The sequence below is a fragment of the Scatophagus argus genome, chromosome 6, assembly GCF_020382885.2.
Source record: "Scatophagus argus isolate fScaArg1 chromosome 6, fScaArg1.pri, whole genome shotgun sequence".
Lineage (NCBI taxonomy): Eukaryota > Metazoa > Chordata > Actinopteri > Scatophagidae > Scatophagus > Scatophagus argus.
In genome coordinates this window covers 22,729,710-22,872,277 of record NC_058498.1, presented here as the reverse complement: position 1 = coordinate 22,872,277, position 142,568 = coordinate 22,729,710, and the positions used below count along the sequence as shown (strand labels likewise).

The 142,568-nt window shown below is 40.4% G+C and overlaps 11 protein-coding genes across 16 annotated transcripts; 3 read left to right on the top strand and 8 right to left on the bottom strand.

Annotated features, from left to right (window-relative positions):
• Positions 1-32,037: 32,037 nt before the first annotated feature.
• Positions 32,038-34,768, top strand: LOC124061066 (glutamine synthetase-like). 2 transcript variants are annotated; one of them, XM_046392593.1, is made up of 8 exons: positions 32,038-32,192; positions 32,599-32,781; positions 32,894-33,055; positions 33,139-33,285; positions 33,389-33,516; positions 33,632-33,659; positions 33,762-33,831; positions 33,937-34,768. In XM_046392593.1, exons 2-8 carry the CDS (start codon positions 32,616-32,618, stop codon positions 34,253-34,255), a joined length of 1,020 nt encoding a protein of 339 aa, XP_046248549.1. In that variant the 5' UTR covers positions 32,038-32,192; positions 32,599-32,615; the 3' UTR covers positions 34,256-34,768. The 2 variants fall into 2 exon arrangements, with proteins under 2 accessions (XP_046248549.1, XP_046248548.1); XM_046392592.1 differs by having other exon boundaries at positions 33,632-33,831.
• An 8,987-nt stretch (positions 34,769-43,755) lies between these two features.
• Positions 43,756-46,778, top strand: znf648 (zinc finger protein 648). Its single transcript, XM_046392901.1, has 2 exons — positions 43,756-43,976; positions 44,321-46,778. The coding sequence occupies exon 2, from the start codon at positions 44,368-44,370 to the stop codon at positions 45,883-45,885; it is 1,518 nt and encodes a 505-aa protein (XP_046248857.1). The 5' UTR covers positions 43,756-43,976; positions 44,321-44,367; the 3' UTR covers positions 45,886-46,778.
• A 552-nt stretch (positions 46,779-47,330) lies between these two features.
• Positions 47,331-61,516, bottom strand: LOC124061006 (protein transport protein Sec16B-like). Of its 2 annotated transcripts, XM_046392488.1 has the most exons (24): positions 60,387-61,516; positions 59,901-59,986; positions 56,833-56,935; positions 56,289-56,491; positions 56,067-56,218; positions 55,895-55,956; positions 55,464-55,605; positions 55,116-55,346; positions 54,587-54,684; positions 53,052-53,133; positions 52,836-52,953; positions 52,634-52,745; positions 52,355-52,460; positions 52,087-52,224; positions 51,861-51,974; positions 50,091-50,175; positions 49,789-49,948; positions 49,512-49,672; positions 49,372-49,400; positions 49,060-49,170; positions 48,871-48,969; positions 48,680-48,794; positions 48,375-48,413; positions 47,331-48,274 (listed from the first exon to the last, which is right to left on the bottom strand). In XM_046392488.1, the coding sequence occupies exons 1-23, from the start codon at positions 60,656-60,658 to the stop codon at positions 48,397-48,399; spliced, it is 2,796 nt and encodes a 931-aa protein (XP_046248444.1). In that variant the 5' UTR covers positions 60,659-61,516; the 3' UTR covers positions 47,331-48,274; positions 48,375-48,396. The 2 variants fall into 2 exon arrangements, 1 of the variants encoding a protein (XP_046248444.1); XR_006843664.1 differs by lacking the exons at positions 59,901-59,986; positions 60,387-61,516 and adding exons at positions 57,048-57,133; positions 57,534-58,666 and having other exon boundaries at positions 49,372-49,672.
• Positions 61,517-61,694: 178 nt separating this feature from the next.
• On the bottom strand, positions 61,695-65,937 carry LOC124060961. The gene is made up of 2 exons (XM_046392407.1): positions 61,874-65,937; positions 61,695-61,785 (listed from the first exon to the last, which is right to left on the bottom strand). Exon 1 carries the CDS (start codon positions 65,645-65,647, stop codon positions 62,579-62,581), a length of 3,069 nt encoding a protein of 1,022 aa, XP_046248363.1. The 5' UTR covers positions 65,648-65,937; the 3' UTR covers positions 61,695-61,785; positions 61,874-62,578.
• Positions 65,938-78,167: 12,230 nt separating this feature from the next.
• gadd45ab (growth arrest and DNA-damage-inducible, alpha, b) lies at positions 78,168-80,287 on the top strand. The gene is made up of 4 exons (XM_046392498.1): positions 78,168-78,340; positions 78,839-78,940; positions 79,046-79,253; positions 79,486-80,287. The coding sequence occupies exons 1-4, from the start codon at positions 78,291-78,293 to the stop codon at positions 79,597-79,599; spliced, it is 474 nt and encodes a 157-aa protein (XP_046248454.1). The 5' UTR covers positions 78,168-78,290; the 3' UTR covers positions 79,600-80,287.
• Positions 80,288-82,936: 2,649 nt separating this feature from the next.
• Positions 82,937-113,577, bottom strand: gng12b (guanine nucleotide binding protein (G protein), gamma 12b). Of its 4 annotated transcripts, none has more exons than XM_046391895.1 (5): positions 113,370-113,577; positions 105,674-105,826; positions 104,225-104,262; positions 85,160-85,280; positions 82,937-85,067 (listed from the first exon to the last, which is right to left on the bottom strand). In XM_046391895.1, coding segments are annotated over exons 3-5 (249 nt in total). In that variant the 5' UTR covers positions 104,227-104,262; positions 105,674-105,826; positions 113,370-113,577; the 3' UTR covers positions 82,937-84,941. The 4 variants fall into 4 exon arrangements, with proteins under 4 accessions (XP_046247851.1, XP_046247852.1, XP_046247853.1 ...); XM_046391896.1 differs by lacking the exon at positions 113,370-113,577 and adding an exon at positions 112,920-113,363; XM_046391897.1 differs by lacking the exon at positions 104,225-104,262 and having other exon boundaries at positions 113,370-113,576.
• Positions 113,578-114,467: 890 nt separating this feature from the next.
• LOC124060636 (protein wntless homolog) lies at positions 114,468-118,668 on the bottom strand. Its single transcript, XM_046391816.1, has 12 exons — positions 118,466-118,668; positions 117,989-118,252; positions 117,774-117,898; positions 117,536-117,691; positions 117,287-117,423; positions 116,272-116,440; positions 116,083-116,180; positions 115,934-115,997; positions 115,681-115,824; positions 115,473-115,556; positions 115,182-115,347; positions 114,468-115,054 (listed from the first exon to the last, which is right to left on the bottom strand). The coding sequence occupies exons 1-12, from the start codon at positions 118,569-118,571 to the stop codon at positions 115,020-115,022; spliced, it is 1,548 nt and encodes a 515-aa protein (XP_046247772.1). The 5' UTR covers positions 118,572-118,668; the 3' UTR covers positions 114,468-115,019.
• Positions 118,669-118,795: 127 nt separating this feature from the next.
• dr1 (down-regulator of transcription 1) lies at positions 118,796-122,223 on the bottom strand. The gene is made up of 3 exons (XM_046391817.1): positions 121,334-122,223; positions 121,026-121,189; positions 118,796-120,043 (listed from the first exon to the last, which is right to left on the bottom strand). The coding sequence occupies exons 1-3, from the start codon at positions 121,563-121,565 to the stop codon at positions 119,897-119,899; spliced, it is 543 nt and encodes a 180-aa protein (XP_046247773.1). The 5' UTR covers positions 121,566-122,223; the 3' UTR covers positions 118,796-119,896.
• Positions 122,224-122,964: 741 nt separating this feature from the next.
• Positions 122,965-125,588, bottom strand: zgc:109982 (uncharacterized protein LOC553564 homolog). Its single transcript, XM_046391819.1, has 6 exons — positions 125,312-125,588; positions 124,490-124,651; positions 124,157-124,336; positions 123,969-124,062; positions 123,331-123,514; positions 122,965-123,208 (listed from the first exon to the last, which is right to left on the bottom strand). Exons 1-6 carry the CDS (start codon positions 125,406-125,408, stop codon positions 122,972-122,974), a joined length of 954 nt encoding a protein of 317 aa, XP_046247775.1. The 5' UTR covers positions 125,409-125,588; the 3' UTR covers positions 122,965-122,971.
• A 149-nt stretch (positions 125,589-125,737) lies between these two features.
• On the bottom strand, positions 125,738-131,831 carry scinla (scinderin like a). Its single transcript, XM_046391815.1, has 17 exons — positions 131,736-131,831; positions 130,678-130,876; positions 130,396-130,550; positions 129,283-129,444; positions 129,021-129,170; positions 128,791-128,877; positions 128,563-128,695; positions 128,361-128,449; positions 128,050-128,265; positions 127,835-127,968; positions 127,543-127,633; positions 127,158-127,328; positions 126,888-127,062; positions 126,694-126,809; positions 126,505-126,582; positions 126,340-126,400; positions 125,738-126,258 (listed from the first exon to the last, which is right to left on the bottom strand). Exons 2-17 carry the CDS (start codon positions 130,862-130,864, stop codon positions 126,089-126,091), a joined length of 2,175 nt encoding a protein of 724 aa, XP_046247771.1. The 5' UTR covers positions 130,865-130,876; positions 131,736-131,831; the 3' UTR covers positions 125,738-126,088.
• Positions 131,832-138,507: 6,676 nt separating this feature from the next.
• Positions 138,508-141,169, bottom strand: si:ch73-389b16.1. Its single transcript, XM_046392120.1, has 2 exons — positions 139,624-141,169; positions 138,508-139,505 (listed from the first exon to the last, which is right to left on the bottom strand). Exons 1-2 carry the CDS (start codon positions 139,802-139,804, stop codon positions 139,288-139,290), a joined length of 399 nt encoding a protein of 132 aa, XP_046248076.1. The 5' UTR covers positions 139,805-141,169; the 3' UTR covers positions 138,508-139,287.
• Positions 141,170-142,568: the final 1,399 nt, after the last annotated feature.

Here is a 142,568-nt window from a genome sequence, read left to right as displayed (position 1 = left end):
TTAATGTTGCCAATCACACAAATATTGAACAAAACTATTTGTTACTTGTGTGATAAATGCACATGCTATGAAGAAACAGGTGCACTCTGGAAACACTCCCACAAATGCCGCAAAAGGAACATAGATCCAGCCCATCAGGTTTTAAACGGGGTCTTTGTCACGGTGGTGGGTTCTGGCTCTAACCCAACTGTTTATTGAATTTCAAGGCTCATTGATAAGATGTCCTTGTCATTTTCACAAACGACTGTGATTTGATAAAAGCAGTGCAATTTCAAAAAATCCAATGCTTCCAATGAAAAATAAGCCTTTTTAGGACAGAGGCTATACCAGACAGCAGCACTGCAGTCTATAATGCAGCCACTGTTGCAGTCAATGAACTTTGTGGGAAGCTTCAGGGATCATGCGCTCAATTACAGTTGAAGCACTGTGAGGCAACGACAGCAAAGGTCTCTGATGCAGCAGAAATATTCATGTCAGTATAGTGCCCTACAGAATCCAATAGGCCTGGCTGCCTTTGAGGAGAGACAGATGAATAATCAGAAGGGAGAGGAGGGGGAATCCAAGGCGAGAGGAGCTTTGGTGCGAAAAAAGTGCAAAAGCGAAGCAGCCTTTGCTCTGCTGGGTCTTTGAAGTCCTTCCTCCAACAGACACTGGTGCACAGACACACACAAAGCCATGCAGGCTCTCTCTCCCTCAGTGTTCTCGCTGTTCTCTCTCTCTCTCTCTCTCTCTATCTATCTTTTACCTCTTTCATCTCCTCCACATCCCTTCATCTTTACCCTTGGTTTGCTCCAGGGATCCCCCCCTTGTCCCCCAGTACTTACCACTCGTTTGCTGTCCAGGCTTTGATATCTGTTCGCACAAAGATCAACAGCATACTTTGGATCCATTTCTCCAGCTACCACGGCTTTAATAACAGCAACAAAGCCAAGGCTTTTCAACTGCACCGACTCACATCTATTTGTTATTCATAGCCACTATCATTTCCCCAAAGCCCTGAAACATATGCATGCAGAGCTGACTTCATGATTTCTCTACAACATGAAAAGAGAGAGTACGCTGTGTGGGTTTCCCAAAAGTAGCGAGAACCGCTCTGAACACAAGTTGTGTAAAGAAGAAGAAGAAAGTTTACTGTGAACTGCATGTGCTGAACTCCAACTGTAACACTGACACCAAGCCAGATTAAAGCTATAAATTAAATAAAGGGATCAAAACAAGATCCTACAAATTTGGATTATAAAAACATTCTGATAAACATCAAAAGGCAGAATTTGAACCTCGGACGCAGTAATACGTGCATGCACGCTGTACACTGTGGCTTGACGGTGCTCTCTGGCCATTGCAAACAAATGTAGCCTGGTTCTGTCTCAGTAAAGGTTCTGTGAGCCTGCAGGCCAGCCATCACACCAGGCATGAATCATGGAAATGTCAAGTACAAAGTCTGCCACAGAACACAGAGAAGGGCCTACATACTGGGAGGCACCAACCACAACACAATAAAGCACATTAGCACAACACGACCAGCATCAGTAGAACTACAGCAATAATTATATTCTTTTTATTTATATATTTTTATGACAAATATAATCGGAGAGAGTTTTGCAGAACTGCAGTGTGTTACTAGAGCTTACACGTGCCTCTGTATGCAGAGGAAGTCCACCTCCTTCCAGTGTGTACAAATACACACTACAGAGCAGAGGAGGGCAGGAAAACTGCATAACAAAAGTGTGTAATAATGGCCAATTATGGGAGTATTTGGATGTGGAACAATGGGCCGCTGGTTGGAGTCAAACAGGGGCATGGTGCTTATGTGATAGGCACTGTAAACATTTGGAAATGTTTTCAAACACAAATAAAGTGATCCAGAAGAGAGGTGCAAATGTTCCAAGGCAGTTTAATGCAGTGGTTCTCAAACTCCAGGTGTCCTTAAGGAGGTTCCAGGGGTCCCCAGCAAAAATGGAAATGAATTATTTCCACTATAATTACATCATAAGGAACACAGTAACAGAATGTATCTCTGCTTTGGTCTTTCTGTAATAAAACATCTAAAAACATATATATTCTTGTCAGCTGTGCTGAGACAAAACCTTATGAAACAGGGATCAGTGGTCTAATCTTTGTCAGTTTAGGGGCCATTAAAGTAAAAACAACTGGATTAATTTATAGCAAATGACCAATAATCTTTCACAATTTGAAAAAAAAAACAATTAACAGAAATAGTGTGATGTGAAAATCCTTTCACTCTATTTTCAGCCGTATCAGCTAGCACTCTCTGGCAGGCAGTCTAATGTACTGTACTGCGTTTTCTGTCGAGAAAGGCAAGAACAATGAAGCGTACAGTACATGCAGGTAAGAAGATGACATTAAAACAACTGACATGTCCAGCTCTTGTACAACAAAGGCTGTTCTCTTAATAAAAATCTGGTGATTAAAGCTGCAGAGATTCAAGCAGAGGTGATACAGTGTCCCTTTGCTCTCAGTGAGGATATACAGCACTAACCTTTTATCACCTTGAGGAAATGGGCCAGATGATTAGGAAGGTGTTAGTGTGCTACTATTTTTATATTTGTGCCTCTCTCTCTCTCTCTCTCTCTCTCTCTCTCTCTCTCTGTCTTATTATTTCCTCCTTCTTGTTTCTTCAAACAAATTCTGGCAAAGGTGGCATAACAATCTTTTGGTTCACTGCTTTTAAAATATTCAGAAATAAAGAGCATTTTTATCCAGAATGCCATCACGGAAGACTACAAATGGGAGCAAAGCTAGCTGGTTAACATGGAGTCAAACACCACAGGAGCCAAACTTCTTTCTGGTGACAACAAGCGTATGAACCATCAAATTTTGATCCATGACAGATTGCCAGCAACTGCAGCAGGTACACTTTGCCATATACTGTATGAATGCTCCTCCAACAGATGGATCAAAGATGTGCAGTGCACAGCAAATCTGGAACTCTTAATAATTCAGCAACTTCTTGTGTGACATTGACTGCAGTTTAGCTCTCTCTCAAACTGGGCACAGATGGAAAGGCAGACGCGTCTCTTACAGCAAGCACTACACTAACAGGAGAAGTCCCCAAAGAGAGCGGAGAAGAAGTGAAATAGGTAAGGACAGACAGGCTGCTGCAGCGGCCCCCCTGAGACCAAGGGAGACTACTCCTCAGCTGCGCCTGTTCAGCTGCTAACAGCTTGAGCTGCTGTGCCACATGCTGCTGGAGACACTTCCTCCTGTTCACCAGTTTCATTTGTGCTGAAATTAGAGTACAGCCAAAATCAGCCAGGTTCAAAAGGAGTGACCGGACCCAACACAAAGGAAAATAAACTGATGGGGCTTAAAAAACAAAAAGGAAAAAAGAAATGCATTATTTGGCATTATTAGCATATGTCTGTATTCATGTATACAATACATGCTAGAGAGCGATTGATAAAATGAAACAAATTAATATATTTAAATCGGCAGCACAGATGCAAATACTTCCAATGGAATTCAGATGTTTTTTGTGATAAATTTTATTTATTCCATCCCCATCATCAACACAGAATACTGCTACAAATATGTCAACATGACAGCAATTTTTCCCATTTTGATCAATATAAAATAATCCATTGTATGGCAGGTTTGGATGCCATCACCGCAACAGTTATTTCCGCTGGGGATGAAACACAGCCTTTCACTCAACAGCTTCATTTTGCCAAGCTTGACTTGTGTCTGTGAAACAAATCTTACAATCTGATTGGTGCATCAAATTTTGTTTCTAAGGCAACATAGTGGTCTTATTCATCTTGAGCACTGAGACCCAGTGGTGTTTCAACAATAATGTTTGGCTTAAGAAGGTGAGTTGGATTTAATTTAAGGTCTCCACACTGGCTGGTCACATACTGTGATTTCTATAGGTTCAAAGCCTTCTCTTCATTAAGTCTGAGTGGTACATACAGAAGTTGAAATGTGCAAACTGTGGTGACCTCTCAAGTCCCACAGCTGTCACTGTCGCCCACTGCTTATGGCACGACTTCATTCAGAGGCAATGATGACACCGTGTAAACGTAACAACAGAGCTGGAATAAGTTTCTGAGGGATGAAGGTTATTGTTCCTCAGCTCAAGATGTGTTCATCAGAAGCCACCTTCAGGTCAGCCAAATAGCACTGCGTCACTTCATACGCTCACTGCTGTCTCTGTACACGTTTCCTACAATAAACTCACAAGTGAAATTATTATTAATGATACAATAAATGCAGACACAGAAACTCATGTATTGTGGGCACTGGCTAGTTTCACTTTGTTTCCAAGATCATTCATCTAAGAATTCAAAGAAATTTTTCTTTCTCTTTGGTGGTCATGTGTGGTTATGGTAAATCATAATTACAGTTCAATCAACCAACTGAACACTCTAATGACAACGTCCTATAATACACCTGTGGTTTTTCTGCTATGGATCGTCAGATGTCCACTGCAAAGAAGGTCTACCAAGAGTAAAACACCACAACATGTTGGACGTAATCCGAAACATAATTCAAAATCCAGAAGTGTTTCAAGCTACTGAGTCACTGTTAGTCTTGCCAGTAATTCAGCCTACACGTGAACTAATCCCTGGAGCAACTGGACATACCAAAATCAAATACAGCTGTTGGTAATGGTATTGATGACACCTGGGTTTAACAAATCAAATGTAATGTGTGAGAAAGTATTATCCAGAAGTTGTTTTAACTTACAAATGTACCCTTGTGTGTTAGAAATGCTTTGATAGCCAGTAATATGACAATATCTATGTCTAACTTAAATAGCCTTTTAATTGGACTTTTACTTCTAAGGGCCCAGTAAGAGTGTACTTGCTTCATATGCTATTGTTTCCCATATTAAGATTTAAATGTAACAATTACATAGTTTTTTCATGTTTGGTTATGTTTCAGGATTTGAGCTTACGTTAGTCATTTTTACAAGTGCTGGCTTGACTGCTGTCGTAGAATAATTGCTCCTATCTTATTGAGGAGGTTTTGCAAATAAAGATTTTAGTATCATCCAGTTAAGAGGGTTACAGGTGGACAGTTTAGACAGCTAATAAATTGTCAGTTTTGGCTAATTAAACGTCTAGCTGACGTTTTGTAATTGTATTTTTATCCTTTATCCTCCTTACTTCAGCATCCTCTGTCTTAGTGTCTTCTATTTGTTCACCCTGGACACTTTAACACCCCAAACAGGAGTGATGCAGTCCTCTTCCTGTTTAAGTCGAGACTCATTTTTTGCAGTTTTTGCTGCATATTTTGCACCATAACCTCAGCCATGGGGGTAATGATATGCTGTGAAATATTCTGGTATTTTGTAATATTACACTAAAGAAGTCAAAGATGTAGGCCAGTTTTCCTGCCTGATTAAAGCTATCATACACAGCACCAAGCTGGTCTACCCTACCAATCCTTTTAACTGAAGGTGATAGGCAGATCTGCATCAGTTTTCTCTATCTAATATTTAAGATCAAATATAGGCTATGATCTGATAATATTATTATGTGATTTCATGATGGTCATAACATGATGTCTGGAGCACAGACAGAAAATCATTTGACTGTAATGAAGACACTAAGACGCTACAGCCTGAATGGTGCTGTATCAATGGAATTGTATTAGACTGTTTGTACATCAAATGACTTGTCAGATGAGCAGAGGCGTACCCTAAGAAAACACATGACACACCATGTGTGGGAAGAATTTTCAAAAGAAAGCTTTCAGTGTCATCTCTGCCTCTCAGACTGTTGCCCACTAATTATGACATAAACAAAAGCACCAGTTATACAGCATGCCAAGACTTGCTCACCAAGGGTGAGACTGGCTTCTGGTCTCGGAAAAGACTAATAAGCAAGTAGAAAAAAAAAAGAAAATCTAATCAAACTTTATGACCTTCACAGACAGAAGGTATGTAGTAATAGTCTGGCTGGCACATAAATTTAAAATAAATAGATTTCTTTGATAGAAAGTAAGTCTGTTGACATGGGGGTAACTTTGCACAGTCCAGATTAACTCTGGCTCTGTTTCTGGACCGGATTTCAAAGACGGATATCTGAAAAAGTTGAGCAAAAATACCCACACTATCTGCACGATGCAGTGAGAAAATCTGTTGTTGTGACTCGAGTGAGCCAAGCTTTTAATTATGTGAATGCCAGGACTGCATGTGGGATGGCAGTTAGCTAAAGAAAAGATTCCCACACTTTGTGACTCATGACTCATATTAGTGACTGCCAGTGTTATTTGCACACTGAATGGATATTTACCTAAAGATGAGCTACAATTATATGATGTTTCATGTGACTGTCACAACTGTCCTCCCAGAAAGAATGACAGTTTCACAAGTGCTCCGAAATGCTTATGTTTATGTTTAAGGGACAAAGTCCTCTAGCGGCCTTGACAGGAGGGAAACAAGAAGTCAGGTGACACTATGTAGCGACAACGTTCACGAAAAGAAAGACTATGAAACTGACAGTCAGTGTTGTTTTTTTATTAAACATGACAACATTCATGTATTTTTTTTAATTGCCACCATAATGACAAATGATCATAATGAATAATAATCACCATAATGAACTATGACCATAATCTTGGAAAAATAGCCATTGTAACCCAAACCACATTGTTTCTCTAAACCTCAGTATCGTTTCAGTTCACCTCAAAATCCAAATGGTATATTTTTCTTCTTGCTGCTATTTATAATCTACGTTGTTTTGATGTGGGTTATAGCTATGTCTCTTTCCAGAAATCGTAAGAGTCATCTCTGTTTCGATTAAATAAAAAATATATTTACAAATTGGAAAACTGTGATCACAGTAACTTCCCTACGAGCATTAACCATAAACAGACACAGTACAGACAGAATTTGATGCCCTGAGTTCTTCTGACTTGCTGCTCCAGAGATCTTTCCACTGATGTTATCCTACAGAAAACAAACAAAATTTTGTCTTTAAAGGTATTAAAGTAATCTTATGTATTATAAAACAAACAACATACATTGAAGATACTTTGTAACAGGAGCAATACACTGTATTTGTGTTATCTGGTTGGAGCAAAGTGTTTTTGCAGATTTTTTTCTGGGCACCGACACAGAAAGAAATACAAATCGTAAAATGGCTGTGGTTTTGCTTCCGACTGACACCTTGTGACACCCATGAGCTGACATGACAGAGCTCAAAAGAGAGACTGCATTCGAGAAGATGTCTCTGTTTAAAATAAAAATACAAGAAGTGTACACGAATTAATAATTAACAAAGATTCATAAATGCTTTCTGTGTGACTTTTAGGAGGAAGCTTGACTGCTCAGCGCCTGTTGGCAACAAGAGAAACTTCCACACAACTTGGCACAGCTCCATCAAGACCTCTGAAATCCCCTGGCAGTGCATGAGTCACACACACACACACACACACACACATGCACACATGCAGACTTCATAAGGATAACTTCCACTTCAGCTGGTTAGATGGACTGCCTGGTCTCTCTCTTTCTCTCTCACACTCTTTTTTCCCCTCATTTCACTCTTTCTTTTTCTCACTGCCTATCTCACGGACATCCCCGGGGCACCAGTAGTTGTTAGTGTCTCGTAGTGGAGGTGGCGGTGGGGGCCGAGGAGCACCATGGTCTCATTACCTCCACACACTCACCCTGCAGCCCGCAGTGGGGGCCCGAGATGAGGGGTGGCGGATGGAGCCTGATTCGTTTTGATGTTGCGCACATAACGAGGCTCCCTAGTGTTACTCCCCGTCCTCAAGCGGAGCCTCGAGGAGCCTGACACGCGTACGACGGCGTGGCTGCATGAACACCGTCCCCAGCAAACCTCACAAAGGTCAGGGAGTAATGTCTGCCGAATTTCTGTGCCCTCGGGGCTTTTCTCATTAGCAGCCCAGAGTGGGTGGATCTCCAGCGTCAATCAAGAAACACTCTAAGGATCTCCCAGTAGTATAAAGAGAACAAAACCATGCCATACTGTCTCTGTAACAAAGCAGACATAATACAGTTGGGACTCTTCTGCAACCAAACCTCAGGAAGTTGCAACTAACCTCTCTATCCCCTCGTTCACATTCACATAAACTTCCTCCCACCACAGTTCCTTACCACACGCATTGCACCGTCACACATATCCTACACTTAATCTCTACGGCTCGGCCTCAAGCCTGACAGTTGAGCTTGATAAGGTATCTGGTTTTCCATTATTGTGTCTGGGATGATGGCTGAGAGTATGTACACATGTACAGCTAACACCGAGCTGTGTCTGCCTCACTGATGCGTCTAACTGGTAGAGCCTAATACCACCTGATTGCCAGCGCTCAGAGAGGCTTTGCTCCCAGTCTGCCACCCTCTCCGCTGCCTCCTCTCCCAGCTCTGTTGTTTGGTCTCTGGAATAATCTAATAGGCACATCACGCCTGAGATGTTTCGGCTTAATATTTCCTCTCACAGGCAGTGCGGATGTGGCTGGGAGTGAACGGCGGCTGACTGTCTGTTGAAGTGTTCAGTCATGACAGTGTGTTGGAAAGTCAGATACATTTTTTATATGTTTAAATTTTAATCTGAAAATGTTATGGCAGTATCCAGAAAATAAATAAAATGACAGTACAGCCATTTCCACACTGCATATAGCAACCCATTATCCATCAATGAGCACAGGGTGTTAATCAGTTAGTTAATTATTCATCTTCATTATTGCAAGTTACAATAAACAGGCAATAATAAATCAACCAATAAATAATGGTGTTGATAACTTACAGATAACATACAGATAGTTATGGTTTTATGTCCTCATATTGTGATTTATCCATTATGACATGTACTCCTCTGTCCCAGCACAACAGAGGTGAATGAATTTTCATTTGTGGTGTGATTTAAAGAAATCATTACAAAAAATTTCTAGTATTTCTTCCAGAAATAATGACACTCTTACTACGAATTAGTCACACTGTCAACACCTTTTATGTTCAACACCTTTTTACATAAAATTACAAAGAGAAGAAAATGGAAAAACGACACAACATTCCTGTTTGAATACCAACTGTACTTCCTGAAGGAAGACCTGTGTTATTGAGTCAGTCTGGTGATATTTTATATTTATTTATCTTATTGTCAGCAAATCCTTTGAAAAGACGAAATAAATGATCCTACCCACAAATGCCGTGTGTGTTTATCCAAAGCCAGATATATATTATTCCTCTCTGCCATAGAGCTCCATTATTGTCACAACACCATTAAAAACACATCAGTGAGCTACACTGTTGCACTGGGTGACATGCTCTTCTATTACAACAAACTTGGGGCACACAGTTTATTTCCAATCATCTCACAAACACCATTCTGCCTTTATAAATACACACTTAAGCATGTGTGTATTAATCCACCGCTGAGGACAGTCCCATAAGAGAATAAACACAACGCACTCCTGAAAAAGACTACAGCGCCCAGCTGTTTTAAGAAATTGGTGAGACTTTTCTGAAACTGAAACTGAGCAGCATCATATTTCACTTAATCAGTGGTTATTTGTGATATTAAGGAGAAGAAGACTCCAAGTTGCTGTCACAGCTTCACCAAGACCAGAGGCTGAGAGGAAGAAAATAATCAAAGGTGTAAATCAGGTTGAATTTACAGGGGCCTGCAGAGACAAAAGATTACAAAGTGGTCTGTCTAATTTCTCAGATTCTCACCTTCACTTTCTTTCACCTGCTCACCCTGTAATGTGTGTGTCTCCAATATACCGACTTCAGCAGAACTGCGATTGGCTCCTTTGTGCCTGTCCTATCAGATGGTAGTTTAAAAAGAGAGGTCTCCCTCAGTCTTGAAGACATTCATTCAGTCCTGTTCCTCTCCTCCCTGCTCCGCCTGGCCAGCAGACCGTCAGCGGCGAGCAGGTGGAGATGGGATGAGGTCGCTAAAGAGTTTCTCGCTGACCACTCTCTGACACTCAGGCAGGGGAAAGCAATCAGCACAGCAACCAGTCCGTGCTTCTTTTTAAATTTTTTTTTTTTTTTTTTTACCTGCACCAGCATTTTATCACAACAAATTTTATCTACAACTGATACAGCAATGAGGGGGAGGACATGCAGAGAGATAACCAAAAATATACAGCTGGGATCAGTTCAGATTTTACCTACACATTATCACTGGATGAATAACAACTGTAAACTGCTTGCTGTCAGTAGTTTATTCAACTGTGTCCAATCTTAACACTGTAGCACATTTGAAGTTAAAATGACATTAGTTTTACTCATACAAATGTTGAAATGTTGAATCAACATGTCATTAAAGCAGGGCAATAATTCTAATATGCGTTGAGGGTAGGGGGACACATTCCCCTAATAGTCAAATAGCTGGCACTCAAATTGTCCCAAACAATTGCTGTGCTGTGAGACAGTTTTCATAGATGTTATGAAAATTATAATTTCATGAATGGTTATTATCTTGCAGTATTTTGCTAAATTCTTGTTAGAATGTTAGTCAGCTAGCATACATTTGATGCATTAAGCCTTAAATTCTGAGCGTCGTCGCTAACTACAAAGCTAGCATCCATTAATGTTCCCATCAGTTGCTGAAGTGGCACATTGTTATTGTAACACCCTACTAATAATGACTGCAAATAAACAGTCCCTTGGCTTGTGTTTACATGACTGTGGTTGTGGTTGTACTTTATTAATCTATAATCCCTGCCCTTACATTTAATGAAAAAGAAAAGACAAAAAAGAAAAACAGCACTGTTATACAATACACTATTAGACAAATGTTTGAAAACAACTTAAAAGTTCACCCCATGTATTAGTGAAAATTTCAACAATTTAGAATGGCAGGAAATGACTTTTTGAAATTTTTTCTACGGGCGGATTTGGTCCCCTGCTGCCTTTTGTTAAAGGCGCAGTCAGCCTAAATTACCAACAATTACTAACTGTATGTGGGCTTGTTTAAAAAGGAGAAAATGTCGTGTATGAATGTTTTCGGGCTGTACATTTAACTGTACACTTTAGTAAGAGTTAACACCATGGTAGTTGACAGCATGTCTCCAGCAAAGCCAACTCTCAAATGTCAGTCAGTCATTACTGTGGGGCACCCACCTCGACCCTTGAATTTTAGTCCCAGTCTGCACAAATATGTCCATGTTTTTGTTTTATTGTGAAAGACAGAAAAATATGCACAATAGCTGCAGTGTTAATGTAGAGGTTACTACCTTTTAAAAAAAAAATTGCTTCTTACAACCAGAACAAATCCAAAATCACTTTTATTTTTAATCTAACAATAAACTCACTTAACATTTCAATTTTCTTGAATGTGAATGAGAATATTTAAGTATGTTCTTGACAAAGCTGTACACTCTGTGTTTACCAAAGAGAGCCTGTGTTTCAAGTTATATTTCTGCAGGATTCTTAAACTGGCTTGCAATGTGCTCTGGGAGTGCTGGTCTGTTTTCTCTTACTCCAGAGCAGGAGATGGGGATCAGAGGGTGAAAAGTCAGAGGGAGGACAGCTTGACAGATAGAGCTGGGGTGGTGGAGGGGTCAGCGCTGGGAGGGCCATTTCCTTGCTGATTTTTATCCGTCTATTAACACAATACACCACCTGGTAGCTATAAACACACATGAATAAGATCAGTGAGCATGAATGCATGTTGTGTAAAATATGCTTTCGAAAACAAATTTCCAAAAAGAAAAAAAGAGTAGCTGAATAAAGAAAAAGCAAACCGACAAGCCTGCGAAAATAATATGTTCCAGTATGTTCCTCTCATAGTTCTGTTAGAGTCTCACATTAATCAAACTAACTTTGATGACAAACTTTGAAGGTAGCTCTTTGTCCCAAGCAAGCCTCTCTTTGATTGCATTTTCTCTTTCTTCTTCAGTTTAATCAGAGGAGCCTTTTCAATAGAGAATTCAATTACTCCACACACCTGAACACACAATGCTTTGGACCTCATTCAACACGGGTCATTGTTGGTTCAAGCATTGGCGTCTCTAATAGGAAATATTGATTCAAACCTCCTCGCCTTCTTTCTGTCCATGCACAGGCATGTATTCTGTTCTGAGGCCGATTCAAAAGTGAATGGGTGTTTATTTCATTTGGGCGTATTTCCCTGCAGACAAGCAAGGCTTCTTCGCAGTTTATTGCTTGGACTATCATCCTGAAAAAAGCAATTAGTATGAAATGATCCCTTTAATTCGTTACCAAAGGCACAGAGATACGGAATCGTGGATGAACATGCTAACTTTTCTATGTGGTTTGAGAACCATTTGTAATAAAAACAGGGTTCATATCCTCAACAAAGCTAACCATGTTATAACAGCAGAGACTGTAAAAGAATCATAATGACAAAAAATACTTTAAGGAATGAATGCCCTTTGCAAGAGTGGTGGCATATTTTGTTAAAGGTCAAAACGGTAGAGACAGAGAATAAACAGGAGTACTCCATCCAACTCTGGAAACAAGCAGCATTCTAGGGGCAGCACCAATTTCAGATTCAGCAGTCCAGCAAGAGCCAAGTGGAGTATATTCATCATGTCCAGGTCTAAAGCGAACAGCGTCTACAAACGACTTCTGCACAGATCACTTCATAAATCTAGCAAAGCTCACTTAATGAAGGTCTACGATCCCAGCTACAGAGATTTACATACAAGTTATGACACTGCAGAAGGCTCGATGCCGTTATCTACTTTCATTTGGTTTCAGCTGGTGCAGAGGGCACTTTTTATCCAAGTCTCTGCACGCCAAGTATATCAATTTCATATTACAGGCAAGAGACACTCACTGCAGGGCCACACCATAAAAACATTGCAATATGCACTTAGCTTAGCTGGACGTGCCTCTATTTTAGTACTTAAATGTTATATTCCTTATTTTACTATGCCATTAGTGCGTTGTGTGCTCAATTTTCATTACTGTAATATTCATAGAATAATATGTGACATTTGTATATTATTATATATCCAGGCTTATTGTGTTTGTGTAAGAGCTGTTAGACTTGGTTTTTTTTTAACATAAAACTACTGATAATTGTTGCTGTCAATGGTCTAATTCTTGATGTAGTTATTTAGGATGGCCTTAAAATTTGTCGCAGATCTAATATTATAATAAGACTTTAAGGGAAGTACATGGGGGTCTGAGCAACTGCAAAATTCACACAGCATGGATTCAGCCTTGGACCATTAGGGCTTTGGATGTGTGAGTGTGCATCAAAACTGTTCTCAAATTGTGAAGGAAAATATAATCAATACATACACATACACAATACTTGTCTTGTGTACATTTGTGACAAAATTAAAGGTGTGAATATTTTTGCATAAGTTTGTTTAGACAGCATTACATTTTTTACACTGATGTCTGTGCTACTTGCTTTCATATTTGGACTTTATGTTTTCTCCAGATCAATACAATTTTTATGCCACTTTACATGTGGTTCCTAATTTTATGAGATTTATGTTCATACATTTGGTTTGAAAATGACTTAAGTTAACAAAATCTCCATTAAGGTGGTTGGTTATACATTACTTACGCTACTGATCTGCTCTTTTCATTAGCAGGTCTGGATCTTTCAATCATATCACATGATCCTTATCAGCAGAGTCTGCCCAGTTGTCATGGAAATTACAGATGATGAAACTTCCATTTTAATAACCTCTTGTCCTTGTTGACAGAAAGTTAAGTTGCCAATTGTCATATTATATGGTCAAAAGCTCCATGTTTGCTACTAAATGGATGTTGATGTGATTGAGTAATGTTTCAAAGGTTAGTTAGGTTAGAGTTATGAGTTGCTCTTGACTTCTGCTGCTTTGAGACCCACCTAATTCCATTATATTTCAGAGATGGAAAACATCTTTACAACCAATATCTCCAAAACTCTCCAACTCATAAATAAATTTGAGGTCATTACAGCAAGCGTTTAAGACAAAAACATTTCAGCAAGAGATGGTAAAAGACTTATTTCTAATTTCTGAACAAGTCTAGAGGAATCTAGAAGATGCCTAAAGGAAAGAAAATCATGCAGATGGACAGCAAGCAAAGAAATGAAAAAGACGAAAGTCATGTATTTAGTATGAAATCTCCAGTGTCAGTAACAGCACTGAAAATGAAATCATGCACTGAATGCATTTTGAACAATTTTTTTTTTATTGTTTGTTATTGGCAAGGTTATTCCTCTTAGCAGTTCAGAGAAAATTACAGTGTCATGTCTACAATGTAGCCTCCCTCAGTGTTTTTCATCCCAGGATGGAGGTGCTCTGCAGAGCATATAGGCTTTGCATGTGTGTGTGTGTGTGTGTGTGTGTGTGTGTGTGTGTGTGTGTGTGTGCGTGCGTGTGTGCGTGTGTGCTGTCTACCTGCCTCCACCACTGAACCCATTGCAATGGGAGGGAGGAATCCGTGATCTCCCATCAAGCGCTCAGGAGAGCGCAGCCACGCAAGATTGATGACACCCTCCGGAAGAAACAAAAGATCTGCTGCCTGGGAGAACTGGCTTATGAGACCTGATAGACTCATCTCTTAATAAACATCACTGATATGTCAGCCACGGCATGTTTCACCCACAGCTGCGTCGTGGAGGGTGCAGGGAGCAACTACACCCCTACTGTCACTGCACTCTCACAGTAAAACGCCACAGTGGTTACATCCAGACCCGACCAGGACAAATACTAAACCATCAACATCAGGGTGGAGCTTTTCCCTGGAAATCTCATGGAAATTCTGTCCTGCCATGCCACATTATTGCTGAAATATTTACATATTTTGCCTCTGGTTCTTAGTAGGGTCACCCCTTTTAACGGTAAAATGCTCTAAATAGCGTAAGTATTGCATGTATGCACACATGTTCTAAGTGTTTTTGTGGTCAGGCTGCATTTTGTCAGAAGATAAATACTGCATGTCATAGAATATTTGCTGATGAAATTGCCTATTTGCATATATTTGGCATAGTTTATATTTTTTCAATAACATCTTGTAACTAAACGACACATAATCAATAGTCAGTAATCAGTGATCTCTGAATTATAGTGTTTTGCATTTCTCTGAATGCAGCGTGAACAATTGCTGCTGCTGCTGCTGCTTATGAATCCTAAATGAAAGAAAAAAGTATTGACAGCAGACATCATTTCCACGAGGAAGAGGAGACTGAATGACATCTATACATACATGAGCAGCTTCCCTCTCTGAACTCTGCCACATTTATACACCCTGCTGTTTACAATATTCTGTCTTTTCACCATAAAAAATGTTGTATCTGTCACAATTCTATCTCCCAGACCTTCCCTCAGTGCTGTATAATGCCTTGTTAAAGTCAGCCGTGTGTGAAATGGCGTTTTAAAATAAATGAAACCGAGCAGGAAAGTGAGGAGAGGGGGAATATTGCGATGTCAAGCTGACAGACAGGCAGTGAAAATGTAACAAGAGCTATCATCTTAAAGAAAACCGGATTAAATAAGAACCGAGGACCGTCGGTGCATCTCCAGCCCTTATATTGACATGTCGTCGGCTAGGGCCATTTTTCATTGTCTCATCAAGACAAAGCATTATGGGAGATCAATCTCCCCCCTACCCCCCTTGCATCAGATAGGCACATCCAGTTTAAAGTGCAGGGTGTCGGTTTTATTATTCCAGGTAATCCACTGAATGTTTCAGACAGTGTAGCAAGAGCATCAGTGTCACACTCCAGCATGCCGAGCGGAGGAAGCTTAATTTGAACCTGGAAGGATGTATAGCATCTGTTGTCACCACGCAGCACTGAGGCCCAGTGTGATCTTAATCAATAAAACACGGCTGAAATCACTTTGCATTTATTTTAGTCATCACACTGCCTCCCTTATTTCTAAAAGATTTAGTCAATTTAGATAACAACTGTGGGAATCAAAGGCAAGAGGCAAGGTGATGAATTTTCTTCTCCACTTTACAAACAGCCACCAAAAAGTGGACACCAAAATTGTTGTTTCTGTGCTGTACAATAACACAAACCCTGTAATAACAAAAAAAATACATTCCCTTCAGCTTTCAGATTAGACTGAAAATTGAGGCCAACAGTAATGATGAGATGAAATTATACATCACGCCTTTAACCTCGGGAGCTTGTACATCTTAAGGGGTCGTTAATTTTAAAAGTCAACCATTAACCTGTGGCGTAACATGAAATGAGAAACGTACTGTAGGACAGGTCTCTATAAAAACAAACCCCCAAAGAGACATGCAGACAGAGAGCTTTTGCATAAAGCAGTGGAAGAAGCGCTCACATCTTTTGCTCAAGTAAAAGGAGAAGCACCACAACAAATGTATATATATATATATATATATATATATATATATATATGTACAGAATCTATACAGAATGTCTCATTCCAGACTGTTCAGTTATTGCTTAAAGTTTCAATGTGTAGAATTTTGCGCCATCCAGTGGTGAGACTGCAGATTGAAACCAACTGAACACCCCTCATCTCACCCTCCTGATTGCTACTAAAAATATATAAAACATGAAGAGCCCTCACTAAAGCCAGTGTGTTTGGTTTGTTCATTCTGGGCTACTGTAGAAACAAGACTGCAACATGGCAGACCATGTGGAAGAGGATTCGTTCCCTCTGTAGACAGACCTACACAATGGGCCTTTGCTCTGCTTCTGGGTAATTTAATCTCTAACAATACTAGCTGATCATAAATTTCATATATAGAATTAATTGGATGAATTGAATCTGCAGTCTAACTTGTGATTGATTGATTGGTTTGATTGACACTAATTCTGTTTACTCAAGTATGCTGAAGCACATATTGGAGATACATGCATTTTATTTGAGTATGCTTCATACTTCTACCTGACTGCATTTATATGACAGATTTAATAACTTGTTTCTTTACATATTAAAATGATAAAATATTTAATGATCTTATAAAATTATATGCTCATAGATTAAATTACCATAATATTTAAAAAGAGCTCCCATTCAACCAACCACAACAGTACAAAACTACTTCCACATTGTAATAGTATGATTGGTTGTGTTTGGTGGAATAATTTAATATAATATTCATAGTCATATTTTCGTAGTGTATAATCATGTGAAAATAAAAATCAGGTCACATTGTTGTTACCTTAGAAAAAGATGAATCCTCTTCCACAGAGTCCGCGATGTTGCATCACCATGTTTCTACTGAAGCTCAGAAAAAGCAACGCAAACACTGGCTCAGAAGACGGCTGTTTGAGTTTTTAGTTCCCACCATAGGAAAGGATGAGACAAGGGATATTCAGTTGGTTGCAACCTGCAACCTCACCACTAGATGTCATGAAATCCAACACACAGGATCTTTAAAGACTTTGTGTTTCTGTATTGCAGTTTTGATATTTTTTCTAAAGCAAAGGATCAAAATACCTCATCAGTCAAATCAGTCCTCTCTACAATCAAGTAGAGTAGAATTATGAAGTATATTATAATATGAAATTATATTATAAAATGGAAATACTCAAAAAGTGCAAATACCTTTAAAGAAAAAAATTGAGTTAAATTGTTGAGTTACTAACCACCACGTCAACCCACAGAAAGACCAAGTAGTCCCTCATGCCCTATCCTCTGAGTCTGAGTCGTTTATTTCCTTTTCAAAGCGTTAGATTGTTTTTCATGATGTGAAATTTACAAATGTTTTTATTACTATTATTATCAACATAAAGACCAACAAGCTGTGCAATGAATCTGCTTTCTCATTATCTGAGAAAATAATTTTAAATAATTTTGCATTCTGGACCACAGTCAGCAATCAGTGGAATAATTATAATTCTGAAGTACCGACTCTTTGCAAACGCAACAATAAATAAATAAATCGTAAAGGCTCTTGTGTCTGTCTGAGCACAACTCGACTTAAACAAAAACAAATCTGCGTGCTCGTCTCCCCCCAGTCAGTTGGGACGTGGTGGTTTTTTACCTCTATAGCCCCGCAGGGAGTTAGGGATGAAGCTCTGGCTTCGCCTGTTGATTGCACTTTGACCGATCATTTCCTCTAAGTGCTCCAGAATGTCACATACAAAAAGCATTCTTCATTCAGTGCCGAGAACCCAACGTCCACTGTGATCAAAGAGACATGAGTGTATTTGGCACTCTCCCACTCTCCCACAGAAACATAAGTCCTGAGTGTTTACACTCCACTGTCTACTGCTATATTTGGCTGTGTCAGAACAAAACACACAAGGATTCCTAAAACAGATCTTTTTTCTTGTGAAGAGTCTATTAAATATAATTTAGTTAGACAGTGCTAATTTTCTCTGCTATTTCTTATAGCTATTTCACATTTCACACAGCGGTGAAAAAGAACAACTGCGACTACAATCAGCAGAAATGTAGCTCAGCGTACTCCACAGCAAAAAGAGAATTTGATGTGTACTTTCTGAGGAGAAAATCAGACCCAGAGCTGTATTTGTGAGGATTAAGATGTTTGACGACCAGGGCCCCCTGACCGAGGCGGTTTCTAACCACAAATAAACATCAGCCTCAGCGGGTCCCTGTGCTCTGGCCTCTGCACGGTCAGCAACAGGAGCGCATCAATCACAGCTGGAGTGGGGGCTCCCCAAGGCGGGTGCTCTGAAAAAAATCTACAGCCAGCTGCCGCCCCAACCCTTCACTCGCTCCCACACACACACACACAGGCACAGGACTACATAAACACACTATGTACACACACGTGCTTAATCTCCCTCCACAACTTAACTCTGATAGACACCCCATGGCCCGGCTGAGACGTAGATGCTTTGGAGGCTGAACAAAGAAGGAGAAGAAACAGTAATAGTAAAAATGTGAATTTGATGATAGATGTTATAAGAATTTACGATTTCCTCATTTTATTAATCATTTTAAACATGTGATCCAATTAGTATTTTAGCAATTTGGTTTTTTTTTTATGGAAGCAGCAGTGAAGGAAGTATGCACATCATTTAAGTAAGTAAAAGAAGAATGACCACGATTTAAAAATTCACATTTACAAGAAAAAGTTTTGTGTTTTTTTTAAACTTGATTATCTACAAAAATACTCAGGGTGTCAAAAGTACAAGTACTCTTTCAGAGGAGATGTTATATATACAATTATTTTTCATGTATTGCCATGTAAATGACATTTTATACTGTATTTATAGGTGATGATGTGTTTTGGATGAAAATTTTAATCCCTAATGCAACCACTAACTGTAGCTCTCAAATAAATGTAGTGGAATAAAAACTACACTTTAGGTAGTGAAGTAAAGATATAACTCAGCACAAAACTGAACTTTGAATACTTAAGTAAATGGAATTAGTTACTTTCCGAAACTGTCTATGGCAGTTACATCTGAAACACAAGTAAAGAAATGACATATATATATGTGTGTGTGTGTACATGTAAAACACAGCCTGACCAGTCAGGTCACGTTTAGGACTGCTTTTGGAAATAATTCTGAATAACTGCATGGCACTTGCGCTTCACCTACGAAGGTGAAAATACATTATGCAGTGATAATAATCCACTGCTCATGTGAAAGTCTCACGCCTCTTCGCCTCAGGAAGAGCTATAAAATTATGCAGCCTGTGTGTGTGTGTGTGTGTGTGTTTGTGTGTGGATGTGCGTGTAACACGTCGCCTTTTAAACAACACTAATGTTCACATTGGGGATTTGGGACTAAACGTGTAATAAAGTTGGTGTTTGTGCCGCATCAATCAGTTTTTCCGCTTTATCAAAGTGCCTCTTGTCTGTGAAGCAGGTGTTTGTTTACTTTGTGCATTTCACAAAGAGGAGCTGATCATCTGAGGCCCTCTTAACTCTGCGGCAGCATTTGTGAGGTGGATCCTCAACATAAAGGGCCAGTTTGTTGCCTTCTTCTTATCATTTTTGCATGTTGTAATCAGGGATATTTATGCTTGTCGGCTGTTTGTCAACTTACCATATCATAGTTTATCTGTTTCTGTTATTTGAGTAGAGTTTAACTGCTATCATTCTTCACCTTATTTCCTGGATTATCCTCCCTTCCTGGTTAATACTGCCCCCTGCTGGAAAATAACTGATGCTGCTGTCTTTTGGCTGTGATCTTTTGTAATAGTCATCTCAAACTAACAGGGTGAAAATGAGACTGCAACTAACAATTAACTATAGCAACTAACTATTTCCATCATCACTTAATGTGCTGATTGTTTTCTTGCTAAATACTAAGTCAAATTAATGTCTGAATAGATGAAAAAAAATCGTTGTGACCATTTTCCAGAGTTCATTTCCCAAGAAAAGAAAAGCAGAAATAACACCCTTACAGCTGATATGTTTTTGTCTTGAAGCAAAACCTGCTAATCATTGTGGTGAAAGAACAAGGCTTATTTAATTTAAATCATATTAGCTAAAAAAATCATACATACATAAAGCCAAAGTATCAAAGGTAAAAGTACTTGTGCAGATAAATGGCCTTAGCTACCATGAGAACACTGACATCCTCTGTATGTCTGACATTTTGTGAACTATATGGAGAGTTTACATTTTACAGTTATAATCTTAAACATGATTAGTATTTCACAGGTAGATTCCAGTATTTAAGAATCAATTTACAATAGGTAGATAGATCAATAGATAGAAAAAGGTGTTCATTTTTTCTTCCACCAGAATTTGAAAACACACTTAAGCCTTAGTGTTGGGATATAATGCTAATTTAATAGAAATAATATAAAAAAAAATTAAGTAACAACTTATATACTTGGGGGAGGGGTTACCTTAGGGGGACTTAGAGCTCTGTGCTCTGACAAGTTTATATATTAATATCTTTGGATTATTTACGCAGATGCATAATTGGATAATGATGAGATGTATGTATGACACAACAATCAAAATGAAATGAAAAGTACCCACTAGCTAGGACAATTATATTTAATTAAATGAATGTCACTGATTAGTACAATATACTTAAAATAGCACTTAAGTAATTGCACACAGTTACATTCCACCACAGTGACACACTATGTGATGCACATATGTTCAGCTAATTTATGTTCTCAGCTATTTGTGGCAGTTGTTTGGTCTTTAGGTTATATGTTCTTGGGAACATAAACCTGTCTATATCTTAGCAATCAAATTAGCAGTTTTCACATTTAATCAATCAGGAATTCATTCTTTTCGCAGTGATCTAGCGAATCTCTTTGTTGCTGGGTAATAAAAAATACCTGGTAAGGAACATATGAAGGTGCAATACTGGAAAAAAGCAGACCCCCAAGTGTAACTTTGCCTGTTCCGGCCTGTACGATATGTGGTAAGGGTGCCGAGGAAAAAAGTAACAGTGCCAGCAAATTGATGTGTTCGGTGTGCATAAACAGGAAAGCTTTATCATCAAAGTGCTGAATATTCATTTCCCAGGACGCAGCGTGAGCAAATTAAAACAGCTGACCTCATCTGTGGATTGATTGATATCTGTCAAAAGTGCTTTGCAGCCAGACGGAGCACAGATTCACCTGACAATGTTTAAAATCACTGCAGTCTCTGAAAACTAACTCAACATTATGCACGTTTTTGTAGCATTTTAACCTTCAATGCACTGTTGTTACACCATCAGCTTTAGTTTGAAACAGACAGGTTTTTAGTTGAACAAAGACTGAGAATCCTGACCTAAATGTGTGTTGATGAGTGCATGATTTGTGTTATAATTGAAAGCTGGTTAGGGATGCATTAATTAGTCAAGGGTTCTTTCCTCCTTTGCCATTTACAGCCATTATGAACACAAAGCTCTCCATGTAATTGATATTGTGAACAAAGATCATAAAATCTACCTAAATCAAATAAAAAAATAGTTAATTGGCCAACTTATTACATTACAGGGTCCATTATGAAGAATTATATTACATTCCTTTTCTCTGCGAGGTAATTGAATTTCTAATAGAACATTTAGTTTTTGAAATGACCTTTTTCAATTAAAGTTCTTTAATTGAAACTATATCTTTTTCAATCACTGGATGTCATTTAATTAAACTATATGAGCTATGTAGGACGCACTGCTTCTTAAATTCTATTCATTTTTTGACATTTAACAGAGAATATCTGTGCCTTTGGCAAACTGATATCTGACAAAGTAATATTCACATCAAAGTTGTCATTAAATTATTAATTGTAGTAAAATAGGGTTGTTACAGGGAATCTCCAGTTACATTATAATGTATTTATACATTACTACCATTGTCATAAATGTAGACTTTATCAAAATATTATAGATGGGAACAACTGATGAAGTTTAGAGATATGAGCAGCAACAGGGGTTTCAAACAGATGGAGGGAAATCCCTTTCTGTGTGACTCTGGAGCTAACAGAATAAGAATAAGAATAAAGTGAGTAAGCCTTAATAAATGCTGAAATGATGGGAATGCTGGGAAAAATAAAACAAGCAAAATGCGGCAAAAAAGCAGCAAAATGCATGGCATGGCATACAAAAAGTAGGAAAATAAAACCAGTTAAAAACATTTAAAGGAAGTAGGAATTTTAGAAAGTAACTTTTAATAAATGATTCTCCAGTGTAAATACCCCCAAAAAAGGAGTGTTATTTTCATGAAGAATTAAAAAAAAACCAAAAAACTATTGTCTAATTGTAATTACATTCCACCTGGAAAAATGTTTTGATTGTCACTATTGCACAGAAGGATGATTGTACCACTATAGATACTGGGTTGTCAAATAATAGCTTTGTGAGCAAAAATGAGCTATCAAAGAATTATACAGCATCCACATGAAATTTAATGTTGTGTTTGTGAGTTGTGTAGTCTGGTAGCAGCATGTAAATGGTCCTAAAATCGATCTTTGAGGGACACCACGAGTGAACTGAGAAGAGACAGAATTGGAAGCAATAAATTATTCCTGACTTTACGTTGTCTCTTTCAGTATTAATATTATTTTGTATTATTGGTATTATTTTGTTCTTTTATCTGTTTAATCACTCATTACCTCAACAACAACAAGCTGGTATTTAGTTTTTATTATCAAAAGATAAGCAGAGATCTGTGCAGGGTGAAGGGAATATAAGCTCAGACTGAGCTGTCCTATATGTAAGAGTAAAGTGGGAGTTTTAGAGAGAAAAACAATAAGACGGAGCAAGAAATCCATCAACCGCAACAAGATCTGACAAACAAAGCATGCACTCTGGCCAGTGCTGCTGTTGCTGTGAAATGTTTTTGTGTTTTAGTCTCACCTTTCGACATTGCACAATAATGCTCCATCCCTGTCTGCTCTCCCTCTTGAAGCAGCAGCAGCTGGCTTTGCCCCCCTCCCCCATTCCCTCCTCCCTTTATCCCAACCCCCTCAAAATCACCTTTTCTTTTCGAATCAAGTTCAACATCTGGAGGAGGAAGAAGTCCCCGAAACTGCTTTTGTTCTTTGCGTCAGAACAGATTTCAGACGGTCTGAGGCACAACTTAGGGCAGCTGCAATGATTCGTCCTAGATAAGTTGCATTTTAGCCGCTGCATCGAGGTTGGGAGGACAGTCAAGGCTTCTGTCTCTGTTTACGGAATTACAGTTTCCACGTTTGCATCCCTTAAACCGGAGCTCACAAGCCTTTAATAAATCACACTCATCCTACACAAAAGAGTCTTTGTCATCTCATTAAAACATTTTCGTCCACGCTCCCCTGACAAATACAGTAGTATAAAGAACTGAAAAGGGAAGGTCTGACAGCAGAAAATCTTTAATGATATCAGCATAGGCACTGTAATCCAGTAGCACACTCAGACTCTGTTCAATGAAAGGACCCAACAGTAAGGCCCACATCGGATTATGTCAACTTGAGGCCTAAACTGAACTGTAAGCAGTGCAGATCTGTGACGGTATCTGACCAAAAGGGACTAATAACTAGGGGGAAAGAAAACAAACATCAGGGCTGCACAGCCAAGCTCCAATTGTTTGTTTCCAGCGTGTATCACCCCTCAGAACTCAGGATGCCTTTACATGCAATGTGACAAGACTTCCACTATTCTTAACTTCTGGTTCTGTGGCTTCTGGCGTGGAGGAGACCGGGGTGGCGGTGAGGGGTGGGTGGGGGGTTGGCAGGCTCCTGGCATTGGCCTGATGGAGGAGCGTCTGACACAGCCTCAGCCTCTCTGCTCCACGACTCTGTGCCTGCAAGACAGCATGCAGCCATCTGCTGGATCCCCCTCACCACCCCACCCCGCCATCACCCCCATCACCACCACACCCTACACCCACCACCCCATCCGGATGCTGCTATAACCACTGACAATGCAACAAGCTAATTAGAGACTTACTGCCCTAATTACACATGCACAGAAGTGTTGCTGGAGATTTGTATTTGGGGCTCGGCTCTGCTCACGATTTCCCCTCGATTAAAGGCAAATGTAGCATGTAAAACTGTATGATTGTCTTTTACACCCCTGCGTGATGCTGATTCACAGTGACACCCGACAGACAGCTGGAATGGCTGAGGGCCACCTGACTTCTGAGGGCTGGAAGAAAGAGATGTGCTCCAAGCCCCTGGAACCAAAGTGAGAAATGAGTTGTGCAGTGCGCTGAGGGGATGCTAGACTGGAGATAACACCCACAATCCATAACATTCTGGTCCATGTTTTCTGTCAATTAAGAGACAAGGAATGGTATGACTACAAAGGCAACAACAAGCCTACAGTGTGGAACGTCCGCCCAACACCACCAACAGTTTTCTTTGTTATCAAAGTCAGGTTTACCGCAGAACTTAAAGCAAAAGTTACACTGAGCCCCTAAGGAGGAATAAAATGTGTAAAGAAACCCAAACCGAAATGGCAATGTTGTTTTGAGAAACCTTCCCCTGAATCTTTCACTATGAGGTCCTCAAAATACTTCAGCTGAACACAAAAATGCAATAAATGCTTCATATACTGTACCTGCAAACCTATTTCAAAACTGCAGATATTGGGAACATCTGGGCTGTAAACATAACAATAACATATTATCATACATGGCCGACACACAGCAGATACAGAGCTCTGAAGACCAACATTCACTCTGCTTTTAGCTCTGTTCAGGTCTGCACAAACTCCATAAGTAAAATATCTCACTCTGGGGACTGCCCAGACTAAGTCGCTAACTTTTTCTTGTGACTGACTAGTGCCCACAGGTGGCCTTGGGTTTATCAGAGCTTTTGCTGAAATCAGTTGCATGCTGCATGTGGAAACCCAAGAGCTGAAAGATTCTAAAATGTTTAGTAATGCAGAAAAGGGTGAACATTTTCTGTAGGTTTCTTTCATCTAAAATCATTTGATCAATTGCTAATATGAGCATAGGGCTACTTATTAGAGCAGCTTTAAATGTACTGTACACTCACTTGTGTCACAAACAAAGCTTAGAACACTGAGAATTGTTTTGTTTTGTTTTGTTTTTCTCAGAATATAATTTCTCAGAATGTAATTTTGTGCAAAAATTTTATTTAGACACTCTCAGATATTTTCTACAACCGCAAACCTTTCCTGCAAGCTTTGGGGTTGTTCCAGAATTATTGATCTCATTTATTTGAGCCCATAGAGGTGCACCATTAATGATTTAGGAACAAAGCTATAAATTTTAAAGGTCTCTAGCTGAGAGAGATAGAAGACTTAACCATTCTCATATCTGTCCATTAAATATGAGATAGCTTGGCTTAACAAAAACACTTGGAGGCAGGCTGGTCTGACCAGTACATCTAAAGCTCTCTTGTCTTGTGTCCTGCCCCCACGACAATATATATTATAATTACCATCTTGGCATTAGGGATTCAGGATGATCTGTTCAGCGTGTGTGCAGTTAGTCTACCTTTAACAAGAGGTACAGTCATTTAAAGCACTGTGGCAACAGCATGCTGCCTGTACCTTGCCACCTTATTACTAGTACAAGCTGAGCAGAGCGGCAGAAAATGCCTGGAAGCCCACAGGGTCTCTAAATATTGATGAACTTCTCCTCACACGAGAATAGCTGAAGCATCTCCTTTTCTTTTTTTTTCTCCTTTATTATGCTCGTTTGTTTAATTAAAAGAGTGTGTTTTAAGGAAATGAGCTGCTGTTGACCACCTCTGGGGAGGTTCTCACCAGAAAGTGGGCTGCTGGCATTTAGATGGAGAAGCTGGGTGACAGACCTGAGACTTGGAAAATAAATTAATTAATTAGTTATTGCATTAGATATTGTTTTTGGCCATGTCCACCTAATTAGTATTTTATCTAAATATATATAAATAAAGAGACAATATAAATGGCGACCTCCTATTAAATATTAAAAGCAACAAATAAAATATGCTAGTTTGTATTTTTTTATAATGAAAAAACATCTTAAGTATTAAAGTATGATGCTGTAAAACAGCCATGAGAAAACTGGAGGATGTATGGAGGAGAAATAAAGTCCAGTCGCATAAAAACATGGCCTCAGGCAGCTTTAAAATTCAAAGCGCGCAGTCCTTCATCGTTAATAAGCACAAGGTATCAGATAAGCTCATCTCTTCCATAACAATAACACGAGTAAACAGGACTTCCTTTTGCAAGAATCATCCCAGACTCTCTGTTAAAGCTTCCAATTTCTCCTTTCACTTTATCCTCTATCTTTTCCAATTCACTTCAAGGCTCAACATAAATGAGCCCAAGCTTCAGTTTGAACAGATAGTAGACATAGAGCTTTTTTTATTTCTAGTATATAATACTGACAGGTTTGTGGAGAATACGACCACACTCGAATTCCTATTTTAATTGCTTTTCAACAGCGGTAACAAAGGAGTAATTTAGACCACATACAATAGCATTCTCAGCTGGCCTGCCCTAGTTATTCCAGACAGAAACTTTTAATTCAAAGTGCTGTGTAGATTAATTTTCTGATATGTTAAACATTGTTCTGCATACTAATTGACACCATTTTTTATTGTGCAAAGCAAGTCTTTTCATGGAGGCGTAATTAAAAGGGTTGGCAGGGCTTTTATGCCACACGTTAGAACAGAAATTAGCCAATTACCATTTCTGTTTGAGGGGTGAAATGACCATCACTGCGCCTGGTTCTCTTTTATGTGGCCCACTTAATGGTTTTTAAACCCTCCTGCCCCCACACCCTCAAATATTTAGTATTCCAAGCCAAAAGAGAGACAGGCAGCAAATTACCAGGCCAATATATCAGTCCTCAAACATGAAGTGTTATAGCACTACAAACATAAAGGAAATTGTCTTTCATGGTGCAACATTTTCTGTCTCTGTCTCTCTATATTTGTAGATATGTTGTAAAGCAAATAAAATACGTGATCTTTTAAAACTCCTCCAAATGACAAACTTGTTTATCATCTCTCATGTCATAGGATGCATGTTGGCACAAAAAGCTTTCTACATGTTGGGTTTCAACATCTAGATCGACTGCGACTTTAAATACTAACAACACAAGATTTATTATGCACAATAAAAGATGAAACTGGTGTATGTGTTCTTCTTGGTTGTCATCAGTCTTTGAGAACGACCATCAGTGGTGTAATTATGCCACCCTGTGGTGAAAGAAGGGGACTTTATTTAGCCTCATGCAGTGAATAAATTCAATCAATAATCATCAATAACTTGACTCAAGGTTGACTCAAAATTATGCTGCCCTATCAATATATCCTGAAGGAGGAAAGTTTCCCTGTTAAGTCTCAACTTTAATCTTAGTTTAACTTGTGGACGTGGCAACAGGATTTTGTGACACATAACTAGTTTAGAGTCAGTTGAGATCAAATATGTGGCTTATACGTATCATTTCGGAAGTACACTTGGGACTGGCCCTTTCTGTGATGTCGGCAGCATATTGTGCGCAAACTTCTTCGCATAATGATAGATTATTTAATGAATGAGAAGGTTTGAATTTTTTTTAACAAAGAAACTGAAGATTTCTAGGGCAAAAACCACATGAGAAGAAGCAAATTGGTATTTGAAGTTGCCTGTTTCCCTAAATGCTCCACTGTTTGATGACCAAAAATCTGAGAAAATAAATATGGTTTGTCAAAAATGTTTGCATACGGTAGTTTTATACAGGACCACATTTTGTGATAAGGATTTTGGCAGAATTTAATGACTTGGCTGAGCAAAATTTCGTAATTTTTATGATGCAACTATCTGAGTATTTTAGATTCATCCTTGAAAATGTGAAAAGGACTGACACAAAGTTTACCTGCACCTTTAAAAGTACCTTTCACATGAAAAGTCTGAATAACTGAACTAAAACACTGAAAAATGCTTTTTCAAACAAAGTTCTGTATAATATCTCCAAGGTCTGCTGAAGCTGATCTGGTAAAAACAAATGGTTTTGCAATGTTTTTTGTTCCCATGAGAAACAGAAAGTTTGCAAGTACAGCAACAGCGCAGTGACATCTGAATATATTTTACCATTCTTTCATCGATAATAGTCAAGTCAAGTCAAGTCAACTTTATTTGTATAGCCCATTTTTACAAGCAGTTTGTCTCAAAGGGCTTAACATAACATCAGCAACATCCTCTGCCCTTCGACCCTCACATCGACTAAGGAAAAACTCCCAGAAAAACCTTTAACAGGAAAAAATGGAAGAAACCTCAGGGTGAGCAACAGAGGAGGGATCCCTCACCCAGGACGGGCAGACGTGCAATGGATGTTGTACAGGCAGGAAAGCAATTAACAACATGAGAATTGACATTACTAAAAAGATAAGCAAAACAAAATCTCAACTGTTTAGTTTCACTTTTGCTACCACCTCAATATGATTTTATAATTATAATTATAATTATATTATATAATTATAATATCATTCTTTAACAATAGCACTCCTTTTAAGCCACTAATAAAACAAAAAAATATATAAATGGATGAATAAATGTTAAGTTAAGAAGTGGCTCGGCCGTCTGGAGGCACAGTAGTGGATATTTTTGGAACCACTGATTCAGATGACAGCAGGGTGAACTGCAGTGGCTGGGATGAGTGTTATCTTTTATCTCTTAATACATCTTCTTTTGTTTAAATTATGTAAATGAGCTGTAGCAGATCTGGCAATGTATGAACGTGTGAGATCAGACAACTGAAGACCTCTATGTCTGATCACACTGACATGTCTCAAGCAGAAGATAATGCATTAAGGTCTGATGGAAATTTTATACTTCTTTGTGTCAGTCTTTTGAACACTGAGCTTTGTTAAGGTTGCTGTGAACTTACTCACCAACTGTTCAACACAGACTCATGGATGACATTGTCGGATTGTATTTAACGCTGCAAAATTGTTTAACAATACAGATAATGATTGAAATTGGTCTGATATTTTTAACAACTTCTGAACAGCACAAGAAGCAAACGATTCCTGTTCTGCATTTCAGCCACTAGATGTCGCTGCCTGACCACAGATCTTTTGTTGCTGAGGCTAATAAAGAGCTTAGAGAACGTTCTCCAGTGAACTTCTGGTGTAAAGAGGTTGAAAGGTTTTATAGTTTTAAATAATCGTATCTTGTCTATCTTTGTGTCACAAAAAGCGTAATACAATCAAAGGTCTACTTATGAAATATCTCTTGTCAGAGCTGAGTGGTAGTCTTGGCCTTTCCACCACCCTAGGAGAACACTGTACTGTGTGCACGACCCTACAGCTTGTGTTAGAGGAAATGTACAGACATGGACTCCCTTGTGACGGACTGTGAAACTCTCTGGGAGCGCCTGCCAAAAGGTCAGCAGCTGCAGTGAGGCCTCCAGTCAACAAGGACACACATAAGAAGCTGGCAATCTGCATGTCACCATAGGTGTTCTTGCTGCTAAAACGTTAAAATGACCATGACCAAATAATATCTTGATACAAGTGTGTGGTATCACAGCCCCTGAAATCAGCTGTTCTATAGGTTTTACTTCACTTCCATTTTACATCAGCAGAGTTACACTTGTTTACTTTTGAATTCTTCATTCATTTGTCCTTTTTTTGTGTAGCTGCTTTTCCCTGAACAGTAAGTGTCCTGGTTTCTTTACAGATCTGTGGCATTACCAGGGGGCTCAGTCCTCCTCTGCAAGCTTAAATCTGTCTCTCTGTATGTGAGCTTATCCAATTCAGCTATGTGCCAGTCTGACTACACAAGCCAATCCTAAAAAAAAAACAAGCAAAAAAAAAAACAATAATTTGGGGCTTTAGCAATCCCTTTGAAAGAGCACTATAATATTGTTCCTTCATGATTAGTTTTCTGTAGCTTGGTATCAAGGCAGTCATTAAAACATCCCACAAGCACTCAAATAACCTCAAAATGCAGCCCATCCCCAATATATTTGTATGAAATATGATATGCTATGTCAAGCAACCACACACTTCCATCTGAAATAATCCTTTAAAAATGAAATCGTTGCATTATCAAAACTTAACTGAACTACTGGTACTAGTATTAACGTGTACCGCAGCTGGTTTGTCAAAGTGTCCAAGTGGTGCTGCTACAACTCTGCAGAAGGTGTTGTTCAACGGCTGTGATACAGGCTATGTCAAATAGTGTAGTAGTGTAGGCTACACTCTCTCTATTTTGTGACTTTGTTAATAAAGGGAAAATTTTAACTTCTGGGAGGGAGTTGAGGGGGTCTCCCAACAGATCAGATCAGCTTTGACTCCATGGTTAAGGCTTTGCTTGGTATACACCATTAGGGCCACTCTTTTGTCTTACTGCAGCACCTTGAAGTGCTTTATGTTTGGTGTATAAAATTTCCCTGAAATGCACTGGTGTTCAAGTTTGTTCATTCTTCCTTTTCATCAGTGTTGAGTGGTTATTTTTTGATGTTAAAATAATGAGAGAAATACCTTTCTCACCTTTCTCAGGTCAGAAAAACTGTAATAGTAATAAATTTGAAACATACACTTTGTGGAATTTTTAGCCTTTATCTCACGAATTTTTAGTATCACTTTACAAAATGTAACGACTTAAAATTACCTTATGGAAATTTCAGAAAGAGGAATCATATCAGATCACGTAAATTCAGACTGATGGTTTTCAGGGTTGTTGACATTTCACCATAAATTCATTAGTAGTGGTTAAATTAAATAATCAGGATTCAGTTGCGGAGGCTCATGATGACCTTTCACATGATGACTCCATAGGCGTCTCTCTTCGGCTGGTATCTGTATCGGCCTGTCATTCTCAGTCAGAAAATAACCTCTGTGTGATTTCAGCACAAGACAATGTCCAAAACACCTCAGCTCTGCCCTGCTTAATCATCCTCGAGCATACAAATCCTCGTGTTCCTGAGCAGGGAGACAAGTGAAAACATATCTTAACATGCAATCTTTTTAGAGTCTCTCACTGTTTGTTTGCAAGACCGTAAACTTAAGTTAAGACCTCTTTGTGCGCATTGACAATAAGTCTTCCTATCAACTTATCGAGTTACAGTTGTTCAACCAGCTTCTTGACAAACTTGTTTTAGGGAGCTAGTTCTCTGCATAGAAATCTCTCAGCCAAGTTCTTTTTTTTTTATTTCTTTTTTTCTTTTCTTTTCACTCTCACCACATGAACACAGCATGTGTCAAATACATCCAGTAGTAAATAATTACAACAAATATCTGCTTGCAAACACCATGTTGTTAATGTGTACAATAGAAATTGTTTTGTCATAAGCATAGTTAACATAATACAGTGATGAAAAGTAACTGCACATTCACTCAACTTTCTGAGTTAAGTATACTTTGCTTGAGTTTTTTCTTCTTCTTCCTCTTTCCACCTCATTACAATTCAAAGTGAAACACTGTGACAGGCTACAGCAGGAGGCATTAGTGGCTGTACGGGGCTACGTGGGTAAAACACAGGCCGATATTTAATTGATATCTGAATACTAGATATGGCTGAAATAAACATTTTGAACCTCTGGGAACACATTTTTTTGTACGTAAGAATCAATCTCAGGGTCACTAGAGGGCGCAACACTTGTTTATAGTAAATCAGCAGTCGAAATGTGTCTCTGTCTCTTTGTATGCCTTTAAAACTTTAAATTGTTTAATTTTTTAATTTAATTTTAATTTTTCTCGCTATTTGTTCACGCTTCACATAGGCTGTATTGATAAAAAAGAGTAAAAAGCCTCTCTGTGGGGTGTCTCCCTTTGTTTTTTCAGCACAAAGAAAGAGCGACCAGCCTCTCTTCATCACGGGCTGATCACGTTTTCGTTCGTCCAATGACAGGCCGGGGAAGATACTGGGCAGTGCTATAAATCCAGCGTGGAGTCAGTGAAGGAAGCAGGAATGAAAAACAATACAAACCTAGACATCGACTACACGTCAACGGACTGTTTTAATCTCTTGATATTTTTCAACACTTAACATAAGGTAAGGGATTTCCTGTCGCGTGCTTGTTTGTATGAGGCGAAATTTGACCTTTCCCTGCGTTTTAACCTGTTATTTTAGTGTTTGCATGTTGACAAAAATATATCAAATATAAATGATGTGTAATTTCAATATGTGTTAATTTTTTTTCCGTCTTCCCCCGACTCATATGACATTGTATATATCAACCATGTGTGTCAGAGCAACAGATTATCAGACAGCTTGTTGACTGAATCACTGATGGTCCTGTTCTGTAATGGGTCATAATGCAGATAATGGACATATGTCCTTTTCAGTAACATGTAGTTGCCTTATATGCTTTTTCATGACATTCTTGCATCCATTTTACATGAATAGACACAGCAGCTCCAGTGGCTGAGTCTTATCATCTGCCCTCTTCACTCTGCAGGTTTTGGGGTCAAGAAAATGGCCACCTCAGCAAGTTCTAACCTGAACAAAGCTGTTAAGCAGCAGTACATGGAGCTCCCTCAGGGGGACAAGGTCCAAGCCATGTACATCTGGATAGATGGGTCTGGAGAGGGACTGCGCTGCAAGACCAGAACTTTGGATTTTGAACCCAAGACGATTGAGGGTAAGCTCTGGATCCTATATGATCAGTGCACACATCTACATCAGCATGCAGTAAAAATGTGGTTGAAGATATCAGATCGCTGATTTCTGTTGTTTACTTTGTTCTGTGTCAGACCTTCCCGAGTGGAACTTTGATGGCTCCAGCACCTACCAGTCAGAGGGCTCTAACAGCGACATGTTCCTCATCCCAGCAGCCATGTTCAGGGATCCATTCAGAAAAGACCCAAACAAACTGGTGCTGTGTGAGGTGCTCAAGTACAACCGCAAGCCAGCAGGTAAACAGATGAGAATAAACATGAAGGTCATTGCATTTAAAACTGTTATGCATTTCAGCTAATCTTTTTAATTGTTCCAACAGAGACCAATCTGCGGCGCACCTGTAAACAGATCATGAGCATAGTGGAGAATAACCACCCGTGGTTCGGTATGGAGCAAGAGTATACTCTTCTGGGCACGGATGGACATCCCTTTGGCTGGCCCTCCAATGGCTTCCCTGGTCCACAAGGTGATTATCACGTCCCTAGCTCGTCTTATTGTTTATTGACATACGATGCATTAGTAATAATAATGCCAGCTGAGTGTTAATATTTATTTTTCCACCTGATTAGGGCCTTATTACTGTGGAGTGGGCGCAGATAAGGCGTATGGACGAGACATAGTGGAGGCGCACTACAGAGCCTGTCTGTATGCTGGAGTTAAAATCTGTGGCACCAATGCTGAAGTCATGCCAGCTCAGGTATCATCTTGTTGTCTTGTTATTCTTCTTTTATGGCATTTTGTTTAGTCGGTCGGTTAAATTGTGTAACACCAGTGAGTAATCAGTTAATAATGCTGTCTCTTTTTTGTTTCAGTGGGAGTTCCAGGTTGGGCCTTGTGAAGGTATAAACATGGGGGATCATCTGTGGGTTGCTCGCTTCATCCTTCACAGAGTATGTGAGGATTTCGGTGTGCTTGCATCTTTTGACCCCAAACCAATCCCAGGGAACTGGAATGGTGCTGGCTGCCACACCAACTTTAGCACAAAGGAGATGCGAGACGATGGTGGACTGAAGTAAGAACGAGTTTTCATTTTATTTCAGTTTATATTAAATCATGGCTAAATGTTTTACGATTTTAAATTTGGGGCTTTGATTGTGATTCCCTCTTTTCCTCACAGAATCATTGAGGAGTCGATCGAAAGGCTTGCGAAGAGACACCGGTACCACATCCGTGCCTACGATCCCAAAGGTGGGCTCGACAATGCCAGACGTCTCACCGGTCATCACGAAACCTCAAACATCGACGAGTTCTCGGCTGGTGTGGCCAATCGTGGCGCCAGCATCCGTATCCCTCGATCAGTTGGGCAGGACAAGAAGGGCTACTTCGAGGACCGCCGTCCGTCTGCCAACTGTGACCCTTATGTCGTTACAGAGGCTTTGGTGCGCACATGTTTACTCAAAGAGGAGGGAGAGGAGCCCACAGATTACAGCAAATGAACAGTCTAAGAGCAAGTGTCATTGCAAGTACTGTATTTAGCCTTGTCTGTTTCAAGACTTAATAGATTGATCTTAACCTTTATGAATTTTTTACTTGACAGATGAAATAATGAGGTATACCTGCATTGTTTGTGCATTTAGATGTATGCAGCAAGTCTTTACCTCAGGCACTGCCTTTTAGCCAACACATTTAGTCATGTTGTCAAGATAGCTGGTAATTTGTATAGAATTACATTGTGATATAATGTGTTTCACTTGTACTAATAATGAAAAACTGTCCAAGTGCAGCAGGATTTTGCTGTAGATCTTGTAACTGACCCAAAGGATCCTAAAGGCATTTGAATGTTTTTATCAGTCTTGGTCTCTGTCACAATAGTGATTTTTATCATGTTGTGGAAGGATGAAGTCTTGTAAATCTTTTGTATGTTTTTTAAAATGAATGCATGTCTGTTCTGTTTTTTCACTTGTAATTGTCACATGGAAACAGACTTAAATAAACAGCTAACATTTTTACATTTGACTGTACATTTTGGTTTAAGACACATATGTGTCCTGTTTGCCTCAAGTCATATTCTAACACAAACCTGTTTCTTACAGCTGGTTATCAGCTGATAAGAATCTTTGAAACGTGACCAGCATTAAGGGAAAATGAACTGTAATGTTGAACAAATGGTGGTTAATTAAGATAAGGGAACATTCATATCCTCTTACTTATTCAAACATCTAAACAGACTGCGAGACTGCCTTAACTAGAAAATCGGTATGATGTCAAACAAAAGAGTTTCGACAGATTTATCATTCACAGTAAAGGTGGTGACAACCATCCATCCATGTGAGTATGCCGACTACCCTGGGCATGCTCAGTATGAATATATTGTGTTACTGTCTTTCTGGTATGTTGTTTTGACACAAGCCTCAATAACCTATGGACAAGTTCTTAAAGTAGGCCAGGAAAGTAAAGGCAGGATGGAGTCACTTCCAAAAACCTTCTAAAGACTAAAGAGTTCATTTGGAGAAGTTAGTCATACAGGATATTTCAAACTCATTATCAGCTACTTAAAAAAAGTCTAAGCAACTAATATCATTTAGACATTAGGGTAAATATTTGCTTCAGTTACATAACAGAAAATTTAATTGGCAGCATGCTAATTTGAGAAAATAAGATGCCCGGTTTGCAACTAAGTTCTGTTATTATCACAGTAATGTTCAAAGTCTGGTTATACTAGTCTGGCTAAACTAGGTTCAGTTTTCTTCCACACATGTTTAACAGTTCTAGAATGACTCCATATCACTTCATCTTGTTGATTTAGCATGGATGGCCTTAAAAAAAAACTGGAGTCACAGTGCGTGCAGTGGTATTTGCTTACAGCGATGTATTTAAGACACACCAAATTCGATTTGGCTCGGAGTTTATTGCCAGATGAAGGTATGCAGTCAGTGGTGTATTTTGTATCTTTTTTTTGAACAATCGAGAGACAAGATAAGAGAGTCACTTTTAGTACAAACAAACGCTAAGCTTTCAGAACGTACTGTACTGATGCCTCCCTGAGGATGTAGACATCCAATTTAAATGCTTTTTCTTGTGTGTGCGTGTATTGTACTGTGATATTTACTGTTGCACAAACTATTGAAATGAACCTCTTGCATTGTGGAACCCCGTCTCTGCTCCTGCCATGTCATCTGACCTCATTGTACTGTCTCTTCAGACAGGTGTAGAAGTGTCTGAATAAATCACTTTATGAGAATATGATAATAAACATATATTTCAGATGCAGATAACCTGGTCAGCTAAACTAGTTCAAGAGGAGCTTTCATGAAGAAAAACACCTAGAGCCTTGTTTCCATGGCAGCCAGAGTCTAAACTCAGGCAATCTGGTGTGTGGAGGAGAAGCGGGGGTGGGGCTCCATACCAGGCTGTTACATAAGAACAGACAGGTCAATATTATGTATAGTGCACTAAACAAAGAGCATAATTTAGAAACCACAACTGTCCAGAAAGGTCAGTGTAGTATCATATATTAAGATTCTGCATTATCGCACATTGTCCTATTCATCACACAGCACGCAGTATACACCATAAATAAAGAGGCATCTGAACTGTAGTTCAGTCAGAGGCTCCAGACTTAATCAGATATCTTCTGTCAAAACAGCAAATGAAGCACCATCCTTTGCTGCGTTAACTCTAATCTCATCACATGATTGTAGTTTCTTCTGTTTTGGAGGCCCTTCAGCCCTAGCTATCTCTGGTGACAACAGACTGACTATCTTTTCAGCCCCCCCGCCTCCACAACCCCTCCAGAACCTCCTCCCCCACATTGGCGGGTTTGGGGACATGTCGTGAAAACTGTCGCAGCATGACTGCCCTGATGGTTGGAAACTTGAGCAGCTGTGAAAGCAGAACTGCACAGCCAGACAGAGGTTAGAGAACCTAGAATTGAGGAGCATGGATGGAGATCAGCCCACCACAATTTGTGACTGACGTCATCAGCATTTTAAGTAAACATATCGCAGTTATATGGTCAGTTATAAACTGTCCCGACTGCCATAATTAAATCTGACCATGATTCTTATCTGTGACTAGTAGGTTGAATATTTACTAAAATACTTTGCCCCGAAGGTTCAATTCAGGTTAAATCCTAATTCAGCACAAAACCCCAGTAATGACAAAGACAACGAAATTCTTTGTGTGCTTGTGTGCATGTCCTATCAAGTTTGGCAGTCCTGCTGCGCGTGCACCACAGCTGACCCGGCAATAGGAAACATGAGAGAGCAGAAAACCAAGTGACTGGCCTAAGAATAAGCTCAGTGTATGTTAACATACAAAAAGAACACATAAACAGCCACACTTTTCAATTCATAGGATCCATAGGATAATTAAATGATCAGGTTTTCTTTTCATTTAAATGATCATGATGCATATTTCAGACCTGGAAATAGAAAAAATAAGTCGACCTTGTTGTAGTTCTACATTTTGGGAAATACACTTATTTGCATTCTTTCCTTTTGTGTTTAACTTTACACACAACCAAGCCACCTAGCTCATTTAATCTTAATTCTAAACTAAACTAACCGCAGCTTGGCTGTAGATTAATATTTGAAGGATTAGGAAATGATATTTGGTCTCTCGACAAGAGTTGACAGAGAGAGATGAGAACATCTACAGCTGCTACACTCGTTTCTGTTAAGTTTCAAGCTACTGCCAACTGGTCAGCGAATAGAACCCTAACCCGAACCTCTGTTTAACTTTTAGCTGTACAAAATCCTCTTATTCACCAGTCATTTTACCTTGACACATGAGATTTAACATGTCAATGAGTGAGCTTCAGAGGTACTGGTAAGTGATTATTCTTGCCTTTAGACAGTCTTGAAACAGTTTTATGCTAAGCTATGTCAAGTGGCTGCTGGATCTAGTTTCATATTTAGCAGATTCTGCAGTTTCTACAAAAAATGTTGGGTGGGTTTTCTATGTCATCAAGTCGCCTCTTTGTGAAAATACTCACTCTGGTACAAACATTTGTATGTATATACACAGAAGAGACACTCAAGATGCTTGAGTAGCATATACAGTCAGCTGGCCTGACTGTATGAGTCATTGCAAACATGAGAAGATGTAAACATAAATCAGAGCTTCACATGTTTTCCTCTTTGGCATTTGGCTGACAAGACCAGGCTGGATATTTCTTCCCTTAAACTTTTTTACTTCTTGTCCTGTTTTGCTGAACTCCTGGGTGTCAAGTTACTAATGCACTGCTGGCACAAAAAGTTCTCTCTGTTTTTTTTTTTGTTTTTGTTTTTGTTTCTATGCATGTTCATACGTCTGCAAGTTGAATTCTGTTCTTTGGGAAAATCTTACAATTTTAACATACTTTTGAAAGACTTTAGCTAGACACCAAATCACCAAATGGTTTTAATAACAATAAAATTGCTTGAATTTCCCTCGGGATCAATAACATATTTATCTATCTATCTGTCTATTTCACTATCTATCTAAAGTTTATACTGTATATATATATATACACACACACAGTGAGTATACATTCTCAGTTTCCTTGTGTTTCCACCTTCCATGTGTCTCTTGTGCTCCTGTTTGTCTCTCTTTGAGCCTTTCTCAAATTACTCATCCCTTCACTTACATGTAATGGATGTGGACGGGAGGTAGATATTTGCCAGTGTTGATTGTGCATATGTATGACTCTGCCTTTAGTGACCACATACTTTGTTATGTGTGTCATGTCAATGTTAAGTTTTGTGCGACTACCCATGGGGTCATTCTCAACAGACTCACTAAGGTACACATCAGAATCAGAATCCGAATCTCTTTATTCGCCAAATGTACAATGTACACAGAAATTTGACCTGGTGTAACAGCACCACATAACAATAAATAGTTAAAAAGTTTAAAAGTTAAACAAGGTCGTGCCTTGAAAAACATGTACAATTGAGGTGGGATATATAGGAGTAGGAGTCCTTCTATGTCAGTTTGTCCTGGATTCCTTGCACACACCTGCTGAACCTCCCTACCTGTTATCCATCTACTAGCACAACAGTATTTCTATCCTTGCTCCTCACAAGAGCTTTCACTTCACTCTCAGAGATTCTGTTCCACAGTGTATCATCTCATGCCTACTTGCCTGCCTGTTAACCCCCTACTCCAGCCTCCAGCCCACTCCATTAACCCATCTGTCTGTCCAGCTTGGCCTAGCTCTGCTTTCCACCATCATCTCCGTCCTCTGTTTCACCTAAGTTATTGCCTCTCCACCCTCATTCCCCCTTTTTCCTACAATAATTTTTCCATGACAGATTACACGTGTCTCTGTCTTGCATTTGGGTTCACCTTGCAGAATCATTAATTATTTTATACTTTATTTGAATATAATGAAACAAGTGTGTTAAGTGATTTCTTTACTTGAACTTTCTTTCCAGGCTATTTCCTTCACTGGTCATCTAGTCATGTTTTCTCCTCCCCCATAGTCAAATCCCTCCGTGCAGTTTACAACCCCCCCCCCATTCCAAGACCTTCAGGAACCATTGAAGCTAACACCACTCCCATCCCCCAGTCTCAAAGATAATGGAATTTTACAAAGGTCACGAAGTAAGCACAGGGTGCACAAAACCAGACAAAGCCATGCCTGTGGGTCGTCCGTAAATAGGACAACATGAAAACACCTCAGTCAGCAGGTACTGTTACAGATGGTAATCGTGTTAATATTTGTGTCATCTTCTACACACTAATCTTTACTGGACCAGATGCTATCCCGGGCTAAGAGAACTAGCCTGAAACAAATGTAGGTTGTTCCTGTTTGCCTTGGAACTTGGGGTCAGCTGAAGACAGAATGATTTAACACTTCCTTTGGTTTTGCAAACTTGTGATGTAGTCCTGCTTGAAATGTTGTGTATTTGCAATGCTTCTATCCATTTGTGTGGCACTTTTTAAAGATAACAACTTGTAAAAATTTCAGTAGATTCATCAGCAGAGTCAACAGATTCGGGAACAGCAGTGTTCTTAAGTTTAGGGGCCACAGTTGCAAAAGGTGTCATTCTGTTAAAAGCAAAAAATATGGGATATATTAGTGGCTTTCCTTTGAAGGTACTAAAACTGATTCTTGTCAACTACAACTCTATTTGTAACAATTGATTGCCAGCTGCAGATTGAAATAACAATCAAAGGTGATTTAGGGTGTTTTCACACATAGCCCCTTTTAAACGAACCATAGTCAGTCTCCTTAAAGTGGACCAACAAGTGAACCAACAGAAAAGGAACTCAGATCTTTTTGCTTTCACACTGCGAGTTCATTTGAAATCGGGTCCAGTACTCTTTCTGGTCCTCTTCGGCTCTGATGAGGCTTAAGTCCTCTTTCTGTTCATAGAAAGAAGAAGAAAGCAAAGCAAATCTGGAGCTTTTTTTGTTCACATTGCACATTTAAGTGAACCGCCCTGTGGACCTGAAGCAAGCTTGAAACTACCACTTCTGGAAGTGGACTCAGTTCGGTTCAGTTCTTTTCAAAAAATGCTGACTAAATGCTCTGAGTTTGTTTGGACTGCGAAAAGGGACCAAGTGTGAAAACAAACTTAGACCGAGACACATTCAGTCAGAGAGAGAGAGAGAGAGAGAGAGAGAGAGAGAGAGCAACAAGGTGGCATTTTGAAGAGACAGACTATCCATCAACTACGATGCCCCAGTTCAAGATCGGACCAGTGTTTCTGTAAGCTGGTAATCACTTATACAGACAGTTAACAACGTACTTACTCTCTCATTTTCACAATGTGTTTGATAAGGCAGTGTGAAAGAAAAAGTGGGTCGAGGCCTGATGCTTATTGTCTGAGTAGATCAAGATAACCCTTGATTACAAGTGATTACATTGATCATTAAGACAGTGTCTATACAGTTTGCCCCCCCACACACACACACACCTTTTGCCGTCTCTCACTGTCTTTGTGTGTCATGGAGACATTAATTCAACGCCTATGATCATGTTTAACGCTATTCAGAAGTTTTTAGTAGCGCTATTGTAAAGGATTTGTATTATTTTGTCCATCTTATCCACTTTTACTGGACACAATATGTTGCTAATAGATGTACAATGTACAATTTGAGCAATGACAGAAAACCGATTAAAACAACAAACACTTGGCCTAAAAAGCCAAATTTATGAAAAATATACTGTATGGTGTAACTTCTTCAAGCCTGCACTAATAAGTACGATATGAGTTGATGTCCTGTAGAGTACAACTTGTGCAACAGGATGCAGAGCGAAGCAAATTCAATCACTCTCACTGGCAGAATGGAGTTCTGTGGAAAATTCCAAGATTAAGTATGTTCTCAACTGAGGGAGTTCAGTAAACCGTGAAATTCAAGAACCACCTCCAGAATGACTCTGCACTTTTTCTGTGCCATGCGCCAGAGTGTTATGCAGCCTATATATCAAAGAAATATTCATTCATGTCTAACTTTCAGGCAGAGCATATTTAACTTCTTCAAATCTATGTGTATTTAGTCCTTAGAGATTACAAGATCACATTCATAGCGAGTTAAGTACGGAAAAAAAAGAGGCAACAATATTTCTAGATTAGACTTCTCAAAGTCAGTGGAAGAAAGCTTGCATTTGTTTTCTCCTTTATTTCTTTGAAGTACTCATGAGGGAAAAACACTTTCCTTTATGGGGGGTCTGAAAAAAACATAAACACCCAGTAAACTAACAAACCGCAATCTTTTAAATCCCAACAGGGATTTCCTGGGTGATGCTCCTTAAGCTAGATGTTAGTACAGCTTCGGCATCCGGGTTCATTCATTGCGTCACTACAAAAGACACTTATGTAACATCAACCACAGCTTTGTTGTGACAGCTTCCAGGTTACAAACACAGACTTCCTCTGATCCGCTTCAGTTTCATATCGCTTTGAATGATTTTTGCTTTTTGTCAACTTCTGTGACTTTGGTGACTTGACCTGAGGTTCACTTTTGGAAGCTTAACGTAAGGTACAAACCTTGGAGCTATAATTTTGATTTTTAAAGTTTTGACTTAAGTTGGAGCTACAAACTGACAAACTGTTGTACAACTCATGACCTAATACAAGAGACAGTGGTGCCCCCCCAAAATTATTTCATTGGGGTGGCCTGATGAGGCCACTGAAAATTCTCCATAAAATATGATCCAGTTTCAAAATAAGGGAACAAAGTTATAAAGTTCCTCTGCTCTGGCAACAGCCTTACGGCCTTATTATGAAATCTTAACACTACTGCAACTAAAAGTTGAAGATTGATTGATGGGTGGATGTTGATTGCAAATTTGTTGAATCGACAAATTCGAGTCGATTCGGGCTTATTCGTACACTTCATATTTTGTTTTATAGGGGAAAAAATATTGGATTTTGGTATGAGTATGATTTTGCAATATTTATTTTAGCATATATTGCTAAACAGAGGCACAGTGTGGATGTGATCTAAAGGAGTTTAATCCCGTGTTTCAGCTCAACTTCCAATCTGACTGGAAGCTTATTTTAGGAAATTTACCACCATGTATGTGGTGTTACTGTGTGGGAAACTGTTCACAGGAAAAATTCCACAGAGATTATAACTTGATATGTGCAGGTGAACAAAGTGCATCTCAGTTTAAAACAGATCTTTATAAAAGTGATTTGTTAAGTATCCAATTTCAGTCTGCTCCTCCGGGAAAATGAAATGAGTGCAGACCAGCACTGTCCATTTAATTATAACATTAGGTTCACGAGATTCTCAATTACTTAACACATGCTAGCTGGTCTGTCTCCACAGTGTAAAAGAGAAGGCCACTGTCTTGTCTGAAGAAAGGAAACCACATCCACTCTGCTTTCGGGCCAATGATCAGCATGCCAAGTACATAACAACTGTGTCCGGTTAGCAACTCTAGGAGAAATTAAGAAGGAAAGAAGCAATATCAGAAAAGAACCAGAATCAGAAAAGACTTTATTGCCATGTAAGTGAAGAGGTTTCACATTACTAGGAATTTGTCTTGGTGATTGGTGCATACATAGAATGTACCAATCACCAAGACAAATTCCTAGTAATGTGAAACCTCTTCACAACCCAAAACATTCAGAAACTAATGAAAATATAGCTTGGTACTGAGATCAAATGTAGTACCAGTAAAGATTAAATATACTATCAGTTCATTCCCACTATTTCCATCCTTCTCACTGAAGGCTTTAAGCTTTATTTTGAGCGGTTCCCAAAGAGGTACGACGCCATCTACTGATGGAAAGCAGAATTTCAGCTTATTTATTATCAAAGCTGCACTCTGTGTTCTCAAAACCGAAGCACCACCAAATGAAACCCATTCCCCATTTAGATCTTTGGAAAAAATAGCCTACTGTACACAAATAATTAACCTTATTCAATAACTGGTTATTTTAAAACCCTCTGTTTCCACGGAAAGACAAAGACCGATATACACCCTTTTCACTCCCTTCTGAAAGTTAAATTGAGGACATTCTGTTATTGTACACACATGTCCACAATAAGATGTATTCTAAGATAAGGTTTCCTCTGAGGTTATTTTGTTGCAAGTGATTTTCCACAGTCTGTGATTCATTTGTTGGTTGAATAAGAAGAACAGCGATATATTGCGGCTTTTGTAAGAAAATACACGTGAACTTAATCTCATGAACTTGATCTGAAATGCATCATGGGTGTTCTTATAAATGTAAACAGACCTCACAAAGAGACATCTTCCAAAAATTATAAGCAGTACAATACAGTTAAAGCGAAAACACATTGGCAGATATTCAGTATTGTTCGTTAGCGTGCGTGTATCCTCACAACCTACTAGTAGATTAAAATATCAATGCCAACGTTGCCAAAAGTGAGAAAAATAAAAAAGTTAGTATATTACTAAATATTACATACTAAATAATATTAAATATACTTAAAAGTGACGTTTTTTTATCTTTCGACTGCGTAAGGCGAATTTCTAATTGTCAGCCTCTGATACTGACTGACTCGCTCCCTCATGGAGCTTCATACAAACGGGTGGTGGGTGAGCTCAGTCAGTGAAAAGTAAGCTGAGCCAGGCCGTGGAGATATCACTGCTGTGCTGACTAGCAGGATAGATGCTGACCCAGAGTGGGCTGCTGCCAAATCTCCCCGTTAACACCACTGGACATCTCCCATAAAGTTATACTAGACCCGAAGCTACCACATCTCTGGCATCTCCTGCAATCGACCTGCACGGAAAGAGAGCGCAGGGTAAGTAGCTGCACTGAAATGTTTTCAGTTTGTGAAGTTAAATTCATGAGGTCGACTAGGTGCGTTTGATTTTTTTTTTTATGGAAATATAAAAACAATGGAGGAACATACAGTATGTCGAAGTTTGACGATTCATGTGACAAAGTGTGAGGTTATTTGAGGGATATTCCCAAGATACTGGTGAACGCAGCAGCAAAGGAGGTCTTTATGGTCACAGCAATAGGCTTACTATGAAAGAATTACATCCAATTATGTGATATTCAGAAATTATTTGAGGCTATGATAAGGTTTTATTTGGCTTAAATGGGGATGGTTATAACATGCTCTGTATTTTATTTCTTCAGGTCTTTTTAAGAAGGGCAACAAAAATTCCCTGAACAGTTTAAATCTCATGCAGATGATTTTATGCCTCACTGCACAAGTGACCATGGCTGATGAAATCTCCCCAGGGATGCTATTGCAAGTTGTTGGAAAGAAAAGTAAAAAGAAACATCAAGAAAGGCATTGTGTCACTGCTTCTTCCCCAGATGGACAGATCTTAATCAACACTCACAGCACCAAGGCTGACTCTTCACTTGGCAGTGTCTGTGTAGGTGTGAACCTACTTTCAGAAAGTAGTGAGACTGAAATCCTTTATCTGAACCCCCAAGCACCAAACTGGTCCCTGGTGGAGGGGTTTGCTGAGCTTTCACCCAGAGACGATACCGGACTTAATGATGACCGAGACTGCAGTAATCGAGGATTGGTACAGTGCACTAAATATATTGTGAGCAATAAAATAAACGGATCTAATGAAGTCCTCTTGGATGCTGCGCAAAAGACAGAAAGGAACTCTAAAAAACTCAAGAGCCATAAGATACAAAGTGATGCCTCAGTCAAACAGAGGGCATGTAAGCTCAAAGAGATCAATCTTGAGGAATATTCTCCAGGTGGAGGTGGGACTAATACCAAAAAGAAGAGCCGTCCGGTTAAGAAATCCCTTAAAAAGCGTGAAGACAACAAGATGTCTCGACTTTTGGTAGCAATGAAAAAACGTAACGAAGTTGACACAGAGCACCGTCCCTTCAAGTGCACACACTGCGACTGGGCTTTCAAGAAGTTCTGCAACCTACAGAGTCACTTACAAACACACACAGGTCTCAAGCCACATGTGTGTGATATATGTGGCAAGGCTTACTCTCACCAGGGCACGCTGCAGCAGCACAAGCGTCTACACACAGGTGAAAGGCCATATCACTGCCCCTTCTGTGTCAAGACCTATATCTGGTCCTCAGATTACCGCAAGCATATCCGCACACACACTGGTGAAAAGCCCTACGTCTGTGACACTTGTGGCAAAGATTTCATCCGCTCCTCTGACCTGCGAAAGCATGAGCGGAACATGCACACCAATAACAAGCCCTTCCCATGCACGCACTGTGGCAAAACCTTTAATAAACCCCTCTCACTGAAGCGTCATGAGCGTAAGCACTTGGGTGAGAAACCTTTCTCCTGTCCCGACTGTGGGAAGGCTTTTGCTCTTGCCAGTCGTATGGCAGAGCACCAAAAGATCCACACAGGAGTGCGTCCCTACATCTGCTCAGTGTGTTCCAAGTGTTTCACAAAGTCCTCCAACTTGACCGAACACGAGGCCATTCACAGCGGAGTGCGGCCCCATAAGTGCACAGAGTGTGGCGTGGCATTTGCCATGGCTTCCCGCCTCATTCGACACCAGTATGTCCACAGTAAAGAGAAACCTCACAGCTGCACAGGCTGCAGCAAGAACTTTAGCCACCTAGCCACGCTGAATCTTCACCAGGAGCAAACCTGTGCTGGGAGGATCTTTGTCTGTATGGAGTGTAACAAATCATTCCAGTGTGCTGCAAAGCTTTCAAAGCATATGCTGAGCCACAGGGACAAGAGTGTCTGAATCAGTTTAAAGACAGGTACTGTAAACATCCATCACTGTCTTGGTATTATTCACCCAATTTGCAACTTTATATCTGAATGCAAATATAAGGTTCCAGACACATCAGATCCATTCAATTCACAATGTTAAGGTATGTTTTTGCAATTGCAGGTAGTGATTTAGGTAGGTGGTAATGACTTAAGGAATTTCCTATTTACTATTACTAAGAATAGCTTAGTACTCCTTTAAAGAAGAGGGTAGTGTGTGGTTGAGCAAGAGAGAGCAAGCTGAAAGAGATTGGCAATGAACGTTAGCAGAGCAGGATGAAAAGAGTAAGCAGCAAGTTGACAGTTTAGCAGTAAGTGTATAGTGCAGGTTAGAGTTTGTCAGTAAATAAAGGCTGCAAATTCTAAGTGAAGTTCCCATGTGTTGTTTCTCAGCTGCTGGAAAGGTGAACAGCGTTAGTCCCAAAACAAGATGATTTTTAACAAATTTTGCCTTTTGGACTTTACAACACTCTTTTTTGGAAAGTGGAAAGTGAAATTATATTCTACATATAATAGTCACATTAGTGCAGCCTAATCTGCAACTGTACAGAAACTGTGGGTATAAACCAAATTACAAAACATTTCCAGAAGGTTCATCACTTCACTACACAGAAGATTTCAACACTCAGTTTCAGGTAGTAGTTGCCCAGAGGCTGTGACTGTCTGCATAGGTGAGTTACTACAACAGCACAGCATCACATCTTTAAATGTGTTATTTTTTCATCATTTCAGAATGCATGTCATGTCAGTTGTAATAATAATAATAATAAACATATACACACAACAAGCATGTTGGATTTGTAACAGGGCTTTTCATACTTGAACATGTAGGAGATCATGCTGTGGCCAAGCAATGTGTTTCCCCTTCCTAACCTGTAGTGGTAAAAAACTTTAAGCTTTAAAGATGAAGCTCACTGAATGAGTTTTTTGTTTTTCATTAAATGGGAATTTCAAAATTGTTATCAGCACCCCCTCTTTTTTTTTTTTTTTACTAATAAGAATCATTTCTCTCTAAGGAATCATTTCAAACAATAAGAACATATCAAATTTATGCAACAATAATGTTTGAAGTTAGAATTAGGTTAATGACTTGGCAAGAAATTCCATATTTGCCAAAAGAGGCACAGGCCAAGATTTTTCGGATGCCATTGAAAGCTGTCTCTCATAAAGCCATCCATTCTGAATGTGTTTACGTCCTGACATGTTATTGGCAGGCAGTAAGCAGTGGTTGGTGGTAATCCTGGTTGTGCTTAATTCCTGGCCAGTGGGTCCCATTCACACTTGGCAAATGCAGACTAATGGTAAAAGGAGACGGCACCTGCCGTGTTGTCACTCGCTCTACATTAAGTGAGTGGCCTCATTTGGAATCCCAGCTATTTCTTAGCAAGATGTATTTATTCAAAAATTATGACTAATGAACAGGTAATTGATACATTTATTGTGCTGGTACATATGTACAAAAAGAGCGCTGACATAATACATAAACCATATGACACAAGTTAAAAAAAAAAAATCTCAATTACATCAAAATGTGACACAGTCAGTCTAAAAGATTGTAAAGATGTATTTCAAGAGTAGATTCTTACTGTGTGTTTCACATAAATTTTAAAGAGCCTCCTCTAGGCAGCTGTCGTCACACAAACATTTATAGAACAGAAATATTAATATAGCCCTTTATCAGATGAAAGCATTACAGATATTATCAGCAGATAAACAGTTTGATCTTGTAAGAATCTGCTCGCTGGGGGTGTAGGGCGTGTTGGCTGTTTGCCTGGTAGAGATCTTACTCATTCCCCCTCCCTTCCCTCACCATGTGGTATCATCCATCTTGACAGCAAGACAACATGAGAATACATTCTTTCCTTTTCTCCCCCTGGTTAAAACTAATTAAAACTAAAACACTTAACAGATGGTAAAGATAATCTGGGGGTGACGTAATGACATCACGTGTGAGGACAGTTTTGAAGTGGTCATGGTTACTGGTTCAAGCTCCAGGTCAAATTCTTCCTACGCAAATGGTTATTGGGGTCAATTAAGATATCCCTTCCCCCAAAAATGTCCTGCATCCATTGGTAAGTTCCCCGTAGTCAGCTTTTAGGAAGCACACCCCAGCTGTTTCAGTCGCTGCAACATGAGTTACTGTGCCAGTCCATCCCGAAGTATTCCTGTATCTAATATACAACATGTTGGTGGGCAAGCCGGGGGAGGGGGGGGTTGAAAGGGCATCCTTAAAAAAGAAATGTGGGCAGTGCTGTGCTTGGTGTTCATCCAAGCTCAGGTGAATCTCTCATTAACAACCAAAAGGCACTGTTAATAGCATGTGGTGTTATGTCCTTGCTTTGGTTTTAGTGTCATCAATGATCCTACAAACACAAACAAACATATTTAAAATTAATTAAAAGTAATCCTTTAATAATCTGAAATATGGTACATTTATGCTTATTTTTAAGTGGCTTACTTTACCTGCAATACTGGCTAGTGGTGTCTACCCCAGCTGCTGGCCTAAGGAGAAGGAATGGATATTTATAGAAAACATATGTGCATAGCTTAATTTAGGTAAAATGTCACCAGTGGAAGCCTAACTACTGCCAGTGTTTTATGTTTCAGGGCTAAAAAAAATGCAAGCTCCATGTCATTTGCTTCAGCCAAAATATGAAACTGGACACGCTGGTCCAGAAGAGACACAGCTCCCGTGAAGGGGTCAGTGACCTCAGAAATGGATGGCTGAAATCAAAAATGAACAGCATTAGAATCACTTTTTAATTCACCTGATTTCCTTGAAAAGGGATTGATCCCTGCAGAGAAAGACTGGGACGGAAATGTGCCAGGGGAGGAGACGGCAGGCGGTGGAGGAGGAAAGAAGCCTGTAGTAGGTGGGAGTTCCTGAGAAAACAAACACACCATCACCACACTGAAACCTTGATGAGAACTGAACACTGTGATGTATATCATTTCTTACTGTCTGAGCTGGGCTTCCCTGCTCTGGACTCTCCTTGTCCTTTTGAACTTCTTTGGCTTTTGATTTGAACCAGCCACTGAACCACCCTGCCTTCGTGCTCTGCATTAATCACAGAGAAAAGGGGATACGTGTCAAACCACGAATGTAATGTGGTTTAATAGGTGGTGATAGGATGTGGGCTCCACCCACCTGTTTAGGAGGCTCGTTGTTCTGCCCCGAGGCCTCTAATCCTGGCGGAATGCTATGCTGGCTTTGGCCCTGCTGCTGAATGATGCCAGTTTCCAGCATCTGACCCCCCATCTTCACAGGCAAATGCAAGCAGCAGGATACATCCAGGTGACTTTTTGGATACTTTTACTATCACACAGTACGCTTACAGTAGTAAAACACTTCAGTTTCAGCAATATAAAGCTAGAAAACATTTGAAATCAAACCAGACGGTGATTATCTTTGTGTTCCCTGCTGTTTTTATCAGTACGGAATATTACAAACATTACTCACTGTGCCTGCTCCAGAGGACAACCCAGTCCCTGTATGAACAATGAAATAAAATATCACACACAAGCTGACTCCTCTGAGTCCGTAGCAAATCTTTGAATGGACAAAGGAATGAATGCTGTCTTAACATTAGGGCTTCTCACCCTCTGCTGCTGATGGCAGATGACTTGGAGGACAATGTGGCATGGCGGTTCTGACTTCAGCACTATCTGTGTTATGATAACTGAAGTCTTGGCTCACATCCACCGCAGGCGCTGGGGGAGCGTAAACCACTGTTCCTGGCATTGGATAATTGGCATGTGGCCTAGACATAGCAACAGGGGGAGACGGGTGACATAACAGGGTTCATTAGGACAAGATATCACATATAAGAATTTTCATCTGTGTGGTTGAAGTAAATAAAACGTGAACATTTTATACCAGTCCTGAGCTCTGGTGGTGTCCCATGACAACGCTGTCGTTTCTTCAGTGTTCCCATCAAATTGATGCTCGAGGCTTTCTTGATCCTCAGCGCCTCTGTAATAAAGGAGCTCAGGCTCTGGACTCTGGTTGCCACAGCTTAGGGCATCCAAGTCTGACTCTGTAGACAAATAAAAATGGCAATAACATTTATAAGTGTATTCATTAGCAGATGAACAGTCTGAGGCTGTGGACACTGCTCTCTCATGAGAAACAAGCCACACAAGAGTATCACTGGAGGTAATGAGAGGATTAAAAATTACCTAAGCACACTTTTCTATCCTCATAGGTCAGCGCACTTTCCTCAGGAGGTGGCTGGTATGTTTCAGTACAGTCGTAACTCCCCGTCTGAGTAAGATAACACATTTAGACTTAAGTTAGAAGAGTCAGTGTATAGGGTTGAGCGGGTGCTTTCATAGTGAGTACTCTGTCGAAATGGATATCCATCACAGATAATCTACTTTGTTTTACTCATCCAAGTGAAATGTGTCAGTATTTGTACTCGTGATGAAGACAATCCTTATTGGGCAGGCAACTGAAGTTTCGTCATTCAAGTTTATTAACAAGTTGTTCCGTTCTGAGGCTCTTCTGTCAGTCAGTCAGTTTTCTAATAAATGATAAATAATGCAACTTCTGATGAACCTGTATCAATTTCAGACCAAAATGAAAATCTTCTGGTCAGTCCAACCCAGTGTCATTTTAAGCTGTGTCCATTTCCAGTTCAGACTCAGATACAGATAATTTAGTCAGCTGAACACATACAGATACAGATAACAGTGTACTCTCTCATCCCTAATAGATTCAATGTCTCAACAAGGCAAGCAAAGTCCTGCAGTGACATCGCTGATGTTTAGCAGGTACAATGTTTACCCATGTTCACCATCTAGTTTAGCTTGCTTGCATTAACGGGTTAACACCAAAGGCAAAGTACAGCTGACACTAGAAAGAATGTAATTAATTTTGCAGGAATTTGGTCGTAAACCAAAGTAATTGGACAAACTGAAATTTTGACCTCATGATGGCACTAGATGAAAAAGTTAAATGAGTGCCAAAGTTGTTACAGTTCAGCCTGAAAGTAATACGAATTTTGTACCAAATTTCAGGGCATTCCATGTATCAGTTCTGGAGACATCTCACTCAAAACCACAAGTGTCAACCTCGCGGTGGCACTAGGGGACAAGTAAGGGGACTGCCAGAGACAGTAGGATTTGTCATCTGGGGAATGAGAATGTCTATACAAAATTTCATGTCAACTCACCCAGCAGCTGTTGAGATATTTCAGTTTATCAGGCTGAAATTGCCATCTTTAATGCCATGCAGCTAACTTGTATTCATAAAGGATGTTTTGATGCTTAGAAAATAAAAGGAAAGAAAAATATTTTTTTCTCATAGAAGCTAAACAAAAATGTTATCTACTGTTTATACTGAATGGTGGGATTTTTATTGTAAATGTGAGGGTACAAATTACTCGTTCTGGCTACAAAAGACTTTTTGAGTTTTTGTGCAGAGATGACACAATACCTGGGGGGCTCTGTACAGACAGAACAACAACAACAACAGAATAAGAAATGTAAGCTTCTACCCAGCAGCTTTCCAACGGAAACAGCAGCAGTAGCTGCTAGGCTAAAAGTATCAGCATGCAATGGGTGCATGCTGATACTTTTAGCCTAGCAGCTACAGCAAAGATTTCAGCTTTAAAAGGGTGTGAATAACATCTTCTCACATCAGTTTGGGAGCCTGGGAGTTTCAGAGACTTGGACTTTGCCAAACAAGCTGTATGAATCTATACACCACTTTGTTTCTTGGTTTTTAATTTTGCAATACTGTTCTGCTGTGAAGATTCAGAGAAGTTTTGTGGACTAAGAAACTAAATCTGACTTCCTGGTATGTAAGAGAGAAGATAATGACTGAATTTTCATTTTTGGGTATACTTGTTGAAAATTACAGTTAAAACTGAATCTGATCAGCTATATCTCTTATATCTGATTTCTTCTGAAGTGAAAACCACTGAGAAGCTGGTCTGGAGAGCTCACCTGTAAACTGTGGTACTTTACACGCAGCTGTTTCAGCCAGTCTGGCTCCTGCCCGCCTCCGCCAACCCCCGTTTCACTGAACTGACCTTCAGAGTGTCTCAGCCTGTCTGAGAGCTGCAGGACAAAGGACACATACATACACGTGGAACTTAACTGATGCACACCTTGATTACAGTACTCAAATGTAATGTAATAGGTATGTGTGTATAGGAGGGCGTGCGAACACCTTGATGACCTCTCCTGTCAGCACAAAGAAAGGCTCCCTCTGTCTGAGGATTGCCTGTCCTACCACCTCACAGTAATGAAAGGCCAGAGATGCCAGCCCACAGTCCAGCAGTCGACTGGCGTACAGGAACTTGTACACCTGAATACAGCAACATTCAGCATCACATGCCCCTTTATCACATTTGTATAAATATGACTGCAAATGAGAAGTGAATTATTAATAAAACTATGTGTAGAAGGCAGTGAGATCTGGAGTAAACAGGAGCTACCTGAAAGGATGGTATTGAAAAGAATTTGCCCCCGAGTGTCTGGCAGTACTCATACAACTCAGTGCACTGGATGGCAGCATTTGTGGCAAAATTTTGAAAGGGTTGCCTAAAAGAGAGGACACATACCAGCAATGAAAGACATTTACCTATTGCCTTGCAGAAAAGCAGTTTCTTAGAATTTCTTTTTATAGAAATAGCAGAAATGATGTTGCTGCTTTCTTTTCTACATCTCCAGCTGACTCAGCTGATGAATTACATCAAGCAGCGAGTGCAGCCCACCTGTGGCTGCTGCCAAGAAGCACCAGCCTCTCTGACTTCTGTGTGAACACCCCAAAGGGAACACTGGCCGTCAGGTAGCACACGTGGGCAGCATGTAAGAGGCCTTTGGAGGCTGCATGGGCAAGAGCAACACAAAACAATCATCCTGGATATCTGTGCAGAAGCAACTTCACGAGATGTTCTTTAGTCAGTGCAGCTGTACCAAGAGTATCTCCCATGGTGACGATGGCCTTGTGTTGGACAGCAGGATCTCCTGTCTCATTGGAGAGCATAACGGCCAGATGGGGTCTCCAGTCCCCCCATTTTTCATTTCCACAGCACTGGACACAAACATCACAATCAAAACTCTTACAGAATAGACTGACATTTTAGATTACAGTGATAGAAACTGTGACGATTCATGTTCTGGATGTTTTACCGTCACTACAGCAGGGATTCTGCCAGACAGCAACTGAAAGATAGTCTGGAGGGGATCACTGGCCATTAGCTGGCTTGTAAACCTGCCAGAGAGCACTTAAAGTCATTGCACATCTTAAACAGAGGCTTCATCACATGCTAGCAGCAGAACTACTGTCCAAAAAAGAGACATCACATTTCAACAGCATCCCGGATGCTAACAGCTCAAATTTTGCCTCTCCTGTCAATTACAAGTAAAAATCAGACTGGCTATCTGTTGGCCCCCACCCAGACATTCCTCTAGTGTCACTAAAGAACATATGCTGAGTGGGACATACTGGTGGGGCAGGAATAGTCTGTAAAAATGGATCGGGTTACGTGATAAATAGTTTGCAGAAACTGCAGTGATATGGCACAAACATTTCCTCACTCAGCACAGTTTTGCTGCTGAAAATGAATCAGTTCTCTGTGACTGATGCAGAGAGTAAAATGTATCAATTGAGTTTATTGTATGTCAAGCCCAGATTATTTATGCTCTCCGCGAAAGTGTTAATAGTCTGATATGTACTGTAATACGACTACCCTCCTAACTAGAATTACCACCTCACATTTACTAGTCAAGTTGCAGTTTACATCTATGTCTGTCCAGATTTATAATATACATGTATGACATGTGAGACTTTAAAGGAATTTAGAAAAAGTCATTATTTTTTGGTGATGCATGTCAACAATATATTGACAATGAAGAAGATCTCTACAATCAGCACAGTTTCAAGGTGGACATCCATGATTGGTGTCACAATTCAGTATCTGACCAAATGTGAAGTTGACCTTTAAACTTTTGGATATAAAATCTCATGGCTTCATCATTTTATCCTATTAGATATTTCTGTGAAATTTTGTCAGCTGTATTAGCTATCGTTGATGTGGAGACATCAAATTAGGAAATAATGAAATTCGGTAAGTTCAAAGAAATAATTAATCATTATTGCTTTATTAATAAGCTCCCCACCTTTGACTAAGCATAGAATAGCTTAAGTTGTGGCAACTGGACTTTGGTTTAAAAGTGACGACTTTTCACCCCTCATCAAAAAGGCTTCCACAGTTCTGATTAACTATAGCTCCTGTGAACACACTACATAACATATTGTCTTATGCAAAGATATAAAACTTCTTTTTTCTTTTTTTTACCATTTTCAAATAGGAATGAAGAAATCTGATCTCTTCTTGTTTTCATAACTATAATTACCTTCCACAAATTCTAAATAAAGGTCATTATTTTTGGACATGGGACTGTGGGAAAGACATGGGACACATTGGATAGAATAGATGTCCTCTCTTGTTCCCTATCATGTGTTACACAAGTCACAAGTATCGCATCGGTGAGTCTTCCTCCCTTAGTCCTGACAGAAGCCAAAGGCTATAGGTGTTCAGTGCTTATTCTGTTCTGTTCTATTCTCTTCTCCATTACTGAACTGTCTTCACATTTCTTCACAGTTAACCATTTGTGTGTGGAGGTGTTCACTGATTTCTTGGAATGCTCATGGTCTTTCTCACCTGTTCAGCACAGTGGTATAGGACCTGTTGTCCATTTTGCTGGCCAGAAAAAGTGCATGCCCCCACAGGCCGTTGCCCATAGCTGACTCCAAGGCCTCCTGAAAAGAATATGGGTGACAAACACTCAGACCCAAGCACAGTACATCAACTACTATAAAGACATAAGGCAAAGCTTAGGCCACTCAGTCAAAGAATGTATCCTTACAAATACCAGAATAAATCAGATTAGTAAAGTAGAGTAGAGTGACAGTTGGAGTTGATGCTGAGATTATGAGTGGATTCCTTTACTGTACCAGCACTGTGAGTACAGTTTTGCAGTACTTAACACTTAATTTGAGTATTTCTATTTTATGCTACTCTATACTTCTACCGCACCACATTTCGCAGAGAAACATTATGTGTCATGCCCCACTCACTGGAGACTTTTCAAGAATTTCAAGAAAAACATGTATTACATTATTACACATTATATCACATACAACTAGAGACGTGATAAACATCGGCTGAACAGAGTTAGAAAGGTAGAAACCTTCTTTCTGCCAGCCAACAACAGTTGGGTGTAGCTCTGCAGGGCCTTCTCAGAGGTCTCAGAGCTGAAGCTGCTCGAGTTTCCTGTGAGAAGGTCATCTCCTTTGCGAGGTGGCGCTTCAGCAGTCGTGCTCTCGCTGAAGTCGATGAGTGTGGGAGCATCTGACTCCAAGCTTCCATCGGAATGTGAGCCCTGCATCAGCAGCTCTGCAATATCCGAGCCAACAATTTGCTGCAACAATGAAAGTTTAGTGATAATTTTATAAGAGAGAAAAATGTAACATTTACTGTTACGGTAAAGCCAGTGTGTACTACTTCCACACGTAATAGCGAGCCACGATTTGCTTACTCCATTCTGTCTGCAGAGCAGTATCAGTAGATTCCACAAGAGGGCAGCAGAAGTCCTATCGTGGAGCTTGTGGTCACCCCTCATGCAGGCTCCTGCCCTCTGGTGGGCAAACTCTATAGCATCTACTTTGTGCAAGTCTTCCCTTCAAAAACATGAAAAAAATATCAAGTACTTTGAACATTCAGATGCTGGATTTTTAAAAAAATCTCATAATAATTATCATAATAATGATGATAATAATAATAATAATAATACCAATAAAGATCAATAAAAAAGATCTATATAGTATATCTGTAAAGTATATCTATCTATCTATCTATCTATAATAATTTAAGGTGTGACGCTGAGCAGAATGCATTCTGATGGTGACACACCAATCCTTGTGGTGAACATTCACACTCAGAATTGTGTGACAAATGACAAAGCAACACCTGGTTAAAGGTCCTGGGAATGTCCTCATCTCCTGCTGCTCCTGGGTGTCACTCATTATGACCTGTGTAGACATACAGGCAGAATTCATCTTTTATCCATTGTCTAATATGACAGTGGATAAAAAGAAGAAAGTCTAATGATGTTCTCAGCAAAGGCTACTGTTGAACGTACCTCCAGACTGTGGATTTCCAGCTGGCTGACATTGTCCTGTGTGGACAGTCCTGGAGTGACTCGTATCAGCTGGCCTGCAGGCCCAAAGCTGACAACTGCATGAGGGACTGAGTACTTCAGAGGATCTGACACCTGATGCAAAGTGCTGTGCTCTGAGGAGAAAAAACCATGTGTCATGATGAAAGTGGAGCCAAGAGAAAAGAGCTTTAACTGCACACTCACCTGCAACAGCACTGTGAACAGGCTCACTGTGTTCAGCTCCGTTAATGTACTGACTGAGCTCATAGCTGCTGGAGGACAACCCTGAGTTTTTGGAACTTTCTAGTGTCCCCACATAATAAGAGGAAACCTCTTCGTTGTCTCTGGAGGGATTATCCTCGTAGTCATTGAGGTAATGCTGGGAGCTCTCCCTCGCTTGGTCACACCTGAAAGAGTTAAAGCAACAATAAATTGCATTTTCATAGAGATATATCAACTCTGTTTGTTTACACTCATTTTGAAATACAGATATACAAATGACAAAATTATTATTCTTATTCCAGTGATACATAACATTTTAGTACACAAATGTAGAAATAACAACATGTGATTAAAAAGTCTTCTTTGAACAGAGTGGTGCCAAAACAGGCAAACAACCATAGCAAAGACTGCACATCCACAATAATCTTTCCAAAATATTTTTTTTTTAAACTCAAATCCACCATCTTTCTTCTCTCTCTCTTACAAATCAAATCAACTTTAATAGAAATGGAATCTTGCTGCTCACCTGTACTCCTCAGTGTAGGAGCTCCCTGAATGTTCCTGCTTGTATGCTGTGTCTGGGTGGCGCTCCATCCTCCAGGCCTCTTGCGGACCCCACTGATTAGTATCTTTATAAGATTAACACGTAAGTACTATTTTATTTGTTTTTTTACCAAGACACTGAGTGTCGTATACTGATAATAAAAAAGAGCTTAGTTGTCTCATGGGCTATCACCGTACCCTGTCGTTCATGCTGTCCTCTGTAGTAGTCATAATATCCATAGCTGTCTCTGTAGTCCCAGTGTGCTGGATAGTCATAACCATGCCTAGAAATAAAGGGCTTCACCAATGCATTCATTCATTTTTGACACCCTGGAGCAGGCATAATGTGCAGAAACACTGACATACAGAATTTAAAAGAAGAAATTTACTGGTGGCTTCAGCTTTCCCACCTCTTCCTGTAATCCTTTTCATGGTGACAGGTGTGTGGTGAGTACCAGTATGCGCTAAACAGCAAGAAGTCAAGCACTTGACCCAGTGGTTTAGGTACCTGACCCTGAGCTGTCCCCAAAGCAGTGCTATGTCTGGTTTTATTGTCCTGCACTGCATGATTACAAACACTAAAATTATTATTAACCTCTTCCCATTATTTAGTTGGGGGTCACTTTGACACAAACCATAGGCATCGATAAGGAACATCATGCATTGTGCCCTGAGCATACACACCTGGACTGGGGTCTTCCGTGTTCTGGGCGACCATGGCCATAAGCATACTGCTGCGTGCTGTAAGAATACCGGTCCGGTCTGGCAGGAGGACTGTTGAAATGAGTCTGGTAGTAGGCATCAGCATGAGCCCAATACCTGTCCCTCTCTCTGTGGTTCGGTGGTAGGTAGCTCTGGTCCCTGTCCTGCTGAAAATGCCTGTAGCACTCCTCTCTGTCTTTCTTTCTGTGGGGCTGACGGCCAGAGTCTTGCCGGGCGTGACCTCCGTGATCCATGATGGCCCCGTCACACAAGATCAGCCTACTTTTAACACTTATGACGAGTAAATGGAAGAAGGAACTTTGCAAGGCCTATTTCTTATTCCGAAGTAAAATCCGTACAAATGAATGTGTTCAGTTTGTGTTTAGGCTCTTCCAGCTCACACACGCCAGACGCAGTCAAAGTACGTCCACAGCTGCCACATCATTTCACAGAAAAGTCACAACATGAGCTGATAACAAGTGAGCGTGATAACAAGAGGATAAAGTTCACAAAATACCTGAACTGTTGTTACTGCACAGGAAGCGGTGCTAATGAAAGAGTAAAAATGTCCCAGAGAGAGAACAAAAAAGTGGACACAATTCAGATTCTGAATGTGCATAACCCGTCATGTCCGTTATGTTTGCACTGTATATCCCCGCCTGTGAGTTCTCAGTGAGCTGACCGTAAACAGTGGAGCACGCCCCGAGGAGTCTGACAGATGCGAACCTGGAGAAGAGGAAATCACGTCCATCCTCAGGCTCATTCGAACAACAACAACGACAAAGATCCTATGAACATTTTCTGAGTCATTTCCACATGACTGACGGTGCCCTCGGATTGTAGTTTACGCGTGAGAAAAAAGTACAACTTTGTGTTAAGTCTTGCCACGTTGCCGGTAGGGAAGATGCACAGTTGCTGCCGTTGCTTGAGCTGGTCTCCGGTCAGTTTTCATGGCGTCTCTGTGAGCTCTCGGCGCAAAACAACTGGCCCCATGTCAGCGGGGACGATTTCAACGCTGAACGTTTTTTGTTAGGTTATGTCTCCACCAGAGGCGCTCTAACACACTATATACTGATGAAAACTCATCCTGGTTTGCAAATGTACTCTCTCCCACCGTCTGACTGACCTGTGGGTACACTCGATTAGTCAGTTTTTTGCTTTCATTTTATATCGGTTCTTGAGTTTTTTTGTTTTGGTTTCCAATGATGGTAAGTGACTAATTACATTTAGTCAGGTAGTTTATTTAATAGTAATAATAATAATAATCATAATAATAATAATCATAATAATAATAATAATATAATAAAAAATATGACCAACGAATTCTGGGCGGCACAGTGGTGCAGTGGTTATCACTGTCGCCTCATAGCAAGAGGGTTCCAGGTTCGAATCCCGGTCTGGGCCCTTCTATGTGGAGTTTGTATGTTCTCCCTGTGCCTGACCCACAATTCCAAAAACATGCACGTTAGGCTAATTGGCTACTCTACATTGCCCCCAGGTCTGAGCGTCAATAAAGCAAAAAGTTTTTAAAATTTTTCTGTTTCCCGAAGTAATAGTCACAAGCTAAACCGGAAAATAAACTAGATATAATAGTTAAACCGCTTTAAGCAACGTCCACATTATTACATTACATCAGAATCAAAATTCCTTTATTTATCACCGTGTTTTCGTACAGACATTGCACTTGCAGTTTTCCCGACCAAGAAAGAAAGTGAAAGATAGAAAATAGGATAAGTCATTGAGGTAATGCTGGGAGCTCTCCCTCGCTTGGTCACACCTGAAAGAGTTAAAGCAACAATAAATTGCATTTTCATAGAGATATATCAACTCTGTTTGTTTACACTCATTTTGAAATACAGATATACAAATGACAAAATTATTATTCTTATTCCAGTGATACATAACATTTTAGTACACAAATGTAGAAATAACAACATGTGATTAAAAAGTCTTCTTTGAACAGAGTGGTGCCAAAACAGGCAAACAACCATAGCAAAGACTGCACATCCACAATAATCTTTCCAAAATATTTTTTTTTTTAAACTCAAATCCACCATCTTTCTTCTCTCTCTCTTACAAATCAAATCAACTTTAATAGAAATGACTTTAATAGAAATGGAATCTCGCTGCTCAGCTGTACTCCTCAGTGTAGGAGCTCCCTGAATGTTCCTGCTTGTATGCTGTGTCTGGGTGGCGCTCCATCCTCCAGGCCTCTTGCGGACCCCACTGATTAGTATCTTTATAAGATTAACACGTAAGTACTATTTTATTTGTTTTTTTACCAAGACACTGAGTGTCGTATACTGATAATAAAAAAGAGCTTAGTTGTCTCATGGGCTATCACCGTACCCTGTCGTTCATGCTGTCCTCTGTAGTAGTCATAATATCCATAGCTGTCTCTGTAGTCCCAGTGTGCTGGATAGTCATAACCATGCCTAGAAATAAAGGGCTTCACCAATGCATTCATTCATTTTTGACACCCTGGAGCAGGCATAATGTGCAGAAACACTGACATACAGAATTTAAAAGAAGCAATTTACTGGTGGCTTCAGCTTTCCCACCTCTTCCTGTAATCCTTTTCATGGTGACAGGTGTGTGGTGAGTACCAGTATGCGCTAAACAGCAAGAAGTCAAGCACTTGACCCAGTGGTTTAGGTACCTGACCCTGAGCTGTCCCCAAAGCAGTGCTATGTCTGGTTTTATTGTCCTGCACTGCATGATTACAAACACTAAAATTATTATTAACCTCTTCCCATTATTTAGTTGGGGGTCACTTTGACACAAACCATAGGCATCGATAAGGAACATCATGCATTGTGCCCTGAGCATACACACCTGGACTGGGGTCTTCCGTGTTCTGGGCGACCATGGCCATAAGCATACTGCTGCGTGCTGTAAGAATACCGGTCCGGTCTGGCAGGAGGACTGTTGAAATGAGTCTGGTAGTAGGCATCAGCATGAGCCCAATACCTGTCCCTCTCTCTGTGGTTCGGTGGTAGGTAGCTCTGGTCCCTGTCCTGCTGAAAATGCCTGTAGCACTCCTCTCTGTCTTTCTTTCTGTGGGACTGACGGCCAGAGTCTTGCCGGGCGTGACCTCTGTGATCCATGATGGCCCCGTCACACAAGATCAGCCTACTTTTAACACTTACGACGAGTAAATGGAAGAAGGAACTTTGCAAGGCCTATTTCTTATTCCGAAGTAAAATCCGTACAAATGAATGTGTTCAGTTTGTGTTTAGGCTCTTCCAGCTCACACACGCCAGACGCAGTCAAAGTACGTCCACAGCTGCCACATCATTTCACAGAAAAGTCACAACATGAGCTGATAACAAGTGAGCGTGATAACAAGAGGATAAAGTTCACAAAATACCTGAACTGTTGTTACTGCACAGGAAGCGGTGCTAATGAAAGAGTAAAAATGTCCCAGAGAGAGAACAAAAAAGTGGACACAATTCAGATTCTGAATGTGCATAACCCGTCATGTCCGTTATGTTTGCACTGTATATCCCCGCCTGTGAGTTCTCAGTGAGCTGACCGTAAACAGTGGAGCACGCCCCGAGGAGTCTGACAGATGCGAACCTGGAGAAGAGGAAATCACGTCCATCTTCAGGCTCATTCGAACAACAACAACGACAAAGATCCTATGAACATTTTCTGAGTCATTTCCACATGACTGACGGTGCCCTCGGATTGTAGTTTACGCGTGAGAAAAAAGTACAACTTTGTGTTAAGTCTTGCCACGTTGCCGGTAGGGAAGATGCACAGTTGCTGCCGTTGCTTGAGCTGGTCTCCGGTCAGTTTTCATGGCGTCTCTGTGAGCTCTCGGCGCAAAACAACTGGCCCCATGTCAGCGGGGACGATTTCAACGCTGAACGTTTTTTGTTAGGTTATGTCTCCACCAGAGGCGCTCTAACACACTATATACTGATGAAAACTCATCCTGGTTTGCAAATGTACTCTCTCCCACCGTCTGACTGACCTGTGGGTACACTCGATTAGTCAGTTTTTTGCTTTCATTTTATATCGGTTCTTGAGTTTTTTTGTTTTGGTTTCCAATGATGGTAAGTGACTAATTACATTTAGTCAGGTAGTTTATTTAATAGTAATAATAATAATAATCATAATAATAATAATGATAATAATTGTATCTACTATGGCAACAAGAACTACGCTTCTTACTGATGTCCACAACCTTTTTATTGTCTTTCGTCGTGGTTAAGGAACACCGTGAAAACTGGAACAAGAACATATTTCCATATACATCATTTTCTATTATTCTCTTTCACACAAGTACATGGATTTCAGTATTTAAAAATGATTACCGTGTACGCCTGGTTAGCCAGTAGTAGACAGTCATCTCTTTCTCAATTCCCGCTCACAACTTCCGGCTTAAGCTACACAGGAAGTGACCTTTTCACAATAAAACTAAACATTTCCGCAAGATCCCACAACAATCATGGATCATAATTCAGGATGTTTCACCACAATCTATGTAAACAAATAAACAATCAGAACTGCAATGTGATGATTGCACCTTAACTTCTGACATTGCCATGGTAACATAGCCATATTGCGAGCGTCAGCTACACTCCCACCAAATTACCTTTGATTAACACAAATGAAGATGTGCAATACACTTATGCTCTTCATTAAATAATCAACAGTAATTTCCAAGCACTGGTATGTTGTTTCGTGTAACACTCTGACATCTGGAAATTGAACATATGATTTCCTACACAAAATTCAAAAACACAGGTCACCAGTATAATTCACATCTCAACATGTACTGAATATCCAATTAAGGATAAACGTTAGTATAACAACCACTTTTAGCTTAAAAGGAGACATTTAAACAATGACTTTCCCTTCTTTAGCTACTCTTAACTAGAACCACTTACTTCTGAATGGGTCTTTGAACGATGGATGGCTGGCTGAGGCGCTCACCCTTTTTTCCTAACTTCCGCTCTCCAATCTGCACCGTCACTTTTCGCACCAGTCCATCGTCATCCTCATGTGCTTCAACAACCTTAGCAAGTTTCCACTCGTTGCGAGGGACGTCCTCTGCCTTGGTGTTGTATTTTGTCATGGTGATGAGCAATGATAAGGTTTGTGACAGCGCCATCTTTGGGAAGGATTACTGGGTGTCTCAGCTCAAAAGGCACAGAAGCCTTTCTCAGTCTTCCTCCCACTCTCATTATACCATCTTGAAGGAACGGGTCAAGCTGATAGAGTTGGTGGTTGTAAGGTAGCTTTCCTGATTTCTGGTTGAGCATGCTCAACGGCTCTTGGAAAGCATCTTGTTGTGCAAGCTTGATAAGAGTCAGTGCAGCTTGCTTTCTCTCTTTCACATTTAAAGGATCTGTGGTCTTTACCCTATTAGCTAATCGCTTGATACGGGCAATGACATTGATCGCTGTGGTCCATCTTGAGAACCGTGACAGGTGTCCTTGAACATCAAATTGCCTTGCAGCCTCTGTTTTCAGCACCTGTGTAATCCTCACCTCCGGATCTCCCACCAGTAGCTCTGATGTAACCTGGTTTGTGGCTATCTCTCTCTTCCATAAAAATTTAGGACCAGAGAACCAGTTTGAGTTAATGAGGTCAGCTACCTTGAGACCTCTGGAGGCGTGGTCGGCAGGGTTTTCCCCTGTTTCAACGTAGTGCCATTGTCTTGTGTCAGTGGTTTCTCGAATTCTCTGGACACGGTTTGCAACAAAGATATGAAACCTTCGTGCTTCATTACTGATGTAGCCGAGAACCACTTGAGAGTCTGTCCAATAATATTCCTCATCGATCTTGAGCTCTAGCTCCTCCTTTAACATGTTGCTCATGGCTGCTGAGATTACTGCAGCAGTTAGCTCCAACCTTGGTATAGTGACTATTTTAGTTGGTGCAACTCTTGCTTTGCCCATGACCAAGGAGCAGTGCACTTTCTCTTTGCTCAACAATCTGATGTAAGAGCACTGACCATACCCTTGACTGCTTGCATCAGAAAAATGATGTAGCTCAACTCTCTGGACCTCACCAAAGCTGTCAGGTATGAAGCATCTTGGAATCTCGATCTTCTCAAGGTTTTCCAAATCCTTCATCCAAGTCTCCCACCTGAACTTCAAGTCCCTGGGTAGTGGTTCGTCCCACCCAGTACCTCTCTGACACATCTCCTGCAGCACTCTTTTTCCTTCAAGAATAAATGGAGCTAGAAACCCTAAAGGATCGTATAAAGAGGCCACGACTGAGAGAATCCCTCGCCGTGTCGCTGGCTTCTCATCAGGTGTCACCTTGAAGGTGAAGTTGTCACTTTCAATGTTCCATCTTATACCTAACACTCTTTGCACTGGTAAGTCATCGTGACTGAGATCAACATTTTTTACCTCCTCAGCGCGTTCTGCAATGCTGATGGAATCAAGTACTTCTCGGTTGTTGGAAAGAAATTTGTGAAGGTGCAACTTTCCTTTAGCACACACAGCTTGGGCTTCCTTCACTAACTTAATTGCTTCGCCAACTGATTGCACACTTATGAGGCCATCATCAACGTAAAAATGCTTCTTGATGAAGCTAGCTGCAGAGGGGCATTCTTTCTCACTCTGACTGGCAAGATGTTTCATGCCATAATTTGCACAGCCAGGGGAAGATGATGCTCCAAACAGGTGCACTTTCATGCGGTATTCTGTGGGTTCTGAGTTTGTGTCCCCATTTTCCCACCAGAGAAACCGCAAATAGTCCCTATCTTCTTTGCTGACATGAAACCGGTGGAACATCTTTTCCACATCACACATGACTGCAATGGGATGTTTACGGAAACGGCATAGTACAGCTGTGAGACCATTTGTAAGGTCAGGTCCTGTTAACAAATGATCATTTAATGAGGTGCCTTCATACTTTGCAGAGCAATCAAAAACCACCCGGATCTTGTCTGGTTTCCTGGGGTGGTAAACCCCCTGATGTGGGATATACCAGGTTTTTCCAGGCTCTGGTTGGGTGTCTACTTTCTCTGCCTCATCATCCTTGAACACACCTTCCATGAACCTTACATAGTCCCTTTTGAACTTGGGATCTCTGTCCAGCTTTCTTTTAAGGTGCTTCAGGCGAGCTAAAGCCAACTTTTTATTGTCTGGAAGGTGAGGACGTACCTTAAAGGGGAGAGGCATCTCAAGGTGACCATGCTCGTTTTGCTGAACTCCTCCTCTTAAGATCTGCAAGAAGCAAATATCTTCTTGAGATATGCTTTTGTCACATGATTTTGTGTCTGCAAAATCAGACTCAAGAGCCTTAATGACCGAAGGTGGCGTTATAGGTGGCAGTTCTCTGACAGACACCCGATGACAAAGACCAGTCACATCTTTAGCATTCACATGCTGAGGCACACTTCCCACAATGCTCCAACCGAGATCAGTTTTAATGGCGTAGGGTTCATAGTCACCCCCAGTGATGACTTTTCTCGGGATTAACGCTCTCGAGCAGTCATAGCCAATCAATAATCCAACACCACAGTCCATTAATGGGGGTATCTCTTGGCCTATGTTGTTAAGGTGTTTCCATTTGTTGGCTGTTTGACAGGTGGGGATATGTGCACGGTCAAGAGGAATAAAGTCTCTCGTGTAGGCTGGAGGTAAGTTGATGGAAATGTTTGAGGAGAAACCTCTGACTTTGAGATCACATACTCTTTGACTCTCCACAATTGAATCTTTCCCCATCATGGTGGAGAGCTTCAATTTTACTGGCTGCGACACTGCCTGAAGTTTTTCACACACCTCTTGATCAACAAAAGTGTGACTACTTTGTGTGTCGAGTAGGGCATATGCTAAGGTTTCCTTATCAGGAGCGTTAGGTGCTGAAATCCACACTGGTACAATCATTGAAGTGCTACCACCTTCTCCTCCCTTCACACTGCACGACAATGAGGATGTGCTTTCCTCAACTGCACTTTGCTTAGAAACTGCTGGGAAACGATTTTCATGCAATGGAGTTGGGTGACTCTTTCTGCATATGCCACACATGGCTCTGTTTCTACAGTCTCTAGAGTTGTGACCTTTCCTCAGACATGCAAAACACAACTTGTTCTCATGTATACACAATTTCTTTTCTTCTGCGGACATTTCTGTTAGTTTTTTTGCATTTATGTATGGAGTGGTTTTCTCCACAGCAGATACACTTGCCTGTGTTTGAGTTCTGTAATGATGTGCTCCGTTTCTTTACTCTTTCAGAATCTCTCGGCCAGATTTCATCGAGGTCTGGTTTGAATGTGGAGCTTGATGAAACTGGATCCTTCACATTTGTGGCAAATGTGTTTGCTTTTGAGCGCTTCATCTCTCTTACCGGTGTCTCTGCAGAGTGCTTTAAAGCATGTAAGGATGACACTGGATTACATGCAATACGTGCCTCTTTAGCGATAAACGAAGCAAACTCATGAAAGCTTGGATAATCATAGCCTTGATCCAGCTGCTCTGAGACGCAGCGGTTCCACCTGGTTGTCACCCATTCAGGAAGCTTGACCAGCATTTTCTGGTTCTCCTCGCAGTCATTCAGAACCTGTAAACCCTTTATATGAGACATGGCATTACTACATGTTTGGAGGAAATCACTGAATTCTCTCAGCTTGATATACTCTTTTCCACCAATCTTTGGCCATGCATTTAGCTTCTCTCTGAGGGCCCGTTGTACTACAAAGGAATGTCCATATCTAGCATTCAACCTATTCCATGCTAGTTGATAGGCTTCTTCGTCTTTCCTGTAGAAACTACCCTCAAGAAAAGATTTTGCTTCCCCTGTTATGTACTTTTGCAGGTAGAACAGCCTATCCGCTGGATTAGAGCATCGCCTTTCTATGAGTGCTTTAAAGCTTGTGCTCCATTCTGTGAACTTCAGAGGATCTCCTGAGAATAGGGTAGGCTCTGGGGTTGGAAGGCGAGTGAGAGCTAAGGATTCTTGTAATGCTTGTACTAAGGATGTCTCATTTTTTACAGCCTGTTGTTCTTGACCTGGTATGGGGTGAGTGAATGAGTTTGTATCATTAACTTTGTTACATAGAGGACTGCATGATCCATCCCTTCCCTTTGTCTCTTCTTCAGCATAAACATTTAGTTTTGCTTGAATAACATCAATGTCTCTCTGATTTTCGAGTTTTTTCAACTGTTGACGTTGAGCTTCAATGGCAGCTTCCATATCAATTTCAGCTCTCTTTGCAGCCAACAGAGCAGCTGTTTCTGCCCTCATAGCAGAAATACTAGGTGATTCTGAGAGATGGTCTGAATGGTGGCAGCTGCGTGCAGCAACTCTGGAAACCGTGGATCCATATATGGACCTAGCATATTCATTATCAAGTAGCATGCGTAATCTTGATCCTTCTGCCTCAGCGTCGAAATCACCTCCGCTTTCAGTGAGGCGCACTCTCATCAACTGCAGTAAGTCTGCTGTGACAGCTGAGCATGCATCAACTTTCCGCCGAATTTCCTGACTTGGTGTACTTTGGAGTCGGATGCTATCATACAGCTCCTTTAATTCGGAGTCAAGCATCTCAGCCTCATCCATCATGTCGTACATGTCACCTTCAGAGCACTCTTGCTTCAGCCTTGTACGAATACCTCTTACTCCATTTTTCCATTTCTCATATGTTGTTTTAAACCTTTTCTCCTTTTGAATTAACTCTTGCTCCTTCAGTTCTTGCATTTTTGGTGTTAGCCGTCTTTCACGAGAGGATTTTCTTACTTTTCCCTCATCTAGCTCCCCAATATCTTGTGAATGCAACATATCAGACTGACTATCACCACTTTGAGACATTTTGAACCTTCAATGCTTAAATGGAGCAAGCAAGGTAAGTAGGGTAAGTTACAAGGATATATTGTGGCTATAATTGGCAGTGAGTAGCCAAATAACACAAAAATGACACCCTTAATAATTATCAGCACCTGAGATTACTTTCTCAACTTACTGAAGTCAAATAAATGTAAGGGTCCTCAGCAAGACAACACTATAGCAATTATTATCAGAACGTTCAACAGATTTTTGATTGTCCAAAATCCCTTTAATGTCTTGCTTATTATGATTAAACGGTAGCTTATGTTCTATCCATCAACTTCCTGAGGCATAATAATCGCCCAACCTGAGGACCTACGCTGCAGCCCGCAACCGCTCCACGGAGTGTCCGCTGAAACCCGTAGCTTGCCGTCGGATGTGTAGCAGCGATACCGCTGTTCACCTCAAAACTGTAGCTTGTTGCAGGACGTGAAGCACCGCCGCTCGTCGTAGCTTGTAGCCTTCAGCTTGCCGCAGGATGAAACACCTCCGCTCGTCTTAGCCACCTGACCCGTAGCTCGTTGCAGGACGAGGAGCACCGCCGCTCTTCGTAGCTTGTAGCCTTCAGCTTGCCGCAGGATGAAACACCTCCGCTCGTCTTAGCCCCTGGCCCGTTGCTTGTTGCAGGACGAGGAGCACCGCCGCTCTTCGTAGCTTGTAGCCTTCGGCTTGCCGCAGGACGTGAAGCGACGTTGCACTATGAAGCCTCGTGGATGGATTAGGCCACGTTTTCACTGTATCTACTATGGCAACAAGAACTACGCTTCTTACTGATGTCCACAACCTTTTTATTGTCTTTCGTCGTGGTTAAGGAACACCGTGAAAACTGGAACAAGAACATATTTCCATATACATCATTTTCTATTATTCTCTTTCACACAAGTACATGGATTTCAGTATTTAAAAATGATTACCGTGTACGCCTGGTTAGCCAGTAGTAGACAGTCATCTCTTTCTCAATTCCCGCTCACAACTTCCGGCTTAAGCTACACAGGAAGTGACCTTTTCACAATAAAACTAAACATTTCCGCAAGATCCCACAACAATCATGGATCATAATTCAGGATGTTTCACCACAATCTATGTAAACAAATAAACAATCAGAACTGCAATGTGATGATTGCACCTTAACTTCTGACATTGCCATGGTAACATAGCCATATTGCGAGCGTCAGCTACAATAATAATAATAATATAATAAAAAATATGACCAACGAATTCTGGGCGGCACAGTGGTGCAGTGGTTATCACTGTCGCCTCATAGCAAGAGGGTTCCAGGTTCGAATCCCGGTCTGGGCCCTTCTATGTGGAGTTTGTATGTTCTCCCTGTGCCTGACCCACAATTCCAAAAACATGCACGTTAGGCTAATTGGCTACTCTACATTGCCCCCAGGTCTGAGCGTCAATAAAACAAAAAGTTTTAAAAATTTTTCTGTTTCCCGAGGTAATAGTCACAAGCTAAACCGGAAAATAAACTAGATATAATAGTTAAACCGCTTTAAGCAACGTCCACATTATTACATTACATCAGAATCAAAATTCCTTTATTTATCACCGTGTTTTCGTACAGACATTGCACTTGCAGTTTTCCCGACCAAGAAAGAAAGTGAAAGATAGAAAATAGGATAAGTCATTGAGGTAATGCTGGGAGCTCTCCCTCGCTTGGTCACACCTGAAAGAGTTAAAGCAACAATAAATTGCATTTTCATAGAGATATATCAACTCTGTTTGTTTACACTCATTTTGAAATACAGATATACAAATGACAAAATTATTATTCTTATTCCAGTGATACATAACATTTTAGTACACAAATGTAGAAATAACAACATGTGATTAAAAAGTCTTCTTTGAACAGAGTGGTGCCAAAACAGGCAAACAACCATAGCAAAGACTGCACATCCACAATAATCTTTCCAAAATATTTTTTTTTTAAACTCAAATCCACCATCTTTCTTCTCTCTCTCTTACAAATCAAATCAACTTTAATAGAAATGACTTTAATAGAAATGGAATCTCGCTGCTCACCTGTACTCCTCAGTGTAGGAGCTCCCTGAATGTTCCTGCTTGTATGCTGTGTCTGGGTGGCGCTCCATCCTCCAGGCCTCTTGCGGACCCCACTGATTAGTATCTTTATAAGATTAACACGTAAGTACTATTTTATTTGTTTTTTTACCAAGACACTGAGTGTCGTATACTGATAATAAAAAAGAGCTTAGTTGTCTCATGGGCTATCACCGTACCCTGTCGTTCATGCTGTCCTCTGTAGTAGTCATAATATCCATAGCTGTCTCTGTAGTCCCAGTGTGCTGGATAGTCATAACCATGCCTAGAAATAAAGGGCTTCACCAATGCATTCATTCATTTTTGACACCCTGGAGCAGGCATAATGTGCAGAAACACTGACATACAGAATTTAAAAGAAGAAATTTACTGGTGGCTTCAGCTTTCCCACCTCTTCCTGTAATCCTTTTCATGGTGACAGGTGTGTGGTGAGTACCAGTATGCGCTAAACAGCAAGAAGTCAAGCACTTGACCCAGTGGTTTAGGTACCTGACCCTGAGCTGTCCCCAAAGCAGTGCTATGTCTGGTTTTATTGTCCTGCACTGCATGATTACAAACACTAAAATTATTATTAACCTCTTCCCATTATTTAGTTGGGGGTCACTTTGACACAAACCATAGGCATCGATAAGGAACATCATGCATTGTGCCCTGAGCATACACACCTGGACTGGGGTCTTCCGTGTTCTGGGCGACCATGGCCATAAGCATACTGCTGCGTGCTGTAAGAATACCGGTCCGGTCTGGCAGGAGGACTGTTGAAATGAGTCTGGTAGTAGGCATCAGCATGAGCCCAATACCTGTCCCTCTCTCTGTGGTTCGGTGGTAGGTAGCTCTGGTCCCTGTCCTGCTGAAAATGCCTGTAGCACTCCTCTCTGTCTTTCTTTCTGTGGGGCTGACGGCCAGAGTCTTGCCGGGCGTGACCTCTGTGATCCATGATGGCCCCGTCACACAAGATCAGCCTACTTTTAACACTTACGACGAGTAAATGGAAGAAGGAACTTTGCAAGGCCTATTTCTTATTCCGAAGTAAAATCCGTACAAATGAATGTGTTCAGTTTGTGTTTAGGCTCTTCCAGCTCACACACGCCAGACGCAGTCAAAGTACGTCCACAGCTGCCACATCATTTCACAGAAAAGTCACAACATGAGCTGATAACAAGTGAGCGTGATAACAAGAGGATACAGTTCACAAAATACCTGAACTGTTGTTACTGCACAGGAAGCGGTGCTAATGAAAGAGTAAAAATATCCCAGAGAGAGAACAAAAAAGTGGACACAATTCAGATTCTGAATGTGCATAACCCGTCATGTCCGTTATGTTTGCACTGTATATCCCCGCCTGTGAGTTCTCAGTGAGCTGACCGTAAACAGTGGAGCACGCCCCGAGGAGTCTGACAGATGCGAACCTGGAGAAGAGGAAATCACGTCCATCTTCAGGCTCATTCGAACAACAACAACGACAAAGATCCTATGAACATTTTCTGAGTCATTTCCACATGACTGACGGTGCCCTCGGATTGTAGTTTACGCGTGAGAAAAAAGTACAACTTTGTGTTAAGTCTTGCCACGTTGCCGGTAGGGAAGATGCACAGTTGCTGCCGTTGCTTGAGCTGGTCTCCGGTCAGTTTTCATGGCGTCTCTGTGAGCTCTCGGCGCAAAACAACTGGCCCCATGTCAGCGGGGACGATTTCAACGCTGAACGTTTTTTGTTAGGTTATGTCTCCACCAGAGGCGCTCTAACACACTATATACTGATGAAAACTCATCCTGGTTTGCAAATGTACTCTCTCCCACCGTCTGACTGACCTGTGGGTACACTCGATTAGTCAGTTTTTTGCTTTCATTTTATATCGGTTCTTGAGTTTTTTTGTTTTGGTTTCCAATGATGGTAAGTGACTAATTACATTTAGTCAGGTAGTTTATTTAATAGTAATCATAATCATAATAATCATAATAATAATAATAATAATAATATAATAAAAAGTATGACCAACAAATTCTGGGCGGCACAGTGGTGCAGTGGTTATCACTGTCGCCTCATAGCAAGAGGGTTCCAGGTTCGAATCCCGGTCTGGGCCCTTCTATGTGGAGTTTGTATGTTCTCCCTGTGCCTGTCCCACAATTCCAAAAACATGCACGTTAGGCTAATTGGCTACTCTACATTGCCCCCAGGTCTGAGCGTCAATAAAACAAAAAGTTTTAAAATTTTTCTGTTTCCCGAGGTAATAGTCACAAGCTAAACCGGAAAATAAACTAGATATAATAGTTAAACCGCTTTAAGCAACGTCCACATTATTACATTACATCAGAATCAAAATTCCTTTATTTATCACCGTGTTTTCGTACAGACATTGCACTTGCAGTTTTCCCGACCAAGAAAGAAAGTGAAAGATAGAAAATAGGATAAGTCATTGAGGTAATGCTGGGAGCTTTCCCTCGCTTGGTCACACCTGAAAGAGTTAAAGCAACAATAAATTGCATTTTCATAGAGATATATCAACTCTGTTTGTTTACACTCATTTTGAAATACAGATATACAAATGACAAAATTATTATTCTTATTCCAGTGATACATAACATTTTAGTACACAAATGTAGAAATAACAAAATGTGATTAAAAAGTCTTCTTTGAACAGAGTGGTGCCAAAACAGGCAAACAACCATAGCAAAGACTGCACATCCACAATAATCTTTCCAAAATATATTTTTTTTTAAACTCAAATCCACCATCTTTCTTCTCTCTCTCTTACAAATCAAATCAACTTTAATAGAAATGACTTTAATAGAAATGGAATCTCGCTGCTCACCTGTACTCCTCAGTGTAGGAGCTCCCTGAATGTTCCTGCTTGTATGCTGTGTCTGGGTGGCGCTCCATCCTCCAGGCCTCTTGCGGACCCCACTGATTAGTATCTTTATAAGATTAACACGTAAGTACTATTTTATTTGTTTTTTTACCAAGACACTGAGTGTCGTATACTGATAATAAAAAAGAGCTTAGTTGTCTCATGGGCTATCACCGTACCCTGTCGTTCATGCTGTCCTCTGTAGTAGTCATAATATCCATAGCTGTCTCTGTAGTCCCAGTGTGCTGGATAGTCATAACCATGCCTAGAAATAAAGGGCTTCACCAATGCATTCATTCATTTTTGACACCCTGGAGCAGGCATAATGTGCAGAAACACTGACATACAGAATTTAAAAGAAGAAATTTACTGGTGGCTTCAGCTTTCCCACCTCTTCCTGTAATCCTTTTCATGGTGACAGGTGTGTGGTGAGTACCAGTATGCGCTAAACAGCAAGAAGTCAAGCACTTGACCCAGTGGTTTAGGTACCTGACCCTGAGCTGTCCCCAAAGCAGTGCTATGTCTGGTTTTATTGTCCTGCACTGCATGATTACAAACACTAAAATTATTATTAACCTCTTCCCATTATTTAGTTGGGGGTCACTTTGACACAAACCACAGGCATCGATAAGGAACATCATGCATTGTGCCCTGAGCATACACACCTGGACTGGGGTCTTCGGTGTTCTGGGCGACCATGGCCATAAGCATACTGCTGCGTGCTGTAAGAATACCGGTCCGGTCTGGCAGGAGGACTGTTGAAATGAGTCTGGTAGTAGGCATCAGCATGAGCCCAATACCTGTCCCTCTCTCTGTGGTTCGGTGGTAGGTAGCTCTGGTCCCTGTCCTGCTGAAAATGCCTGTAGCACTCCTCTCTGTCTTTCTTTCTGTGGGACTGACGGCCAGAGTCTTGCCGGGCGTGACCTCCGTGATCCATGATGGCCCCGTCACACAAGATCAGCCTACTTTTAACACTTACGACGAGTAAATGGAAGAAGGAACTTTGCAAGGCCTATTTCTTATTCCGAAGTAAAATCCGTACAAATGAATGTGTTCAGTTTGTGTTTAGGCTCTTCCAGCTCACACACGCCAGACGCAGTCAAAGTACGTCCACAGCTGCCACATCATTTCACAGAAAAGTCACAACATGAGCTGATAACAAGTGAGCGTGATAACAAGAGGATACAGTTCACAAAATACCTGAACTGTTGTTACTGCACAGGAAGCGGTGCTAATGAAAGAGTAAAAATATCCCAGAGAGAGAACAAAAAAGTGGACACAATTCAGATTCTGAATGTGCACAACCCGTCATGTCCGTTATGTTTGCACTGTATATCCCCGCCTGTGAGTTCTCAGTGAGCTGACCGTAAACAGTGGAGCACGCCCCGAGGAGTCTGACAGATGCGAACCTGGAGAAGAGGAAATCACGTCCATCTTCAGGCTCATTCGAACAACAACAACGACAAAGATCCTATGAACATTTTCTGAGTCATTTCCACATGACTGACGGTGCCCTCGGATTGTAGTTTACGCGTGAGAAAAAAGTACAACTTTGTGTTAAGTCTTGCCACGTTGCCGGCTTGAGCTGGTCTCCGGTCAGTTTTCATGGCGTCTCTGTGAGCTCTCGGCGCAAAACAACTGGCCCCATGTCAGCGGGGACGATTTCAACGCTGAACGTTTTTTGTTAGGTTATGTCTCCACCAGAGGCGCTCTAACACACTATATACTGATGAAAACTCATCCTGGTTTGCAAATGTACTCTCTCCCACCGTCTGACTGACCTGTGGGTACACTCGATTAGTCAGTTTTTTGCTTTCATTTTATATCGGTTCTTGAGTTTTTTTGTTTTGGTTTCCAATGATGGTAAGTGACTAATTACATTTAGTCAGGTAGTTTATTTAATAGTAATCATAATCATAATAATCATAATAATAATAATAATATAATAAAAAATATGACCAACGAATTCTGGGCGGCACAGTGGTGCAGTGGTTATCACTGTCGCCTCATAGCAAGAGGGTTCCAGGTTCGAATCCCGGTCTGGGCCCTTCTATGTGGAGTTTGTATGTTCTCCCTGTGCCTGTCCCACAATTCCAAAAACATGCACGTTAGGCTAATTGGCTACTCTACATTGCCCCCAGGTCTGAGCGTCAATAAAACAAAAAGTTTTAACATTTTTCTGTTTCCCGAGGTAATAGTCACAAGCTAAACCGGAAAATAAACTAGATATAATAGTTAAACCGCTTTAAGCAACGTCCACATTATTACATTACATCAGAATCAAAATTCCTTTATTTATCACCGTGTTTTCGTACAGACATTGCACTTGCAGTTTTCCCGACCAAGAAAGAAAGTGAAAGATAGAAAATAGGATAAGTCATTGAGGTAATGCTGGGAGCTCTCCCTCGCTTGGTCACACCTGAAAGAGTTAAAGCAACAATAAATTGCATTTTCATAGAGATATATCAACTCTGTTTGTTTACACTCATTTTGAAATACAGATATACAAATGACAAAATTATTATTCTTATTCCAGTGATACATAACATTTTAGTACACAAATGTAGAAATAACAAAATGTGATTAAAAAGTCTTCTTTGAACAGAGTGGTGCCAAAACAGGCAAACAACCATAGCAAAGACTGCACATCCACAATAATCTTTCCAAAATATATTTTTTTTTAAACTCAAATCCACCATCTTTCTTCTCTCTCTCTTACAAATCAAATCAACTTTAATAGAAATGACTTTAATAGAAATGGAATCTCGCTGCTCACCTGTACTCCTCAGTGTAGGAGCTCCCTGAATGTTCCTGCTTGTATGCTGTGTCTGGGTGGCGCTCCATCCTCCAGGCCTCTTGCGGACCCCACTGATTAGTATCTTTATAAGATTAACACGTAAGTACTATTTTATTTGTTTTTTTACCAAGACACTGAGTGTCGTATACTGATAATAAAAAAGAGCTTAGTTGTCTCATGGGCTATCACCGTACCCTGTCGTTCATGCTGTCCTCTGTAGTAGTCATAATATCCATAGCTGTCTCTGTAGTCCCAGTGTGCTGGATAGTCATAACCATGCCTAGAAATAAAGGGCTTCACCAATGCATTCATTCATTTTTGACACCCTGGAGCAGGCATAATGTGCAGAAACACTGACATACAGAATTTAAAAGAAGAAATTTACTGGTGGCTTCAGCTTTCCCACCTCTTCCTGTAATCCTTTTCATGGTGACAGGTGTGTGGTGAGTACCAGTATGCGCTAAACAGCAAGAAGTCAAGCACTTGACCCAGTGGTTTAGGTACCTGACCCTGAGCTGTCCCCAAAGCAGTGCTATGTCTGGTTTTATTGTCCTGCACTGCATGATTACAAACACTAAAATTATTATTAACCTCTTCCCATTATTTAGTTGGGGGTCACTTTGACACAAACCATAGGCATCGATAAGGAACATCATGCATTGTGCCCTGAGCATACACACCTGGACTGGGGTCTTCCGTGTTCTGGGCGACCATGGCCATAAGCATACTGCTGCGTGCTGTAAGAATACCGGTCCGGTCTGGCAGGAGGACTGTTGAAATGAGTCTGGTAGTAGGCATCAGCATGAGCCCAATACCTGTCCCTCTCTCTGTGGTTCGGTGGTAGGTAGCTCTGGTCCCTGTCCTGCTGAAAATGCCTGTAGCACTCCTCTCTGTCTTTCTTTCTGTGGGACTGACGGACAGAGTCTTGCCGGGCGTGACCTCTGTGATCCATGATGGCCCCGTCACACAAGATCAGCCTACTTTTAACACTTACGACGAGTAAATGGAAGAAGGAACTTTGCAAGGCCTATTTCTTATTCCGAAGTAAAATCCGTACAAATGAATGTGTTCAGTTTGTGTTTAGGCTCTTCCAGCTCACACACGCCAGACGCAGTCAAAGTACGTCCACAGCTGCCACATCATTTCACAGAAAAGTCACAACATGAGCTGATAACAAGTGAGCGTGATAACAAGAGGATACAGTTCACAAAATACCTGAACTGTTGTTACTGCACAGGAAGCGGTGCTAATGAAAGAGTAAAAATATCCCAGAGAGAGAACAAAAAAGTGGACACAATTCAGATTCTGAATGTGCACAACCCGTCATGTCCGTTATGTTTGCACTGTATATCCCCGCCTGTGAGTTCTCAGTGAGCTGACCGTAAACAGTGGAGCACGCCCCGAGGAGTCTGACAGATGCGAACCTGGAGAAGAGGAAATCACGTCCATCCTCAGGCTCATTCGAACAACAACAACGACAAAGATCCTATGAACATTTTCTGAGTCATTTCCACATGACTGACGGTGCCCTCGGATTGTAGTTTACGCGTGAGAAAAAAGTACAACTTTGTGTTAAGTCTTGCCACGTTGCCGGTAGGGAAGATGCACAGTTGCTGCCGTTGCTTGAGCTGGTCTCCGGTCAGTTTTCATGGCGTCTCTGTGAGCTCTCGGCGCAAAACAACTGGCCCCATGTCAGCGGGGACGATTTCAACGCTGAACGTTTTTTGTTAGGTTATGTCTCCACCAGAGGCGCTCTAACACACTATATACTGATGAAAACTCATCCTGGTTTGCAAATGTACTCTCTCCCACCGTCTGACTGACCTGTGGGTACACTCGATTAGTCAGTTTTTTGCTTTCATTTTATATCGGTTCTTGAGTTTTTTTGTTTTGGTTTCCAATGATGGTAAGTGACTAATTACATTTAGTCAGGTAGTTTATTTAATAGTAATCATAATCATAATAATCATAATAATAATAATAATAATATAATAAAAAGTATGACCAACAAATTCTGGGCGGCACAGTGGTGCAGTGGTTATCACTGTCGCCTCATAGCAAGAGGGTTCCAGGTTCGAATCCCGGTCTGGGCCCTTCTATGTGGAGTTTGTATGTTCTCCCTGTGCCTGTCCCACAATTCCAAAAACATGCACGTTAGGCTAATTGGCTACTCTACATTGCCCCCAGGTCTGAGCGTCAATAAAACAAAAAGTTTTAACATTTTTCTGTTTCCCGAGGTAATAGTCACAAGCTAAACCGGAAAATAAACTAGATATAATAGTTAAACCGCTTTAAGCAACGTCCACATTATTACATTACATCAGAATCAAAATTCCTTTATTTATCACCGTGTTTTCGTACAGACATTGCACTTGCAGTTTTCCCGACCAAGAAAGAAAGTGAAAGATATAAAATAGAATAAAAAAAACAAGATAAGTATAAATCTAAAAATATAGGTATTTACATGTGTACATATATACATTGTATACATAAAAGTATGTGTGTCCGTCACAGTGCAGAGTTTATGGCGACAGGCAGGAATGATTTCCTGTGTCGCTCTGGGGTGCATCATTACAACAGTGTACATCAGTGCATTATTACAAAAGTAAGAGTACTGGTTATGCAGAAAGACATATTTCAGAATATTGTGTACTATATGTTTGGATTATAATTAAAGTATATTTTGATGCTAGTAGATAAATGCAAGAAAAAATTTAAATGCATGAATTTTACTTGTAACAGATAAGCTCATATTATTTACCTAAGTGCAAAATAAGCTGGATTTAGATGTGCCATAAAGGTCTTTTTCACATTACACGTTTTGACTTGCATAGTAGGTAAAGCACAGGTGTTACTACAACATTAACGATGGCTTATCTGTTATATTCAACTGAATCCGAAGCATCTAAACAGAATTCAGCCATTTGTCTTTGTGTATGCTGCTGGTGCTCACATGTACCCTGCTTTACTCTGTGATAAAAATATAAAGGTTCGTTTCCTGCTTTTCCCGCTAGCAATTTCCTGTCATAGCCACGAGGTGTCGCTACATTCACAAAGACAAGACGAACAGGAAAGCTGTTTGTCCATGTGACCTGTGGGACCGGTTTATGCAAATAAGCCGTGAGACAGACGCTTCACTACTGAAGACGTTGGATACGCCGGGCACACAGTGAGAATCTTAGCGGCGCACAGAAGCAGTCAGATTTCGCTCTGGATATTGTAGGACACCAAACCGCTCGGATGTGCAATATGACTTTTGAAGAAACCAGTGGAGATAATTCTTCAGAAAGGTCAGCTTGTTTTCTTTTTTTACTTTTTGCACATTTCTCGCTCTGATTTTACTTTGGCTGGAACATGTTTTCAATTTTAACTTCCCGACCGACACCGCTTTGAAAACTTTTGGGTGGAAGAACTTTGACAAATACTTTATCCGGGACATTATTGCATTTTCTGTGTCAAGTAAAGCTTCTCTCATACTGTCAGCTCTGACTGTCATTTAGCGAAACTTTGCTTTCATGTAATGTAACGTCAGCTAATAAAAGTGCAACGGTCAGCTAACGTACATGCTAACGTTTTTATACTGTTTTAGCCAGTGTTAACGTTACGCGTTCACCATTTCAGGCCAAATATGCATTTATGGTAATCAGAAAGGTTCATCATGTTATGTCTTGATACGCGTCGTGTTGTGTTTCAATGTTTCATTATTAGCTATTATCATCCTCGTGAATAACTCGACTGGATAATTTGGGTATACATATATAAATGTGTATAAATGTGTCTTTCTTCAGGATGGAATCGGTGGCTAAAGCATTGGAAGAGGTCCTGAGCTCTGCATTACCTCAGGGTTGCATCACTGTTGGAGTCTATGAGGCAGCCAAGTCACTAAATGCGTAAGTCGATACTAAGATAACCACTGTAGCGTTAGCTCTAGTGCGTCTGCGTAGGATAAGCGTAAGTCCCATTTCCTAACACTTTTCTCTTACTGTTTCTTGCAGGGATCCAGACAATGTGGTGTTGTGTCTACTAGCCACAGACGAGGAGGAGGATGTGGCTCTGCAGATTCACTTCACTTTAATTCAGGCATTCTGCTGTGAAAATGACATCAACATCCTTCGGGTGAGCAACATGAGGCGTCTGGCAGAAATACTGGGAGGAGTGAAACCTGGAGGAGAGCCCATGGACCTGCACTGTATTCTAGTTACTGTAAGTGTCATTACTCGCGACTGCTTACTATTGCACTGCTGTACATTGCTCACTTCCCGTCAGACCATAAAGAGAGTTGTTTTGCCTTTGCTGTGCCAGTGTCAGTTTTATTGCCAAGATCACTGTCAATACTGGCACGGAGCTGTTGCTAGCAGTGGTTGTGCAATCTGAATAATTTCAGTTTGTTTGCACAGTTCATAAATAAACAACTTCTTTGTCCCCTCCTCTGCAGAATCCTCAGTCGTCACTGTGGAAGGACCCCGCACTGAGCAAGGTGAACAGATTCTGCAGAGACAGCCGTTGTTTGGATCAGTGGGTGCCTGTTATCAACCTGCCCGACCGATGAAACTTCATGGAATATTAATGTATTGTGTGCATTTGGAAAAAAGTAACTGCACAAGGCCTGTGTTAGTGTCTGTGTTGGACTCCTTTGGAAAGTGCCCCAGAGAGAGGAAGAGAGAGAAAGAGACTGGAGGACAGAAAAAAAGAGAGCACAAGGAAGGCAGACGTTCCAACAAATTTACCAGGTCAGGGTGAACTTGCAGGCCAAGGAAGCATGACTCAGCAGTCCGGGTTCCAGGATTTCCAGCGTATGACTGCGCCTTTCTCTGCCGAGAAAGACGCCCTTACAGGAAACTGAATCATGTCAGTGGACAAGCACACGTGGTGGTGAGCACAAGAGCAGCATTGGAGGAAAAGCAGACAGAGTGCTTCAGTTGACAAAACTCCAAGAACTGGACCAGTCAGAGCACGAATAACTCCTCGTGAAAGTTCCACCAAATCCCAGCATTTCTTTAACGGAGCATTTATTTAATTGTATTTAAGACTAGTCACTTTGATAACTATAAAGGGAAAGTTTTCACAGTTCATTATTATTATTATTTTTATTATTTTGAGGGCAATGCAATGTTTAGACTTGTCCACTAACTGATGTTTTTATTTGTTATTAATTTAATGAATTATATTTATTGTGCACAGTTCATGGAGTTCTGCCTTGTTACGTTGAGCGAAATAAACAAAGAACCAACAGTTCACAGGGTGGTTTTGCCTTCATCATTTCCAGATTTCCTATTGCGTGCTTGTCACACAGTGTCCTGAGGAACAGTGCATGCCTGTCGTGCCCACATCACATACAAAGCTGGCATGGCACTGGGCAAGTGTTTACTCAACACATTTCTAACCTTTTCTGCAGCTAGCTAGCAAGATTTCCACCTTTTTACTTGACCATGGAGACAAAAATATTACCAGCCTAAAATAGAAACTTGTTCTGGGCTAAATCTGCTGCTGGCACACAATTCCTTGAAATTAGCCTTACTCCTGCATGGGAACTCTAGCAAAATGAGGATCTAGTTACACTGAGGGGAGGAGAATTCCCATTGTAGTATGAATCTGTGTGGGATGGGACTCATGATCATCATGACAGCTCATGATTCACTGCCTTCTATATCTACGCAATCAGAGCTAAATTTACTGCTGACTGGATTAAAAATAGCTAAGAGGTGAGAAGTATAAAAAACAAACAAACAAAAAAAAAATAACAGTTGAAGACCCATTCCACACAGCAAAAAGAGAAACCCAGAAGTTATTGGTGCTTTTACAGAATGGGGAGGGACAAAGCCTGCTACACAGAGTGTCACAAGACCATAGATTCATGAGTCAGGGCTATTCAGGTCTCCATTGCCAGAGCTGTACAGTACTTTAGCTTCATGGCAAAAAATAGCCCTGTGAATAGACTCGTCACCCCTGACCAACGACAATAGTAGCACTTGTAATTAAAGCGTACACAGAGAGGCTGACCTGCTGCAGAGATGTCAGTGTGCAGCCACAGGATGTCAAGATGACAGCAATCCTTTCTTTTGGTCCTGTCAGGTTTTGGACAGCAGATTGGGAGGAAAAAAAACTGGGTCAAAATGCAGGACTAACTGGAAGACTGGGGAGGAGTGTGGGGTGTGACCGAGCTGCTGGCGGGTTTGTGGTCATGTTAAATTGACTGGATTTACAGGATGTAGTTTGCAAATGTGATAAAATGTGTACAGAGGCCGTAACAGGCAGTTCTGCACTCCACTGAGCGGATCCCCTTCGCTTCCACAGTCTAAGGCAGAATGCTCCAGTTACACTTACAGTAAGACAATGACAGTGAGATTTTGCTGCCGTTTTTCTTTTGTCGACAATCAGGAGAACTGAAACAGCTTCCCTGGATGAGACACACAATGAAGTAAAGACCTGAGATTATTCCTTGGAACGTAAAACAATAATTCCGCAAATACCTGAGCATAATGAGTGTAAAATGACACCAGAAAGTAAATTTGATCACTAAAAGAAAGAACCACTTTTCCTCAAGCAGAGCCTTCCTTTCACACAGGGAGGGGGCTACTGAAAGCAGATGAGATACTGGAGATACTGGATTATTGGCTATCCTTAGCTTCTCCAATGCACTCACAGGTAACACGATCACTGCAAACAACGCTGCTACAAAGCCTGTGCTATCCATCATCTGACTTAAATGGGGGTTACATCAATGTGGGCCAACAAATATGGCCTGACCTGATTGGAGATGTAACATCACACCTGATGAGAGTGAGAAATGAGGACAGAAAGACCTCCTCGCAGGAGCAGAGATTATTGCATAACAGGCTGGTCATGACTCAGGGGCAAAGACAAACCTTCATGAGAAATTGGAGCAAACAAGAATGTTTATGTACTCCTGACCTGATACCAGAGACACTTAACCAGTTGTCTGAAAATGGCAGAGAAACGACAATTGGTTGGCAGACCTATTTAACAACTAACTGTGTTAATGAGAGCAGATTATGCTCAATATGTCTCTCTTGGTCAGTTCACGCAGCAGTCAAGTGTTAGGACTCTTAAAGGTTCAGTTCACTCCAAACTCAAAAGTACATGTTTTTCCTCTTAGTACAGTTTATTCATCTAGATTGTGTTGGTGTGAGCTGTGGAGTTTTGGACTTGTCAGCTGTAGAGGTGTGTATCTTCTCTTTAATATTATGGAGGTAAACCCCACTTTACTTGTGTTGCTCAAAGTGCATTTGAAGAACTCAACTGCAATGACTCTTTCCAGAAACCACGATTTGCTACTCAAGACCATCTAAAGACCTTGCTGTTAGCAGTTTCATGTAGAAGCTATTTTCTTTCATTTTCACAGCGCAGAGTGAAATGTGCATCTAGTTAGGGACGAAAGGCTATCTAACTCAGCTAGCTAACATTACTGCTCAGCTGAGGAGCATATGGTTAACATCCCACTCTGAACACAAGCCTCTCATCAATAAGTAGATGCACATTTTCTTCTGTGCACTTGTGATTATTGTTGTTGAGTTTTTCACTTGTATTTCTTTGGCACTTTGAGCATCACAAGCAAAAATATGAACCCTTACCAAACTCTAAACTCGCATGAACCCTTTAAGAAAGATAACCCACAAGAACCTTGTTCACATCAGTGCAGGTTAACATGAAACAACAAGATGAAACTGTACTGAGAGCAGTGAGAGTCAACCAAAATAGTAAAGTCAGATGACTAAAGCCCTCTTAATCATTTTTTTTGGAACTGACAGAACATGAACTCATCGATTCTGATATTCTGGCTTGGCAACCAAGACTGTCAAAATACCTGCATTTAATGAGGCTTAGTTTTCTTCTTTTACATTAGTTAAAAAAATAACACGAATTACTTCTTTTCCATGAGTTTATTTGCATTTACCACAAACAGGTAAAGGCAGAACATCACATACATTACATAGGTTGTTACCTACACTCTCCAGATGTGAGAAACCACAAACTTTGTGACTGTTTATCTAATAAAAACACATTAATATTCACTAGTAAAAATCAGCCAAATACACCATTAATCCATACAACACATTCAGCTTTACGTGCTGAATGAATGTTGCAAAACAGAAATTTAAAGTTAAGATTTTGACCAAATCAGTACAATCTTACAGCACTGAACATTAAACAGCAAGCACACAGTGTGGCTCATGGACATGCATATTATTTATGGACATATGAGATACATCTTAATGCAACTTACTGAATGTGAGTAATTTTGAACTATGTCATACATGCAGTCAATAGCCTATGGTGCAATATGCTCCCTTCACCTAAAGGCCTTTCTTATTCACAGTATTAGACAACAGCACTTATGTGACTAAAAGGTAGTCAAGAGGTTGAAGCCGGATCACTTCATTTTTAAGGCCCTGGCTGGTAAAATTGCAAAAATTAGTTGCTTATGTTTTGCATGAGCACCTACACATAAATGACATAGAGACATTGCTACACACTTTCAGTGACACGTTCTCATAATAAAAATAAAAACAAGTTTTAGAGCAGTTGTAAATAGGGAATGTTTCAAACTCAAGAGTATAACAGTCATCCGGTGTTAACAGGTTTCAAAGTGCCTGAATAATACAGAAATAAGCCCCAGCTCTGCAGAAGGAGAACAGAAAACTGCTAGCAAATAAAAATATTTTGGGACAATGAAAGTCTAATATTGATATTAACAAGGTAGTTCCAATAAGATGGCACAGATTGGTCTTAAATGCTCTTTTCAGCAATGATGGCCTCATAATGAATATTTATTTATACAAGTCAAATATTATCTCATGCAAAGGCAAAGGGTCATGCACCATGTACAGTGATATCAAAAGTTCATACTGGTACTTTTATCTGTACATGTTTCATTTCTAGAGCCGGTTGGACTGAACGGTTCACATTCATTTTTAAGGCAAATGCAAACAAAATGAGTAAAAGAAAAAGAGACTCGACCGTTTTGTCAAGAGAACTCACCACCTGGTATTGGAACTTCTCTTTAGCTTCGTATTGGATTCAACTACTGAAAGTCTGTATTATAACAGGAATGCAAAGAGCTCAAAGGAAAATTACAGAAAACTAGAATTCAGTGACAACTTATTCAAAAAAGTGAACTATACTATATCCTAACGCTGACAAAAGAAATTTTCATCATCCAAAAATTAGTTTGTCTCTGCAAAGGATAAATCACACACGTCAGGACAATCTGAACCAATTAGACTGTTGTGTCTATGTTAAGACAGAGTTGGAAACAATTTAATGAGAAAGATTTTAACTTATCATTTCTGACTAGGACTAGATGGCAAAATATAAAGCAGGAAATGTGCATGAAAGGCAATGGATCTCTGCCCTTTCCATTTATCCTCATGTGATGGAGAGCACAGTTTTCTCATGTACCAACAGGAAATCATTATCTCGCAGGCTCTTTATCGTAGCACTCAAACTATAACAACTGTTTCCTGAAGCAAGCCAGATGAAAGAATGAGGTGAAAGCTGAAAGCCTAATTCTAATTGGACCAATAAATGAGGGTACTTCTTTATGGACTCTGTGACAATTAGACGATCAGGAACTCTCCAGTCCATGGCACAGTTCCTTCTGTGACCGTCTACATCTTTCAGATAATGCAGAGAAACAAAAGTCACCACTAAACATTGATACAAACATTTACTCATCTGTGTTTCTGAGGCCACAGCTTTAGACTTTTGCCTGTTCTTTGGTGTAATCTGACTGCAAGGCAAAGAGCAATACATTCCTTGAGCTGCAGCAGGCATGTGAAAAGGTTAGGGGGTACACTGGCCTTAAGATAAGTTGTGAAAAGTGTTACTATCAGCCTGTTTCCACATAAGAATCAAAAATCAGGCACTCCCCTACAAAACAGTGCAAGGCTTCTTGTCCTTGAAAGGGTTTTCTGAAGCAGGGATCCCCATGAGCAACGGGTCATTCTTGGCATGTTCTCCACAGTAGCGCATCAGGTCTGATGAAGCCTTGGACACCTGTGAAGAAATCAGTCCACACACTGATCTATCTTGGCATACAAGTAATAGAACACTCAGAGTGGAATGAATGACTGTGAATACAAAGGTACCTTTATCCTCTCAATGCCAGCTTCTATCCTTAGCTGCTGCACTGTCCGCTTCGCCTGAGCTATACTACTGGAGCTCTGCATTTTTGATGACATTGCAGTCTCTGGACAGCTGCGCTCAATCCTGGAGTAGGGAAAAAAATGGTTCTTACTTACTTACATTAATCAGGGATATAGTGATGCACTTAGTATTTGCATAAACAAAACCAGCACTAAGAGCTTTGACACACAAAGGTTGCTAATACTGCTGAGGTTATCACTGTCAATATGTGGTCAACAAAATCATTTTATCCTATCAACAACTAAGATAGTTTACTTAGTTTACCTGAATATGATTTTGATTTCACATTAATAACTAGTAACTTTATTCAAACATCAAGATTTTGAAGTTTTTAATCTAACTTGAAAGCTGTGTGGAATTCATTTCATTCAACATGTCCTTTGTAAAAACTCTGCCAAGGTCATTGGTACATATCAGATAATAAATGTTAACAAATTAATGGAACACGTCATGCAGTAATATGTTCTCTAGGTCTATAAAAGAAGAGTTTTAATAAGGCAGTATATCTACCATTAAGTCAGAGTGAGAGTATAAAATTTGTTAAAAATAAACCTTAACACACTACTTGACTGGGTTTCAGTAGATCCAGGGGCACAAAAAATTGTCTCATCAGCATACAATTGATAAAGTTAAAGTACTGATTGGTAGGAGTAATGTTATTTATGTAGAATGTAAATAATTATGGGTCCAGGGATAGACCCCTGAGGCACCCCATAACTGAGAGGAAGGAAGGGAAGGAAGGAAGCTTGATTTTACACCACCAGCCACAACAGTCGTCCTGTGAAGTTAGCCAACTGAATGTGACATCATATAAAATCTATAGCTAAATCTATTTGTTTTTTGCAACCACTGGCAAGAAAGCAAATAGCTATGGCTATAATGAGTTGATAAGACAATGCAGTTGTGAGCTAGCTCAAGATTCTAGGAGAATAAGATATTCCCATTAAGCAAAGCTCCAATACTTGGATGTAGCTGATCGCTGACATCAATGCCCTTACGCAATGGCACTTTTATGATTAATATTTCCATGTATATATCAAACTTAAATCTATAACAAAACTCTAACATCCTCCTAGCATCTCTGTGAGGCACTTGACCTGAAGACTAAGCTCAGCATAATGAAATAATCACAATAACAATTCTAACATGTTTAGCAGATGATGTTTGTCACTGTCACTCAGCTAAATGTGTTAATTAGCACTGAGGAAAGAGTACAGCTGAGGCTGATGTCTGTATGTTTAGTTTAAGTATTTGGTCATAAACCAAAGTATTCACTGGACTGGTCACATAACACCGATGCCCTGTACAAGAAGGGCCAAAGTCGCCTCCACCTTCTGAGGAGACTGAGGTCCTTTGGAGTGTGCAGGTCTCTCCTAAGGACTTTTTATCTGTGGTAGCCTCTGCTGTTCACTACGCTGTGGTCTGTTGGGGACCGGGACAGAAAGAGACTAAATAAGCTGGTTAGGAGGGCCAGCTCTGTCCTGGGCTGCCCATTGGAGCAGGTGGGTGAGAGATGGATGGTAGCCAAGCTCTCACCCTCTGCATCAGACAGTGGAGGCTCTGAACAGCTCCTTCAGCAGCAGACTGCTACACCCTCAGTGTAGGAAGGAGCTACAGCAGGTCCTTCATTCCCACTCCTGTTAGACTGTATAATTCAATGGTCTAGTCCTCTTTTCCTCCCTTATGAGGACTTGTATATACAGTGGCTTGCGAAACTATTTGGCCCCCTTGAACTTTGTGACCTTTTTCCACATTTCAGGCTTCAAACATAAAGATATAAAACTGTAATTTCTTGTGAAGAATCAACAACAAGTGGGACACAATCATGAAGTGGAACACACTTTATTGGATATTTTAAACTTTTTTAACAAATAAAAAAACGAAAAATTGGGCGTGCAAAATTATTCAGCCCCTTTACTTTCAGTGCAGCAAACTCTGTCCAGAAGTTCAGTGAGGATCTCTGAATGATTCAATGTTGACCTAAATGACTAACGATGATAAATGGAATCCGCCTGTGTGTAATCAAGTCTCTGTATAAATGCACCTGCACTGTGAAAGTCTCAGAGGTCTGTTTAAAGCGCAGAGAGCATCATGAAGAACAAGGAACACACCAGGCAGGTCCGAGATACTGTTGTGGAGAAGTTTAAAGCTGGATTTGGATACAAAAAGATTTCCCAAGCTTTAAACATCCCAAGGAGCACTGTGCAAGCAATAATATTGAAATGGAAGGAGTATCAGACCACTGCAAATCTACCAAGATCTGGCCGTCCCCCTAAACTTTCAGCTCATACAAGGAGAAGACTGATCAGAGATGCAGCCAAGAGGCCCATGATCACTCTGGATGAACTGCAGAGGTCTACAGCTGAGGTGGGAGAATCTGTCCATAGGACAACAATCAGTCGTATACTGCACAAATCTGGCCTTTATGGAAGAGTGGCAAGAAGGAAGCCATTTCTTAAAGATATCCATAAAAAGTGTCGTTTAAAGTTTGCCACAAGCCACCTGGGAGACACACCAAACATGTGGAAGAAGGTGCTCTGGTCAGATGAGACCAAAATCGAACTTTTTGGCAACAATGCAAGAAGTTATGTTTGGCGTAAAAGCAGCACAGCTCATCACCCTCAACACACCATCCCCACTGTCAAACATGGTGGTGGCAGCATCATGGTTTGGGCCTGCTTTTCTTCAGCAGGGACAGGGAAGATGGTTAAAATTGATGGGAAGATGGATGGAGCCAAATACAGGACCATTCTGGAAGAAAACCTGATGGAGTCCGCAAAAGACCTGAGACTGGGACGGAGATTTGTCTTCCAACAAGACAATGATCCAAAACATAAAGCAAAAGCTACAATGGAATGGTTCACCAAAAAACATATCAAGGTGTTAGAATGGCCAAGTCAAAGTCCAGACCTCAATCCAATTGAGAATCTGTGGAAAGAACTGAAAACTGCTGTTCACAAACGCTCTCCATCCAACCTCACTGAGCTCGAGCTGTTTTGCAAGGAGGAATGGGCACAAATATCAGTTTCTCGATGTGCAAAACTGATAGAGACATACCCCAAGCGACTTGCAGCTGTAATCGCAGCAAAAGGTGGCGCTACAAAGTATTAACTCAATGGGGCTGAATGATTTTGCACACCCAATTTTTCATTTTTTATTTGTTAAAAAAGTTAAAAATATCCAATAAATTTTGTTCCACTTCATGATTGTGTCCCACTTGTTGTTGTTTCTTCACAAAAAATTACAATTTTATATCTTTATGTTTGAAGCCTGAAATGTGTCAAAAGGTCACAAAGTTCAAGGGGGCCAAATAGTTTCACAAGCCACTGTAGCTGTATATTGCACTGTGTTTACTGTACTGGTAAATTGTTAATTTATTACCTCTATAATTTTTTTTGTAATTGTTTTTGCACACTTTTTGCTTTTTGCACTCTTTTCTGTTCTTGTGAGCTGCCACGACAAGTGAATTTCCCCACAGTGGGATCAATAAAGATCTTCTATCCAGTTGAATGGCTAATAAAAATATAGATAATGAAAAAAATAATCAGAGCTGCTTTTTAAGTTGCAGCACTTTGTTTAATGAATGAACAGCATTGCACAACATTGCAGAAATTATAAGAAGTGAAGTTACTGCACAAATGTCTGATGTCCATGGCTGTGCAACTTACCAGAAGTGACAGTTGACTTAATCTGGAATTGACTCAATGTGCGTAAAAGCTGTGGCCCAACCTAACGGACTCCTGTTTCACAATTCCCACTTCCAGGATACAATGGTTTGCTTTAACCAGCTCATTACGTCACTCCCTGAACTACTGGGAGGAGAGCCTGCACAGTTGCAATTAATTCTCTGCACAAACATAAGTTCCTAGAAGAATCAGGAACAGTTTCTCATGCAACAAGAACACCATGTCTTAAAGTCACAGTAGAACACAGTAAATGTGCTGTTAAGCAATAAAAACATTTTCTCTATGTGCCCAACAATTGTTCAGCATTGATAACTTGCACTCCTTGTTCCTTGAACAAATAGAGAAAACACACTAGAAAGTGACTCAGTGAGACTGACAAAAATACGCTTTGACATGTGGTGTGGCTAATGTTTGCTCTGTGCTTTGGTGCAGGATATTACAGAGGAGGGGGACACACTGAAACGGAAGGGAGATGAAACATGGACTACAGAACTGACTACAGAAGTGAGACAAGACCATGCATCTCTTTAATCCCCCCACACACTCCCTTCCGCTTCCTCTACAGGAAGCAGTATCACCAGTAACTCTCTAAAGTATAAATGATAAAATATGGGGTGGAGGTTTTAAAAATAGAATCTACACACACAGGCCAGCAACCAAGGAAACAGGAAACATTGCTTCTGAGGGACTATTTGAAGCTTACAAGCAGCTTTCATAGTTTTTGCTTTCTTGACATGTGCACTCATTGTTTCAGGGAAATTCACACTTAGCACTTGTGGCTCTCTTGTCAACACAGCTTTTTAACTTTTTAAGCCTTCAGCTGCACTGGCCAAGCTTGAGTGGACACAGGAACAGGCAGAGGTGTGTCACTCACGCCCCAGCGTCTGCAGGGATGCTGTGCGACGCCAGCAGCTCCTGCAGAGCTCTTTAAGTTTGGAAGGCGGCACTAGAGGCGTAATGAGCTGTAAAAGAAGCTGAGTTTTTGTTCTCTTTTACTGCTACATTATTGTGTCTGCTGTTGGGCCATTGCCTTTAAAGTGGCACTAATGCAGACTAGTAACTTGACATCAACTTGATCATAGTTGATACACAGACTACTGTAATATTTTGAAAGATATTTAAAGATAAGGTCACAGTTATAGTTGTCAAGTAGATTTTCCAGAAGCAATGCTTAAGATTCTTTTTTATTAAATTTCACTCAACAAGGTCTAAAGTTTTTTGGTTTTTTTTAAAATATTAAACTCTTCTTCTCCATCTTGTCACATTAGTTTGCTCCCACACTGTGCAATCACAATGTAATGTGAGCAAAGGAATGTGCATTCATCTATACACATTTCTTCAGTATAAGCTTATGTTGCACCTTTTACTATAACATAAATGAATAAATGAGTGAGACGGATAAGCAAAAAAAGCTGATCAGTGAAATAAAGCTGCCGCAGCATATTCCACCAGTAGTCTGTGGAGACTCTTCCCCGCAGACCAGACATGCCAGATGTGGCATGTCGTCTGCAGCAGTCAGTGTAGCAGAGGTGAACGAGTTTAGAACACACACTTGCATCAGAATTGGTACATCCCCGTGGTGTGGGCACACACAGACTCTGCTGTGCAGCTCTTCTTAAGAAGCTGTCTGATCCAGTGAGGTCTGAAGCCTCAAATGTGCTGAATTTCAAGTAATCCTCTGTCTCAGGGAAATGTGTTGGCCAGCTTCACAGCAACCCTGCTGGTTTTAAGGAATTATAACATTCTTTCTGACTATATCTACTTTTAATGGGCCTCATCAGTGCAAATTTTGTGCTCCTGACAATTTTTGTCATCTCTTCAGGTGTCCTTTAGCAGTACTTGAGCACACAGCCAAGCAGTATGCAGAATGTCTCAGAATATCTCCCAAGTCCCTTTGCCATAGCTAGTTTTGACAGCTCTCAATATGTTCACTCCAATAATGTTGATGGTGCACAAAATAATCACAAATAACTGAGATTGAGATGAAGAGACAATCTCATATCTGTATGCTAACCTACAGCCAGTAGCTGGTTAGCTTAGCTGACTACAAAGATCACAAGCAGCTAGCATAGCCCTGTCCAAAGGTTTAAAAAAATCTGCCTACCAGCAGCTCTGAAGCTCACTAATTAACACATTTTAACTCATTTGTTAAATCACTGCAAAACCAAAACTGTAAAAACCCAACAAAATGGTTGTGGTTTATGGGACGTTAGACGCCATATGAGATGTTTTCCCCTGTTTCCACTCTGAAAAGCTAAGCTAACCTATGAATGTTATCAATTTTCTCATTTTTTAACCAAGTCTCAGCAAGAGAGCAAAAAATCGTAACATATCCTAAGATTTTCATGTTTAATAAGCAAAAACTATTACTACAACATGATCAATTCTTTCTGCTGGGAACACCAGTGATATGCTAAATCTTCAGCTTCATAAGGAAAACACTGAATATATTTTAAGCCATTGCCTAATTGCCATATCATCTAAATTTGAAATCAAGATTTCAGTCAAGTTCCAGTGCAACAAGCACAAACAAGCAGGGAAAATTTGTCACAGCAGGGTCTGTAATTCCTTATTTGTGGACCAAGCCCTTAAAATCCTTCTGGCCAAAAGAATGTATGCAATGCCTTCAGCTGTGGTGTGCCTGTCTGCATCCAGCATGTGTACTTCTGTGTGGTAAATGTAAACATGTGGCACACTAAAAGCATTGATAAAACACATTTGAAGTGATTTCTTTGATGTGGCTGAGGGACTTTACACAGGTGGGCTCCCACACTGCCAACAGAGAGGATCTGCAGAAAATACAACATTGAGATTTGCCTTCTGCACGGTGCTTGGATCTGCTGCCCGAACAAATAATAACTTAATGACACCAGATTCAACTTGACAGCATCTGACATTTTTAATTCTCAAAAGTGTCATCACTTAATAGGCAAATAGTCTTCAAAGTCCACTTACTAGCATTTTCTGGAGCTTACAACAGTATCGCATAGTCTCATCAACAGACGGTCATGATCTAAGTACGTTGTCAATCATTTTCTTTCAAATGACTAATCGATTAATCAGCACATTCAGAACTACCTATTACATTTACTGCAATAAAGTAAAAGTTGAAGGACACTGAACTGACATCAATTAACGGATTAATCTGATCCACAGAAAATTCATCGACAAAGAGTTCAGCACAAATGCCAAACTCTGCCTCTAGTTTCTCAAATTTGCTACTATTCTTAGTTTTATACTATTTCAAATTAAATATTGTTCAAGCAAAACAAAAAACATCTTACTAAATGATCTATCCTATTTAGTTTTTATTGACTATTTTTTTACATTTTATTGAGAATTTTTCATTGTTTGTTTTAAACCTGTTTGAGTCGAGCAAACTAAACACAATTAAATATTTCCTTAACATTTACTGGTGTTTTTACTTTGTCACTAATAATAACTATATATGATAATATAGTAAACTAACAACACTTTGATCAGTGATTGGCATTGGACAATACGGCGTCCAGCGATCATCAATCGGCACCAAAACTCCTGATCATATCACCTGAAAAGCTATTTCTAAGCATACATATGAGCCTGTGAGTAAACGTTCAAAAAAATCCGAACCCATAAATCCATTCAACTGTTTCCATTATGTGTTATATCTGATAAATCTCCTCACCAATAAAAACCAACATGATCTTCAATAACTCCTTGCATTTACTACATGTATTGTGATAGAAGACAATAGAAACAAACCAAGGCATAGTTAGCGTACAGATTACAGAGGTGTTATACGGTGTCTGATAAACAGAAGGCAGACAGAACGCTGCAGCCTCAGTGATTAGCTATCAGCTGTCCACTTCCAAAAATGTTGGGCTGTGGGACACTGAGCAACTCCATTATCTGTCCGCTGCACAGCTAAACTGCCTGGCAACAACACCGGCAGGCTGCACCGTCCGCTTCTGGACCAGGATCTGTGGCTGCCTCTACAATAAGCTCCGAGGCTTAGGCACATTTGAGAGGCACGGTGACAATGCAGACAGGCTATCAGTATTGTGCCACGCTCACAATTGCTGTGTGGCATTGTGTAGAACAGAGGCACCGGGACAGGAGTTCAGAGCTTTTACAAGTTTAACTGCACCCTCATGAGCGCTAATCTCAGACAGCCTGATGCTATCTGGGAGCCAGATTGTCCAGTCAGGCGTGCAGGGTAAAGAGACAGAGGCCTCCCAGAGAGACACAAACACAGGGTGTTGAGTTTTGATGGAGACAAACCGTATGACTAACGCTATAACATTCCAATCTACGCAGGAACATCATTGATTAGCTTTCATGTTGACATACTTTTACAGGCGTCATGGGTGCTGTCCAAAATACTTTGAAGACCTGCTATGTGAAGTCAGCCGACATGAAAAGAATCACAGAAGGTGTAAGTGTTTACAGTTCAGACCAGAACAGCAGATGAGGGTTCCAAGCCGCTGAGTCACAGGCAGTGAGTTTCTCTCTCCACTGTACACCTTTCACCTGAGCTCTGTAGCAGCATGCAACACATTTGCCCAGGGTGAGGTCATCTGCAGGACAACAGATTCCCACTGCAGTATCTGTCCTTTCTTCCAACATGGGCCCCATGTACAAAACTGGTTCTTTTGAGTGTGTGTGGCCGGTCAGACAGCCTGCAGATTGACAGAGGCTGTTAAAAACTTCAAAGCTTTGAGCAGTGTGCTTCTGATTGCCTGAGAAATAAGTTCATCTATAGCCCTTCATGCACACCCAGTGAGGTACAGTGAATAACATCCATGGATTAGGGGACTCTTTGAAGTTCTGGTAACTTGGAAGTCAGTGGACGACAATCACATATAAAACCCTGAACCAGGTGCTGCTCTCTTCTTCTACCCATTATCACCTCATACATGTGCTCACAGTTTCTTCCCTGCTACGTTTAAAAAAAAAAACCCAAAAAAAAAAAAAAACCTGTAGATTTGGCTTTGATTTGACAGATGAGGAAGAGAAAATAAAAGCTGACACAAAGTGGAACTAAATGTGGAGGGCCAGACGCAAAGCTCTGTGTCACCAGCTCCTTCTGTTAATAAAGAAATGCTGTCACTCAGAAGAATGTGATTGATCATGCAAACCTGTTGCTTACCAAAGACTCACTTACAGATGCTGTTATGTTTTTAACCATGCTACATGCTCTGCATCAGTAAGGTAATGTTAGTCTGTTGGTCTAATTGTCTACTACTTTGCTCCGGAATGAAATATCAATATTAGGAGGAATATAATGAAATATTGTACTGACATACATGGTCCCCAGGGTGTGGATCCCCTGATGTTCCCCTACATTTTTGTCTATCGTCAGCAGCAGGTCAAATTTCTCAACATCTACTAGATGAATTGGCACAGACAGGGACAGACAGCCATGGCTTCTTTAGGGCCCGGTCAGACAGACCACAGTTTCAACAGTCAGTGGCGTCTTTTTCCAGTTGTTTGGTTTTGCATGCTGCTAATACACCCTTGAAAAAACTTCAACTCAGAGCTGAAAAGCACCTCTTTTCTATCCAGATGGGTGAATTGAGAAGTGGGTCTTATGTGGTGGTGACAACAAAGTTTGCAGTTGCAGAGAAACAATAATTATGCAGGAGAAACTAGTGCTGGCTCTCTCTGGATAACTGGAGCTGTCTGACTTTACTAAATGTAATTACCACAATTTGAACAAGAAACAGCACGTGCGGAGGCAAGTCAGTGTGTGCCTTGAGATTTTGGTTGTTCTGTTTTGCTTTACTTAGCAACAATAACAAAAAAAAAATGGCACAAACAAACAAAAAAACAAATAGAAACACCACACACTCTTCTTTTTCTAAGACACAAAGGCAGTATGGTGCGCCACATATTTTGTAACCTGCAAAAAGGACTTACCATGGTTGTGATGATGAAGTAGTATGTCACAAGCAAACTACATGCAACAGTATGCACTTCTTAAGAGCAGCTGCAGTACATACTGTACTAAAAGTAAAAAGAAAAACTATGCAATTTGGAACACAGCTTTAATAACGGGTCACCTCATCAATTTTTATCCTGCACCATCATCACATCAAACTGAAAAGTTTGATGTGATGTTTTAAATGGATGTTTTCATTAACAAGGTTGTGCATTCATTATAGGTGAACAATTTCACTTTTTCTACCTCTTTATTCAAAAGCAGGGGTCTGCAGCATTGTTTGTCTTTTTTCCAGACTCTACTATCTTCACTTAGATTGGGAATACTTAATAACTATACTGTCATCACGACTAATCTTCGGAACAGAAACTGTCTCGGCTCCAGTGGAACGGCACAAACAGCTCCAAAAAGAGCCCTCAGGGCACAGCTGAGTCTAACAGCTAATGAGCCCTTAGTCAACCCTGTCTGCTCCCTGATACGACACTGTGGGAGCCATCATGCCGCCTGTCTTTGCCTTATCTTGCTGTACACAGTCACTCCCAGACAATAGAGCCATACAGAGCGGCTCCACGAGCAGACAGCATGAGAACTTCTTTTGTGATTTGGTGTCAAAGTCACAAACTTGATGGATACTACATTGTGCCCTACCTCAGTGAGTGAGTGCATGTTACAATGTGTGCATCTGTGACTGTGAATGATTTGTGTGTAAGGTGGGCCAGGCTGCTATTTCCTGCTGAGTGGGAGACATGAAAGCAGTGAGATTTTTATGCAGTCGATATCTCTGCACAAATGCACCAAGCTGTCTCCACCCAATCATGGGAGAAAAACTCCCACAACCAACAAAAAAGAAAAAAAAAGAAAAAAAATAATAAAAAAGGTCCGCTCTCATCAGTTGACTGCATTTGTTGAAATCCCCCAAGGAGGGAAAAGTGAGCAGGGAGAGAAAAAAAAAAAATCCCACTCTCTCCCACCAACACTTCCTGGAGCCTGGGGCAGTCCTGGATCTGCATGGGTCTCCCCGACAACTGAGCTTTGTCTAGACAGAAACCACCGCTCCGCTCACCGGATAGGAATTCAGTAAACCCACAGCCCCTCATTCTCACACCACCTTTAGGCTGCTGCGCTCACATGGCACCGAACAACCAAGTCACAGCTCTCATTGTTACATTAATCCAGCATTTACACTCCAACTAAATGCACCACCCCATGATTCACATAAATAACAGAAATGGGTGCATTTTGCAGAACAAGGTGCACTCTGTGCATGAAATTCACGCCTTGTACTTGTAACTACGAGGGCTGCATTCCTCTCATTCCACCTTTAACTGCAGCACACGCTAATCATGTTCTGCTTGCTTCACATCAAGTTTCCAAACCAGTAATATGGGATGCAAACAGTTCTTTGCAGAGGGCGCAGAGAACTGAATGACATGTCAGTCCATGAGGTCGACACACTTTCTTGACACGGTCTGTTGCTTAAGGATAAACATCAGAAACCCCTCCTTCCCAGACTTATCGTTACACATAAAACTGACATTTTCAGCCTGTTCCTCCAAGGTTACTAACACCTCTCACCTTTTCCCCACTTTCCTACACTCACATGTCTAACTAACAGACACGCCCACCAACACACACATGCACACACTCATCATTTTGCACGCATGTTTTTGTCTTTTTGTGCACCTTTTTTTATTGATTCTGTTTCAAGGAAAGGTTTATACAGCATGGTGCTGACTACTGGGTCCTAGGCATAAAGTTTTCCTACAAATAATATTACTTATGTTCAAATTTATATTCAAACAATTCTTACAGCACTGTTGCCCAAGAAAGATTCAGAAACAATCACCATTTCACAGATTTCATTTTAGCAAGCAAAACATTTGTATAGTAGTTGATTATTTCTATGCAGGGATGTAGCAAATACTTAGCTACAGGGCTGTCGCAAAGTATCAGTGTCGCTGATGTCAGTATCAGTGACACTAAGGTAACCAGATGTCTCGAACATTCAGGACAATCCTATATTAGGATATCCCAAAATTCCGAATCGTCTTGTTTGACCCAAAAATTGTTTTGATGAGTTATGACCTAACAAAACATATAATGTATAAAATATTCAATGTTTTCCCAAGAATTATCAGGCCTGGGAACTGAACTCCAAACCATTATTTTTCACTGCCAAAAATACCACTATATCTCCATTAATTCCTAAATTTGGAGATTTTACTTTGAAACTATGAGTTTTCTGCTTCTTTCTCTTTCCACTCTGCATCCTCTCCATTGAGTTTACATCATCTTTAGCTAAACTCCATGCAGCACATTATCTCAGCTCTCATTCTCTATATTTTATCATGCTGCACTGTGTGCTCAAAGTTAAGTGTATTTATTTTCCCTGTGATGCACGTAAACACTTGTTTCAATAATTAGCTTGGTCAGAAATTAACCTTACTAAAAGTTAAGCTGAAGGGGATAGCTTGCGGAGGAGAGACATAAGCAGACATAGTTGCTCAAGTTGATGATATCAACCATCCAACAATGAGAAATGCATTCCAGTTTCAGAAAAATAGCGGCTGGTCATGCAAAAAACTGGCATCCTGCAAGTCTCTAATATAGCAAATAATGTTTCAAAAAGCTAAATAGATGAAAAAGTATCTGAACAGCTATGAAAGGTTGGTCATAACAAGTCATCACAGATTACATGAAGAATGCAAATCCTGCATGCACAGAATAAGAGACTGAACAGAGAAAAAAGTGGTCTTGTGGTTTTTACAGTTAAAGAGGCTGATTTAATCAGCAGATACCCAGCACTGAGGGAAGGTGTTGGTAGATGATTGGGAAGCTTCCTCAATGCTGCCACCTGACTGTTATCATGACGAACAAAAGACAAAGTGAGAGAGAGAGAATAACGGGAGTGCTGGGAAAAAAACACAGCCTTCTGACCTCAGTAACAGTAGCAACTCCCCACCCCCCACCCCTTCTCCTTCCTGTGAACTTTGGAGCACCCCAGAGCTGAGTGAGCAGTAAACTGCACATAATGAGCAGCTGTGGGGGAGGAAGAGGAGAGGGCTGCGTACGTTAAGAGGTGCTGGGCTGGACACCACGTTCAGAGTGACCTTTTAGGGAGGCTCCACAAGTGGATGCAGCCTTTGTCTCACGACATCTCCCTGTCTGGAAGCCACCTGATTGTAAACCTGCAGTCTTGACGCATTAGTAATATGCCCTTTGGTCCTGCAAGTTATTACCAGATAAAGTTTGCATACGTGTTGAGCTGAGAAACTGAGAGCAGTGAAACAGGTATTGTTAACTGAGGAAGAATCCCAAACATCCACCTCACCCAGCTGCGCACAAGGACAAAGTGCAAACGGGAAAGTTTTGTGAGTGCTTCTGCTCAATGCAATCACGTGTTTCAGGAGAGTATTTGGAAAATACATGAATTTCACAAATCCTGGTGTGAACATTTAAGATGCATAACTGTGGATTTAGCTGTCCTGCATTTTGCTGGGAATGCAAGTTCTATTGATCTGAAAGAACAATTGTATATTTTATGGCACAGAATACTTCCACCTTTAAAAATACTGTATCTGTTAATACAAAGTATTAACAGTTGCCAGCTACTTTTGCATATTAAGATTTTACAGATGGGATAACAAAACCTGATACATTTCAGTCCTGCCAGCCTCAGCTGTTTGTTGTGTTTAATGACCCAATTATGAAATGCTAGCGTGCTAAACTAGGACATGAGCGTGGTAAACATGTTTCTCCTGCTAAACATCGGCACATTAGCATTGTCACGGCGACAATATTAGCATGCCGGCTTTTAGCTCAAAGCGATGATGTGCACATGTACAGCCTCACAGAGCTGCTTGATGGCTGCAGAGCATGGCTGTTGTAGCCACCCAAATAGCATAAAAAAATAATGAGCTCCATGCCAACCAGCTGCAAGAATGCATCTGTAATACATTAATGTAAAAAATTTGAAAAACATGACAAGTTTGCAGTGTCATGTTGGATGAATGGTCTCTCCTCAATTTATGTCTCTGTACTGTCATCTGTCCAATAAAGGCAAATACAAATAGCTAGCTCTTAAAGCTGTTAAATGCAATCCACTATGTTTAGCAGCTAACTTTGTTTGCTATTGCTGACCAGGTAGTGTACAGAGAGATTTTTAGAGCTTTAAGAGCAGCTGCTAGGGCTAAAAATGCAGCATGAAAGCCGTGAGAGCTAGCCAAAACAGTAAAGCTGCAACTGGACATTGATTATAAAAGTTTATACATATATAAATATAAAAGTTAGAACTACTAAAAAAATGTTTAATTTAATCTAAAGAAGGACATGCATAGACATGTCAAAGCAAGGAGAGGAGAGTCCATCAGATTCTACAATACAATAAAGGTTGTGGCATGTTTCATGGTGAAGGTCAAAACGTGAAAGGACAAGGTGGGGAATTTGACTTTCTTGAGGGATTTGTTTGGGTATTTCAGTCAGGCACAATTAACAGGGTGTGGTACAAAAGTCATAGTTAGACAAAGGCAAAAAAAAATGTGTATGTCGTCTCTACCGCTTTCACCATGCTTGCACATGCACATGTTAAGGCCATGTCATGCAGGGTGCTTAGTTGCAGACGAGTGCCAACACGTGACTGATTTACATGTGCAAAGGATGTATGCTGCAAATTAGATATGTAGTTCTTATAATACAAAGGCTACGATATACCTGACCTGCAAGTCATGAAATCTAGCTATAGGATTTCTTGCAGGGCTTGACAACTTTAATGTCAGCTGCTCTGTTTTTCAAGTGCAACATGTTCTAACCTGCTAGGTCATTGTCTGGAGGTAAACGTGAAGCCTTTTCTCATGACAAAGACACCAGGTTTGATTTGACAATGAAAAATTAAAAGACAGTTCATCCTGAAACCAAATAGACATGTTTTTCTTTTACCTGCAGTGTTATTTATGTATATAGATTGTTATGGAGTGAATGGCTGAGTTCTGGAGATATCAGCTTTAAAGATACCTGCCTTCTCTTACTATAATGGAGCCAGATTGTGATGCTTCAACTGTAAAGATACTTTCCAGAAATCACAATCCAGTCACTCAAGATTATCCAGTTTCTTGTAGGAACTATTTTCTTTCTAAACTACACCATATCACTGCACATAAAGAACAGAAGGAAATGTGCATCTCTCCATGTACAAGAGGCCTGTGTTTGTGACTGTTCCTTCAACACAACCGTTTTGAATAAACATGATGACATCGAAGCAAATCATTTACATGAGCAAGAAGAAAAAAATCTATTCCTTAAAAGGCAGATGTGTAGCTCAGTGCAATGATATCCTTTTTATTATCCAACATGAAAAAGTCATCCTCCTAATCAAAAAGCTCTGTTTTGTTTTGGGATGTCTGAATATCCTATCATGTGACCTACATGATATGATATTCAAACATAGTCTGGTGCAGAGAGTTCGAATGATGACTGAGCCTTTGTCAGCCATGCATATTGGAGTATTATAATGCTGTATTCATTCAAAGCACCGACCAGGATCTCACAGGGAAAGTATGTGTGGGCCGGTTGCAGCGGTTTGTTTTCAGAACAGTGTAACTCCAATGGAACGCGGCTGCAATGCAGAGCAGCATACCACCCTGTTTCACCCCTAATGAACATCAATCAAAGGCACATTCTTACAGTGGCACAGACGACCAAGTGTATACTTGCAAAGCAATGCAATTAAAAGCAACTTATTTCTGGACTGGAAAATATTTCCTTTGCCACTGTCTGGTGGAGGAAAAGGTTTTAGAGAAAAAAAATTCAAAGCAGGAAAGAGCAGCTTGTAGAAAAGAATCCCAGGCATGTAACCAGTGGCTGGGCAGATTTTCTGGGCATGGTGACATCCGGACTGCTACTCGGCCTTCCTTTCTTAACTGCCAGACCCTTATGTTTGTTAAGTGCAGGCCGACATTCCTTGGATGGCTCCGTCAGCAAAGATCTTGGTGGAATTCTTGTCTGGCAGACACGTGGCACAGGAGCATCTCAAAGTGGACACAGCCGGTCACAGACAGATAAAGTGTGGACTGTTTCTTGTTGAGACTTCGCGGTCCTGATTAGAGGGTTTTTAATGGCATACATACTGTTGTTATGCAGAAGCACCTAAAGACCTTGTATAAATGAAACCAAATAAAATGTATGAAAGAGGACTTAGGCTGGCCTAACAATGGAAAATCAGACACTGCTGTACCCACATAAAGAGACCTGTCTCCAGTGCAACCTCCTGGACCAAGCTGTTGCACTTAATGAGCTGAACCATGCACAGAGTGCAGCACTCCAGCAGGATGAAAGGAGGCACACCCTACATTTACATCTATAATGGTGAATAAATTACTTTGATTACTTGATTCCTTTATTAAATCAGCATGTAGAATGACAAATCATAAATGATAGTCTAGTTTAGTACAAGTGCAGCATCACATGCTCTGTGAGGCCTCACTTTTGGGTGATGGCTAACATCAGCATGCTAACATGCTCACAAGGACAATGCTAACATGCTGATGTATAAGAGGTATTATGCTTACCACATTCACCATTTTAGTTTAGTGTTTTAGGATGCTAGTATCTGGAGGCCCCACCTTGCAACCCGCAGAACCTAAATGATCCCCCTCCAACATAATGGTGCCAGACACCACAGGTTAGATGCCCTGTGTCCGTGCCTCAACATGTCAGAGTTGCCTTCATGGCACAAGAAGAACCTACAAAATATTAGGCAGGCAGTTATAATCTTGTGGCTGATCCGTGTTTACGTAACTTTGATTGAAATTCCCTCCACAGACAGAGGTGAAGTCAGCAACCTGGCAGACAGTCGTGTGAAAATTCTATCCATGGAAACGGATCTGCAGTGACCTAGTTGTTGAGTGGGGTGATAATATGTCAAAAGGAGGCAACAGGAGGGTAGTAATTACACATCTGAAACTGTAATAATTCATTCATGCTAATGGTTTTGTGGGGGCACAATGTTGGCTTGGATGGACATTCTATTTTCATCTTATGAAGCATCACACAGGAAATCTTCCTGTGCTAATAAGCTAACAAAGTACCACATGTTTAACATTAATCTAAAGCATATGGTTTACATTTTTAATATTTTTCCAGGTGAACGGTAGAGATCAGTGGCTGAAGGAGCCCCAGCTACATTCTAGTGATACTTTCTGTGACCTGTGGCAAGAACTTGATGAGACTGTTTGTCCTACTTCAAAGCCAACATGAGTCTACATTTTAGCTGTGCAGATAGGACAGCTAATCTCAAGTGGTATCTGCATGCATCCAGGGCACATGGAGGCCACCCAGTGCACATCAGTCTTGGTTTGAGTTCCCAGAGCTAGAGGTGCACATACATAAATAACATTAAGAATGTAAATCTCTGGAAGTCTAACATTTGTTTTTACAAGAAAGCCAGACTACATTATAGTTCCTGAGAACAAAAGAAAGCAGCCAAGGGAACAAAAGCTCTTGCATGTATTCTGTTCTGTCTCTTAAAGATTAAACAATTTTTTTTCTTCCACTTCCATGAAAAAAACCAAGGCATGACATGTGTGGCAGCTTTGAAGAGCAGACATATGAGCTATTTCCATCAGTCTTACATATGGTTACAGATGGAAGCTGCACCCACTAAAAACAAAAAGGGCCAAGTACACAACCAGCACTAGCCTGTTGGTCGTGGATGCAAGCCATCGGAACCGGGGATCAAATGAGTATTAACCACATTACTTCCTGCACAGGGAAAAGACACTCACACCTCTGCCCATAGCTAACCAGCATGAGTAGGAGTGTGTATGCGTGTGAGATGGGGGGGGTGGGAAGGGAGGGAGGGTTGTTCAGGAAGCGGACGCAGTGTAACCGAGCAGAAGGAAGGAAGGAAGATGCCCATATATGAGCAGATGCTTATGAAACAGGATGAAGAACATGCCTGAAGAGGCCTGGGATCTCCCTTGGGTGCGACAATCATGCAGTAAATGTGTAAACCTCCTCCTACACATATAAACACACGCCCTGGCACTCGAAAGCTCAAGTTGCACCAAGCCCAGATTTCAAGCTGACATTTCAGTAAGGGGTTTGCTGTTGTTCATTATTTGCCTCCAAATACAAACTACTGACTGATGCTATCAGCGTTTGGTTCACTGAGAGACAGCAGGTTTCTGTCTCTGTCAGCTGTGCAGCCACTTAACAACACCACACACCTGAATGCTGACAAAAAGAGCCTTTGTTTACCACCTGCGTAAAAGTTAAATGTATTCAAAGCAGAGAAATTGCCCCTGGGTGTGTGTATAGTACACCTAATGATATACTATATACTTTTATTATTCGATCATTACTAATGCATTAATGTATAAACAGAATTTTTTTCTCTTATAATTTGTTGAGGTGAAGCAAATTTTAATTATTCTATATTATGCTGCAATGATAAGTTTTATTTTCATAATGGATTAATCTATTAGTTTTCATAATCCATTGTTTCTATATTATGGTCACAATTATACAGAGCTCAAAGCTGTCCTATGAACCCACTACAACCCCCCCACAGTACCTCCTTCTGTTATTAACACAATCCAGATAAATAGGGTACAAATTTCAGCTTGGAGATATCATTATGAAACATCCTCAGTTGATTACTTCCATGAAGACTATTTACACGTTTTCTGAACTTGCAAGTAATATGCAAGTAAGATATTATCTAATTAAATGTGTGCTCATTCGCATAAACGTACCTAACCGAAATTTGAACTGAACAGTGCACTGTGTGTTTTGAATGTTTTCTCTCTACTAGACTGAAAGAAGACTATTATGGAAGCAAAATAAAACAAAACTGATCAGTACATAAAGTACAATGTTTTAGCTTGTTGTGTCAGGCCTTAATCAACAGTTAGTCAGTAATTGTGCTTTAAGCAAAATGTACCACACATGAAATGAACATACTGTATATACTAGTATCGTTGCTGTTCTTCTCATCACATTCACCACTCTCTTGTTCACAGTTGTAAAGTTCCCTGACAAAATGGGGACAATGAAGATAGCATATCAAGGTAGTGATTTGACCAACCATTTAGTAGAGTAGCTAGGGCACTATAATAATGAAGAGTTGCTTTGATCCTGGGGAATAAAGAGAAAAGACTGCCCAATACTGCCCTCATATGGGGAAAATGTATTAGTACAAAAGACAGAGGAGAGAGTGTGAGAAGCATCATCTGCTGATGAATGGAGGTTTGGAAGAACACACTGATATGACACGTGATTTATATCTTGCAATGTAACTCTTTGAACACTGGTTAACATTCTGTACTGACAACAATCCACATCATACTCGAACCAAGAGGATACGTTCACATGTCGTCAAGCCTGTCCAAAACAATACTTACATGAGGCCAGCATGTTCTTGTAGTACTCTCTATACGGGCTGTGAGGAGATTGCTTAAAATCAGAATTCACAGTCCTTGTTCTCTGTTTTCTCTTAGTTTTTCTCTTGTTTTCAGTGAAGTGACATTAATCTACGTTTTAAACTAAAAAAAAACAAAACAGACTGCAGAAGCCTCCTTTCACCTACAGCTGCAGATAAAAATTTATTTTTGCACAGAACAAGTCACTGTCACTCCTGTCACTTTCAATAAAATCATGTTCATAATGGCTCTTGTGAAAACAAATACCATCACCAGTAATGCTTTGTCTGTGAATACGGGCATTGCAGTACTGGTTTAAAGGTCCAATGTGTAGGATTTAGGGGCAGAAATGAAATATAACATCGAAATCATGTTTTCTTTGGTGTATAATCACACAAAATACCGATCTTTGTATTTTTGTTATCTTTTTGTTACTCATTTTGTTACCTTTCATATATACAGAGGTAGAGAATCTTCTTCATGGATCTACTGAGGGAAAATCCAGATACAGCATTTCCTTCTGAGCATGCGTGCTCCGTGGGTCTGAGACCTCAGCCAGCTGAGCCGCAATTTCCAGTTTAGCCCTCTGCTAAGCTGAGTAGGGATAAAACTATTTCATAAAATTATTTCATCATGCTGCTCTTCCAGACTTTCCAAATAATTTTGGACTGAATGAATCAAATTGTGATATTGAAACAAGTCACTTTGTGGGGGTTGTTACACTCAAAAAAAATGTATCCAGCATTTTACAGCTGATTTGTCTGATGGTTTGCCACTATGTCGAATTGGATTCAAAGCCTGCCGCTGTTCCTGGGCGCTTTGCTCTCCTCCACAGAGTTCATCATGTTGCACCGCTATGTTTCCACAGCCAAAAACTACTTTTTGACAAAATTTTGCTACCGTAGGGAAAGGTGAGTCAAGGGGCGTTAAGTTGGTTGCAATTCACAGCCTCACTGCCAAATGCTGCTAAATCTTACACACTGGATCTTTAAGATAAAACTGAAAAAATATGAACCTAGCCATTAAAAAACAATCCTTCAGTTTTTAATGTTTGTGCAATATCCCAACCTTTAACTGAGATACTGGCTGACATATTTGGTCAGCAGGCTTTCTATAGTACATAGTCTGCAAACAGTATCAATTAGCGAAAGAAAACATTCTGAGCAATGGTTCTTATAATAAATTCATATTAACAGTGTAGCCTACTCCAGCAGTTTAGCACTTCCTTGCTGATGGATTATTCACCTTCAGGTGTCACAATGTAATAGCTCCCTTGCTGCTAATTTCAACAGCACTGTAAACTCTGTTTTTACCACCAGATGACAGCACCTTACAAGCCGTTTAAAAGAAAAGTCTGACTGGCGACATGGAAGACTTATGGGGACAGTGTCTGATTAATAATGGATAGATTGATGAAGCAGTGTTTGTTACCTGATCCTTCTCTCAATTACAGTAAAGCTGAGGACACTGGTGGCAACAGCTGACACAAATGGGAGCCAGTCTATTGACAGAAACACTGAAGTGTGTGGGAAAAGATCTCAGAAAGGATGTATTGGAGTCCCAGTGTGTGCGACCAGCATAAATCTGGAAAGAAAAGCAAAGAATGTTTAAATTACTAACCAGCCATGACAGCAACCCAAAAAGTTAAATATGAGCGGGGTTTAACCATTAAATTCTCCAGTGAACATGGAAGTGGAAAGGTGGTAAATGTGGGGAAAAACACACTTTTGCAACTGTTTTAATACTTACTGGAAACACTGACAGATTTGTATGACTACTCTCAACAGAGGAAAAACAGACCCCTGAGAGCATGAGTCCCCACAGTGTGATGAACACCAGCGCACTGTTTCCTCACCATTTACGGAAAATGTTGAGTACTGACATGCTAAATCTGTTCTGAAAATGCTCCTGCTTCTGCCCCATTTGCATTCATTACCACATTCCAGTGAAACCAGTTAGATGGCCAGTCATTTGGTGTGAGAACGCTGTATACAACAAGAGGAGGTGGGGTTTTGTGGTGTGAACTAGAGAGCACATAGTTCAAAGCACTCTTAAGTTTCTTTCTGCTTTTTATTTGCTTAATTATAAGAATTTACACACACATACAGGGCACTTGTTCTGCAAAGAAAAGTTATGAGAGGGTGCTTGATTCCAGACATTTATTAAAGCAGTAATGATTCATTTTGGCCACCAGGGGGCAGAAAAACAAATTATAAATATAGCATCACCACATTATTACCCTATGAAGTTGTTGCAGAAAACCTAACTCAAGTAACTCAACTACAAAAATCATCAATGCTAAAAATTTGTATCAAAGTTTTGTTTAATCACATTGTTTATTTTATAAACTACATACAACCCACTGTGTTTCAAATGGATAATTATTACAGACTGGACACAGGACACAAAGTGACAGCAATGTCTGCAAAATGGAGGAGGAGAGAGAGCTGAAACCAGACAGACCAGACTGTGCAACTGAACTAACCTGCCACTGTAGCAAGACATCAGTGCTGCGGAAAGTATCCCTTTTTGGTGTCTGGTTAAAAATTAGCTATATTTTGCTCAAGAAAATAAGCACAGAAGTTGAAATGATACAACCATATTTGGCCCCCAACAAGTCTCCCTTAATGAAAGAACCTGCTAGCACTGCATGCTACCATTCAGTTAGTGCCTTAATGATGTTTTAAAACCACAAACCACATTCAGTGGTTTTCAAAGATACTGACCAGGTCATTAAAGTCAAGATCTGTTCCTAACAAAGCCATATCGGTCAGCAACTTCCTGGCTGAATGAATAAGCTGTATAAGTCCTTTCTGTACATTTTAAAGAAAACATGTGTTGGACAAGGACAGAGAAGAACACTAACTTTATGGTTACAGTTTGGACTATGCTGGTGTTAGAGTGTGTTAGAATATGGGAAAAATTACGTCATGTCTGAACTATTTCAGTCTAAAGTGAAGCTATGTATATGAACAGAACTGAAGAAGAGGAAAAACAAGTTACTGTTTTGCAAATAAGATAAGTTTTCATTCTCAAATGTTTGCAGTACATTTGACTGAGAGTGACTGTTGATCTGTGAAACCAGCTCAGAGATCTGTTATTGTACAATGCTGAAACCAAAGACGTTTTATGATCTGCTGTGTTCCAGTTGCTAAGCAATCTCTAACTTCCTTGTCTAGTTTATAATTTACCATATTGGTGGTAAATTATTGATATATCCAAGTGGTGGAGGGTTGTTGTCTGTTTCAAGTAAGTTTAAAAAAATAATGCAGCCTGGCGGGAACTAAATACCACATAATAAAGAATATAACATCATTTTAAAGCTTTACACAATGATTACTTACATTGTAAATTTGTACTGTGCAACATATACTTGTGCAAACACTCATTGCCCGTGATGTCAACAACACTTTTCCTCTTAGTCAACACACACAGTGGCAATCAACAATTTCTGTTCTACTTCCTCATTAGTTTGACTTACAATGTTATGGCTACTATTCATTCATTCATTAGTACATCCGTTTACTGAAATGTAATTATTTATGAAGATATCAAGGGAAAAACAATTCCCTAGGTTTAGCATCTTCACTAATATTAGAACGCGCATGGCTTGTGCTTACTTTTCACTTAAAATAAATACATGCGTGTGAAGCATTTGCACTGTAACTTCTCCTAATTTAATGGAGGGAATGAGAAGCATATGCACACAGAATCTTTTTAAATTTGTGACTATGTCTAGTTCAAAACACACTGAGAGATATACATAGTGCAACAACCCCACCAAACCCACGAGTGCATACCTCACCCGCAGTAGTCTGTTGACTGGAGGAGGCCAAAGACAAGAGATCATTTAATTTAATGACCATCACTCTGTGAGTAGACTCATTCCCCTGATGCTGCACAGATGCACCACAGAGACCCGGAGTTGGTTTGTGTAATTCTATCAGTCGAGCTGCATGTCATGTGGGACTGCACAAAAAACACGTCTATAAATATCCCACTGCGGCAATATGACAGTGTCAGTGCGATTGTACACAGGATGACACTAGCTGGTGACCTGGCTACTGTCACACAGGCCTGTGTGTCACTCTGCAGGGGGAATGACCCGTGAGCTGCAAAGACATCCTGCTGCGAGTACAGGAAGAGCAACAGTGAGGCAGCACTTTCTACTCGCATATAATCAAAGAATAAACAAACAGTTCATTGATGAGTAAGTCCCAGCTTACTTCATAAAATTAATAAGCTCCTTATGTAGAATTTATAACCAAAATGCACATTTCAGTGCTCTCTTATTTGAAACAGCATGACTCTAATATCAGTTACTGTCAGTGACTTTTCTGTCAAAGTCATGTAGGAATAAATATTGCAGAGCAGCATATGCGGCTGGCACATGTTACCTATCTACAGACTGCTTTGAATCAGAGAGGCATGACCCAAGCGACTGACGGCAGCAGCCAGTGTGTGAGTGTACGTGTTGCAGTCTGCTAAGGCGGTAACATCGACAAGGAGAGCAGGAAGACTAATTTCATCTATACTACTGCCAGGTTGCCATGGCAGCTATTTGACATCAGCATCCCAGCCTAGTCAAACATGTGTTTGCTTTTATTCTGAAAAATGAGGAGAGCCCCCACCTCCATATTCTGATCACAATCTAAATGCACTTCAGAAGTTGTTCCCATAAAAAAGAGTCTATATAAAGAACCTATAGCAAAATACAGTCTTTGATTAAGTTTGACTTTTTTCAGTGTTTAAAAATAGCTGTGTGTTTTCCGTTATGATGTTGTGTTATCTCTGTGCAGGTTTCCATTTGTTGTCTGTTATATACAGGTTCATCGACAGAAGTGATGCAGCAGCTATAATCAAATACATGGAGGCAGCATAAGCTTCTCTCTTTTGGAGAGATGAAGTTTGACTTTCACCTCAACATGTTTACCAAAGCAATTAAGTATTGAATTTAAACTAAGGAGACAGACAAATATTAAGATTACAGAACCATGTAAATGCTAATGCATTTCAGTCTGTACTATAGACCACACAACACTCACTTAGAGCTGAAACTTGTAACTATTTTCATTAATTAAATATTCTGTTGATATATAGGTGTCTGTGTGTGTCTGTGTAAATATGTACATTTATGCAGAGAGCTTCGTCACAACAATTATGTGAAGCTCAATATCACCAAAACCAATGAGCCTGTGGTGGACTACAATAAGTCAAATATGGATGTCCCAGAAAAGAAGCTACAATTCTAAAATGTGACTGATTCACACACATGTTCAACCCAACAGCACAACCCACAAAATTAAAAGAAAGACACAATAACATGTTTGACCACTGCCTACTGCGCACCATGCAAGAAGTACTTTGTTGTTCCATTCTGAAAATGATTAAAGACACACTATCCACTATAACTCAAAGTAGAATTCTTTGTAAAAGCTTTCAGCACTTGATGATAAGCAATTAATGCTTGTGTACAAGCAGCCTCATAAGTGTGACATATCCACTCATACATAGTGAAGGTACTTTACCTTCATCATTACTGTGATATGCTTCGGTGAGGAGGCTGAGAGAGCTCTGACATGTCAAAGCAGCACAACATTTTTCACATACTACTGTGGACTAACAGGGCTCGAGTCTGATGGCCCCACTGTGTTTACTAGAAGCATTCTCTGAAGGTCTTTGTGACCAGAGTAGTGACGCACATACGAACTCCCCAGAGGCCGAGCGTGGAATTTGAGTCGGGTGATGGGGAGGGGCGGCACTCACAAGCGCTAAGGTCTGTACCACTTACTTTGGTGTAACCAAGCAACACAGTCAAACCCATGTCAGCACCAGAAATCCACTCAGGTACTCACACTGAATTGCTAGAAACCAAGACAATGAAAAGATAAATCCACCAAAAAAAGCTGTCACTCTCAGATTATGTCTGAAACATGGTGCCATGATCAAATGACGTACCTAAGATATACAAGAGCAGAATTTCAAGTAAATAAACATTACTACACATACTACAAACAGTGGGAAGGTTACTTTTGAAGGGTACAGATCAATATTTACCCTTGTTAACATTTTTATTTACTTCATCAAAGTGATATAACTTATAACATTTGATTGCTTTTCAAGCAAATATGCAGCCTATTGGATGTGCAACAGCAGAATCTAGAGATAAATTACACCTTATCACACATGAATAATAATATCATAATGTATACATAATATCAATCAAATCAACCAATCAGCTCACTGTGAGCAATGGACATTAATTCGATTAGCAAATGAGAGTTGGTGTAAATTCAAACAAGAACCGAGAATCAATCAAATAGGGTTGTGCCAATGGCTGACCGTCGACCACTGAGTCCTCTATCAACGGAACATTGTGATTTGTCAACAGACTCAAGCAAGACATCATGGGACTCCACGCTAACAACAACCATTATTTTTTTCAACACAGAAAAATGGATAAGTCACAGAAGACATTCAGTGTCAAATTAATCATTATAGATTTATTTTACAAAGTCTCCAAAAATACACTGCATTTCAATGCTAGATTCCAAAGTTTCTGAAGGCCTCATTGGAATGGTTAATGGCTAACTTCTGGGCTACGTCTCTTACATGCAGCATTCCGGAGATATTTAACATAGGAAAAGTTACGTCATATTGTGTGTCACCATTAACCCCAGAGTTAATATCTAGCATTAAGCATGTCAAACTTTCCTTTTCAGTGCTGTCCACTGCCATATATTAAGATGCACTTCCTCCAAATGTACAAAAGTGAAGCCAAAATATCCCGTATACGAGTGCTGAATTCCTGCACTGATGACATCAATTGGAGCCCACGATTAACGAGTTCCCACCCATACACGCATCTGACCTAATCATGACATTTCACGCCCTTTTTATAATATAAAATATCCGACGTCGGCTGGAAATGTTTTCATGTCTGGACATCTAGCTATGACTGGAAAACAATGAGCTAGCTGGCTAATTTTGTTTCAAACTTCAGAGGGTCAACACAACTAACTTACAGACATGCAGTGTGGAGGCAGCTCTGTGGGTCAGTGCCATTGCCCATCTTGTAGAGACACCTCCTTGTAAGCGAACCTACGTTTGACAGTGCTCCACTCAGATTGGTCCCAACGGCTTTACTGACCCTCATTGCTCAGACATATGTCAAAAGAGGTCACTACTGCACAGTGTGAAGATGCAAAGCGTGACAAAACGTTATATCGCACATGTGAGCTTTTTACCCATGGAGTCAGGGTTGTTTTACCCAGGCAATACAGTCATATTAACACTTCTGTAATCACCAACATTTTGATTAGTAACTGTTACATATTTTGTCCCATTAACTGTAACAAATTACAGTTACATTCATTTTGTAATTTAGTTACATGTAGGCTTGTAGTGCTTGAGTCCAGGACTTGGACTTGATTCACACTTGACCACTGTTGACTTGGACTTGGATTTGTGCATTACCTGCATTCATCACTGGGAATTTATGTATTTTTGCATCTGCATTTATGTCAAATACCATAGTAATTTGGCATAAGATAATTAAGTTGAACATTATATTATAATTATACAATAATATATTTGGATTGGACTCGACTTGGACTCAACTTGGATCAGTAGAGGACTCGACTTGGACTCGACTCAGATTTTTCTTTAATGACTTGGACTTGACTCAGACTTGAACAATGGGAACTCGAAACTGGATTCGGACTCCGAGTACGGTGACTCGACTACAACACTGGTTACATGTAACACGCCCCTACACTTACTCAGCAGCAACAACTCAACAGCAAAAACTTGTATCCAATGTGTGAACAAACTCTGGATATTTCTGGTGTGTTACTCAAAAAAGATTTAATATCCACATCTTTGTTGTTTAAACCATTGTTTCATAGTAAAAACTTTAATTCACATGAAAGGGTAATTCAAATCAGGGAGCCTTTTTCATGAAAAGATGACAGAATGGAAGTTGTTATGAGTACTGGGACTGTAATTACCACTTGTGGTTCCTGCTATTGTAATTTCTGTCTGAGGAAGTAAACACAGGGTAATGAGAGTTCACACAGTAAAAATCATTATTATGATAATGACATGGGTACGCCTTGAAGTCAAACCAGCTTCCAACAACTATCTCAAGGCTATTCTTGTGCCTCCCAAAGCAGCATAAAGCACTGCTGCAAAGTTTAAGGCTAAGAATCCGGTGTACAGTGACTCAGACACTGACAGCGTTATCTAAAAAATGGCTCTTATATTTCAGTTGTTGTAATAATCCAATCCAGCAAACAGCATACAAGAATAAAATACCAACTGATCTCCTTTCAGCATTTTTGCTCTCTGGACATCTTCATGGACGCCTAAATGCTTCATGGCTGCATCTAGCGGTTATGTTCTTTCTCCTACTTACGAATGCTGTCTCTACAAATTCATTATTCATTTGGTATATACAATAACATGTCAAACAATGTTCGTTAGGTCCAACAACCAGCTCAAAACCTCAAAGTGCTCATATTGCTCTGGGCAATATGTCAATAGGCCTATCAAGATATGAGACTAGAAATTGTCTTGGAATGTTGTTAAACCCTGATATGGCAAGCTAGTGTTGTCTTTTCCTGGATTTAAGGGCTGCGTAATAGTAAAGTGATGTGAACTGATTTCATGAACTCACCCTGATATCCTCTGACTCTCTAAAAGGACGACATCCTGGAGCTTCTCAGAAAAATCGCCAATATTACCGAGAAGCAGGTCGTTTCCTCCTCTCCTCCCTTATTCCTCTTTTGTGTGACCACCTGTCACACGCGCTTTACTTGTGTTACCCTGTTTACCAAGCAGTAAGTTGACAGATCGATTTATCCATTATTTAAAGCGTTCTGTATTTCTTACAAATCAAACGGGAAACACACCGACCTGATGAAAATTACATTCATGGAGTTTTTTCCCACTTCATACTTAATTCTTGTTTACATAAATAACTACGGTGATCGAATGGAGGCCACAGTTTACCAGCTGGTATTAAAGGTTGTCTTATTTAGCCACAGTATTACGGTCCACACAACGCTGTCATGTTATGTTACAGCTGCTAAAAGATTATTCATGCAGTCTCTGTGCTGATACTCACCTGGCCTTTCAGATCCGACAGAGTTGTTGTTTCAAAGTCGAGCCATGAAATAATGCGGGGGGCACTGCTTTAACAAAACCCGTACTCTAGCTGTGTGGGGTGAAAAGTTTCAATACGCAGAAAATAAACAGAGCCCTGTTGATGCGAGGCACCGTGGCAGGAGACACGGTGAGAGTCATCTGCTGCTGGTGGCTGCTGCTGACTCGCAGTTGGGCTGGAATTCTTACGTTCGGAGGAGACAACAGCGCCATCTGTCGGCACCCGTTCATACTGTACACACCTACCTGTCGTTTTACAGACGTCCATGGTATAATGTCTGCACTACATATGCATATAGCCAAGCCTGTAACCATGGAACAAGCAGTGGGGGTGATAGTAATAGAACAGGTAATGGTCATGTCACGTTCTAGTTTTAATACATTTCAAAGTAATGAAATACAGAGACAGAACAGTGCACCACACACATCAAACAACAGCTTCTGCTGGTGTATGGCAACATCACTTGGACAGAATACACACAGAATTGCAGCAATACTAGAACTAACAGCTTTAGTTAACTAACATGTTGGGCATATTAGAATATTGGAGGATGTGTACCCCTGTAAATATTATGATTACTGCCTTGCATGTATCTAACACTGTTTTGCATATGACGTCATGTCATATGTGTTTTAGACACAGTGTAGTATGTTGTGTGAAGTCTGTATGAATGTAGTTGTGGTCATGTAAAAGTTACAAAGCACTATATGTTTATAGATAAAAAGTGTAACACAGTATAACTGTACTGACACTTCAATAAAATGGCACCAACATTAACCGGATTAGCAACATCTGTGCTTTTCGTCTGCTGTGAAAAATTCCTGTGATGGGTTTGGTACCATAATGACAACAGATACTTCATATAGAAGGGCTGGATGGTAACAATATATACTCTGGCAGCTGTACATCTCAGTGTACAGTGTAATGTATGCTGTGGCGCTTAACCTTAATAAAAAATTGTAAAATTGTGAAATAAATTGCATTGTATTTTCTTGTCTTGTCTACACTGTTATCGCACTGTTGTATTTTGTATTTGCACTGTCTCTCATGCTAACTGGGTGTATATTATATATATATATTTTATGTACTACACATAGATGGTTGCAATTACAATAAAAACTCCTTATATCCATGTATCCTTGTATGGTGGATCACGGCAACGTTGACTGGGAGACAGGAGTTTGCAAATTTAATAGATATATGGGATGTTTCAATCAAAACCTGGCCCTTAGAAGAATGGAAAAAGCAAAAGGGAAACGCAAAACAATAGGGGGTAGCAAAAGAAATATATATTTCCATTTTTTATTTCTGTTCCTCTCTATATTCTCTCATTATTTTTAATATTTGTTTACAGATTTAATATTTTGATAGGACTCTTATGAATCCATATTCTAGGGCCCAGTGGAAGTTGCATTTTCCCTATGAACTACCTTGCAAGTCAAATCTGTGTTGTATTAGTACACATTTTACAGCCTGCAGTATTCATGGTGCGGTTAAAATTATAATGAAAATAAAACAGGTTTTCTAGACTAGTGAGCCTGGCAGTCAGTCCTCAGACACCTTCCCAGTGATCCTGCAGGTCTCTGTTGGCCCATGCTCTCCACATGTCAGCTAGTCCTCTTGGCTTTCTGGCCTCTCCGGCGTATCTGTTAGCAGTGAACATAATGTTAAACAAACAAAATTTCTGATATGTTTTCCAAGTAAATTTCTCTTTTCATCTGTTTGCTCTTTTCATTTGAAAACTGAATTCCTAGAAGTGGAAATGTGACAGACCTGTTTGTAGACCGTCTCCCGCCTTGTTCCTGTTGTGCTTGTGGGAGGGGGCATAGAGGAAAATAATGGTGAAAACATACAGGTTCCACATGCCATAGATCCCTGTGAGAAAAGCACTGTGGACTTGGACAGTGTAGTCTCCACAGTGCCACTGACCTTCATTGACCTGGTGAAAAATAAGAAAGGAATAATTATCAAGAGCTCAAACATATCACAATAGTAAATAATAAGAAAATGATCATTAAACCACCAGTTAAGACTTATTAGACTCATTAGAAGGGTGATACTTACTTGATTTAAGATGAAGAAGATGATGGTCAGTGCTGCACATGTTAAAGTTACCATCATCAAGAACTTGAATCTGAAGATTATACCCTGCCAAAACCAGCAAGAGAGGAGAAACAGCCAGGATATGGTTTCATCTATTGCACAAAAGTTTTTTTTCTGCCAATGTTTCGCCAGTATTTGTGATTAAGATATTAAAATAAGCAAATCAAACCTTATAACGCAGTCTCCTAGCCTCTGGCATTGCAGGAAGTTGCTTTATTTTCCCACTAATATCCCTGAACACACAACACACCATTCCACACAGGGAGAAGAAATACAGACAAACAGACATCCCTGCCACAGTAATGAAAGTAATCTGTAATGACAGCCAAGGAAAAGGGCTGGATGACACAGATGCCACATTTAAAGTGTGTTCTTTTAAAGCAAAATTAGACTTTTCATAATAAAGAATATCTGAAGGATACTGCAACCTTCATTCCAGTTTCTGATGCCCAAACACTGTAGAAAGGGTTGTTCAAATGAGCCCCCCTTAAAGGAAATTAAGCACATTCATATTTAAAGAAATACATAACCATAATATGACAGAGCTCATCGAAAGCAGCTGTGTCATTACCTCTCACTCAGGTCAAATATGAGGAGAACAGATGAGCCAAACACCACCAGCCCAACCTGCCACCAGTATGCTGTGAGCCGATTCCTCTGACTGTGGTCCTGAAGCATTAGTCGTTGAAAGAAAATGAGTAACTGGCTGTATGAAAGTAAAAAGGAGAAGCACAGTAAGAAGCAAGTAAAAGATGCTAACCATGAGGTGTTCACCACAGAAGATGATCCAGAAGCAGAAGAGCGTGGAGTAGAAGACGCCCTGCTGAACATCTTCCAACAGCAGCATCCATGTCCACTCAAAGCTCAGGGACAGCCACTCCACCGGTGCATTCAGGAAAGTCATAGAGATACCCAGAGCAAAAATCACCCTGTAATGAAAACACATACTGCAATGACTTACACTTACTCTCTAAAAGACAAGCAACTTTTTACTGCAGGCAAAGTATTGACCTTGTTCTACCAGGCCGATGCTGTACTTAGGACAAAGGGTTTTTCATTTCCCCTGCTCTCCACGTGCCACCCTGAAGCACTGTATACATCTTAAAAGTATGACAGAAGGTTTACCTGTGGCTTTAAGCTTTCACAGAGTAACTAAAGAGCTTTGCACTCAGTGTTTCAACATAAGAGCAATGCAGTCTTGTTGTATTACTTCACTCTACCTTTTAAATAAGACAGTGATGTGCTCGGTCTGCACAGATGTAGGAGCTACATGGAGGCTCAGAGTGTTCAACATCAGATGAATAAAGAAAGACATCATGAGGTAAATAAAAAAATTGTAAACATAAATGAACAAGGAAATTGTGATATTATTTGCTTAAGCATCAGCTTATAGGAACAAACTGGCTTATGAGTAGCAAAATATGAGAGAATAAAAAATGTGATATGAAATAAAAATGCAGGCTGAAAAAAAAAGCAAATATGAAATGAAAAAAGACTTTTGGGAAAAGGACATTTGGGATTTCTTCTCCTGCTTCCTCTTTTGGACAAATGTCTTGCTGTGATTGTATTTACATATTTATTATTATTTTTTTTATTATTTATCATAATGTGTAGCTTTTTAATTTGCCATTAAACACTTAAAGCTTCAGTATTTTTGCCACTTCTTCACACTTGCCATTCTAAAATGTAGCCATATTCTTGAAGTTCTAAAAATATAAAAGAAGTGCTAAGGCAAAGCAGTTAACATTTTTGCATCTTTCCCTCTTGGCTCATACTTTTCCAAAAGGACTGGAGGTCTTGCCATGAGGCTGATCCTGTGCCAGTACCAAACTGTTGCCCCAAATATCCAGGGACTGTACACAGTCTTTATGCTGATCCACACTTTAGTGAAGCCTCCATTCTGATGGATGCCCTTAGAGAGGAGTGACATAAAATTACATGTAACACAGGCAGGCTTTGGAATTGAATTCAATCAAAACATTGACATAACAATGTCAGTTAAATCATAAGAATTAAACTCTCACCACTATGTGGATGTCCTTTATTTCCCCAATGCCAGCGTTCACTGTGTCATTCACTGGCAAGCGCAGATTGATCAAAAAATACTTGTGGGCCACACTTCCCAGTTCCATGAATGGTATGGGGTCACATTGATAAAAGCGGCCTTCATTTTCATATGTCTGCAAAAAGATGGACAGTTACAGCTTACAAAGCCAAGAGAAATCTGATCACTTATATGCATGTAAGTGCAGTCAGATTTACCTTCGGCGCTGCAAATATGCACCTGAGTGGCCTTTGTTCCACGGAGTGAAACTTCTCGGTCCACTCAGATATCGCATCATCCCTGTACGCCAGGCCAGCATCAATAGTGATGATAACATCATCTTCTACACAGACAGGGACATCATTTGGTTTATTAGCTATCCAGTGACTTGAACATGCATCACTTGAATTTCTGACAAAGACACGCCTCTTACCAATCTGATTGATCATTTTGAATGCAATATCTAACTGTAGTACAGCCAGCATATACTGAAACCAGGGGCTCATCTCCTTGTTAGGAAGAGGTACGTGCACAGCAAAAACGATGTCATTGGCATCCAGCATTTTGGCCAGAGGCTCATCGAAACTGTGTATCTCCTGGCACCGATTTGATCCCCACGGCACGAGCCAGCCACCAGCCCTGTGACCATTAATGCATTTGGTGGCCAGGTAGTGAATGGCACTGGTGGGACTGGGAGCTATGGCCAAGGGGAATAAACAGTCAGCCATGTGGTTTGAGTTATGTTCCATTAAAGTAAAAACAGAATAAAGCTTTATCTTATTTAGTCACAAATCGGTTCAAATAAAAAGATTTTGGTACACTTTTAATACAAACCACATGTAGGTTATACTTACTAAAATTACCATTTCTAATTCCAGCGATTACAAAGTGATAAAATCTGACCACTTACCGATTAATGCCCCAACCATGATGGAAAGAACTTGGAAAACAAGAATAAAGAAACCCAAGAAAACCAATTTTTTCGTGCTCATATTCTCTATGATTGCTCCTGGCATTATAAAAAGCTGAATTGGAAATGATGCTCAAGTAACTACAAGCCTGTGGTCCCAATAGGCTAAGTGCTCCCCTGCTGCTCGTCCAGCTGCTCACGCACGTCTGAGTCTGCCAGCAGTCAGAAATCATCATTAGAGTGAGTGAGTGAGTGCAACGGGGTGGGCAGTATACAACAATAAGACAGTAATTTGGTGTTTTGTGATTTAAAACACACACCCAAAGAAACTGATCTATAAAACATGAGTCCTTTATTGCTTAAAGAATACAACTTTGTAGCATAGGCAAGTGAATGTGTGTCACAACTATGTTACTTGTCTTTACACTGAAGACTGACCACAGTCACAATGCAAATGTTTGATACTGCACCCAAGGATAAGGGAAATAACAAATTTAGCCTGGATATCAAAGCATCTTACAAAGTCACAGGGTAATAATCCTTAACATTGTGTACACTGCACTGACCTGGAGTCAGCTATAAGAATCACAGTAGCACCTACACCTTTAAAAAAAATAATAATAATAATAATAATAATCACCATCTCTGGGCTGTTAGTCTGTCTTCCATCTTTGGTTCTATGAGACAAAAATGTTCCATTTCCAAAAGGTGTGGCTAATTAGCAATACTGTGGGTGGCTCAAGGTATAAAGAAAATGAAATATGAAGTATCTGAATGTATTAAGATTAAACAAAAAGTCCATTGAGTTGTCTACTTAACAAAAAAAAAATCTAATAGTCACAACCCCTAAAATGATCCTCTGGTGAACAAATCTCTGGAAAAATGACCAAACCACAAAAAAAAGAAATAAAAGAGAAATTAACTGCTGTGAAAATATTCTAGCAGATCTCCTAAATCACAGGAAGTGATCTAGTACAACGGACAACGTAAGTAAGCTATCTGGCGCATTACCTGAAGGAGCGAACACTTTCTGCGTTACTACCAAAATTTACTGACATTTCGTAGGCAATGTCTGCCTTCAGTGTCCACAACACATTCAGAAATCTACAAATTACTCACAACATAATGTCAAGACATAATTAAACAGAGGCAACTGGAAAAAAGGGGGAGAAGAAGAGATTTATCAAAAACTTTATCAACAGCCTCTCAATCCAAATCATTTTCAGGTACTGGTATCTGAATGTGTGGCTATCTTGAAATCCCTGTTCAGCTTTCTCTTCACTGTCCATTCCAATGTGCATTTTCCATGTTACACTGATGTATTCCAGCGGTCAAACACATCCCATGTCTCTGTCGATGACAGCACTGGGACATTTGTGCACCGACGCTGTCCCAGGAAGGGATTCAGACAAGTTGAATGACGTCCTGGGATCACATGTCATCCTCTTCATCTTCGTCCTGAGAGGAACCGGCCTGCTGGGCAGCGCTGGCAGATGCTGCCGCCATCTGTGCCTGTTGGGCGGCCTGCTGCATCTGTAGCCACTCCTGCTGGGCGAGCTCTGCCTGCTGCTGCCGTGCCTACAGAGACACAAGACCATGGAAGGTGAATGAAGAGCTTATATGGCCATTACAAAAGGATTATGATGGCGACGTTCGATGTCAAATCAGAGCTGAGCAACAGTCACTGTATTCTTGACCAACACAAGATATGTTATCATATACATTTTATACAGTAAAAATAACGTTTTTTTTCTAATACTTAACTAAAGGTCTAACTGTAGGTGTATTTGTTCAGAACAGGTATTCCCAATGACTAAAATAATTACTGACAAAATAGTCTCTCTCTTTTTTCTCTGTGTACACACCCGCAAGGAACAATTATCCAGAATGATTTGGCAATGCACCAGCTATGTATCAGCCATAAAATGGCAACTCAATTCAAGCAGTGCCACTGCTCCACTTTAAGGGTAGTATTACAGTTTGCCGATAAGCTGCAGAGAAAACAGATGACGAGTTTCGATATGTAGGCTGACTTTCTTTCAAACGCATCATCACTCAAACAAGACAAAAGCACAGCAAAAGGCGAATCCTTCTCACAGCATTCAGACAGCCTTTCACTGCAGATTCAGACAAATCAATAACTAATGCTACATGATGCTACAGAGTGTTTATCTCTGTAGATTTACGACCATACTCACAAAGAATACAGGGTTTAAACACGCTGTAAAAGTATAAACAAACAGAAGTTGTTCTAAAATTATTAACAGTTGCAAATTGGAACAGGTGATATTTTCTTTTCTTACTGACAATATGACAAAATCATTATTTTCAATCTTGTGTTTTGCCCACTGTACCAAACTGTGACCCACAAGGGATGACCATGTCAAAGAAGTGTTAATGTACTCTCACAGACAAAAAAAATCACATATTCAGATAACTGCAATCTTTCATTTTCTGCATATTGCATAACTTCATGCATGGAAATCCTAGTGTTATAGTGGAGACTGAAACATTAATCCATGCAGCGATCTTCAGATGTATAACAATTCACAGATCATACCTTAGCAAATAATTCCTGTTGCTGTCTGAGGAGCTCCTCCTCTGGGATACCCAGGTTCTCCAATCGAGAGCTCGCCTTCCTCCTCTTTAAGGCTACTGTTTTACACTCTTGCAGCACGTCTTTCACCTCCGTGATGTAAGACGCGAAACCGAGGCTCTCAAGGGCTGTGGTGTGAAAACAAGAGTCGAAAGCGAAATAATTAACTCTCTGAGGTCTAAAATTCACGACAGGGAGAGGGACACACCCCCTCCCATATTCCCCAATACACCGGCTGAGCAGATACGGGGTAAACGTAGACCAGGACTCACCATTGATAACATGCTCAGGAGATATGGTCTTCTTGTCGGACTTGTTGCATATTTCATTGGCTTCTGAGGATATGAGGTGTATGAATTCCGTGCAGCAGTTAACCACAAGCTCCCTGGCGTCGTTAGCCACTCGTACGTTAGGGAGAGTTTCTTTAATCATCTTGTTGATAGCTGCTCTAGGGATGGTGAGGTCGTCATCGTTTCCAGAGGAAGAAGCCATCGTGGCAGGCATGTATAATCACAAACTGTACAAACGAAAGCTCCGGTTCTTCACTGAGTGGTGAAAAATGTTAGAAGACGGTGACAGGCGTCTTCTGCTAATGGGGTTAACGTGTACTGCCGGGGTCAAAGCAACGCAAATTAAATGTCATCAAAAAAGACGTTTCCTCAAAGTTAGCCAGTTGGCTGAGTCGCTAATTAAGCTAACAGCGAATTTACGTGTTAGGCTAAAACAAAACCGCTGCTGTTACAGGGAATGTGACAGAAAAAAAAGTCCAAGAAACGCTAAAGCACAAATTAGAGGACACAATACACTAATACTGGAAAATTATTCCTAGCTAGCTAGCTACCAAGCTAGCTAGAAGCCGTGGTCCCTGTCGCAAGCAAGCCGCAACCCAGAAGACAAGTGAAAGCGGAGTTTGAGAGCATGGCTAAAGCTAGGCTAACAATGAACTGCCCCTGCCTTAAATAACGAAATAGCTGGCTGAATAGAAAAGACTTGTAGAATAAAGTCGCTACAACAATGCACGTTACTCTTTCCTGCATCGACCAAATGACTCAAACATGTCAAACAATCTTAAAGCCCCTAGCAATTCATTTATAAATTTATATTTTGAACAACATTAGCTTAAACATGCCCGGATACAACGTCAAACAAAGAACCGGAAACAGTGTCACCAATAAGTGTTTGAACTGGCATTTCTAGCGCTTATTGCCATCTACTGTTCAATTAGAAAACTACAAAATTATATTTCTATTCCATTTTACTCTATTGTGTATATATATATATATATATATATATATAAATGGTTATGAGTAAGTATGTGTGGTGTGAACTGCGGGATCAATAAAGTTCATCTTATCTTATCTTAATCCCAGATTAGGCCATATGTAAATATTTTATATAATCCAGTGTCCCTAACACAGAAGGCCTATGACACTAACATAGCCAGTTTACATATTTACTGACTACATGTCTTTAAGGGTCGCATCTAAATGCTAACAATGTCTTATAAAACACACACCACCTCTCAGTATGGCACTATAGCTGTCTGGAGCATGTAAATGCCTTGTCTGATGTATTGACTAGTAGATGTTCTTCATAATTTTGCTTACTACAGTGTTTACTTATTGTGTAAGGGCTTGGAGGCTTAACGATTTAAGAGAGTTATGAAGGTAGGCTGGACGTACCTGGGTGTGGTTTAAAACCTGTGGTAGGAGCTCACAGACAAGTAATAACAGATTGCATTCTCACAACCGTTTATGAGTTTCATATTTTTATTTGCTCACAATAATCACTGTTTATGCATTTCATTACAAAGAAATTCTACAGCTAAAAATAATATAAAGGAAAACTACAAGAAAACAATGCATAGATACATGCATCTCACCAAAAATGACAAAGAGACATGCACGCTCTTAGCCACTCTTGTCCTTTTCCAAGGTAAAGCTCTTTCGACTTCTCCAGCGCAGAAGTTTGAGGAAGTTCAGACTGGCATTGAAAACCTTGTCATGTTCAAACACCATTTTGTAAAATGTGTCAATTGGGAGGTCACCGTTGGGGTCAGCGTATTTCAGTGTGGTCATAGGGGTGTAAAGCGTGTTTGTCTGATGACGGAAAGGGGGATTCTCCATGGTGATGATCTTGAAAGTATGCTAGGAGTAAAAACACAGTAAAAACAGATCATGGGTAGATTAAACAATGTCCTTTGCAGTGCTTTCATGTCAAAGCAAAGTATGATGAGATGGAGAATGTTTGTGGCTGAACAATAGTATACCTCTGCTATATCCTCAGCAGACTGCCCAAGGGTTTCAAAGATCTGCTTGTAGTTCTTCAGGTAGATGTTTGTGAACATGTCAGCAGTTACTTCATCGGCTTTGCTCAGATCAGTCTTCAAGCCCTCATCATAGACTTTCCTCTCAAACTCTGTGATCACTGGCCCGGGCTCTATCAGGCTGATACTGAGGAAAGAAAAGAATAGAAATTGAATATTAACTGTGTATTAAAGTAATATATGTGGTATAGTCTATTAGATGTAATGGGACATCTTTTGTTAAATACATGCTCATGTTCCTCTACTGAAACCACCCAGCAGAGCTATTTCATTAAATACTAGGTTACTCTTTGACACCGTGTTAGGACTTGTCTCAGACAAGTGATAAAATACTTGGGTTGGCACATTTGTCAAAGGTAAGACAATAGTGGGTCTGGTCTGGTTGTGCAATATGAATGTGCATATGATTCAGAAGCAGACAAGTGCTGGTTTGCAGGCACTTTAGTGTTATCTCTGAGAAGAAATGTTGTTTCCATTGCCAAGCTTTGTGAGCACATTTTGAATCACTGAGAAATGAGTACAAAACAACAAGGACCAAACTGTGTAGGAGTTTGCGCAGAAGTAGAGTAAAAGAATCTTACTTGAGTTTAAACCTCAGGGCCTGTACCGCTAAGCTCTCGCAAAAACCTTCAACTGCAAACTTGGATGCTGCATAGATGTCATTGAATAAAATTCCTATAACAAAGAGAAGAGATTGAAATGCCGTTAAGACAGTGTTTTGTCACCATGAACAAATGCTCTTATGATGAACAGGTGTAAGCGCACTCACCCTGAATTCCCATGACGCTGCTAATAACCACAATATGGCCCCTTTTCCTCCTCTTCATGTCAGGTAGGATTTCCTTCAGCAAACGCACAAGCCCAAAGAAGTTGGTGTCCATCACAGTCTTCATCTCATCAATAGACTGACACTCAATTGGTCCAATCAGACCCATGCCAGCATTGCTTACTGTCAGAGGAAACCAAGCATAGCAAGAAATGTCACAAAGGCATGTCCAGTAAAAGTGTTATGTATTAGAAAAATACAAAGGTGCAGAGCCAGTACTCAGAGGTTGCACTTGCAGATTTTCTGGCTGCGTTGAAGCAAATGGTGTGAACTTACTGAGAATGTCCACCCTGCGCTCGGGCAGACTGTCCACGCAGGCTTTGATGGAGTCCTCGTCACATACGTCCAACTGTTTGATCTCCAAAGTCCTGCCCAGAGTCCGACCCGCTGCCTCGACCAGCGCCTCACCCTTACTTAGGTTCCGCATTGTGGCATAGACTACAATGAAATAAATTCATTTGAAGTTGTGATTTTTTTTCTGCTACATTTTTTTTTCTCTAAATGTCTGATGCCACACCATTATAATGGAGGTGATAGAATGGTATTCACAATGTTCAAAGCATTGAAAAATGACAGCTGTTTAACTGCAACATCTTTTCTACAGATAATGTCCCAGTCCACAAGCGCTGAGAAAAAAAGTTCCAGTGAAAGCTGTTGACGGTGAGGTGTGTGGATTGGGGTCACCAGGATACAGTTCCTGGAAAAAGATGTTACTGCTGCGGCTGGCACAAGTTTCAGGAAACCAAAACAATCTGCAGAAGACAACATGTTTTCTTTTTTGGATTTAAGTTTGTGTAAGATATTCTACTCCTATTCAAGATGGAAATACATTAAGTTTCATGCAAATTCCCACCCTGTTTCTGCTAAGTGAACAGTTGTTTCCACTGTTAGTCATTACATGGACCAGCTCAGACAGCAGCTCTGTGCAGATAAAGGGAAGGCTAAAATAAAATAGAAATCTGAGTTGAGAAAAACTAAACTTTCTTTTAATTCTTGAACTCCTTTGTCTATTTGATACCAGATAATACCAGTGACATATTCAGAATTACATGCATCTGTAAACACAAATTTAGACAAAGCTTTTTCCAAAATGTTTACCCATGAACCTTTTCTTCTCATCTTTTGCGATGCGTTCAGCCAAGGCGAGGCCAATCCCAGAGGAGCAGCCAGTAATGAGTACCACCTTCTGGTTCATTGTGCCTGGTCAGTGTTTGTCTTGCAGCTTGAGCAGCAGAGAATGAAAGAGAACAAAAGAGGTGTAGTAGTAGAGGAAACAGGTGACGTGGAGGCACTATTAAAGCCTGCTCCTTAATCCACTTGTCTGCAACTCAGCAGAAGCCTTGTGCACATGGCCTGAAGATTACCATCCAGCATGGCCTAAACATGGTGCTGATGCCTGGTGAAGATTTAGGCTCATGATAACTTTATTGTTGCAGTAAATCATATGATAAACATGGTAAGTCTTGACAAAAACAAAAACAAAACAAAAACATATGTTCTTGTCTCAATAAAGCAGCCAGATGAAAGGTCAGTCTTTTATTAAAATTTTGAATTTCACAATGTCTTTGCAAACTAGGCTGTAAAAAGGGAAATTCTACATAAAAATATACATTCTTTTTGTCACACACAGACCTTTAAAATGCCAATATCTCCTGTTTGACTTTATGAAGATAAAAAGAAAAAATGCATTTCGGTTTCTCACTGGATCGTAAACACTTGTCAGCTTGGTGTTTTAATACATAAAAGGAAGAATGAAAACAAGTTGCAAAGAAATTACATGTTACAGGTTGGTTGTTCTTTGCAGTACAACAGAAAAGGCTAAGCAATGGATAATTGAAGGTGTTCTGCAGATGCTACTGTTCTATGCGGTGTCTACTAATGCTTTTTGATACGTTCTTGCATGGAATGCAAGATATCTGTGTCCCACATCTTGGCGTCCCAGGCATGGAACCAGCCGGTGAAGGAGGGTGGCTCCTCCCCCTGTTTAATTGTGGTGGTGGGGATACCGCGGCGGCCAGATGGGTCTGAATCCACATAGTCTTGAGCTGAGAGGACAATAAGGATACATTGAGAACAAAGTTTTGAATGAAATTTCTCCTCATCTCTAATTGCTCTGTTTATCTTACCAATCTTGACTGATCCAGTTTTCTCAGTTTCATTGGCATCCCCTCCGACCCAAACAAAGAGCTGGTGGGAGAAACCACCACAGGGATTTAGGGATAAGGCAGCAATAAAAATGAGATCCAAAGAACTTTACTTTTAATTGTTTGATTTAAAGAAAAGGAGCATACCTGAGCCCATGTGTCCAGAATCATGACATCATCAGTTGCCAGATCAGTCTGTGTGAATTCACCAGGGACCTCCTCAGCCTAAATATTGAGCAGTGCACTGTTACATGGCTATATATAGATATGTTTTTAGCAAAATAACATTTAATATCATTTTGTTTAATTAAAATGTATGACAACTTAAATACTTACTATCAGCCTGCCAGTTTTGTTTGAACAGGCAAACAGCCGTGGGGGTCTGATTGTGTTCTGTAGGGTCTTGGAGGTCTGGTAGGGCCGCTTTCCACCCAGTGCTGCCCAGAAACCAGCTGACAACAAGAAGAGCACAGTTTTCCACAGGAAATATTTTACACTGTTATTTTGCAGAGTTCAAAGTCAGCTCTCACCTGGCTCTTTGCCCTCTTCAACTTCGGTGGCATTTCCTCCAAGAAGGCCAGCAACATACTTCGCTGCAGCCATCTCCTCAGGAGTCGCCCCCTTTCCTCTCCACACCAACAGCGACTCGGGTGACTTTAGCACAAACACATCATTCGTATTCAGGGAGGAGGCAACAGGCTCCACCTGGGTAAGTGAGACACAAAGAGATGGAGGATGTTGTCATTTCTTCATTAGAACGTGCCGATTTATGTCCGTTCATTGTAATAAACGAGGCGGACCTCGACAGCTCGTGTGGCTTTGGTGGAGCTCTGGCGGATGTGGAAGAGTCGTGTGCTGCCAGGCTTGCTCTCGCCATGCTCGCGGCATGTCCCACCAAGGTGAATGACCAAAGGCTTGTCTTTAAACACACTGACGAGATGGGGAGGTTCTTGCCCCTGAGTGACACGAACCTGCATAGACAGAGTAGTAACTAAACCTACGTTTGCTGAGAAGACAGGGGTGAAAGGAGTCATTCACCCTATTGCAGGAGTAAGTCATTATAAGAACATTTGATGAACAGTTAGGAGAGTGGGAGGAATCTTACCATGTACCCTCGCAATAAAAAACAGAGCATCCCGAGACATCAAGCATTTCCCTAAATTGTCTTCACTGTAGATATCTTACCTGAGTAGCTACTCCACCCATGGAATCATCCAAGTTGACAGTGAGGAATGCTGACGCGGTCAGTTCATCCTTACTGCACTTTTGCCCTTGCCTGAAGACAGTAATTCCGTAAAATATTCATAACTCATTCATTTTCGTTTCAAGCAAAACCACTAAAGCGAAGCAACACTGGTCAGCTGCCCCATAGACCTGGATGCAAGAAGAGGTTCCGGGGGAAAATTTCATCCATGGTAAACACAACAACCCAGCAAAAAAAGAGAAATCCTCCCATGCTGTGAAGTCATGCACTCACCAGGTGTAGATGATATGCTTCTCTCTGCCTCCCAGGTTGTAGGAGTACAGCACCAGGTAACAGTCTCCTCCAAAGAACTGTCCATAGGTGGATGGGTCTACAGGCACTTTATCACCTCCTTCCACACGCCAAATCTATGCACACCCAACACTGTCAGATCTAAATATTATCGAAATGAACTTACACCATGAATGTTGTCAGTCTAACTAGTGTACCTGGACTTTCCCTGAACCATCATCCACCATGCCATGCTGGGCTGCCATAATCTTGTTGCTGTGGAGTGTGGAGGAGTCAAAGGGAATCTGCTTCACTTTAGCAATCCTACCAATGGTGTAGGCCTGACTTGGCCCTGTGGTCTCATCCTTGTCCAACCAGTTAAAGAAGAACTGTTTAAACATTGTGGTCTCCCCCCCTGCTGGCAAGACCTGTACCTGTTAATGTCAGAAAGAGACAGAGGAGCAAGTGAATGTGTGAATAGGTAGAGATAGGAAGGATATAGTCCTGGCAGCAGACTTTCAATACTTACCTGAGTATTTGATGGGTAATTGTTGTCTTTAATGAACTTGTTTGCAACAAGAAATGCTGCTTTGCGCTCATCTGCATTTGCATCCCTCCCTGCAAGTTGGAGTGTGGTACAGTGATTAAAGACTTCAAACTAAAGTCTGAATGATAAATACATAAAACAAAGTGTATGCAATGAACAACAGTTTATGGAAACTGATAAATACCTTTCCAAACAAATATCTTATTGTCTCCTCCATTGTCCAAGATGTAGCATTCACTCTGGGAGAGCATGTCTTGTTTGAAAGGGTTTTCAGCATGTACCAGGGTTGTAGTCATGGAGCCTGTAGCATCAGAAATCTGGACAGTAGAGAGATCATCAAAAATGTCTACTTTTATCATTGGAATCTTTTAGATTCAATGCACTTAAAAGCCACATATTTGTTAGTGTTTACCAAGTAGAGAGATGCCTGCTTCTTGTTCTTCTTATCGGTGGATTCATCACTGCTTCCTGGTGAGAGGTCAGGCTTGGATCCAAGCAACTATAAATAAAAAAACAAATTGCAGAACTGCATCCTTTCTAGCAGCCATATGAGATATATAACATCTAGCCACAATCACAAATATTCCAAGATGTTCCCTGAATAAAACAGCTCAAATTTAAAAGTAAAAAAAACCCACTCACTTTAATGACAGCTTCTGGCTCAGAGCCTTCATCAATCATTTCTATTTCAGCCCGGCCATTTCGCTCGTTGTCTCGGATGGCAACGGCCAGCTCAGTGGTTTTCAGCCGTTCCAAGAAGTTGCTTGTGCTGCCAAACCAGCTGTAGATGTTCTAGCATTTCACAGAGAGGAGCAGAGAAATAGAAGATGGAAATAAAGTGATGGTGAAATAGTATTTTGTATTATTTCATTCAACATATTATCTGGTCCATCTTCTAGATCACCTTTCCCAAGTCAATGATGAAGCAGTCTCCGCTGTTGAAGCTCTTCCAGTTCAGGTCGACCTCCGAAGCTCTGATCATGCGTCGGCCTTTCACATGCAGCAGACGTTTCACATTAACGTCATTGGTCACCACATGGTTGAAGCCTGAGGCTACTCCTCCTTGCTTTGATAGGAGTAAAGACAAGATAAATAAAGAATTAGAACTACTACATTAAACTACAACTGCATGACACATATATTTCAATATAATTGTAAATACTGATATTGAAGGAATAGTTCTCCATTTATTTTTGCTTTTTCTTTATATTAAATATAAAGTTATGGCCAAGAGATGGCTAGCTTGGGTTAGAATTGAAACATAAGGGGAACAAAGTCAATCATATTTGCCTACCTCAAAAACTCAGCAATTAACACATTTTAAGTTGTTTGTTGACTTTATACAGCACACAGTGTTAAAAAAAAAACCCTGAAACAAAACAAAATAAAAAACAAAAACATTTAGCTAGGCTAGCTGCCTCCCCTTTTCCAGTCTGCTAGCCCATTCTTCATATTTTGCATACAGGGATGAGAGGGGTATAGATATTCTCATTCTCACTCTTGCCAACAACCCCCTAGAATGACAAATTTAATTTAATTTAATTTAATTTAATTATTTTTTAAACATATTTCGATTTCTGACTTTAACTTCAAATCTGCCACATTTAAGATACCAAAAATAACACTGGCTGCGCTTTGTTTTCCAGCAGCCTTCTTCATTTCATAACATCTGCAGCCATTTGGTGTTTTGGCATTAGAGAGCTTGTTTCTACTCTGCATGTTTGCTGGTTCAGACTCTCCATGGAAACCTTCAGTGGAAAACCTGGGGGAGCAACCAACTCCAAGCAGTTCCCAAAATAGCACAGTGATGAGTTCTTCATCCCATATAAACATACAACAGTTCTACAACCCCTTCAGCTTAGGTCATTTCACTGGTTTCACTTAGTAGATCAAGGTGTGCATTTGTTGTCTGATAGAAAGAAATTTGTTCATCTCTCCTATAGACATTTTTTCATATGGGAAGAGTTTCCAAATGATTTACCATGAAATCAACAAGTGTGCATAAATCTTGTTTCACCTTGTATTTGATGCCAGTCTTGAAGTAGCCCTGAAAGGTGACTGACTCTTGGCCTTGAAACTCAGAGAACTGTCTTGGGGCTCCATTCAGGAAGTCATCAAGCTGCGTCATGAAGATGGCAGCACTCCCTCTCTCATCCTGAGAAGCCTCGTTGCCTGTGGTGTAACAGATTTAAAATAAAAAAAACAGCAAATGACTGAAAATGACCACAAACGGACAAACAAGGGGAATTATATTCTATATTTTTTTCTGAGGTGTGCGCAGAAAATTTAAATTCAATACCAATCCACGTGTGAATGTTGTAAGAAGGGGGAGAGGTGGAGATGGTGTTGAGCAGTATGTAAGAGTCTCCGGTGTAGAAGTCTCCATGAACTTCAGTGGGGACAGGCACCAAATCCATTTTCTCCACCCGCCACACCTGCAGGCCAGGCTTTTTCCCCGCAGTCTCAAACTGTTTGTGATATGCCATAGTGCACAGGCCCTGAAAGGAGATACGTCTTCATTTTAACAAGTAATCGATCAGGTCACAGTAACAACTAACCGTAAAATCCACAGGTTCATAGATTGTTGGATTTTGGACAGTTGGTTGGACAAAAGGAGCTGTGCCATGAGATTCAACTTGGGCCTTTAGTAAACTGCAACAGACATTTTGGCAATTTTCTGATATTTTATCAACTACATTATTTTTGCCATCTTATCATCACTTAACATAGCCTTGATGTTGAGAATTTCAAGAAAATTAATGATGCTCATCACAAAGCATTCAAAGGTTCACCAGAGCAGTTATATCTTTTAATCAATAGAGCATTTATGTTGTTTTTTCATTTCCATTAGAAGTTCCACATGTTCTGTTGTATTTACTCTTGTGCTGTTTAACCTTAACACAGGTACGAAGTAATAAACGGAAAAGCGCCGGTGTAGAGCAGTAAAAAGAAAAGAAAACACATGATGTACTAGGGAGTGTCCTCTCCATTCACTGCCAAACTACAAAGTATTACCACTCCCAAAGCTGGCCAAACCTAAAACCGTGTTTTGTATACTGCACAGTGTGTAATTATTGCTCTGTAAAGTTTCCACTCATTGTTGAATTGAGCATTAGGAAAAATGAAACTGATAATATGAGCATATATCATGAACATATATCAAACAATTGTTTACCCGTTGTCAAATTGATTCATGAAAAATGCATTCAGTACTGACTTTGATACACTCCAAACTATTTTACATTTGTTGTCTAAACTATTTTGCTTTCTTGTACTTTTCTACAGAGCATTTTACAGTATCTCATAGCATTTTGCAAAAACATGCAGAATGGAGATTATTAATATTTTATCTTTTACCTGTTGAGGAGAAGACAGGTGAAGATAGGTGCTGGGTATGAGACTGACACTGCTGCTCTTCCAGGTTTCCACCCAGTTTGTCTGCGCTCAGGTCTGATATATACGCTCTGGAGAAACATCCGCCTTCTGACAAAGAGGCGTGTTCAGCTGCATTCCAACCCAACCCAACTACAACAGTCTGGTTTCAGAGCCCATCACAGCACAGAAACACTGGTTAAAGCACTGGTTAAAGTTACAAACGACCTCCTCATGGCATCAGATCGCGGGCTTGTCTCCATATTCATTCTACTGGATCTCAGTGCTGCTTTTGACACATTAGATCACAGCATTTTATTACACAGATTAGAACATGAGACTAGGATCACAGGGACAGCACTAGGCTGGTTTAAATCATATTTATCAGATTTCACTTTGTTCATGTTAATGATGTTTCCTCTTCACATATAAGGGTTAACCTCGTTGTTCCACAGGGTTCAGTGCTTGGGACCGCCTTCTTTCACCTCCGTAATATTGCTAAGATTAGGAGTGTCCTCTCTCAGAGTGATGCTGAAAAACTTGTCCATGCTTTTGTTACTTCTAGGCTGGACTACTGCAATTCATTATTATCAGGATGTCCAAATTACTCTATTAATAGCCTGCAGCTGACTCAGAATGCAGCAGCTAGAGTTTTAACAGGAATCAGTAAAAGGGATCATATCTCCACCATCTTAGCTTCTCTTCACTGGCTTCTGGTAAAATTCAGAATACAAAAAATAGTAGTAAATTCTCCTACTTACATATAAGGCCCTAAATAGACTAGCCCCATCATATCTGCAGGATCTAATAGTCCCATATATTCCCAATAGAACACTCAGAGTGCAGATTTACTCGCAGTTCCCAGAATTCATAAAAGTAGAACGGGAGGACGAGCCTTTAGCTAGCAGGCACCCCTGCTGTGGAACCAGTTGCCAATCTGGGTTCGACAGGCAGACACCACCTCCACTTTTAAGACTAGACTTAAAACCTTTCTGTTTAGTAAAGCATATAGTTAGCCTCAAACAAAGTGTGTAGGGCTGGTAGGCATAGTTACACTCACCTCATGATATATAGCCACAGGTAGAATAGGCCTGACTACCTGTTAATCTTTAATCTCTATCATAGCTACACCGCTATAGGCGTATGCTGCTGGGGGACACAAACATGATCCACTGAGCAGTTCCCCCACCTCCACAACACCACCACCATCTCTACTCCCCCACCTCCTCTGCTCTTCTTCCTCTCCCCTCCTCTCCCCTCATCAGATCAACATATAATTCATTATTTTATGTCACTAACTGTGTGTCCAGTTCTCCTCGTAGTTTCATGTCTCTCCCTCTCTTTCTTTCTCTCTCTGTATCTTTCTGCAGGTATCTCTCCATCCAGATCTACATGTTGAACTGCATCCAGTCCTCTGACAAACCAAATGTCTACTGTCAACATCTGCCCATGTCGTTCTTCTATGTAGAGCTATTAGAACTAACTTAAACAACATATCATATCAAATACATACAATACATAGTCTTCAGAATTCCAATTATAACAACCTGTCATGTTTGTCCTTTGTAATTTATGATGTTTATTGCATGTATGTTTCTCTCTCTCTCTCTCTCTCTCTCTCTCTCTCTCTCTCTCTCTCTCTCTCTCTTTCATCCTCTCTGTCCTGTCTACCTCTTCTTCCCCCCCCTCTTCACCCAGCCAACTATCAGCAGGATAGTTCTCCCTTGCAAGCCGGGTCCTGTTCAAGGTTTCTTCCTGTTTTTCCTTGCCACTGTCTGCTTGCTCGGGGGTTCAGCCTCTGGGTCCCTGTAAAGCATCTAGAGACAATTTTGATTGGCGCTATATAAATAAATTGAAATACAAAAGCAAGGCTGCTGCATTGTGCACAGGTTACATGCATGGACAAATCCTGGGCAAAATGACAAAATGACACGTAAGTTTATGTGAAAATATTGGATTCAAAAATAACATCTCAGAATTCAAAACATTCAGTCAATGTACTCTTTTCATTCTATATATATATATATGGCTACAGCCAGTTTGCACAGCTTAGCATTAAGACTGAAAATAAAGGGAAACAGCAAGCCTGGTTCTGTCCAAAGGCTAACCAGCACTTCTAAAGCTCACTAATTAACATCTTAACTTGTTTGTTTAAGGGATTTTTAAAGAGAGTTATGTGCTGGACTATTTCTTTTCCAGCCACAATGAAGCCTAAAGTCATCACCTCCAGGTTGCCAGGCAACCAGTAGAGACTGCAGGAAGATACTGCTGCTGGCCAAAGAGCAGTCCAGCACATAATCCCTTCAAATACCACTACTTTTTACTGAATGCCCGATATTGAGGGGGTCATCCTCTGGGAACCATGCATGTCTGCACAACATTTCATGGTACAACATTTCATGGCAACATGCCACACTACAAAACTTACAATAAAGCACATGTACATTTTCTGTGGGCTTTTTATGAAATATAGACCCGATCAAGAGTGTAGAAAGTTGAAGGGAGACCATCTGACCAACTAAACACCCCTCATCTCACCCTCACCTGTAATGGCTGCTAAAAACGTGTAAAAACAAAAAACGCTAAAAGGACCTCTCTCATTTCTAGTTTGTTTTGTCCATTCCTTGGTCCCACAGTGTATCGGTAACTGAAAGAACAGCTGGCCGTCTTCTGGAAGTCAGTAGAATTTTTGTTTTGGACTTCATCCAGGTGTGTAGTTTGGCAGATACATCGCTGTAATTTTAGTAGAGTAGAGTAGAGTCTGGAGTGTGATTGCATGTCACTGGCCAGTCAACAGCTGGAGACTACTCTGACTCCCATGTGGAAGCTGGACAGAAAGGGTAGAAGCAAATCTCTCTTGTGAGCAGTCACCTCAGGTTAGGGCTTGGTCCATCACCCCCACCATCAGAGCTGCATCAGCACATTCTGTCATTCTGTGTAGTATACACAACACAAAGCACTGTGCCTCCACAAGAATAAACCCACACACACACACACACACATGTACACACACACACACAGACACATGCAGACACACACACACACACACAAAGGGTGGCTGAACATTAAGCCTGCCAGATAGAGACTACTTGTTCTAACTTGAATGGGGCTAAACACTCTGCACTTCATATTGCGTAACTATGAAGAACGCGGGCCCACTATCAAAACAGAGCCACAAAATCTCACATGAACACATAAGCAGCCCTCAGCTGTATTTTACTAAACCACTGCTATGAAGAACATGACACAACCACAAGTTTGATAACAGGGCTTCTGGTCAAACCAGGGGTGCATGCAGATACATGAACCATGGTGTCCAAATTGCATGCAGATGTGTCTCATGAGTTTTAACTTCCTGCAGTAACATCTGTTCAAAAGCTCTTGAAGAAGAAATTTCACAGCTTTCAAATGGATATTACATGTTGTTGCCGATAATGACCATTACTAATTTATTAGTTTAAGCATGAATTTGATAGCCTTGGGTCATTTTGATATGGTATGTAGAATAGTCTGATTTATAATAAGGTTGATGCCTCTTTCATGTCTGTCCTGTAAACCAAGGGGCCCCTCAGCCTAGCTTAGAATAAAGACTGAAAGGGGTAACAGCAAACCTGACCAGTTTGGCAAGGTAAACAAACAATATAAAGCGTTAAGAGGTGACATTTAGAGACAGATTTTTTACTGACAAGTCAGTACTAGTCTGTAACTTAAGCTAATCTAACTATTGGCTTCACTTTGCAGGCAAGAATGAATCAGCATTCTTTCCCAATAAATGTGACACTAGAGCTTTTAAAGCTAAATATTTTCTTTAATGCATTCATTTGTTAGTGAGAAAACAAATCACAGCGGTGTGTTTTCTGTTATAAATTTGGATGAATGCTCCCATGCAATATTCCTGGATTATCTGCAGTCCCACATAAAGCCCCTTACAATATCCTGCCCTTCATTTAACAAGATTTATTTTTAATGTATATGGGGTTTATCCAGAATGCAAGAAGAAGAACAGTGACCTGACTGGAATACTGTATAATGCTGCAGGGTCAAAGGTATTTGGAGTGTATGAGTTCATCTGCAGAGTGCGGTTGAACTGCAGGTGAGGAGTGCGGTTCTCTTGCGTGTAAGTAAGTGTGATGGACTTTCTCAGTATATTGCAGCATTTGTTCATGCTGAGCAGCCTTGGAACTGCCTAATAACCAGAAAGTTCAATGCACTTCACTAATTTTATATAAATGAAATTCATTCTCCATTTGTCTTTTCTGGCTCTGGAGGAGCAGGAGGAGCAGAGACGTATGGTTGTTTGGGACAGCTTAGTGAGGAGGTAGAACAATTCACCCAGTCCTCAGAAGGTTGGTGATTTGATCCCCAGTCCCTGCAGTCTACATGCCAAAGCATTCTTGGGAGGGATACTTTGCCATCACTGTGTGTGAATGGGTGTGTGTAGGAACTTTGTGCATTGATCTTGATGAGCAGGTTGGGACCTTGCATGGCAGCTTCTATCATCAGTGTATGATTGTCGGTATGTGTGATAAAAAAAAAAATCCCAAATCCACTAACAACAAGGCTGCGATCACCACATTGATTGTTACAATGCCTGCTTCCGACCTTTTTGGTTTCAGCGAACATTGTGAAACTGTCATAACAAGAACATCTGTCATAGCTCCAGAAGACACTCTGCACATAAACATAAACATAGCACCTCACACAAACAATTCCCAACTATTTATAATTGGAGTTATGTCACCAGCGCTTGCACAGTCTCAATGTGGGTTCATTATGCAACAAATGCAAACACTTCAGAGAATAATGTGGCAACTAAAAAGTGGAGTAAGAATGATATCATTAAGGTCCCAATTTTTGCAGTGCACATGTAGGTGGTGCCAAAATACCTACAGGTTACCTAACATGAATAGATTTGAACAGCGAATTGTATTGTCTGCAGGTAGACTAACCCGTTTCCTCTCCTTCCGGCTTTCAGAAGAAATATATCACAGCTGAGGTGGCCATGGGAATATGAGAGAAGGAGCAAATTACATACAGAGCAGGAAACTGGGGTGATAAATTGACATTCAGTGAAGTTAGGAATGGCAGTTTATCACCCTGATATAAGTATCCGACAGAAACTAGAAAGGAATAGTTCTAAATTTCTGAGATACTCTTATTCGCTTTCTTGCTGAGAGTTAGATGAGAGAATTGCTACCACTCACTTTTCTGTAGGGTAGATACGAAGCAGTAGCAGGCAGACTGTTAGCTTAGCTTCCAAAGCAAAAGAAAAATTCATAAATTCATATAAAAGCATCATGTAAAAACTACAAACTGTGGTTTTAATCTGAGACCTTGTTCCTGACTCTGCTAATTGTATGTCAGCCTCACTGTGACTATGACTCCAGGAAGTCACTTCTCCAGACCAAGAAACAGTCCAGCACATACATGTCACACTACATGTCACACATGCAAGAAAAGATGGGAACTGCTGCTGTAGACATTAGTTAGACCTGTGGTCATCAAAGTGGCTTCCAGGTTCCCCTAGGGGTCCTTACGGGGCTCCAGGGGGTCCACGGCAAAATGGGAATCATTTATTTTCGCCCATCGCCTATCCATAAGTAACACCATGACAAAATGTGTGACTATTTTATCCATGGGTTTCATACATGTTCTGAAATGAAACATTTAAAAACAAGCAGAATTCTTATCAGAGGGGTGACCATGAGCCCAAATCTTAGCAAGTGATGGTCTATGGACAAGTCTGTATCAGTTTAGAGGTATGAAAACATTTGAATATGTATATTAAAACAAAATGCAATCATTTATAAATGATCTGTGTTTACACAGCCCATACTCGCTTGTGAACAGCTGAACCTTTTGAGGATGCCTCTTTCACACCCATCCATGATCATTTGTTGTGATCCTGTAAATGTGTCTCCGAAACCACCTCTGCTCAATTTTCAGATGAAACAAACAGTACAGATGTTCCAAAGTCTGTCAGGAACACTACATGCTGATGGATGCTTGTGCATAAGTGGTTATTATCTTGTTTCTTCCCCCAAATCACAAATTGTCTTCTGTTTTTTTTTTTGTTTGTTTGTTTTTTTTTTGTCCATCAGTTAAATATAAAGGCACATGATCATCACACCCATAACAAACTCAAACCAAAGATACGTACGCTCACATAACATCCATGATATAAAAGTGTTTTGGACTTGATAAGCAAGTAGACACCATCATTAGAGATCAGAAATAGGAAAAGCCCAAGGAGGCAGCTGCACATAATGAACAGTCCATATGACTTTCCCCTTCTGTGATCTTACAATTATGGTTAAATACCTAGGTCAGGTCAGCCTCACAGCATGTGACACTGCGTGAAGCAAACTGTGCTAAATTAGGTGTGATCACATCCCAGCCACGGGGAAGGCACAAATACAGCATTCAGATGACTCACCACAGCCTACTGACACCAGAGGGAGACCAGACACTCAAAAATACATTCCAAACTAAACTGTGTTTTTCTCTGCAGGAAACTGTACAAAACTGTCTGGAATACACCATGTAATGTTCATGTTATCAGACTGATTTACATGTGCGCTTCTGGCAATAAATTAGCTCAGACAAATTGGTGGAACTGTCTTTTCCCTATATTTTTGTCCACCAAAGACAGGAAAGCTAAATGATTCCTGCGCTGTTCATCACACTTATTTTCTGTTGTATAGTACACATACAAATACAGCTATTGTTGTGCAGAAAACATACAACACGAGACTAATTGGCTTGTACGTATTTAATAACTTCACAATGATACTAATTAGTTGATTAACTTACAGATTTACATTATAAAATACAACTTACATGTTACTGTTTTCAGGGATCAATTCAGTGAAATTGGGCTCATGAAGCAATAACATGGAGGTGATTCTCAGGGCTGCAGATGGAGAATGCAACCAATGGTACATATATTTGCTTTTCATAAATGGATGTGAAAGACAGAAAAAAAATGAAAAGTACTCAGGAGCTAAATGACAATCACTGCTGCCTCTGAGATGAGCGATATCACAGGAGTGGAATCTCCATTTTTTAGTTAAGAAGGTAAAAGAACATCACAGTAACATGAAATCCTGTAATTCAATATAGTTTGAAAATAACCCTTTTCAGGCAAAAAAAATGGAGAAGCAGACACTGGGAAAAAAACAGATTATTTAAGATTGATACAAGTAGGACCAAAATGAGGGATGAAACAAAGAGCATTTGTTAGAGGCAAGATGTGAATTACCATGTCAGACTAGCCTTGAATGAATTGAATCTCTGGATGTCAAATGGAGGCCTCACTGCAGAGACGAAGGATAACAGAGTGAGGACAAACACAGCAGCTTAAGTCTCTCTCCTCTACCATTTAACCAGTGTACGGGCTCAGTCTTATCAGTTGTAAACTCTGCACAGCTTTGTTGGCAGGTTGTAGGGTGTAAGATCTGATTTTCATTTGATGTGCTGGAGCTTGAAAAGGTCGAAACCTTGACTCAGATCAAAAGCAGCCACAGAACATGATGGTTCACCTTAGACCTGCCGCAAGCTTCTCCATCGCAGCTTTGCGCTCTTCTGCTCTCTGCTGTGAACGCCGCAAGACGTTCCGCAGCTCCTGAAGGTGGTCCAGTGTGCCCACCAGCTCGCCCTTCACTGTTTTCATCTGGCTCTCTAGCATCTGTGTGTGATGGAGGGAGTTTCTCCTGTGTCGTCTGCTGGAGCGAACTTTTTCCTCCAAGTCCTCCACTACAAACAAGCAACCAGAAAACTCAGTCAGTCACACACCACAAATATCAACAAGAGATTTTAACACAGAGAAGCAATTCAAATGATCAAGTTACAATGATTAGTTTGAAATACAGACCCATGTTCTCCTGGAAGCCCTTGCTATCAGATCCAGACTCCGTCTTCTTGTCCAACAGGCTCTTGGTCTGCTGCAGCATCTTCTCCATCTTGACAAGTTCTGCAGCCTTAGTGTCGCTGTCTCTGCGGATTTTCAGCATCTCCTTCTCCTTCTGAGTCAGCTCACTGTGACACTTGCTCATACTGAGAGTTAAAACTCGAAACAGCAAGCCTTGCAACTTAACACGATAGCACTGAGTGACCTGCTAACAGCCTGCAACCTCAATGAGCATAAGACACAGGGATGATGCTTCTAAACTTGATTTCTACATCCAGTAATGTTCCACCCTCTCTTTCTGCTGCGGTACCACATGAAACACTGGGTTGTTTGCAAACGAACTGTGCTGAGGGTGGTATCTGGCTTTTTATAGGACAAAATCTCAACACATGTCTGGAAGTCATCCGCAAACAGTCAACTCTCAGTGCAAACCGTTACAACTGATAAGTCATGAGACTGGCTTCACAAAGCCCTTGAGCAAAATGGTTCATTTTTACACTAACTCAAGGGTGACAATGTACTTATGAAGAGCAGAAGCTAGTCAGCTTGTCCATTTAGAGGAAAACGAATTAAACAACTCTTTATTTACACCTCAGGAAGAATTGCTAAATACTGAAACTTGACAACATGAACAAAATGAAACCAAAGTAGTGACAACTGTGGGCTATTCAAGATGGTATTGAACATGTAAATCAAACATACTGTATTTTGTCAGGTTCGTCATACATAAATGAAAAAACAAACACTATAGGAAGAAAGAAAGCCATCATTCAAGTGTGGCAGGCACAAACACCCTGAATAGCTGTTTTCTCTATTACTGATCATGTAACAACATATCATAACATCAACATATCATGTATTACAGCTCAAGTGCTGCACCTTTAATAACATTAGACAATAACAAAGCTTGTGCTTGTTATTGTAGTCAGTGCACCCTTTATCAATAATTTACAATCATTTATGGTGGACCCTTCCGACTTACAAAGTGACCCATGACCCTTCATTAGTTTCTAAAGAGCAATGTAGATCACAAAAACAAATAGACCTTCTACAAAATATGCTTATTTGCTTTTTTCCTGAGACTGAAAGGGGCAGATCGATACTCTGATCTTTCTGTTGTCATACATTGTCTGCTCAGTATGAAGCTACAGCCAAGAGACAGTTAGCTTGGCTTACCATAAAGACTGGAAACAGGAGGAAATGGACTGGCTTGAGTTATTAGCAAGCTGTAGAGACGCCAAGACAGCTGCAGGCTTTGTGCTTACCTAAGCTAGCTGTCTCCTGGTTGAAGCTTCATATCTAATTGTATGTGGAACTGTATTGATCAGCTCATCTTAGTAGGAAAGCACATAGTTTTTCCCCAGATGCTGTTCCTTTAGAGATATCAGTAAATGGTGATGCTCTGCAGCTCTAACAAGGCTGAACTGTCCATCAGAGAGAAGAAATAATGTTCGCTAACTAGGTAATTGATCTGTTAAATATTAATAAATATTTTATCAAACAGTAATGAAGTCTGTACTTCTTTTAAAGTATGTATTATTATGTACTGTAAGTATAAATATCAAATTAAGTTTTTTTTAGTATTTTACCTCTTAGGCATTTAGTTATTAAGTCAATTTCTTGATTGCAAATTTCAGTGGTTGCTGTTTTATTCCAGTCTTTACACACATTATTAATGTGAATAAACCTTAAATAGCTTCATGAAACATTAATAGCATAGTTTATATTTCATTCTTGTCTCAAGATTCAAGATTACATTAATTGTCATTATAGAGCACAAGATTGTATATCAAATCTCCAGTTATATTTCCCTATGCTACACACAAAAAAACAAAACCTATGTAAACTATTGAATAAATAATTCCAACAATAAGCTTGTCATGGTGGAGTGTGGGGGATGAGTTCAAGAGTGTCACGCTCCTCTATCTGTCTGGTGGCACAGCAGCAGGTACTTCTGTATCTGTTGCCAGGCAGCAGCAGGTTGAACAGGCTGCAGTGGGGGGTGTCTCTTTTCTTTTAGCTTCCTTTGAGCTCTTTGGTAGATGGATACCAATGATGTTTTGTGCAGCTTTAATCACCCAATGCAGAGCCTTCCTGTCCTGGGCAGTGAGCAAACCATTCCAGTTTGTGATGTTTCCAGCCTGGATGCTCTCAGTTGCTCTTCTGGAAAAGTTATAAAGAACTTGGCAATTCACCTCCTTAAGTTTATTTTAAAAAGTGTAGTCATTCCTAAGCTTTCTTTACCAGGATGTGATGTATAATGACCATGATGGGTTTCCCAGGATGTTAATCCCTACAAACCTAAAGCTATCCTTCTGCTTCACCTCAGCTCCACTGATGTAGACAGGGTTGTGTGTTTTTGGTTGTTTGGTTGTTCGCTGTTCGTAAAAGTGTCAGAAGTGTTGTGTAGCAGTGGGTCGACCATGTTATTCAAGGTTGCATCACATTTCTCATCATTTCAAAATGATATTACTCATAGGGTTTTGTCCTGTCCTCAGCCTATTTGGTGTTTCGGTGACCGGCTGTGCTCTGCAGTGGGCGGAGAGGAGAGGAGCAGAGGGAGTGTTCTGTGTTCTAACTGTATTTATGATGACAAGATTTACCGCACAAGTACCAACAGGGGGCCATCACATCCAGCTGCACACTGACTGATGAAAACTGTGTTTCTGGTGCTCAGTTACTTTCTTCTTCAGCTCCTCTTCTGTCGTATGCACATGTCTCTGGTGTCAAGCAGAGCTAATCAGTAGCTTCTGATTGCAGCGATTAGACATAAATATAGGCTGGTCCGTGATAAATTATATTGTAGTTTAATGAGAGATTCATGTTGCTCTACGTTTTTAGTCCTATTCTTACTCTCCAACATGTTCTTCTTACTCCCCTGCATGAAGATTACTCACTCTCCAGGGCTT

Excerpts from the sequence above, each read along its gene's own strand:
- znf648 (XM_046392901.1), top strand. The coding sequence starts at position 44,368 with ATGCAGATGATTTTATGCCTCACTGCACAAGTGACCATGGCTGATGAA.
- gadd45ab (XM_046392498.1), top strand. The coding sequence starts at position 78,291 with ATGTGCAATATGACTTTTGAAGAAACCAGTGGAGATAATTCTTCAGAA. Across the intron at positions 78,941-79,045 it reads GCAGCCAAGTCACTAAATGC|GGATCCAGACAATGTGGTGT; the intron begins GTAAGTCGATAC and ends TGTTTCTTGCAG. Across the intron at positions 79,254-79,485 it reads TGCACTGTATTCTAGTTACT|AATCCTCAGTCGTCACTGTG; the intron begins GTAAGTGTCATT and ends CCTCCTCTGCAG.
- gng12b (XM_046391895.1), bottom strand. Across the intron at positions 85,068-85,159 it reads CTGGCATTGAGAGGATAAAG|GTGTCCAAGGCTTCATCAGA; the intron begins GTACCTTTGTAT and ends ATTTCTTCACAG.
- zgc:109982 (XM_046391819.1), bottom strand. The coding sequence starts at position 125,408 with ATGAACCAGAAGGTGGTACTCATTACTGGCTGCTCCTCTGGGATTGGC. Across the intron at positions 124,337-124,489 it reads GCGCAGGGTGGACATTCTCA|TAAGCAATGCTGGCATGGGT; the intron begins GTAAGTTCACAC and ends TTCCTCTGACAG. Across the intron at positions 123,209-123,330 it reads CTGCTGAGGATATAGCAGAG|CATACTTTCAAGATCATCAC; the intron begins GTATACTATTGT and ends TTTTACTCCTAG.
- LOC124061006 (XM_046392488.1), bottom strand. The coding sequence starts at position 60,658 with ATGGATCACAGAGGTCACGCCCGGCAAGACTCTGGCCGTCAGTCCCAC. Across the intron at positions 56,219-56,288 it reads TGTTCACAGTGCTGTTGCAG|AGCACAGCACTTTGCATCAG; the intron begins GTGAGTGTGCAG and ends TTTTCTCCTCAG. Across the intron at positions 49,673-49,788 it reads ACCACCAGAGCTCAGGACTG|GCCACATGCCAATTATCCAA; the intron begins GTATAAAATGTT and ends TGCTATGTCTAG.
- scinla (XM_046391815.1), bottom strand. The coding sequence starts at position 130,864 with ATGGCATATCACAAACAGTTTGAGACTGCGGGGAAAAAGCCTGGCCTG. Across the intron at positions 130,551-130,677 it reads CAACATTCACACGTGGATTG|GCAACGAGGCTTCTCAGGAT; the intron begins GTATTGAATTTA and ends GTTACACCACAG. Across the intron at positions 127,969-128,049 it reads ATGGTTCAGGGAAAGTCCAG|ATTTGGCGTGTGGAAGGAGG; the intron begins GTACACTAGTTA and ends GGGTGTGCATAG.
- LOC124060636 (XM_046391816.1), bottom strand. The coding sequence starts at position 118,571 with ATGCCAGGAGCAATCATAGAGAATATGAGCACGAAAAAATTGGTTTTC. Across the intron at positions 116,181-116,271 it reads TCTGTGGTGAACACCTCATG|GACCACAGTCAGAGGAATCG; the intron begins GTTAGCATCTTT and ends CTAATGCTTCAG. Across the intron at positions 115,825-115,933 it reads AAACTGGAATGAAGGTTGCA|ATTACTTTCATTACTGTGGC; the intron begins GTATCCTTCAGA and ends CTGTCATTACAG.
- LOC124061066 (XM_046392592.1), top strand. The coding sequence starts at position 32,616 with ATGGCCACCTCAGCAAGTTCTAACCTGAACAAAGCTGTTAAGCAGCAG. Across the intron at positions 33,056-33,138 it reads GTACAACCGCAAGCCAGCAG|AGACCAATCTGCGGCGCACC; the intron begins GTAAACAGATGA and ends TTGTTCCAACAG. Across the intron at positions 33,517-33,631 it reads CTGAAGTCATGCCAGCTCAG|TGGGAGTTCCAGGTTGGGCC; the intron begins GTATCATCTTGT and ends TTTTTGTTTCAG.
- dr1 (XM_046391817.1), bottom strand. The coding sequence starts at position 121,565 with ATGCCTGCCACGATGGCTTCTTCCTCTGGAAACGATGACGACCTCACC. Across the intron at positions 121,190-121,333 it reads TCCTGAGCATGTTATCAATG|CCCTTGAGAGCCTCGGTTTC; the intron begins GTGAGTCCTGGT and ends TTCACACCACAG. Across the intron at positions 120,044-121,025 it reads AACAGGAATTATTTGCTAAG|GCACGGCAGCAGCAGGCAGA; the intron begins GTATGATCTGTG and ends GTGTCTCTGTAG.
- si:ch73-389b16.1 (XM_046392120.1), bottom strand. The coding sequence starts at position 139,804 with ATGAGCAAGTGTCACAGTGAGCTGACTCAGAAGGAGAAGGAGATGCTG. Across the intron at positions 139,506-139,623 it reads GGGCTTCCAGGAGAACATGG|TGGAGGACTTGGAGGAAAAA; the intron begins GTCTGTATTTCA and ends GCTTGTTTGTAG.
- LOC124060961 (XM_046392407.1), bottom strand. The coding sequence starts at position 65,647 with ATGTCCGCAGAAGAAAAGAAATTGTGTATACATGAGAACAAGTTGTGT.